At 36.7% G+C, this 144,179-nt stretch overlaps 4 protein-coding genes and 1 long non-coding RNA gene across 8 annotated transcripts; 3 read left to right on the top strand and 2 right to left on the bottom strand.

The window, feature by feature from the left end:
* Nucleotides 1–33,916: 33,916 nt before the first annotated feature.
* Nucleotides 33,917–36,088, bottom strand: LOC141613595 (uncharacterized). The gene is made up of 3 exons (XR_012529261.1): nt 35,955–36,088; nt 35,748–35,857; nt 33,917–34,116 (listed from the first exon to the last, which is right to left on the bottom strand). It is a non-coding gene; the product is annotated as an uncharacterized LOC141613595 (long non-coding RNA).
* Nucleotides 36,089–57,305: 21,217 nt separating this feature from the next.
* LOC141612911 (uncharacterized) lies at nt 57,306–61,457 on the top strand. 2 transcript variants are annotated; one of them, XM_074431659.1, is made up of 6 exons: nt 57,306–57,494; nt 57,924–58,086; nt 58,372–59,131; nt 59,235–59,384; nt 59,769–60,052; nt 60,842–61,457. In XM_074431659.1, exons 2-6 carry the CDS (start codon nt 57,952–57,954, stop codon nt 61,091–61,093), a joined length of 1,581 nt encoding a protein of 526 aa, XP_074287760.1. In that variant the 5' UTR covers nt 57,306–57,494; nt 57,924–57,951; the 3' UTR covers nt 61,094–61,457. The 2 variants fall into 2 exon arrangements, with proteins under 2 accessions (XP_074287760.1, XP_074287763.1); XM_074431662.1 differs by lacking the exon at nt 57,306–57,494 and adding an exon at nt 57,636–57,848.
* A 3,447-nt stretch (nt 61,458–64,904) lies between these two features.
* Nucleotides 64,905–68,561, top strand: LOC141612918 (uncharacterized). Of its 3 annotated transcripts, none has more exons than XM_074431666.1 (6): nt 64,905–65,089; nt 65,969–66,838; nt 67,130–67,270; nt 67,387–67,551; nt 67,661–67,884; nt 68,185–68,561. In XM_074431666.1, exons 2-6 carry the CDS (start codon nt 65,995–65,997, stop codon nt 68,218–68,220), a joined length of 1,410 nt encoding a protein of 469 aa, XP_074287767.1. In that variant the 5' UTR covers nt 64,905–65,089; nt 65,969–65,994; the 3' UTR covers nt 68,221–68,561. The 3 variants fall into 3 exon arrangements, with proteins under 3 accessions (XP_074287767.1, XP_074287773.1, XP_074287768.1); XM_074431672.1 differs by having other exon boundaries at nt 64,967–65,089; nt 68,198–68,561; XM_074431667.1 differs by having other exon boundaries at nt 64,976–65,089; nt 65,976–66,838.
* A 3,126-nt stretch (nt 68,562–71,687) lies between these two features.
* Nucleotides 71,688–84,694, top strand: LOC141612928 (putative sodium/metabolite cotransporter BASS4, chloroplastic). The gene is made up of 14 exons (XM_074431678.1): nt 71,688–71,999; nt 72,100–72,205; nt 75,519–75,626; nt 75,711–75,778; nt 77,332–77,410; nt 78,315–78,373; nt 78,461–78,529; nt 79,106–79,219; nt 82,815–82,836; nt 82,984–83,051; nt 83,354–83,439; nt 83,567–83,696; nt 84,222–84,323; nt 84,400–84,694. The coding sequence occupies exons 1-14, from the start codon at nt 71,778–71,780 to the stop codon at nt 84,472–84,474; spliced, it is 1,308 nt and encodes a 435-aa protein (XP_074287779.1). The 5' UTR covers nt 71,688–71,777; the 3' UTR covers nt 84,475–84,694.
* A 16,382-nt stretch (nt 84,695–101,076) lies between these two features.
* Nucleotides 101,077–102,252, bottom strand: LOC141612934 (major allergen Mal d 1-like). The gene is made up of 2 exons (XM_074431685.1): nt 101,965–102,252; nt 101,077–101,610 (listed from the first exon to the last, which is right to left on the bottom strand). The coding sequence occupies exons 1-2, from the start codon at nt 102,152–102,154 to the stop codon at nt 101,315–101,317; spliced, it is 486 nt and encodes a 161-aa protein (XP_074287786.1). The 5' UTR covers nt 102,155–102,252; the 3' UTR covers nt 101,077–101,314.
* Nucleotides 102,253–144,179: the final 41,927 nt, after the last annotated feature.

The raw sequence follows: 144,179 nt of genomic DNA on the forward strand, positions 1-144,179 counted from the left end.
AAGATAGGGGAGGAAAATAGACTGCCTAATTAAGACGACTAAATTAATAAGATCGAGAGATAAGTTAATTTAGACTTTTAAATCACTTTTCAGGACGAAAGTTAGCATTAGTGATATTAGGGACCCGTAGCGAGATCGAAAGATGCTACCTGTTAAGAATGGACCAAGAGGACTTCTTATTTTCCCGTCTCACGTGATTATCTCAGACTTGCCTAGGATACTGCCGCCGTAACTATAATGAACCGACCATCTTAGCACCCTTTTAATATTTGATTTCATCTTTTAGCTTAGTTTACTTTTCATTTGTTGCCTTTAGTTATAGAACAACTCAAATCAAATCCCCCTCACAATTGTTACTTTAGATTAAAATTAGACAACTATTAATTACATTCGCCTCTCTGTGGTTCGAACCTGACTGCCGCTATCTATAGTAGTAGTTTGGAAATATAAATTTATCTTTGGTACTCTACGACGGTATCACAAGTATAACTAGGCATTATAGATCCCCCAAATTATCAATTTTTGAATATCATCCCATTAGGTTATCGTACCAAACATATATTACAGAACACTCAGCTAACAATTTTATGATTATCGCATTATACCACCACTCGTGAGGTCGGAACCTCACACAAATACTTACACAAATCATAGACTCATAATCGAATATAACTAACCAATCCTGATCACGTAAGTTACCAATTGATAAAGGTTATCTCTCGCCTGAGCTTAACTCGCATGCCCCTCATAGCACATCCTCCCATTCGCATAACTATCACCTCATGACGAAAGTACTCATATCATTAATACTCAAGTACCAGCAACCGCCTCCTATAACCACATCTTATACTCTCTCACAACCATACTTATCAATCTGGCCTCTACAAAATCAGCCTCTTTAGAATGGCTATTCTTTCCTATTTATCATCACCCTTAACGACTAGCGACAACACCTCAACACTACCACTGTTCGTATATCAAACCTCTTACACTCACCTCTAAACATAACGGTTCATCTCTATTTCGGTTAACATCCCCAATTAACAGTCAACAAATACGTCAACAAAATTTACGTCGATATTCATTCCAATCTTATCCTTAATTGTATCGTCACCTAACTCCCCACCAAAATTTCATATCGTGCAAATATTTTAACAACTTTTTTTTTACTTCCTCGGAACTCATGGCTAACATGTTGTCCTGAAACTCCTATATATAACCATTAAATCACACCCTCTCATGATGCTATCGTACATCTCCATGATTTCTCACTTCATGCTTCTTAACTCCGGTTAATGTTCTCTCAACTTACTTCCATCCTTCTTTCCCCTTTTCACTCAATAATACCAATCAATAATTCATCTCCTTCCTCCTTCTACCTAACTCTTTAGTAATCCGGTTACCTTCTCGTTGTTCCACAACTCAAATTCTATTAATTCATATAAATATCTTCTAATTCTTTCTTATCATTGATTCTCTCTCATCATGATACTCACTCACACTTGTCACCATGAAGTCCACACAACCAACGGTTACTCTTCAATTAGTTGTATATTCCTTTCGTATCCCTAGAAAACCAAAAATTCACCTCATACCGTTAATTGCCCAAAGAATTACACACTAGGCTCACCTCTTAATAATCCAAATTTCCAAATTTCCAAACTCAATCTCTATCTACAAATCCACATCGCGGCATAACTCAATCTAAGATCTTTATACACCATTCTTTTCCATCTACCTACAACGACCTTTCCATTACATATTTTCTTAACCAACACAATCCTAACCATCTCCCTCCATAAATCCATACACGTCTTAAGTTGCCACTATCCACGTCCTTCCTTAGAATCTTTTCATTCTCATGTTCCTTAGACTTAAATCATCCCTTGCCCATATTCACTTACCTTACATTACTCAAACTCCCAATTATCTCACTCGCCCCGTCTCACAAAACATGCTTCATGCCTGCCTTAATAAACTCATCAATCTTCCATTACTTTCCACTATCCCTCACAACCACATATAACTCATGCCCTCCCCACTGAACTCATACCCACCATAAGGTGCCACTTCTCTCATCATAAGATTGGGTAACTTACGCATCAGGACCAACACATATGTAAAACAATACATAAAGAAGCAAAAGAACACCTTTGAATTAAACATGATATGCGACGAGGTCAAAAGATAAGCACATGACTCAAAACAGGGGCTACTAGATCGAGTACAGCCTACTCAATCGAGTAGGTGAAGGTCAGAAGCACGTACAATAAATTACCAGGTCTACTCGAACGAGTAAGGGGTACTCGATCGAGTAACAAGAGGTGTACTCGATCGAGTAAGGGCTACTCGATCGAGTACGCTACGCAGTTCTCGGCACTGTCTAATTTTCGTAAAACGGTCATATCTCACCCGTTTCTTGGTCATTTTGGGCGTGTGTTAGAATCGTAAGAGAAAAAGCTACCACTTCCAATTGGAATCACATCAAAATCATATGTACATCTCAAGTTATAACAGTTTAAAGACAACCTCTCTATAATTGAAAAACATAACTACTAGATTTTTACTTCCAAACAACTTCAACAACAACAAGGTAAACAAAAACAACACAATACTCATAACACCAGTATCCCTAACCACATGTTACTATCCACAAAAGTCAAGCAACAACATCCATCATGCACATATATTATTCAACTTGTCAATCATGTATTACTCACATGCTTTTATTCTATAACTTTACGTAAAACAAAATCATAAATATATATAATATCACATCCCCTAATCACATGTTACTAATATGACCAGATCATAAATTCACTTCGTCACATGAACATGCTCCAACATAAATTTCATATCCTCATGCAATTACTACTTCCATCTTTTCCAACCAATTCATCCATCATATTCATCCAACATATTCATCTGACATATTCATCCAACCTATTCATCCAACCTAATCTTCCACCTGTGCACATGAACAACAGTAAACATGTAGCAATCCCATGACACCTCATAGTGACCGGTTCAAAGTTGTAGGGCGACTTCGCGACTTTAGGACGTCTCCTAAGTCTTTGCATTAGCTCCTAACAACTCCTACCCGGGTTCATTTTAGTTTGCCTCCCTAGATTCATTGGGTTCATTAGTTACAGGTTCCAAAATCGTGGCTCTGATACCACTTTGTAACACCCTCATACACAAAGGTGCCTTACCAAGACCACCTAATACATGGAAGTGCTACCATCTCGGTTAACCAATGCATAGTAATCAAAAGTGACCATCAAGAAACATAATTTAAGCATAAAGTTTAAAGTGATTACATCAAAACCAACTATAAAGTAAAGTATAACTGTTCTAAAACCAAAATACAACTAAAGTAACAAAGAGTATTATGATAACACAGCGGAAGACTACTATCAGACTCGTGGCGACTCCATCCCTAGCTAATCTCGCGCGCATCCATGGCATACCTACTAGACAACTACTCACCACCCCCGAATGGATCACCACAGTTTTTAAAACATTTAAACGGAGTCAGTTACTGATTACACAATACAAGATATACAGAATGACAATACACGTGATTATCCAACTCCGTCACATCTCCACACACCTGAATATACACTAAAGTGTGTAGTCATGCCAGAATACCCATCAGAACAGATATTCACGCCGCCAGTGGGGGACCACAGCCGTACCCACCAAATCCCCACTCATCTATTCCGAGCGAAAACCCAAGTTCCTTAATGTGCACATCCCCTCCCGTGGCGGGTTCTACAGAGGGCGAATTAAGGGCGTGAAGCCACTCACGCAAGTGACTCCACTCAGTCGAGGATGTGCCTCACGAACCACAGACAAACACATCCAACCAATTATACAACAACAATTACCAATACGATAAAGATCAACAACAATAAACAACCAATAACAATTCACCATCAAACACCATGTAATCAATGACCGAGTAGGGAAACCCTGCTTGGAAAGGCAAACACCAAGATTGTCACAAACAGCTATTCAAAACTGCTCTTCTACGACATCACCTCCTATAACCACACAATCATACAGTCACCATCTATTATCAAAATACTCCTAAATTACCCGATTAGGGTTTCAACCAAAATCAACAAGACAATATAAAAACTATACTAGGATCTTACCCACAATGCGTCGGTCTCAACGGTATAAAGAACTCTGAAATCCGACGACTCTATTCCCTTGGATTTGATAGCAATGCGAGAGAAGGATCTCACGTTGTTTGCTTTTCTCTTTGAAAGGTTTTAGAATAAGTAAAGAGGTAAAAGAATACTGACGGAAAGGTTTATATAATCTTTTCACGCGTTGCTATCAAACCCAGCAAAACCCATATAAACTAACTTACTCGATCGAGTAAGTCACTTACTCGATCGAGTGCCCCCTACTCGATCGAGTAACCCACTAACTCGATCGAGTACCCATCAGTAGAACACTGTTTCAAAATCACAACTCACTCACTCGACAGAGCAAGCCTTACTCGATAGAGTACCCAACAGCACATAAAACTGTAGTATTACAATGATAGGGTGTGAGAAATGACGGACATACTTTGTTTTTATTTGGATCATTCCTTACTTAAGTTAGGATGCTTGTGTTTTTTTTTTTCTAAAACCCCAATAATGGATTTTATTAATTACATTAAAATCAATTTGAACAAAGATATTAGTCTGGCGTGGCAAAGTTTCACCTCATAACGTCCCACTTATACTCATCAAGCCTACATGGACAAGTTCATGCGTAACCTTACTCGACTTCCTAACAACAAACGATTAATCCACCATAATAAAATCATTGCAAAGTAAATAGACCTCGGCTAACACTCACTGGAAACCCTACACCCCATCATTTTCAATAGAGATTCTCTTATACCCGACACTCCGCGCCTGTTTCACTTCCACCAATATCGACTCAACATCCGATTCGCGATCTCTTGTTCAAACATGACCCTGGTTCCCTCAACCAAGCTCTCACCTCACCACACCTACCCCTTGTCCCACCCCTCTTTAACCCTCGCGACAACATGTATCTTTACATTACCCTTCATCGGTTTCATCCATCTCTCCATCGTCGCTTCAACCCCTCACTCATCCTCCACCGTGCCCTTGTCTTCCCTTAACTCCCTCAAATCGTCAACCCTTTCGATCCACCACTCTAGCCACATTGATCCTCAATAGCTCAAAGACTCAGTTATTCCACGCCTCCCATATCGCTCAACACACCCTCATGAAAATCTATATCTCTCATACCTCAAACTCCTTCCACACATCCTCTTCCCTCTCTCTCTCACCTGCTCATACACATTTGCCATTCACCTCGATACATAAACTATCCTCTAACTCACCCGTCCACCAATATCTCCTAACAAGACGTATATATAAGTCTTCATTTCGCAAAAGGCAAATTAGACGAGCAACTTTCATATAATGAATTCGAGAGGCTAAGCTTCATCTATTGGCAATTTTATTGTTACAAAGTTGGCCAAAGAACACTTTCATCCCATGTTCTTGATGACTTACTTTCACTCATTTCAATTCAACTCATCTTCATGCTGTTCAACTTAGCTTAATTCTGCTTATCTCTATTGAAATTAAGGGTTTATAATATTAGTGCTTGTTAGAACACACTTGGTTGATGATGCCAAGTTTCATTGTTATATAATTGTTTACTTCTTAGTTATAATATTTAGCATTTGGAGCACTCAATGAATTTTCAAAGATAGTTCAAGAATGATCAAGATGAAGTTACGACAAGAAATCCCTTAGCCTCTCAAATGTTGTAACCGATTACAAATGCTTAGTAATTGAAGCAATCAAATGGACTCTCAAAGACGGCTTAACATGATCAAGATGAAGTCAACAAGACGTCAAGACAATGATATGATCCTAGCATTAGTCGAAAAATAAGAGTAAGTTTAATATTCTCATTTACGTCAAGTGGCTGCAAAACCATGCAACAGTGCACTGCACTGTGGTTTCTGATACTACCGTATGAAGGAACGTTTTATGCAAAAAGTTTGTGTCAAAATCTTTACGAATTTCATATTCTCAAAGATTTTACATTTGACTTATCCCAGTTTGAAAACAAATCTGAAAAATCAATTTGCAAATCTAACATGTTGACTCCTCTAAAGTTATTCATCTACTTTTACATAAATGGAAAGTTGATTTAGTCAAGTACTAAAGCACTCTTCCATTTGTGGTAAGTTGTCACATGTTGAGTGTTTGGGGTTTAGTTTTCTGAAAAAGACTAAAGTTTTGTGTGCTCAAGCAACCCCTAATACTTACCATCACTCAAAGGCTACTTATTTTATTAATGGATTAAATTACTTTAAAGTGTACTTTTTAGGTGATTGCTTTCACTATAAATAAGGAGCCTTTGCATCATTTATTACCAAAGACTTTTCTGAGCATTAATTATTAAAAAACTTTACAAAACATCATCTCTTATTCTTCAAGTTATTTGCAAAACTGTTTTCTATTTCAAAGTCATCAATCGTTTTTCAAAAGAGATGTAAATCTCCATGTATCAGTTCGATGCACTGTGGCATCTAAGCTTGTTCCATAATTCTTGTGTTTAGGTCTTAATTGTGATCTCCATGTTCATTAAGTGAATGATTGAGATTCAAAGACTCTGTAAACCTGTGAGATAAAACTTAAGTCTTGAAGCGGAGTAGCTTTGAGCAAGTGAAAGTCTTGGAGCGGAGTAGCTTCAAGCAAGTGCAATCGGAGTAGGTTGGCGAGTTATTTTTATTGTAAGGGGTTTAGTTGTTTGAGTAAATTTCTAAACAAGCAATAAAATAACGGTTGGACGTAGGCCTCGGAATAGAGGCTGAACCAATTTTTTAAACATCGTCTTGTTTGCTCATTTACTTTTACGTTTGTTCTCCTTATTTTTATATTGTTTATCTGGTAATCTATCTGTGTCACAGTGTTCAATACTTTGTCTCAGACCTGCTGATTGATTCAATCTTGTGAACTTAAAACGATTAAGTATCTCAAATTTTCAACTTAAAAGGAATTCACTTAAGATTTTCATTGCTAAGAGTATTCAACTTAAAAAGTACTCACTTTATATCTTCATTGCTAAGTTGAAGAAAAATACTCTTTCATTCATACTTTTCTGGTATCTGCAACAGTCGATTTTACTGTGACATATACTGAGCTGAATTAGTGTGTATATACTTCTAACTCAAATAGTTCTAAGTATAAACACCTCTATCAATCAAAGTATTATCCATATCAGTTTAGTCTATTGTCCTAGATTTCAAAGAAGCTTAATTCAAGCTTAAAATTTTTAATTGGACACGTAATTCACCCCCTCCCCCTCTTAGGTGTTCTCGTCCTTGACTCTTCAATTGGTATCATAGCCTTGTGCTCTTGTTATTGGTTAATTACCAAAGAGTTGATCCTATAGTCATGGACGGGAAACATGCTAAGCATCCTATCTTCATTGGGATAACTATTCATGGTGGAAAAATCCCATGAAACACTATGTTAAGAGTACGGATTATGAGTATTGGTTGATAATCTAAAAAGGGCCCCTTGCTATCACGATTACTAGTGTTAATGGTACTAGTGCCCCAAAAAGTGAGGATAAGTATGTCGAGGCTGATTAAATAAAGGTCGAGAAAAACTCAAAAGCCATGTCCATTCTTCAATATAGCATTGGTGAGCAAGAAGTAAACCGGATTTTCGGATGTACCCCGGCCAAAGAAATTTGGGACACCTTAAGCCTTGCTTATGAGGGGACGCCTCAAGTGAAAAAGCATCGTATTGACCTTCTCATGCAACAATATGAGATGTTCAATATGATGAAAGACGAGTCAATTAATAGTCTTTCCTTTCGCTTTTCTAGTATTGTTAATGACCTTAAGAGTCTTGGTAGAAATTTTGAATCCGAGGATATAGTCCGTAAAATTCTTTGAGGTTTAACAGAAACATGGCAACCGAAGGTTATTGCTATTGAGGAGGCCAAAGACTTATCCACTTTAACCCTCAATTAACTAATGGGCTCACTTATAACTCATGAGTTAACTCTCATGAAACGTTTTGGTGAAAGCTCTAAACTAAGAGGGATTGCTCTCAAATCAACCTCAATTAATGAGGAAGATGATGGAGACGATGAGTTTGCAATGTTCACAAAAAATATTGCGGATATAGTTGATGGTCATAATCCTAAGAGGTTTAACAACAATTCTAGTAAGAAACATTTTTCAAAGAAAAGATCTACTTCCATTGTTGGTTGTATTAAATGTGAAAGGTCACCAAATGAATGAATGTCCAAAGTGGGTAACATCAAATCTAAATAAAAATGTTACTTGGCTAAAAAGGAATACAAGAATAAAGTAATATGTGTTGTTTTGGGAATGTTCGATTCCTATGAGGAAGAGATCCTTGAGGAAGAATTGGATGCCAAGTTGTGTCTTACTACTCGTCTTAATAATGATGCCCTTAGTTCTTCAAAAAGAGAAACATTCAAATGTCTTATGGCTCATCCCGATGATTCTGATTCCAACTCTGAAGATGAGGTAAATCATCTCAAGACAAAGGTTCGATCCTTCTCCAAAAACAAAGTATGTTTACTCTTTGATAAATTCATTGATAAATGTCGTGTTCAAAACAATAAACTTGAAGCTATGCAAATTGAAATTGAAAACATAGCCAAGGAAAATATTGGTCTAAGAGAGTGTCTAAATGAGCTTGAATAAAATAACATTTCACCTTGTCTTGAGAAAGAAGTAGGGAAATTGAAAAGGCAAAATCTGATTCTTGTAAATAAGGTCAAACTGTTGAATGTCACAGAGACACCCACTATGACATATGATGCTGAAAATAAAAATGAGTCTTTCACCAAACATGTTTCTATGTTAACACAAGAACGAGACTCACTTTTAATTAACCTAACCTCTTGTAAAAGCCATCTTAAAGAACTTGAAAAATTAGCAGAGATGCTACACAATGAAACAAGTCATGCTAAGAGTGCCTTTGAGAATGTGCAAACATTAAATCTTGAATATCTTGCCAAAATTGAGATTTTAAACAAAGAGTTAAATGATGTAAAATAGTTTTACAAGAAAAAGGAAGGAATTCAAACTATTTTAAAGTTTTTTACAAGTCAGTCGCAACAAAGTAAACAGAATATTGGACTCGATTTCAAATGCAACAGTAACATGCACTGTTGCATTCGAAACCAACAACCAAGTAAAACAGATTTTCGAAGAAGAAAACATGATGGATTTTCTGAATATGTTATTTGCAAGTATTGTGGCAAGACTGGTCATATATTTAATGGTTATACAAAAAGAATAAATGGCATTGAAAGAAACATTAAGGTTGTCAAGCAAGTGTGGATCCGAAAAGACTTGGTAAAGGACATGATTCACAAGAAGGGACCCAAATTAATTTGGGTTCCTAAACTAAATGTTTGATTTGTTAAAGGCATTAGTGAGAGGCATCAGCAATTGGTACTTTGATTGTGGACGGAAGTGAAAGCCAATATCTATCACTAGAAGCCTACAAAGGTGGCACCATGACGTTTGACCATAACAAAAGAGGTGAAATTGTTGGTATTGAAAAGTTGGTAAGTCATCGTCACAACGTGTCGACAAATTTGAAGCACAATCTTCTTAGTGTCTCTTATTTGTGTGATCATTATAATTTTGTTGAATTTCTTGTTAGTGAATGTAGAATTCTCGATGCAAAAATAAGGGAACTTGTTCTTGAAGGAAAACATGATAATGATGTTTACTTGACTAATTTTTGTTCATTGTCCGGTTGTAGGACTAACACCATTCGAAGGTGGCTGGCTTTTTGGACACAGCAGTCCAATCATGTTTTGTATGTGTGTTTTAAAGAATGATTCGTGGCTTTAACATAAACAATTAGGTCATGTAAATGTTAGAACATTGAACACCCTTAGAAAGCTTGACCTTATTGATGACATTCCTAACATTAAAATTCAATTTTAAAGAGATGTGTGATGATTGTGCTAGAGTAAAACAAGTAAGTTGCTCCTTAAATCCAAAAATTAATTTTGTTAGTACTTCTAAACCTCTAAAGCTCTTTTGTATAGACTTGTATGGAGCAATATATATTAAAAGTAGAGGTAGAAGTCGGTTCTTGTGCATGTTTGTTGATGAATTTTTATGATATGTTTGGCTACTTTACTTGATATTTAAAAGATGGAAAATTTGATGAATTTCTTATTTGGTTGAAAAGTGTCTAAAATAATTTGATTTTTTTTTTACCCGATCATAGAACGGAGTTTAGAATTCATCATTTAAAACCCATTGTGATGAACATGGTGTTAGCCATAACTTTCTCAACGTAAAACACCTCAACAAAATGAGGTTATTAAACGTATGAACCGTATCTTGAAAATATGGTTATGACCATGTTTCTAAGTAGTAAGTTGCCAAAGAAGTTATTTTTTAAAGTCATCAAAACTTTTATGCTTAATTTATAACCATGTTATGATACATAAAATTCTTAAAAAAACTCCCTACGATTTGCTGAAAAGAAGAAATTCCAATATTTCCTTTTAAGATGTTTTGGTTGCAAATACTTTGTTCAAAAAAAATGGAAAAGACAACTTGGATAAGTTCGATGTTCATAGTGATGAGGTCGTCTTTATTGGATATTCGGATCATAACATGGCTTATAAAGTGCGCAATAAAAGAACTATTAAAATGAAAGAAAGAATTCATTTCTTATTTGACGAATCTAGTTCTTTTTGTGTCTAATGAACAGGTTGAAGAAGATTAGGATGATGATTTCGAGATTGGGATGATTTATTAAGATATGGTTCAAGTGGTGGAAGAGGCTGAGCAACAGTTGGAGCTAGTGTTACCTGAGGATGATGTCCAAAATTTAGGGGGAACTAATCGTCCTCCAACATAAGAAGATGCTAGCTCATCCAGGGGAAATGTGGATGGTGAAGAACAGCCCAACCAAATAATAAACGAACCACAATCACCCCCCTCAAATAATCCCCATGCAACAGTCACCTCGACTGTTACATAAGAACAAATCGATTCCTCAAACCCACTTATTCCAAAAAAAAATGGAAACACAAAAGCTCACCCTCCCTCAAATCTAACCAGTAATCTAAATTTTGGAATAAAAACCAGATCCGCTCCAAAACTTTTGTGCCTTCAATGCATTCTTCTCTCAAATTGAACTTGTCAATGTCACAGTAACACTCACTGTTGCATACAGGGTGATAACCATGAAAGAGGAATTAAATCAATTCGAAAGAAATGAGGTATGTCATCTTACCCCTAGGCCAATGTACTGTAATTGGTACAATATTGGTCTTTCGTAATACGCTTGATTATTTTAGCGAAATCGTAAGGAACAAAGCTAAACTAGTGGTGCAAAGTTTTAACCAATAAGAGGAAATCGATTATGATAAAACCTTTGCACTGGTAGCTAGGCTTGAAGCTATACGTATGCTTATAGCTTTTGCATCTCATGTTGACAAAAATTTTTTCAAATGAATGTAAAAACTGCTTTCCTAAATGGATATCTTGAAGAAGAGATTTTTGTCGAACAACCACCGGGTTTTATAAATAATGAGTTCCATAACCACGTTTTAAAACTTGATAAAGCACTTTATGGTTTAAAACAGGCTCCTAGAGCCTGATCTGATAGGCTTTCAAAGTTTCTATTGAAAATGTTTTTTACGTGGTTTGGTTAATAAGGCATTGTTTATCAAGTCACAGTGCAATGAACTGTTGCTTGTGCGAGTATATGTCGATATTATTTTTTGTGCAACAAATTGACGTCTTTTTTAAATACTTTTTGGATCTAGTGACTTCTGAATTGGATGACCATGATATGAGAACTTGGATTTTTCCTTGGTCTTCAAATCAAACAAAGTGAAAAAGGTACAATGATTCATCAACAAAAGTATTTGAAGGAAATGTTAAGTAAGTTTGGGTTGACTAATGTTAAACCTCTTGCTACACCAATGGTTTCTAACATCAATCTTGACAAAGACGAAAATGGTAAGAGTGTTAGTGAAATCATGTATCGAGGTATGATTGGTTCATTACTTTATTTAACCGCTAGTCGATCCGACATACAATTTAGTGTATGCTTGTGTGTCCGCTTCCAATCAAGTCCTAAGGAATCATATTTCAAAGCCGTCAAAAGGATTTTTGAGTACTTGATTGGAACACAAACCTATATCTTTGATATCAATCTCATTACGATCTTGATCTTGTAGGTTTTTGCGAGTAGAACGGTGGATAGAAAGAGCACATTGAGTATTGACACTCTCTTGGGTCCTTACCTCATTTCATGGGCCTTCAAGAAGTAAGATGTTGTTGCACAATACACGGCTGAAAGTGAATACAACAGTGCAGTACTCTGTTGCGCACCAATTCTTTGGGTACGACAACAATTGCATAACTATGGTATTATATTCGACACAACTTCTACCTTTTGTGATAACACTAGTGCAATTAACATCTCAAAGAATCCAATACAATATTCTAAAACTAAACATATCGACATAAGACATCATTTTTACGTGATCAAGTTGTAAAAAGGAATATTTGTCTTAGTTTTTGTAGAACGGAAAATCAATTAGCGGACATTTTTACAAAACCGTTTGAAAGAGAACAACTCGTAAAACTTCGGTTGGAAATTGGTTTATTGGGTGATATGTGATTCATATTATTTTATTTTCCTTAATGATTGACTAAAGATGAGGACATACATGTGATTACCCTAGTTAACTAGTTTACTTCATGCAGAAATATGTTTCGAAAAATATGAATGATTATGCTTGCATTTGAGTTGTTGTTGCATTGAGCCACTCAACCCACATTCAAAAATCAAACCTCACCACCTCCCGCATGTCACTAAAACCATCTGAATCAACACTTCAAAAATGCCTCCAAAACCCTCATCCAACCGAGACCTCAAAATCTTTAAGATTCTTATGACCCAAAGAAATGAGAAAATTCAAAGAAACAAATGACTTCTTCCATTAAATCCGCTGCCACAAATGCAAGTTGGGAAGCTCATATGTTGAAGTACCCATTTCCTCTAAGAAACCCAAGGTTATTTATCCTCCCAAAACTGATGCCACAATCTGTGTCACAGTGACACAAAAGAAAATCACACCTCTAATTGAGGAAGATGACCAGAATATTGGGGTTAAAAATGAAGATAAAATTCATGAAGATGTTGGTAATTTGAATGAAGATGGTATGTTCAATAATAGACTTGACCCATTGCCCTTACCACATGCTACAAATGAGAAAATCTTTGAAATCCTTAATGATGACTTGGAAGAAAACTAACATGATAAGCTCATTGTCACAAAGCTTATTCCATGCAAAAGAAAAAAGTGTTAGTTGAAAGATTAAAACAAAAAAATGGAAGAAAAAGATTTATGCCACTGTCAAGGTGAATGTTGGATCTGATACCCAATCATCTACCCAATCCGCAATCACCAACTCTTTTCCTAATCCTTAAAACTTGGGTAAGATTCTTGTAGCCATTACTCAATTGGCTAGTGATAACATATAGTCTCATAGGAACTTGAGAAAATTCGAACTTGAAATGAAGACGTTTTTGGAACTTATGCAAACTTTGAGGGGGAAAGCTCCAAGAAAATTGATGATGCTTTGATTAACCTCATTTCTAGCCCTATTGTCCATTACCATAACCCATTTTGGCTTAATGTTTTCCAAATTCTTTTGCAAACCGTACTTATTTTATTTGTTAAACCTTGCATGTTTGTTGTTAAACTATGTCAAACTGTGTTCGTCACTATGTTTTGCCCTCCCTTGATGATGTCAAGAGGGGGAAGTAGTTTAATTATGTCTTATGTGTGACCCCTTAACTCTTAGGCTTGCGTTCACTGTAATATGTCTTGCGACCTTGATTAGATGTTCTACTTAGGCTAAGTATATTGACTCTTTCATGCCTTGATCATGTTTTGTATGTTTTATGTTGAATGCTTAAAGACCGTCTAACCATAGGTTAAGGGGGAACTTCACACATTATTAAAACTTGCCATCATCAAAGGGGGAATTTGTTAGAACACACTTGGTTGATGATGCCAAGTTTCATTGTTATTTAATTGTTTACTTCTTAGTTATAATGTTTAGCATTTGAAACACTCAATGAATTTCCAAAGATGGTTCAAGAATGATCAAGATGAAGTTATGACAAGAAATACCTTAGTCTTAGTCAAATGTTGTAAACGATTACAAATACTTAGTGATTGAAGTAATCAAATGGACTCTCAAAGACGGCTTAACATGATCAAGATGAAGCCAACAAGAAGTCAAGATAATGATATGATCCTAGCATTAGTCAAAAAATAAGAGTAAGTGTAACATTCTCATTTACGTTAAGTGGCTGCAAAACTATGCAATAATGCACTGCACTGTGGTTTCTGATACTACCGTATGAAAGAACGTTTTATGCGAAAAGTTTAAGTGTCAAAATCTTTACAAATTTCATATTCTCAAAGATTTTACATTTGAATTATCCCAGTTTGAAAACAAATCTGAAAAATCAAGTTGCAAATCTCACATGTTGACTCCTTTAAAGTTGTGCATCTACTTTTACATAAATGGAAAGTTGATTTAGTCAAGTACTAAAACACTCTTCCATTTGTGGTAAGTTGTCACATGTTGAGTGTTTGGGGTTTAGTTTTCTGAAAAAGACTAAAGTTTTGTGTGCTCAAGCAACCCCTAACACTTACCATCACTCAAAGGCTACTTATTTTATTAATGGATTAAATTACTTTAAAGTGTACTCTTTAGGTGATCGTTTTCACTATAAATAAGGAGCCTTTGCATCATTTATTACCCAAGACTTTTCTGAGCATTAATTATTAAAACACTTTACAAAACATCATCTCTTATTCTTCAACTTATTTGCAAAACTGTTTTCTATTTCAAAGTCATCAATCGTTTTTCAAAAGAGATGTAAATCTCCATGTATCAGTTCGATGCACTGTGGCATCTAAGCTTGTTCCATGATTCTCGTGTTTAGGTCTTAATTGTGATCTCCATGTTCATTAAGTGAATGATTGAGATTCAAAGACTCTGTAAACCTGTGAGATAAAACTTAAGTCTTGAAGCGAAGTAGCTTTGAGCAAGTGAAAGTCTTGGAGCGGAGTAGCTTCAAGCAAGTGCAACCGGAGGGGTTTAGTTGTTCGAGTAAATTTCTAAACAAGCAATAAAATAACGGTTAGACGTAGGCCTCGGAATAGAGGCTGAACCAATTTTTTAAACATCGTCTTGTTTTCTCATTTACTTTTACGTTTGTTCTCCTTATTTTTATATTGTTTATCTCGCAATCTGTCTGTGTCACAGTGTTCAATACTGTGTCTCAGACCTGCTGATTGATTCAACCTTGTGAACTTAAAACGATTAAGTATCTCAAGTTTTCAACTTAAAAGGAATTCACTTAAGATTTTCATTGATAAGAGTATTCAACTTAAAAAGTATTCACTTTATATCTTCATTGCTAAGTTGAAGAAAAATACTCTTTCATTCATACTTTTCTGGTCTCTGCAACAGTCGATTTTACTGTGACATATACTGAGCTGAATTCCTGTGTATATACTTCTAACTCAAATAGTTCTAAGTATAAACACCTCTATCAATCAAAGTATTGTCCATATCAGTTTAGTCTATTGTCCTAGATTTCAAATAAGCTTAATTCAAGCTTAAAATTTTTAATTGGACACATAATTCACCCCCTCCCTCTCTTAGGTGTTCTGGTCCTTGACTCTTCAGTGCTGCTCGAAATTCATCTGATGAGTAATAAGGTTATCTAATCTTTTGATTCATATAGTTAGTTACTTTTCTACCCAATCTTATTTTGGTATTGAAGTTAAAAAATTAAATTAAACATCCCTTACTATTAAGAGAATAAAAATTCTCAATAGTTTTCTCTATAAAAGGAATCTCACTAAATAAGAAAACAAGACTCTATTTGTATTAAATTATTATTTTTTAATTAAGATATAATCTTTAATCATTACAATCTTTTTTCCAATAAATTATAATCTTTTAACTAAAATGAAACAAAATTGGTATAAATCTAAAATTAGTACATGAAAAACCGCTAAATTGATATTATTAGTTTCCTATAAAAAAAAACTTACCATGTACCTAATTTGTATAAGAAAATTATGAACTGATATTATTAATTTTGTGACAAAAAATATCCTTAAAATTATTTGAGAAAATTTATAAATTGAAATCATTAGTTTTAGAGTAAAAAAAAATCATTAAAATACACATTTCATGACTTTACTCAATTCTTTTGATTAGTTTTCCATTTTAATTTTTTATTCTCATATTAAAATATGAAAAATTAATAATAAGTCAATTTTATGTCTAAATACCGCGCATGCATGCTGGACTAAACTTGAAAGACTCGATTTTTGGACGAAATAAAACGCTAAAACGGGCTGCCAATATGCTCGAAGTGGAGTGAAAATGGATATGACTTGAACCAAGTACGAAGCCAAGATTCAAGCCTAAGAGTTAATCCAAGCATAAAGCAAAGGATTTACTCAACTCTAAGCACTTAGCAATGGAGGGTCTTCTTGTACTAAGCAAAGAGTTAAAGTAGAAAACTTGGTTTTCAAACTTGTGTTTTTGGCCCAATCAAATCTGAATATTCTCGTTAGGTTTGCTTGGTTTATATAAAACAAGGCAATACAATTTTAGTCATCCTAATTACTGTAATACTCCGTATTTATAAGTCTTGGGGTACTCTATCGAGTAGCCCTTACTCTGTCGAGTAAGGGCAAGTTGCGAAATAAAATAGTTTCTGACCTGTTGGGTACTCGATCGAGTAGCTGGGGTACTCGATCGAGTAAGGGGGTACTCGATCGAGTACCTTGGGTACTCGATCGAGTGTCCGGTTTTACGGGGAGTTTTCTCGGGTTTTGTTAATTATGCGATTAAGGTATTTAAACATATTCGTCATTGTTTTAAATCACTTTTACAAAACCTAAAACCCTGTTTAAGAGAGAAAGCAGCCAGTTCATCTTCCTAATCGCATTCTTAGCAATTCCCGGAGTTCAGACGGTCAGTTCGTGTCGTAGTTCGTATCGTTGAGTTCCTTGCGTCAAGGGTAAGCTTTTAACATAATTTTTATAATGTTTCGTTAAGTTTGGTTAAACCCTAATTTAGGGATTGGGGGTTTTATGAGTAGTATGTGATGTGTAGTCTTTATGTGATATGTGTTAGGAGGAGGATTCATAGAAGAGGCGTTTTGATACAGCTGTAGATACCGTCTGCTTGTTGTGCTTTCCGGGTAGGATTTCTACTCGTATTAGTCCCATAATGGGATATTGGTGATGTCTTTGTAGTTAGTTGTTTGATATGACGATTGTGATTGTGATTGTGATTGTGATTGGTTGTCTATGGCTCTCGAGATGCGTTCTCGGCTGAGTGGGGTCACTTGCGGGAGTCACTTCACGCCCTAGTTTCGCCCTTCGTGGAACCCGCCACGGAAGGGGATGTGCACATTAATGGGACAGGGTTATCGCTCGTATGATGAGCGGCGCTTAGGTGGGAATGGCTGCGGTCCCCCATCGCGTGGCGGGTCCAAAGTGGACGGTCGTATTGAGATGATGGGAGTTGGTGGTGTGTGTGTGCATGTGTGTGACAGTTCAAATTGTCTGTTTATCTTATTGTTGTTATCTATATTGATTGTGTGATTAGTATCGACCCGGTGTTGTTTTGTAAACTGCGGTGATCCATTCGGGGATGGTGAGCAGATATTGAACAGGTATAGAGATGAGTACCGGGATAGCTGGGATGGCCACGACGTGACGATAGAGTCTTCCGCTGTAATTTAGCATTTATTTACATTTCAGTTGAGAACAGATAGTTTAGAATAATGTATTGTACTTCCAGTTTGGTTTGAGGATTGTAACTCTTCGCTAAAGTATTTATAATTAAACGTTGTTTCTGTTTTGTCTATTTGATTATCATACCTCGGGCGACCGAGATGGTAATGTCTTCATACCTGAGTGGTCCTGGTAAGGCACTTGGAGTATGGGGGTGTTACAAATGGTATCAGAGCCAGGTTCCTGAAACCTGTAACCAATGAACTTAATGAACATAGGGAGTCAATTAAAATGAACCCGGGGTAAAAGTTGTAGGAGCTAGTGCAAAGGCTTGGGAGACGTCCTAAAGTCGCGGGGGTCGCCCTACAACTTTGAACCGGTCACATGGGGGAAGTGTTTGTCGTATGTGTGTTTAGTTAACTTGTTTACAAATGTGATGGATGTGTTGATTGATGGATGTTCGAATTGAAAGTTGAGGAGGTGAAAGAAAAGTGAGATTATGTATAGAAACTGTTGATGAAATGATAACATGTTGAATGCTTTACAACGTGGCAATTAATAGCATGATGAAATGATCTCGTAGATATAGAAAAGATGTGTAGCATGATTGTTATGACATAATATGTGATTTATAAAGTTTAGCATGTTAGCATATGACGTAACATGCGGGTAGCTTTTACGAGTTAGTGTTACTCGATCGAGTGAGACTGACTCGATCGGGTAGGTTTTTGGCGATTTTGAGTCCAGAATCGAGTTTTGGGGCACTCGATCGAGTAACTAGGGGTACTCGATCGAGTAGGGGGTCACTCGATCGAGTAGCCTAGATACTCGATCGAGTAGGTAAGAGATCAGAAGGTCTGTTTGGTTCTGGAGTTTGGGTACTCGATCGAGTACGTGGGGCACTCGATCGAGTAGCCCGTTACTCGATCGAGTGGCTACTCGATCGAGTGTGTTTGGGGACTCGATCGAGTGGGTTCTGGGCATCGTGTTTTCCTGTTTTGAGGTTTAGTACGTGTGTTTATGTTTACCCTTTCTTATATAGCTTCAAGATGCCGTTCAAGAGAACTGCTTTGTACGCGAGAGCTGAGCTTATGACCACGGATGACATCGTTAAGATGTTAGAGCACCAGGATGCTCTTACTGAGACCCTGAAGAGAGTGAATGAGGACAAGGATAAGAGTAAGGAGAAGGAGGTTGATCATTCTAAAATCAGCCTCTATATTGCGAGGTTTAACCCGAAAGAATACAAGGGAGTTGGGGAGCCTAATCTGCTTGATAGTTGGCTGAGAGAGATGGAGAACATCTTAGACTTGGTTCACTGCCCTGATGAGATGAGAGTGGAACAGGCTGCGTTCTATCTGAGGGAGGCCGCAGTCAAGTGGTGGGATTCAGTGAAGGTGAGTGCTAAGGAGATATACACCAACCAAGGCTTACCTGCGATACCTTGGGGGGAGTTTCGTAGGGCGGTGAGGAAGGAGTTCGTACCGGAGCATGTGAGGAGTAAGTTGAGGGAAGAGTTTGATAAGTTCAAGATGATCACGAGATGTCCGTAGCCGAGTACTACTGCATACGGTTCAATGAGAAGTCCGGTATCCGAGGATATGGGTTTAAGTGAGGAGAACCTGACATTGAGGTTTGAGAGAGGGTTGACTACCAAAATTATGGATAAGTTACCCGTGGGAATCCTTACCGATGTTAAGGAAGCTTATGAGAGGGCTGGGAGAGCTGAGAGGTTTGTGGAAATGGCTCAGAAGAGGTCTGGTGGTGAGAAGAGGAAGTCGGAGAGCGAGGGTGGTGGCCAATCTAATTACAAGAAAGGCAACTACAATCAGTCTAAAGGATTTTCTTACGGGTCGGGTTTAGTCTTTGGGACTTCCTTTGGGCGTGGCCGTGGGAGTGTGAGCAATAGCTGGGGAGTGACCTGCTTTGGTTGTGGTGGCGTAGGCCACAAGAGACATGAGTGCACGAGTGCACCGGGATCTTTCGAGACTGCGCAGAGCCGCGAGCAACAGACCGGGCTGGATCGTGGCCAAACCGGGAAGTCGAGTTACAGAGTAGAGGCAACCGCAACGGCGGTAATTCTTATCGAAGACACCGAAGAACAACAACAACAATCAAGAGTCGGGTGCTAAGCCGACCGCATCACCAAGATCTTGTCCGGGAGGTGTGGGCGGAAGACCAAAGTGGCAAGTTGTTCATGATGGAGAAGAAGGCAGCTGAGGAAGATGCGCACGTTATCACCGGTACATTCCTTGTTAATGGTATTCCTACGTTTGTTTTGTTTGATTCGGGGGCTTCTCAGTCGTTTGTGTCTTCGAGTCATGTAAAACAGTTGGGTTTGAGAGTATATGAGTCTGTCAGTGAGCAAGTTTTCATACCTTCGGGTGAGTCTGTATCGTGTGGGAGGTTGTTTAGAGATGTATCTTTGATAGTTGGGCAAGTTGATTTCCCTGTAGACTTGCTAGAGTTTCCTTTTAATGGTTTTGAGATGATAGTTGGGATGGATTGGTTAGGAAAGTATAAAGCTAAGATAGACTGTCATCAAAAGAAAGTGTCCTTAAGAGGTCCAAAGGGTGTAAGTGTGTCTTATCGTGGGTTTCTAGTCAAACCCAAAGTTAAGTTGATTGCAGCTGTTACATTGAAGTCTTATCTGAGGAAGAGATGTCCGTTGATCTTGTGTCATGTGAGATATGGCCGGATAGAGAGTCCGACAGTTGATGAGATACCAGTGGTGGGAGAGTTTGCAGATGTTTTTCCGGAGGAGATTCCGGGGTTGCCACCGAATAGGGAGATAGATTTCACCGTAGAGTTGAAACCAGGGACGGGGCCAATCTCTAAGGCACCGTACCGTATAGGTCCTAAGGAGATGGAGGAACTTAGGAAGCAGTTGGATGATTTGATAGAGAAGGGATACATTAGACCAAGTGTATCGCCTTGGGGAGCACCAGTTCTGTTCGTGAAGAAGAAAGATGGGAGCTTGAGGTGTGCATAGATTACGAGGGGAGCCGAACGTGTGACAATAAAGAACAAGTATCCTTTGCCAAGGATAGATGACCTGTTTGATCAGTTGAGTGGTGCAACAGTCTTTTCTAAGATTGATTTGAGGTCGGGGTACCATCAGGTGAAGATTAGAGAGGTGGACATACCGAAGACAGCTTTCACGTCAAGGTATGGCCATTATGAGTATGTGGTGATGCCGTTTGGGCTGTCCAATGCGTCGGCAGTGTTTATGGATTTGATGAATAGAATCTTCAGACAGTTCTTGGACCAGTTTGTGGTGGTGTTTATCGATGACATCTTAGTCTACTCTAAGACTAAGGAGGAGCATGAGGAGCATCTGAGGATCGTGTTGCAGACTTTGAGGGATCATGAGTTGTATGCTAAGCTATCCAAGTGTGAGTTCTGGTTAGAGAAAGTTGCTTTTCTGGGGCATGTGATCTCTAAAGATGGGGTAGCTGTGGATCCGGCGAAGATTGAGGCAGTGACAAAGTGGGAAGCACCGAAGAATGTTGCTGAGGTTAGGAGTTTCTTGGGTTTAGCTGGATACTACAGACGGTTCGTGAAAGATTTCTCCAAGATAGCTAGACCGATGACGGCGTTGATGAGGAAGGAGAACCGGTTTCGTTGGGATGAGAGTTGTGAGACGGCGTTCCAAACATTAAAGGAGCGTTTGACCACGCTCTGTCTTAGCATTACTGAAGGGAGCGAGAACTTTGAGGTTTATACAGATGCCTCGAAGAATGGGCTGGGATGTGTGTTGATGCAGAATGGCAAAGTGATTGCCTATGCTTCTAGGCAGTTGAAGCCTTATGAGGAGAACTACCTTACTCATGATCTGGAGTTGGGTGTCGTGGTGTTTGCTCTCAAGATTTGGAGACATTACCTTTATGGAGCAATTTTTAAGGTATTTTCTGATCACAAGAGTCTCAAGTACATCTTCACGCAGAAGGAGTTGAACATGAGACAGAGGAGGTGGATGGAGCTGATTGGTGATTATGACATGGAAATCATCTACCATGAAGGGAAGGCCAATGTTGTTGCTGATGCTTTGAGTAGAAAGAGTGTACATTCCTTGTGTACAGCTCTATCTTTGATGAGGCTGAGGGATGAGGTAGCGAGCTTTGGGATACATATGATGCAGAAAGGAGATGCCATGGGTGATATGACAGTACATCTGGAGTTTTATGATGACATTCGGGATAAGCAGGCTTTGGATCCTAAGATAGTTGAGTGGAGAGATGGAGTAGAGAAAGGGACAGTGTCCCGGTTTTCTATTCATACAGATGGTAGTTTGAGGTTTGATGGTAGGTGGTGTGTTCCTAATGATGAGGAGTTGAAAAAGACGATCATGACAGAAGCGCATTGCACACCATATTCAGTTCATCCAGAGGGAGACAAGCTATACAAGGATTTGAAGAAAACGTTTTGGTGGCCTGGGATGAAGAAAGAGACAGCTGAGTTTGTGTCCCGTTGTTTGACATGCCAAAGAGTTAAAGGGGAACAGAGAAGACCACAAGGTAAGATTCAGTCTTTAGAAGTGCCTGAGTGGAAGTGGGAATCCATTTCCATGGATTTCATTGTGGGTTTGCCGAAGAGTCAACAAGGTAACAACATGATTTGGGTGATAGTGGATCGTCTGACCAAGTCAGCTCACTTTGTTCCAATGAAAGATACATGGACTAAGGCACAATTGGCTATGGCCTATCGAAAGAACGTGCTTAAGTTACATGGAGTCCCTAAGGACATAGTGTCTGACAGAGATGCGAGGTTTATATCGAGGTTTTGGAAGGAGTTGCAGGAATCGTTGGGAACGACTTTGAAGATGAGTACAAAGCATTTCATCCCGACGACAGACGGGCAGATCGAGAGAACAATCAAGACTCTTGAGGATATGTTGCGAGCTTGTGTGATGGATTTTGGTGGTAGCTGGGAGCAGAGGTTGGACTTGATAGAGTTTTCTTACAACAACAGCTATCACACCAGTATTGGTATGGCACCGTTTGAGGCTTTGTATGGGAGGAGATGTAGGAGTCCAATCTGTTGGGACGACAGTGCGGAGGCAGTGGTTTTAGGACCAGAGATGGTGCATGAGATGGTGGAACAGATTAAGAGGATCAGGGAACGGATGAGAGCAGCCGAGGATCGACAAAAGAGTTATGCAGATCTACATCGTCGGGACATAGAGTTTCAAGTTGGGGACAAGGTTCTTCTGAAAGTGTCTCCGATGCATGGGGTTATGAGATTTGGGAAGAAAGGCAAGCTAAGTCAGAAGTTTATAGGGCCTTATGAGATCTTAGAGCGAGTTGGGGAAGTTGCTTATCGTCTGGCTTTACCAGCTGCGTTGGAGAGAGTGCATAATGTGTTTCATGTATCGCAGCTGCGGAAGTATGTGAGTGACCCGTCACATGTGTTAGAGGCAGAGAGCTTAGAGCTAGATGAGTCCTTATCATATCTTGAAGTGCCTAAGCAGATCCTAGACCGAAAGGTTAGAAAGACTAGGAGTGGTGAGACAGTTTTGCTTAAGATCCTGTGGTCTAACCACGAGACCGAGGAAGCTACATGGGAGGCAGAGGATATCATGAAAGAGCGTTACCCTTTCCTCTTTGATCAGGTATGTATGGTTACGGGGACGTAACCTTGTTTCTTTTAGGGGGGTAGGAGATGATCGCGAGAAGTTTTTACGAGTTTTATACCCCTTTTATATGTTGTGTCGGGATGTTTGTCGGGATAAGTTGGGTTAGTATCATGTTTTACGTTGAATTTTGTTTGACCTCCGAGTCGGGAAGCTTATGGGAGTACCTTTGTTTAGTGGTGGTTTGAACTTCGGGGACGAAGTTCCTTTTAAGGAGGGAAGACTGTAATACTCCGTATTTATAAGTCTTGGGGTACTCTATCGAGTAGCCCTTACTCTGTCGAGTAAGGGCAAGTTGCGAAATAAAATAGTTTCGACTGTTGGGTACTCGATCGAGTAGTGGGGTACTCGATCGAGTAAGGGGTACTCGATCGAGTACCTTGGGTACTCGATCGAGTGTCCGGTTTTTACGGGGAGTTTTCTCGGGTTTTGTTAATTATGCGATTAAGGTATTTAAACATATTCGTCATTGTTTTAAATCACTTTTACAAAACCTAAAACCCTGTTTAAGAGAGAAAGCGACGATTCATCTTCCTAATCGCATTCTTAGCAATTCCGGAGTTCGACGGTCGGTTCGTGTCGTAGTTCGTATCGTTGAGTTCCTTGCGTCAAGGGTAAGCTTTTAACATAATTTTTATAATGTTTCGTTAAGTTTGGTTAAACCCTAATTTAGGGATTGGGGGTTTTATGAGTAGTATGTGATGTGTAGTCTTTATGTGATATGTGTTAGGAGGAGGATTCGTAGAAGAGGCGTTTTGATACAGCTGTAGATACCGTCTGCTTGTTGTGCTTTCCAGGTAGGATTTCCTACTCAGTATTAGTCCCATAATGGGATATTGGTGATGTGCTGTAGTTAGTTGTTTGATATGACGATTGTGATTGTGATTGTGATTGTGATTGTGATTGGTTGTCTATGGCTCTCGAGATGCGTTCTCGGTTGAGTGGGGTCACTTGCGGGAGTCACTTCACGCCCTAGTTTCGCCCTTCGTGGAACCCGCCACGGAAGGGGATGTGCACATTAATGGGACAGGGTTATCGCTCGTATGATGAGCGGCGCTTAGGTGGGAACGGCTGCGGTCCCCCATGGCGTGGTGGTCCGTGTGGACGGTCGATATTGAGATGATGGGAGTTGGTGATGTGTGTGTGTGTGTGTGAGTTCAAATTTGTCTGTTTATCTTATTGTTGTTATCTATATTGATTGTGTGATTAGTCGACCGGTGTTGTTTTGTAAACTGCGGTGATCCATTCGGGGATGGTGAGCAGATATTGAACAGTATAGAGATGAGTCGGGATATGGGATGGCCACGACGTGACGATAGAGTCTTCCGCTGTAATTTAGCATTTATTTACATTTCAGTTGAGAACAGATAGTTTAGAATAATGTATTGTACTTCCAGTTTGGTTTGAGGATTGTAACTCTTCGCTAAAGTATTTATAATTAAACGTTGTTTCTGTTTTGTCTATTTGATTATCATACCTCGGGCGACCGAGATGGTAATGTCTTCATACCTGAGTGGTCCTGGTAAGGCACTTGGAGTATGGGGGTGTTACAATTACATCCAAGGGCCAAAAATGGCATGCAAAATACGACCAAAAAAACGGCCAAAAGGCTTACAAATCTGATATGATAAAGCATAGGAAGAGTTATGAACGATAAACACCTAAGAGAGGGAGGAGGTGAATTAGGTGTACCTTTTAAAAATTAATCTTAACTTGGTTAATTGATAACACAAGTAAAGAATCTTGGAGTACAAAACTTGAGAAAGTTAATGGAATGTAAGTTCACAAGATGGTACATCAGTTCTATGTCACAGTATGGATGACTGTGACTAAGAACTGGTAGTAATTATAAACGAGAAAGAGCAAGGTAAGAGAATGTAAAAGTAAATGAACAAACAAACGATGTTTTAAAAATTGGTTCAACCTCTAATCTGAGGCCTACGTCCAACTGTTATTTTATTACTTGTTTAAAAATTTACTCAAACAACTAAACCCTTACAATGAAAATAACTCGTCAATCTACCCCGAATGCACTCAAACTTAAAGCTACTCCGCTTCAAGAGTTTATGTGTTCTATCTCACAAGTTTACAGAGTCTTTGAATCTCAATGGTTCACTTTAATGAACATGAAAATCACGATTAAGACTTAAACATGAGATCATGGAACAAACTCATTTTATCACAGTGCAACAAACTGATACTTGGAGGTTACATCTTTTGAAAACAAATGAAGACTTTAAAACTAAAAACGTTTTGCAAATACTTAAAGAACAAAGCTTTAAATGCACAAATGAGTTGCAAGATTTCTCAATAAATGCTTTGAAAAGTCTTAGGTAATAAATGAAGCAAAGGCTCTCTATTTATAGTGAATTTGATCATCTAAGTAGTACAATTTAGAGTAATATAATTCACTAATAAATAAGTAGCCTCTTAGTGATGGTAGTGTTAGGTTTAGACTTAAGCACTTAATGCTTTAGTCTTTTTTAGAAAACAACTCCCCAAACACTCAACATGTTACAATTTACCAAAGTGACAAACATTTTTAGCTTTAAAACTTTAGCCAGTCCAACTTTCCATTTTGATAAAAAGCAAATACACAAATTTAGAGGATTAAACTTGAGAGATTTGTGAATTCATTTTTCATATTTGTTTTCAAACTTTTATATTTCAAATGTTAAACCTTTGACAATGTGAAATTTTTAAAGATTTTAATACTTAAACTTTTCGTATAAAATTCCTCCATACGGTAGTATCAGAAACCACAGTGCAACACGATGTTGCATGGTTTTGCAACCACTTAACAATAAGAGAATGTTACACTTACTCTTACAATATTTGACTAAGTCTTGGAGATATATTTGACTTGACTTCAATCTTGATCATTTGAGCCTTCATCATGGAAGTCCTTTGGTTGCTTCAAACACAAAGCATTTGTAACTAAGAGCAAACAATCAAATAACAATGAAACTTGGCATCATTAACCAAGTGTGTTTTAACAGCATAAAGTAAAAAGTATAAAGTATATGAGCTAATGAGGACAACCATCCTTGTTTGCTTGCTCTTACTTATTTAATTATAGAGTGGATTTCTTTGGGTTGCGGAAGAGTAATAAGTCCCAAATGACAGCAAAAGTAATCCATAGAGCTTGCTTGATCAAAAGAGGAAGGTTAAAAGCGATATTGTACTTGCTCCTTTGAAACTGCACCAATGTGATAGCTTGGAATAGCTTGGAAGTGTCTTTAAGCTAACTTTTGATAGGATCATTTTCAAGCCACAAGTTCCTAGACAAAAATGTTCAAGACTCTCCCAAGTTAACACATTGATCGGTGGTTATATGACTTAGGCCTTGGTTGAGGTCTTGGACCTCAAATTTGAAGCGGGTCCAAAATCGGGTGAGGACGGGGTTGTTTGTGTTGCTTGTTTCGTTCTATATGCGCGGGATCCATACTAGTTTGTATATAAATTGATTATTTTTTATTAAAGTGACAATGGTGTCATATGACTTTCTTTTTAAAAAAAAACATCTTAAAGCCATTGTTTAAGGGTTATTTAATGACAACAATCCAACTTAAGCCTCCCCTTCCCTCTTTAATCCATCATATTGATTATCCCATATTAATTTGTTATTTTCTATCATTTATTTATTTTGATCTTTTGGAAGGGCAGCCTGTCTATTAAATTCATCTTTCTTCACCTAATTAATTTTCCTTCTTCTACATCCTCCATGATTTTGTTTTTCTAATTCTCATAATGAATTACTAGTATAGATCCCGTACTGCAGTACGGTATTTGTAGAAGAAAGTGTTCCAGAAAGTTGTAATTAAAATGTTGTCATTAATTATTTTTAGATTTAATAAATCTACTATCTAGTATAAAATTTTGTATAAAGACGATGAGATTATTATTCTGAGCCACTTATAGTAGTTGAGAATTCATTTTTTTATTTTTATGGAATTTGGCATATGTGTGAGTTACAGAGTATATGAAAAAAAGGTATTTTAGAAGCCTGGTATTTTTAAGGAGGTTAATTTGGAAAAAAATATTAAGAAATTGAATATTGACAAAGATTTAAAAAATTAAAAAATTACATCTCTATATTTCTTGATTTTTAAGGTAATAAATTTATTTAATAAATGCAATCCGATTAGTCAGAAAGAATTAGTGAGAATAACATTGAGCGAGATTTTTACCAATTATTGGAACCATATTAATGGACCAAATTAACAGTGGATCCACTTACTTCATTAGTCAGAATTTGTCAGGAGTAAGAGTAATAACATTGAGCAGGAAATTTTAGGTTGTGTTAATCTTTCAGTATATAGGGGAAGAGGATTAGTGTAGTTAATTAGTTGTGGTGCAAATAATGTATGAATAGGCAGAATTAGAAAAAGAGATACGTATAATTCTAACAATATTTACGAGAATCTTAGGCATATGATAAATTGATAATAGACTTTCATTAAGTAGTGAGATAAATTAATGATAATATTAATTAGAATTTATTTTTGCTCAAGATAGATTGACGACAATTACTGACAGCAATATTAATTGACGACAATATTGATTACAATTGACTAAAATATATTAATTAGAATTTATTGTTGCTCAAAGTAGATGAAAATATTCCGTAGTGTATGAAATTGAGCACTAAGATAGGAGGTAGTTGAGCGAGAAACTTGAGCGAGATTAACATAGATGTGTTAATCTTTTAGTCTATAAAGGATGTCAATTGAACCTTTCGTGACATTAATTCCCCAAAACACCTACTTTAATTCACCAACATCAAATCCAATTCATCTCATGCTTCAATCCAAGATCTGGCCATACACTCCGACAACAATATTTCAATCCCAAATCCTCGTGCGATTGATAATTTTGAAAAATTGTGGGTTTTTTCAGTTTTGGTACTTTTTTGCTAAAATGTGATTGATAAATGTGTTTTAAACATGTAATTGTATGTGGCTTTTCTAATTTTGAGAATTTGTTGTGTTAGTTTATTGTAGTCTGCCGTTTAGCTCATTTTCTCTCTCTCTCTCTCTCTCTCTCTCTCTCTCTCTCTCTCTCTCTCTCTCTCTCTCTCTCTCTCTCTCAAGTCCATTGATTTATTGTAGTCTTGATAAGCTACCGCAAACCTAACAAAGATAAATTCCCTAGTAACAAATGAATGTAATAATAGGAGTCGAACACAAGGTGACCGGAGTTGCTAAACAAGTTGTCATGGAGCGGATTTTATCAAGGTTGATTAACGATTGGGTGTTTGTTTTGGTTTTAGAAATAATGATAAAATAACGAAAGACAACAATAATGATAAAAGAGTCCAGGGGAATCGGGTCACACATGCAAATATGTAAATGCTCATGTCAAACTAGGAAATCTTAACGGTAATAGTTTAGGTCTAATGCCAACCACCTCTCGGCCTTATTGTCAACCATAAAATGGGTTCTAGCGAGCTCTCGCTATTATTAGATTGGTCTACTAAAACATGTTTAGTCTAATTCAATTATGTGCCTCTCGACTTTTAGAAAGACCTAACAAATTTAATCTAGGATTGTGGCCAATAATGAAAGACTAATAATTCAATACAAGCACGTGATAGAAACTATTAATGGATATTATAGCATCCTATTGCAACAATTACAAAAACTATTTATGCATGACTTCGTTATTCCCTAGACAAATGAACTACTCTTGCATAATGAAAACTAAACTACTGACATAAGAAATGATAAATATGAGCATACTAACTAGTAGTGGAAATGACAAATGAATAAGAAAAGTAAAACTAGAAATGAGATTAACTTAATAAATGAAATAGAACTTGGAAATGAAGAACAAGGTAATAAATGGAAATAACTTGAATTGTAACTTGTGTATAACTTGAAATGCTTAAATGAAATTGTGTATAACATAAAGAAAATACTTAAAGTAAATCTAAACTATATTTTATTCTGAAAACTAAGACTAAAACATATGAAAAAGTGTGTGGAAGGATGTGTAAGAGGTCGTATACAACACCCTTATATCTAATCTAACACCTTTATAAAATACGAGAGCACCCATGTTACTATTCATTAATGAATAGTAATTTGCCTAATGAATAGTGCTTCGTAAACGGGTTGGGCTGGGTATGTTATTCGGTTTTGGGCTCCTTTGGATTTGACTTGTGAATTCTCCTTTTAATGGCATAGTGGGCCGTTTTTAATATCTCAGCCTCCCAACTATATGTCTAATCTCTAACTCTCCATCATCTTTAACCCAACACCTTACCTCTTCATACCCCTCCACTCACACCTCATCAGTTGCTAAGAAAATAAAGCGTAATTATCTTCATTCCCATCACCTTCGATGGCCTGCTTTCAACGAAGGACTGTGATTATGACCATGTTGACTGAATTAACACCGTTTTATAGTATGTTATTGTATAGGTCATGAATGGAGTGCTTGATTCTATCCATTACTTTTCGATAATCATAACAGTAATTTAAGCACTTTCTAAACACTTGATGGGCCAGCAACGCGGAGGATAAACCCAAATATTTTGAGCAAAATGATTACTAAGAATTAAATATTTTCTAAAACTTGTCAACAAGATGTCCAAATTTTAAGTAAACAAGTTCAAGGTTAGACGTGGACGAAAGTGAAGATATAGAAAGAGCTGCTTTTTGAGTTTTATTACAATCGCGAGAGTTTAGGTTGAGAAAAAAATTGTAATCAGCTAAATTCCGTACAAAGAAAGCTAAATTGTCGATAAAAATAATCACCAAAAGCAATAAGTAACACAAATTCTAACATAAGACGGAGATATCCGTCTTAAGTTTAAGACGGATCAAGTATACTTATGTGAGATGAATAAAACAAAGGCATAATGCATAGGGAGAACCAAAATATTTATCTCATTCAAACAAGTGGTGATTACTTAAACCGTTTTATTCTTAGGACATATATATCCGTCATATCCGTCTTAAGAGAGGCTTAATGAGTAAATAATTACGACAATTTTTCACAAAGAATATCTTAACAAATTGTACATAATTAATACATCATAATCATTAAGTAATAAGCAATTCTCTTGAGTAGTAAATAACTTCTCTAAACATTATAAAAGTGTAGATGTTGGGTAAACATGACGGATAAAGCAACGAATTGATATTAAAATAAATAAATAAATAAAATGAGCTAATATGAAGGAATTGAGAGAAATTTAAAGAAGGAATAGTTAGAAAATAATACTAATTAACCTATACCTTACCCGCTTGAAATCTATATATGATGCTCTATGACCTAAACCACCCTATTCTGAAGCAATCAACTCACAATATCCATCATAATTGGTTTGATTATGTAACACCAAGTCATCGAATGCGAGCTATAAGAGGAAAATGAGTGAGAAAAGGATGGGCAAGAGAAAGAGGAAAGGAAAGATAAGAATGAATAGTTCGAGGATAAAGTGGAGGAGGAGTATTATGAGAGAAAGTGAAGGAGAATTGAGAAAGATGGGGGAGAAGGACGTGTTTGAGGATGCAAGGACGTCTTAGAGAGAGAGAGAGGATGAGAGAGAAGTAGGGGAAAGAGGAGGAGGAGGAGAAATGGGAAAGAGAAAAAGGGCAAGTAGTACGAGAAGAAAAGGGAGGAGGAGGAGGAGGAGGAGGAGTAATAAGAAAAAAAAATGATTATAATGAGAAATTTAAAAAATTATAAGAAAACTCCACTTAAAAAATCTAATTAGTAAACGTATTGATTTTAGTTTTCATTAGTGTATCAATTAATAGTTTCTTCTAATAATCATAGTGAGGCTAAACATAAGAGGTAGAGAAACATGAAAATAAAAGGGGAATGAGGAATAAGAAAGGAAGCAGGGAGGATGAGAAGAAGGGTGAGGATCGGGTTTAGGAGGCGGCAACACTAAAGAGAAAAAAAGAGGGCAAAAGAAATGAACGAGGGGAAGAGGGTGAGGAATGAAGGGAAGATAAGGAGGAAGGGTTAAGGAAAGTAGGAGAAATAGTAGGAAGAGAAGAGAAAGAAGGATAATACGGACATGGGAAAGGGTGAAGGTCGAGGAAGTGAACAGTACAAGGGGAGAGAATCGGATGTAAGGAAAGTAAAATGGAAAATGTGAATGGTTAGAGGAAAGAAAAGGGGGAATAGAAAGGGAGGAGAAAAAAATGAATATATGGAGCAGTAGAACAAAAATGACTGGAGTAATAATAAAAGAGCAAGTGGTGGAGGAGGGAAACTGGGGGATATATAAGAGGAGGATAAGAGGCATGAAAGGTATAATAAGGGAGGAGGAAGGGAAAAGGGATGAAGGTCGAGAAACAGAATAAGGGGAAAGGAGAGGAGGTAGAGAGAGAAAAATGGATGGATGCGAACGATAAGAGGAAGGGGAATAAGGAAGGTGCGGAGGAGAAATGGGAAGATATGGAGGAGCAGTACGAGGAAAAATGGGAAGAAACATAATATAAGAGCACATGGGAGAGGAGAGGAAGCGGAGTATATATAAGAAGATGATGGGGGTCAAGGAAGGTTTAGGAGAGGATGAAGGAGAACGTTAAGGAGAAGGACTATGAGGATGAAAGTGGGTGGTGGCTTAGGATTCAACGAAGTTAGCGAGAAAATAGAGAGAGAAATAGAAGGATGGGGGAAAGAACGAGGGCGAGGGAGATAAGGCGGGAAAAAACGAGGATAATGAGTATGAAGGGTGAGGGGAGAAGGCTGAGTAGTATGAGTGTAAAGAGAGAAGGAGAAGAGGTGTTTGAGGGCGTGAGGAAGTTGGAGAGAAAACGGAGAGGGAAAAAAGATGAGCAGTGAAAGGGAGAGGAATTGGAGAGGGAGAGGAATTTGGAAAAGAGGGGAATTAGGAAGTGGTTAGAGCATCCACATTGAAGAGGATTGCCCATGCTCTTAGATGAAAGAGGGTGTTAAGAGGATGTCCTCTTCAATGTGGCAACATCCTCTTTGCATCCTCTTTAAAGAGGAAGAGGAAGACATCCTCTATAAATAGAGGATGTCCTTGTCTTGGCCCTTGTGCCAAATAAGAGAGAAAATGGGTGGTGGAGACTACTTAAAAGAGAAGAAATAAGATCCTCTTTGATGTGGAAAAGAAGAGAGGAAGAGGATAAAAAAGTGGGAAATTGGGTAGTGAAAAGAGAAAGTAGTATGACCAATGAAAAAATTAGAAAAAATTGAAGAGAGGAAGATGACCTCCTCTTCAATGAGCATGCTCTAAGGTGGGAAGGGTTAAGGGGAGGAGAGGGAAGGGTTAAGGGGTAGAAAGGGAGGAGGAGGAATGATTATAACGAAAATAAACATTATAAAAAAATTCAACCCAAAAAAAGAATTTCCAAATGATCTATTTCTAGGCATGTTAGCGTGGCATGAGACTAAGCGTGTTGTGTTTTCGTTACTCAACGTTCATTTTGTCTTTTCGCATTGTTATCATTTTCTTTTGGTTTGATTGCCATGAAAAAAACCCCAAACTATAAATAAATCCAACATTAATTTGCACATAAAACCTCAACAATCAATATACCTCGGTAATTTAACATTGACGGTGGCAGTACGCTTATCGAATGATCCTTACGCAATATAATAATGCAAAAGAATACTAAAGCATTTACTATATCTAAGAATAGCCACATTCAATATGAATATAGCTTTCCTGAAATTAGGATAGAAACAAGAAGCAAATGGAAAATATTAAGCAAGTTAACAATCTAATCAATTATAGTATGATGTTAATACCCTCACAAAATTACACACAAAATTTTAAAGTTGGATTCAAAAATACAAAAACAAGAGAATTTGTACTTATAATTGTAAATCAAAGTATATACACCCTCTATCCCGGTGATATGTTTACACTTTCCTTATTTTATAAGGGAGAAATAAAGCAAGTATAAACATATCACTGGGACGAAGGGAGGAAAATGCTAAAACAAATCAAAAGACGCTACTATGCTTACGCAAACGTCAAGAATTAAAATATCTTGGGGTACCGCGCGTTTGCGCGCGCGGTGGAACCAACTAGTATAACTAAAGGAACGAAATGTAAACAATTAATGGAGTGGTCACCCCGATCGGGGACACCCCACCCCGACCGGGATCGTGTGTTTTCCCATTTTCGTCTTAATTCCGTCTTAACTTCTTGCTTTATAGTGATGCGGAATCCTATGCTTGCATATTTAGGAGCCCATCTAAGGCATCCTAGGGATCATATTGTGACACCCTTAAAAATTAGCGTTATCTAATTACTTAAATGCGTAAATTCTACGGAAAAACTGGTAGGATATGTTTGTAAATGGTTCAACTATCCAAAAACCTGCAATTTCAAAAAAATTTCTAACTAAACCATTCACAACCAATCCAACTCAAGAAGTCCAACCTTCCCAGAAGCGGGTGCCAAAACCCTGCAAAAGCTGATGAACTACTTTGCCATAGCTAAATAGAAAGTAGAATGATACAAACCCAAAATAGAAAAGGGAGACATATGTCCCTTCAAATAATATACAAACCAAAGGATAAAAGGGTTACTAATAGAATAGCCAAAACTAGGTCCAAGGTTCCTTGCTCACTAGCTCGTCTGTGACCCCCAACAAAGCATCAACAACCTGTCAATCGCATTTTATACAAACACGAAAGCCACAATTCAGTAGGGAGTAACTTCGAGTCCTCCCAGCCACGAATCGTCAAAATTAATGTAACATGTAATGTAACATGTAAACAATTTGATAAACCTATTACAGTTCATAAAATCACCATACAAGAAAGGGCAATATATCAAAGACAGGCATAAGTTCTTAGCACCGTCAATAGTCACTTTGTAACTCGAGTCTATACCACGAGGTAGGGAAGGTAATCGAACCGGTATCTTGGCTCAGCGGTTAATATTAATAAAACATGGCCAAGAGACAACACAACCCTAGCCTAAAATCTGCGCAGACCTAGACATGCGGATACACACCACCGCACCCAAGACCCACAACTTTTTTTAAAACAAAGTGAAGTGAGTACCCTAAGGACACCACCGAAGGGTTGGCTAGTACTTAAGCTGACCCCATACTATCAAAATAAGTACCTGAGGTCATGCCCCAACTTGGATAAACATCCACTAGTCAGGAACACAAAGGCTATCAAGCAGTGAACATATACTGGTCAAAGACTATAAAGACCTATCTATGATGAAGGCCGAAATACTCACCTAGGACCTAGTCCCAGCTAGTCCCAGCTTGAATACTTTAGCCCACACCACACACGACTCACCACACAAGTCAATTAAGACACCCACTTAACCATAAGAGGGCAAAAAGTCCCACTTACCAACATGAATTCTAACATTCTATCATGTGAAAGGCTATATAATTGTCTACTCAACATACAAATCCAACAGTGTCCTCAATAAGAATTCAATACTAACTTCCAATTCTAGCAATTTTAACAATATTAAAGGCTTTAGGGGAATCTAGGGCCATTACTACAAAATAAGAAGCTATTTAAATTCAACTAACTACACATGTGAAATAGAGATATAATAAATGGCCTAAAACAAGAAAAAGGCCGATTATCTAATTCATTCAACCGAATTTTTACCCGCAACCTGACCCTGCGACAGTGCGGGTCAAATTGCGGCTGACCAATCACTCAATTAACTGACATCGCATCAGTTAAAGGGACTAAGGCTCAGTTTTCGGCACAATCAACAAAGCATTACAATTATCCCTATACAATTCATTCTGAGCCTATTATTTACAAATTCATTTTGTAAACTATCCTAACATGTGATAACTATTAATATAAGCATAGTTTTACCATTAACATAATTTTTATTACTTATATGATTCAATTCCTAAAGTGTACTCATACTAACTATGTCATTAATAAACCTTAAATGACAAATTTTGCATGGAAAACCGCGAAACAAGCAACGGACCGACCCGGGCCAACCGTGGGCTAGCCGTGGGCCTGCCACGGGCCTGCCACGGGCCTGCCGGCCTGCTGCCCCACCCTTAATCCTCTTTTTTTTTTCATTTTTGTTTAGTAAAAGACCGTCTGAACATGAATTAATCGTCCCCAATTCAACTTTGTTAATTTAAACTAACAAAAGGCATAATTTAAGCTAACAATTGACATGCATGCAACCATTCTAGACATGTGAAAATTATTACTAAAACCAAAAATCACAAAACATCCAAAACAACAAAGATTGTGACGATAATCCGTCGAGTAACTCGAAATATGTTACCTTAAGCTAGAAAAAAGAGCAATTAGCACCTCAAACCCAAACCCTAACTAGCAACTATCCGCTATCTTCAATAATATACGAGTCCCCAAACTCGTCTTCCAATCCTTCACCTAAATAAACAATAAAAACACAAAGATAAGTACATAAAACCGAATTTCCGAAAATTGGTCTTAAAACAACTTCAAGAAAACTGAAATTAGAACATACTAAGTTGTAGATCTCGGCGAGGGGATTCCGGAAATGTAAATTTCGTGAAAATCCGATAAGAAACGAAGGAATTATGGCCAAAACAGCTTGAATTTGTGAAAAATGTGTTTGGTTTGTTTATCATAAGGTAGAAGATGAAGTTAGAGGAAGAAAAAATCAGAAAATAGAAGGGGAAGGGGGCTGACCCGCGGGAAAGAAAAGAGGAAAGGAGAAGAGCGGGATTTTTAGTCGGGATTTTTACGAGTCGGGTTTGACTTGTTTCAATAATAATTAAATCCGTAAGTCAAACGCAAATTCCGTCAAGACCAAAGTTCTTAAACACGAGATTACAATAAAATTGAGTATTCATACGACCCATTTCCAAATTCGTTTACCCAACGTTCAAAAGAATTGTCATTTCCCCCCGATACGCCCTTATTTCGAAATAAAAAGTTTTACACGGTTTAAACTATTTTTAAACATCTCGAAACTATCAAAATAAATACTTTTCTTCAAAATATAATAAAATTATATTTCTTTGAATTATTTTTACTTTAAATACATTAATGTCAAATTTTACTTGATTAATTAATTATTTTCGAAATATATTAACGGTCCGAAATTACGGGGCGTTACACATATGGCATCAAATACATGCTCCTAACTTGGGCTTTTATTTGGACTTCTTTGCTTTACTTGTCTACCAACCAAAGTTGGTTTCATCAAGCTCGGAAATTCCAATTTCTTCCCAAAATGCCCATATACTTCCCGGAACGCCCTTGTATGGTCAAAACTTGCTCTCATTAGCCTCGTGAACTTGGGTGAATGCTAATTTGATGGGAAAAAGCTACCGAGTGCTTCATTTCCTACAAAATGTAATGAATACGAGCAAAAACACCTAGAACATGGAATTAACTCACAAATACACTAATAGAAGTGCAATAGTCTCTGGCATGCCTGATGGCTCAATTATGGCACTGTAGGAACATTTGCAGACTGGAGGGCTATATTTCTAGGCCTGATGTTCTGTTCAATAATGTACAATATGAAGTGAAAATGAGATTAGGACATTGTGAAGTAAAGACTCGAAATAGTAGAGTGCTTGATTGGATTAATTTTATCAAAAATCACTAGAGGCACAAAGTTGTATGTAATGTCTTAAAATGATATGTAGTTGTATGGGACTTTTTCAATATTAATGAGAACTTACATTTTTCCACAAAAAAAAAAAAAAGAAGTGCAATAGTCAAATAAAACCAAGCTAAAATAGGGAGTAAACTATACATAAAATGGACCTATCAAACTCCCTCAAGCTAAACCATCGCTTGTCCTCAAGCAAGCACACAATATAATGTATAACAAGGACAAGGGTACGAGCAACAATCATCTCATCCAAATGCAATTCCCGTCAAATAACTTTAAAGCACAATGAATCAAATCCCAAAACAACATGGGCATATGGAAAAATGCAAATACATGGATGAGATTTACAGGACGGCGTAGCACAAAGGACTTCACATGGACATTTCGACTCTTGCATGATCTTATTGACATCAGACTCCTCACGGAATTCATCACACTCATATTATGAACAAGGCAAATTATATGTGAATGTGACACTCTCCTATCTACGACTCAAGTGAATGCACCTACAATCTAGTATGGTAGACATTCCAAATCAACAAGATAATGCTAATCATGATCAAGTATGCACAAGAAAAGAAGCCAAGAACAACGAAGAAGGTTAGGGGAAATAGGTAAGAAGGTGGACAAATGTTTTTGGTCATGTGGAGCTAATGTCAAGCTAGTAACAAACCAAATGTGTAAAGGATGCTTATTCCAACCTCAACCTTTCCCAAGAACAAGAACTAGAGCCAAAAGTAGCATAATGACTCATTTTGTATTACAACGCAAGAGACTACTTCCCAATACAATACATCTCAAACATGGAAGCAACTCATATTTCTTTCTTCTTCTTTTGTCATCATTTTTTCCATTTTTTCACAAACTTCTCTTCTTTTTCTTTATTTCTTTTCATTTTGCATTTTTTCCAATTCTTTTTTTTTTCCTTTCTTCACCACCATCACCAAATTACGGGAATCAGCAATCCTGTAACAAGAATGCTCACAATAGTAACAAATAACCATATCCCAAATATGAGAGCACCCTAAGTAGCAAGTCACTAGCTCAACAAAGGTAGGTAATGTTATATGTGGCTAGGAAAAGGGTAAGATTTGGGCAATATTTGTAAGCAAACAAGTGAACGGCTTCAAAATGCAATCAAGATAGCAAAACTCATAAGAAATGGGACAAAACCCATATTTGTGCGTATAGATGTAACGCACACCAAGAGGAGAAACTACACATACACTTAAATGAGACCGGGTAAAGATGCACCGGCCTTTTAGAAGCTCTACCCTACCATATATGTAGCTTACTAGTGTCAAGATCAAGTCTACTTTGTCCAAAATCCATCTGACACCCACTATGTCAAGACATCCCCATGAATGCAAAACCCGCCAATAAGCATGAATCATTAGCTTAAAAAGCTACAATAAGGGCCTAGCCTTCATCAATCAAATTTGGGACTTCCATCGACTATTGATCGATGGTAAGCCTCCAAAAAACTTTATTTATCAATTTTTAGTATGAAAATTTATGAACTAATCAATAAAAGCCTCCCTTTTGGTGAGATCCGTTTGTCTGTCTCTATTTTGGGAGTTTTTCCAGTCCCTGTTTTTCTAGGTTTTAGTTATACTACAGATACAGGCTATAACAACGGGTAAAAACCGTTGTAAAAATAAAAAGCGGACGTTGTTAAAGCGGCCGTTGTAAAAGGTATTTACAACGGTTAGGTTATTTACTTAAACCGTTGTCTAAAGTATTAACCACGGTTAAAAGCCGTTGTTGTTGCGTGTAAGCCGTTGTGGAAAGTGTTTCAAAAATTTGGTGGGAATAATATAACAACGGTTGTCATATGTATAACCGTTGTTGTAACTTTCCCTCCAAAACTGAAATTTGTAGTAACAACGGGTATATGCTACATACCCGTTGTTGAAATTTGTAGTAACAACGGTTCTTAGTTTATAACCCGTTGTTGTAACTTTCCCTCCAAAAATGTGAAGACTTTTAACAACGGTTCTTCGTTTAAAACCTGTTGTTGAATATTATGCGCGGTATTTGTGAAAGGTATTCACAACGGGTTTTATTTTAGTAACCGTTGTTAAAGGTCTTGACAACGGTTTCTTTTTAGTAATCGTTTTTATTACGAACTCCTAATGTTTTTAAAAATTAAATTTGTTTCATGCCATTCAAAAACCTGCATATTTCAGCAGCACCATATACCAGCACCAGCATAAATCACAGCTGGGTTCATCAGAACTCAATAGATTCAATTCAACCACAACAGCAACAGCAACATCATATATATATATATATATATATATAGAAGGGTTCTTATAAGGTCACTACATCTAATAAGTCCCTAAGTCCTTATAAGGACCTTAGGATGGAAGGGATGGAGGGATGAGATTTCATCTTGATGGAGGGCCACAAATCTCCCTCACTAATCTCCCTCACTAATCTTGTACAACTCCATTCTAATTTGTATAACTCTATCCTCATTCTAATTCTCCCAACTCACTCACTCATTATTCACTCTCTCACACTTCTCTCATCCTTCTTTCTCTCTCATTTTCCTCTCATTCTCTCTAAACAAAAAAAAACCCAAATAAAACACAAACTAAAAAAAACCAAAACACAAACAAAAAACCAAAAAATATACACAAATCCTCTCCTCTCCTTCTCGGTAACCACCAGCCCTCCGCCCTCCACTCGCCGCAGCCACCTCCACTCGCTGCAGCCACCTCCACTCGCGCCCACCGCCGCGGCCTCCACCACTACCATCGACGCCCACAAACCCGCATCCCTTCCTCTACTCTTTCTCCTTCCACCATTGACAACACCAATATCGCACCACCACCGCAGCCTCCTTCTCCCTCTCTAACCTCCTGTCCCCTAGCCGACAACCCCCTACCCCGACAACCACACCCAACGCCACCACTAACCCCGACTACCCAACACGACAACCCCACTACGCACCACCTTTCAATTTTCAGATCCCTTTGGCCTTCGCCAAATCCGGCCACCACCACCCATAACCTCCACCACTACCCTTGGCGGTTTCCACACACTCAACCTGATATTGCCGCCGCTCACGCCGACCACCAACCGTCCTCCTTTCACATTCATTTTTTTAAAAAAAATTAAAGGGGTTGGTGTTTGTGTCGGTGGATGCGGGTGTTGGTGTTGGTCTCGGTGGGTGCGGGTGTTGGTGTTGGTGTCGGTGGGTGCGGCTGGTGTGGTATGTTATTGGTAATGAGGCAGGAGGTTGTTCTTCTGGTTGTGTTTTTAGGTTACCATAAATTCAAAATAAAAAAAGTGAGTAGGGAGGCGGCAGATTCACGGTTTTATTTTTTGGGTTGTGTTTTTTGGTTTTTGTTTTTTGTTATTTTTCACATTTTTTTGTTCTTCATTTTTTTATTTGGTTATTTTTGTAATTTTGGTTTTTGTTATTTTTGTTTTTGTTTTCAGATTCAGATCTTTGTTTTTGTTTTCAGATTCAGATCTCGTTTTTTTTTGTTTATTTGGGTGTTGGTTAATTAATTTTTAGTATTTCAGTTTTTTTTTCTTTTTTTTTTTCGTGGCTAAGGGTGGTTTTTTTTGTGTTCTCTGTTTGTTTTGTTTTTGTTTTTTGTTTTTGTTTTTATTTTTTATTTTTTTTATTTGGTTGTTATTGTTATTTGATTTTTTGGACTAAAGTTATACATCTTGTCTATTAAAGTTATACACTGCGTGCATTAGAGTTATACACACGATATTTAAATTTGGTTTTTTTTTATTGTTATTTGGTTTATTTTAGATTTCGGGTTTGGTTGGGTTGTTGGTTTTTTGGTTTTATTATTGTTATTTGGTTTTTTGTTTTTGTTATTATGAGTTTTTTTGGTTTTTGTTATTATTTTTTTTTCATATTTTTCATATTTATTGTTTGATTTTTTTACTATTTACGACTAAAGTTATACATTTTATGACTAAAGTTATGCATTTTATGACCAAAGTTATATAAAAATAGACCAAAGTTATACAAAAAAAGACTAAAGTTATACAAAAATTGGACTAAAGTGATACAACAATTGGACTAAAGTTATACAAAAATGAACCAAAGTTATACAAAAATGGACTAAAGTTATACAAAAAATTGGACTAAAGTTATAAAAAAATGAACCAAAGTTATACAAATATGGACCAAAGTTATACAAAAATCGACCAGAGTTATACAAAAATGAGCCAAAGTTATACAAAAAAAGACTAAAGTTATACAAAAAAAGACTAAAGTTATACAAAAATTGGACTAAAGTGATACAACAATGGACTATAGTTATACAAAAATGAACCAAAGTTATACAAAAATGGACCAGAGTTATACAAAAATGCACCAGAGTTATACAAAAAATTGGACTAAAGTTATACAAAAAATGAACCAAAGTTATACAAAAATGAACCAAAGTTATACAAAAATGAACCAAAGTTATACAAAAATGAACCAAAGTTATACAAAAATCGACCAGAGTTATTCAAAAATCGACCAGAGTTATACAAAAATGCACCAAAGTTATACAAAAATTGGACTAAAGTCATACAACAATGGACTAAAGTTATACAAAAAATTGGACTAAAGTTATACAAAAATGAACCAAAGTTATACAAAAATGAACCAAAGTTATACAAAAATGGACCAGAGTTATAGAAAAATGCACCAGAGTTATACAAAAAATTGGACTAAAGTTATACAAAAAATGAACCAAAGTTATACAAAAATGAACCAAAGTTATACAAAAATGGACCAGAGTTATACACAAATGCACCAGAGTTATACAAAAGTTAGTCCATTTTTGTATAACTTTAGTCCATTTTTGTATAACTTTGGTTCATTTTTGTATAACTTTGGTTGGTTTTGTATAACTCGGTTCATTTTTGTATAACTTTGGTTCATTTTTGTATAACTTTAGTCCATTTTTTGTATAACTTTGGTGCATTTTTGTATAACTCTGGTCGATTTTTGTATAACTTTGGTTCATTTTTTGTATAACTTTGGTTCATTTTTGTATAACTTTGGTTCATTTTTGTATAACTCTGGTGCATTTTTGTATAACTCTGGTCCATTTTTGTATAACTCTGGTTCATTTTTGTATAACTTTGGTTCATTTTTTGTATAACTTTAGTCCATTTTTGTATAACTTTGGTTCATTTTTGTATAACTTTGGTTCATTTTTGTATAACTTTAGTCCAACAAATTATAAGAATTTTTATATGGCTAAGATTAAAACAACAAATTATGAGAATTTTTATATGGCTAAGATTAAAACAACAAATTTTATGAAAAATATTTTAGTAGATCTTAGATGAAAAAAAAGTATCTCATAAAAAAAAACGAGATTTAAAACCCGAAATCTTAAAAAAAGTATAACAAGAAGAGATTTGAGAAAATGAATAAAAAACGAGAAGTAACAAAATAAAAGAAAATAAAAGACAACAACAAAAAATGAATGGAAAAAACAACTCAAAACATGAAAATAAACACCAAACGAAAAAAAAAAAAAAAAAAAAAAAAAAAAAAAAAAAAAAAAAAAAAAAAAAAAAGGTGGCGGCGGTGCGGTGGCGGCGGTGGTGGGTGGTGAGTTGGTGTCGGGTGGGATAGTGGTGGGTGGTGGTGAATGAGGAAGAGAAGAATGAATGATTTATTTGGGTTTTTTGATTTAATTGGATTTTTTGGGTTTTTTGATTTAATTGGATTTTTTGGGTTTTGGGTTTTTTATTTATTTGGATTTTTTGGGTTTTTATTTTTTGGGGTTTTAGAGAGAAGATGAGTTGTGTGATATGTGAGAAAAGTGGATGAGAGGAAAAGAAGTTATAGTGAATTAGTGATTAATTAGAAAGATTAGTAAAGGAGGAGAGAATGAGTGATATTAGTACATAAACACACTTTTGGAGGTTGATCTTGGCCATCCATCTCCCTCCATCCAATGGCTCATAATAGAACTTATGGACTCAATATAAATGTGGACCTTAGTTGATCTCTTCTATATATATATATATATATATATATATATATATATATATATATATATATATATATATATATATATATATATATATATATATATATATATATATATACTTATAAGGAGTTAAATTTACATGAACTAATCAGCATTCCCTAACTTCAACAAATTTTTTACTAATAAGTGATCTAAACTCGAGTATCATGCATTTCTATTTTCTAAGACGTATTTGCCCAACATGTCCCTTACCTCGTCTATATCTACACTTGAGTCTTCTTTGAATCTCGGTGACGGGTTGATTACATCGCGAGAAAAAACAAAGATAAGACATTATTGTAACAACATCAAATCTCGCATAGCAACATCATGGTATAGCAGCAAGCAAGACAACATCAGCTCTAATTTAAAAAAAAAGTAATAAACACATTATTAATTTACTAACCTTTTCTGGAATAAGGATATATCTTCGCCTAATAATCTCCAACATGAACCGACAAACATAGTATCCACATTGTATGCTATCCGGCTGGCGAGGGGCCTATTATTACATAAAAACAAACAGACGAGAGAAGGCTCACATCAGAATCTTGAATTTTAGGTATTGTATTAGTATTAAACACAGATTTTTGCACTTAATGTATTGTATATGAGCACGTACCCCTGTTATCGTAATAAAATCAGGGCCATCATCAGAATCTTTAGTGGGTTGATCCTGCTCGTTAGCTCTTCTCTTCTCAAAGGCCCTTTTTTTTTAAAAAAAAAAAAAAAGAGGCAGGCACTCATTTTTTTAGGGACAAAAATGAGCTTTTTGCTATAAATAAAAATTGAAACTTAATGTTATTATAAATAAATCAGTATTATAAACTTACTTATTAATCAAGCGCTTAAAAGTCTCGCTTGGTGGATTATGTAAAGAGTCCAACCAAAAAACTTTCTTCTTTGTCGGCATGATGGCTGCTAGCACCCAATGAGTCCTACATCAAGAGACATCATCATTATTAACAAGTACATATATTAGTTATGAAAATGCAATTGTAGGGGGAAACGTAATATTAATTTGTTTATTACCCTTTTTCATTATAAGCGGCAAAAATCAGCTTCTTGGTTGTCGCCAATTGCTGAGCAATATAATCTACCCGATATTCGAATGAGAATTCCGGAATAAATAAAGATAAAACATAGGGGCACAGGAATCCGTATTGATCAACTGGAATCTTCTTCTCGGGGATCACTCTCAATTTCAATATCCTACATTATTACGGTATTAATTCCGGTATTTAATTAAAACACTATCTAGTAGTCAGAATATTAGAATATGAAATTATTTATTAAGAAACTTACTTCATCCAAACAAATAGGTTTTGGACATCAATCTGGTCTAGGCCAGCCCAAATGGCTAGCATATCCCATGACATAAGTGCTTCGCGCTCAACCTCTAGAATATCCTCCTCGAGCGGAATAATTATCAATTGTTCGGTTGCTATGCGACGGCAAGCCTCCTCATGCAGTTTCCTCATCGTCACCGTTCTTACTCTTTGCATGTAATCCTTCCCAGTATATTGTGTGGAGTTTAAACTCCTAACTTCTTTCAGGTCGGGGAAATAATGATTCTTTGATTTTGTGCTACTACCACCAGCCTACACATGTAGATAATTAAAATAATAAAAAATTCAAAGGTAACATATCCTAGTTGGAGTAATAAAAATAAAAGCGTACTTAACTAAATACCTCGTCAACTTGCTCTTTCAATGATGAGGTAGTAGTAGCAGTATGATTTGGGGACTTAGGCTTATCGGTCTTTTTTGTCCCCTACACAAAATTACCATGCATGCTTTTTAGAAATACAGACAAAATATAAGGGAGCGAGGTTTTTAAAAAATGGAGAAGTTAATTAAATACCTCATCAAGTTGTTGTCCGGACGAGGTAGTTGGCATGTCCGGGGACCTAGGCTTATCCGCCTTAGCCGGCTTTTACATTCCCTACATACAAAAAATTTCCATGCTTTTTAGAAATACGGAAACAAAAAAAAATTAAAGGGAGGTTTTCATAAAAATGGAGAAGTTAATTAAATACCTCATCAAGTCCCCGGACATTAGGCTTATCCGCCAAAGCCGACTTTTTTGTTCCCTACAAAAAAAAAATAACATATAAATTTAACATATAAAAACATTCAACAATTAAAAATGTAACATATATATAAAGGTATTTCTTCTAACCCCTTTTGCTTTTGTTTGTTGGGGAGACGACCGAGCCAAGTAGATGTGAGTTTCGGGACATTGGATGAAACTCCCAACCGCATCTCCCAGAATGGTAATGTCGTCACGAATCGGGACAGGCAGTTGAAAGTTTTCATGGCCTGGAAAGACTGTAGTTATCTCTACTTTTCTATGATTCGGAAAAAGTTTTTCGCCATGAACTACTACAGTTACCGCGGCTGATTTGGTGTGCATTTCTACGAGACCCCGGCCAACACACACATTTGGATTTTCGAATTTAGGGTCAGCAAGAATAACTACTACCCTCTTTTTTACGGCCTGAAGAATATACACATACATTATTATATCCCAAAATTTAATAGAATTCATATAAATTTAACTAATTAAACACTTCATGTATGCATACCTTCATCGAAAAACAGGAACCGACTTGAAGGGGATGTATGCTGTTTTCCATCAGCCGTCTTCTCAAGTTGCATCTCCTTTTCAGACCCATTATTTACCTAATAATATTAACCAATGGCACGATGTCAGAAGTTATAGCATTAGAGTTGGCAGGGAACACATCCCCTGATCTTACTAAAAAAAAAAGAAAAGAAAAATAAGGAAGTATTAGGTGGTACCTGATCGGCTTTAGTTGTTACAGCTTCATAAGCATTAGGTACCTGATCTTTCGGAATCTCGTTGACCGATACTTCCTTCTCATGTATTGCCAAGGTAGTAGCGGCCTCTTGACCAATCTGTTGTACCTTATTACCTCCTTTGTAAATGACATCCTCCATCATCTTCACTTCTTCTTCGGAAAGCTTGCCTCCAGCATTCAACTTTAGTAGTACGGATGCCATTAACTGAAGCTGCGTGCCAAGAATGTAATGTTTCAGCAATTTTTATCCCAACAATAACATGTGAATTGAACTTAAATGAAAATAATAGAATAAATGGTACCATGTCAGTCTTCTCAAACTTAGTCTTCCTTTTCTTTTTTATCGGGGCAGTTGTCCCATAATATTTCGTTACTCCAACCTGTAACGGGACGCCCCTCAAACGACCTGGATGTTCGGGTCGGCCGATCGCTCTAGCAAGAACGTCATTAAGACCACTTGGAGTGAATTTCCCTTCTTCTACCTCTTTCAATACGTTGTCCTATAATATATTAAATAAACTTCAAATTATATTTGTGACTAAAATAATAAAGTTAGTAATGAACTCGTCTTAATAAAATAATGCTTACTATGTTGGTCAACACCTCCTCATCATATTTGTCACGTGACGACCGGGATCCTTTAGGTGTGTGCCCTTCTTTATAAGTTACATGCCGATCCAAGTTGGTCACTCCCTTTGCCACCTACACATTAACATGGTAACATTTATACATGTAAATGTGTATCAATGCAAGTCCAAGTGTGATTAAAAAAATAAAGTCTCACAGGCCGGGGAATAATGCATGCTACTTACGAGGTTCTCTTCTATCTTTCTGTAACCGCCTCTAGAACCATACCATTTCCCCTTCTTGCATGAAATGTTAGCACGATTTCTTCTGCTAACGGACTTCAAATAATTATATAAAAAGATTATATAAAGGACTCATTAATTAAAAAAATGATAGGTAAATCGTTAAAAGGCGAGGATATTTAACCTGAAACTTCTCAGTAGTTCTCATCTCTTTGAAAAGATCCCATTGTTCCTGACTGATGGTGGGACACTTGTTTGCCGGTGGGCTCTTACGCATCTCCCCCGTTGCCTTGTCCACATACAACCAATCCCTAGCAACGTCACACCTCCTTTGCGCTGTGGACATCCATTTGCCTTATGCATTAAATACTTATCATGGCTTTCATCGGGTATAATAAAGGCTTCCTTTACACGAGCCAAGTATAACTCCGCAAATTTTGGATTCAAAGTTCTAACATCATCTAAATGGATAGGCACAAACTGTCTTGTGCAACATCCAATCCAACTGGATAAAAAACCCGCATTTGGACCAGTAGGGAAACCTTTCGAGCTCTATGTTATTTCCATCGGTTCTTTAGCGGCTATAGCTGCAAGGGCTCTCGGGCACTTCGTAGCACCCCTATCACCAGGCTTATTATCCCCAGGCTTATTATTCTTTTGACTTCTTTTCCGTTTTTCACCCATGATAATCCTAAAACCCAAATATGAATGAAATAGGAAATGAACAACTTAACAACGTACATGCAGAGTATTATCTAAAACCCTAAACCCTAATAGGAATGAAAATTTAAAACAACAGATTGAGCTTCTAAAATCCTAAACCCTAATAAGAGGAGTGAAGTAGATGATGCGGGATGATAAAGATAACAAAGAAGACGAAAAACAAACAGATGCATGAAAAAGAAAAAAGATGATCGTCTTAAAACCCTAATGACGAAACACAAAACTAAAGTGAACATACCTGATGATGATGATGATGATAAAGAGAACGAGCAGAATGATAAGGGAAGGCAACAGAATCTGGGCGTCGGAAACTGGGCGACGGCCGGCGACGAGAATGTAGAAAGCGAGGAAGAGAGAAAAATAAACTCAGGATACCAACGGTTGAACTAGTGTTGTGTGAGTTTGTGTATGGTATGATGTATGTTTTTGTAAATTAGTTTTTTATTAAGACAAACTATTGACAACGGGTTCTAAAAGCAAAACCGTTGTTATATGTTAATAACAACGGGTCAATAAAAGTCAACTGTTGTCAAAACTTTATTATAACGGTTAAAATATACCCGTTGTAATATATTTTCACCAAATTTGCGCCAAAATGAAATATGTCAAAAAAATCAATGACAACGGGTAGGGCTACTACAACCGTTGTTGAAAGTAATAACAACGGGTAATGTAACTATAACCGTTGTTGAAAGTATTAACAACGGGTAATTTAAATATAACCGTTGTTATTGTTGAACCTTTTTTTTTTAAAAAAAATTACTGTAATTCCATTACAGTCCAAACCTGTAACAATACATACTGTAACAGCAGAAACACCATATACTGCAATATTATTCAGCAATTTCAACACCAGCATCCACATCTAATAATAAGATCAAGAAAATAAGACAACACCAGCATGTATGCATACTGCATATCTAAGCTACAGGATTTACCATGCCATGCAAATTTGGGAATTTTTATTTAACAATGACCATTATTGATTTACCAATAAATTAAACCATCAAATTATTGGTCTGAAAATGACTCAAAATGTTGGTCGTCCATATCATTGTGTCCTGATGAACTATCTCAGGATCGGGGACGTTTCTTGGATGTCATAGTTTTTTCGTTAACCCAAATACCTTCACCATGGTCATCACGCATATAGATGCTTTCAGTGTCCTCATGATTAGTGTCAACATCGTCGAAATAAGATACAGTGGTAGAGTGATCCATTCCCTCAAAAACGACATCCTGATCATCATCACCATTATCGGATGGACTACCCCTTCTACTCCTTATAGACAGTACAACAGACCACTTTTTATCCATAGGATCGATGACATAGAACACTTGTTTAGCTTGTGATGCCATTATGAAAGGATCATCCTTATTATTGCCAACCTTACCCAGATTGACCAACGTAAATCCCATCTTATCCTTTCGGACACAATGGATGTTGTTATCAACCCAGTTACATTGAAACAAAGGCATTGTGAAATCAATGTAATCTAGTACCAATATTTCTTGAATAACACCATAATAAAGGCATTTTCCCCAAATAGGCTTTTTATCTTTTGAAGTAGCAAAGTGCATTGCCTCAAATTCAGAACTCACACCACTATTTTGCATTGTGCTCAACTCATCTTGCTCGCGGGTGTAAAAAGTATATCCATTAATGGCAAAACTGTTGTAAAAGGTGACCCTGACATTTGGACCTAAACCAAGACGTAGTATCCTAGGAGAGATGTCATCACCAGTTTGATCCGTACACTCTAAGACAATATTCCTAAACCACTCTGCAAACGTCTTCGTATGCTCGTTCGTAATCCACTTCTCGGTCTTGTTTGGGTGATCGTATTTGAGCTCATCTTTGTGTTGTTGAATATAAGGTTGCACCTCATCTTCGTTGTTTAGCACATACGTGTGTGCTAAATGCAACATTTCACGTGTCACAATTTTTTCAACCCGGCCCCTAATACCTTTTCCGGTCATCCAGTCACTATGACGATTCTTAGGAACGCCAATCAACTCCTCGGGGGAGAGATGAGCGTAACAATATGAAAGAGCTTCGTCTAAAATAGCGCGTTCAGCAATACAACCTTCCGGACGATACCGATTAGATGTATAGTCCTTGTAGACTTTCATCAATCTTTCGAAAGGATACTGGTATCTCAAGTACACGGGCCCAAGGTACAAAATCTCCCTAACCAAGTGAATGGTCAGATGAATCATGATAGTGAAGAAAGAGGGTGGAAAATACATTTCCAACTGACAAAGAGAGGTTACAACGAGGTCCTGCAATGAATCCGCGTCATCGGGATCGATGACTTTCTCGCATATGGACTGGAAGAAGAGACAGAATCTAGTTATAGCATATCTTACCTTTTCAGGTAAAATGGAACGAATAGCCACAGGTAGTAATTGTTGTATCAAGGTGTGACAATCATGTGACTTTAACCCGGTGAGTTTTAGGTCTTGCATCAACACTAGGCTTTTGATGTTCGATTAATAACCATGTGGCACTTTAATTCCATTCAAGCATGCACAGAACTCTTTTTTCTCATTCCGTGAAAGGGTATAAGCTGCTGGTGGTAAAAATGTACGATTACCTCTCTTCTGTGGTGCCAACTCTAGCCTAATACCCATCATTTTCATATCTTCCCTAGCTGTGGCGTTATCCTTTGTTTTACCAGGAACATTCAGAAGGGTATTGATAATATTATCACAGACATTTTTCTCAATGTGCATGAAATCGAGGCAATGTCTAACCTCCAGGTCAGGCCAATATGGAAGTTTATCAAAAAATATGGATCTTTTCTTATACCCACGAGTAGACAATTTAGAGCCTCTCTTCTTCCCATAATCTATCTCAATATGCTTTACTTTCTGATCAACTTCATTCCCACTCAAAATTCTAGGAGGTTGACGAAGTTCTTGTCTTCCATTGAATGCTTTCTGCATCTTGCGATAACAATGGTCATGATACAAGAACCTCCTATTTCCCATATACACATACTTACGAGAAGACTTCAAGTATTCAGACTCGATATCCTCCCCACACAATGGACAAGCCTCTTTCCCATGAACTGTGTGCCCAGAAAGGTCGCCATAAGTCGGATAGTCAGTTATTGTACACAATAACATCGCTCTCAAATTGAAAGTTTCGTTCTTCTATGCATCAAATACTTCTATCCCACTATCCCACAACAATCGCAAATCATCTAGAAGAGGTTCCAAATATACATCTATATCATTTCCAGGTTGTTTAGGGCCGGAAATTAACAACGACAACATAAAATACTTTCTTTTCATGCACACATATGGAGGTAAGTTATAAATAGCCAACACTACTGGCCAAGTACTATGTTGGCTACTCATGTTTCCGTGTGGGTTCATTCCATCAGTGGACAGCGCTAGACGTAAGTTTCTAGGTTCATTGCCGAACTCGGGATACTTAGCGTCGAACGATTTCCATTGCATACCATCTGACGGGTGTCTTAGCTTTCCATCATTTATTCTTCATGTTTCATGTCAAGTTAACATTTTTGAATCATCGGGATTCGCATAAATCCTTATGACTCTTGGTATCAATGGAAAATACCACAACACCTTAGCCGGGATCCCTTCCTTATCCTTATAACGCCACAACAAACATTTAGGGCAACTGGTTAAGTTTTGATATAATTTCCGATACAATATGCAATCATTTGGACATGCATGTATTTTCTCATATTTCATGTCCACTCCTCTTATTAGTTTTTTCGCCTCATATGTCTTAACAGGTAGAACATTACCATCAGGAAGCAACTCCTTTATCAAGGCTAAAAAACTAGTGAAACACGTGTCACTCACCCCATTTGCCCCCTTGATATTATACAACTTCACCACAGCTGACATTTTTGTGAACTTACAACCAGGATACAGAGGTGCTTCAGACTCACACAACTTCTCATACATGTTAAGGTCATCCCAATTACTAGTGTCATCACCTACATCTTCAAAAGCAATCGACTCATCATCATTCTCTTCATTATCTATAGCCCAACATTCAACTTCTCTACTTCCAACTCTTCCAACTCAAAAAACTCGGCAAACTCAGGATCATCAGTTAGCCTTTCGTGTACCTCAACATCATCTTCTTCAGAATTATTCTCTTCCTCTAATGATTCCCCATGAAAAATCCAACGTGTATAGGATCGACTAAATCTCCACTTTTCTAGGTGTATTTTAACGTCCGGAAAAGCCATATAGCTAATATTACCACATCTTTCACAAGGACATGCAATACTAGAAGAACCTTTCAAATTGTTCGAAACGAATTCATAAAATTCAGCTAAACTATCCTTGTAGGTGCGGTTACTCATATTTGCATCAATCATCCAAGTTCGAGTCATTATTCTACATTCGTAATAATAGGCAACTAATTCAGAAAATACAATAATAAGCAAACAAATAAACGAAATTCAGGAAAGCAATTAAGCTAAATTATCAACAAATTAGATAATAACCCAAAAAATCCTATATATATATAAGCGTTGCTAAGAAACATATATATACCTGATTGATAAATACGATGAGGGAGAGAAGACGGTGACAACAGTGACGGAGATGAAGACAGAGAGACGATCACGGAGGAATGGAGGATGATATAGTAGCAGTATTAGCATGTCTTTGTGTTTTGTAGCGTATAGCAGAATAAAGCAATCTGTTGTTTTTAAGATCTTCATAACATTAATAACAACGGTTATTGAGTCTACAACCGTTGTTAAAACGTATTAAAAACGGGTTCTAAACAAATCGTTTTAATTACTTTTCACTAATTTTGCGCCAAATTATTAACAACGGTTAAAATGTAACCGTTGTTATTAGTTTTTATATTAACAACGGTTTTGAAAGTATGACCCGTTGTTAAAACCAATAACAACGGTTAACGACACAGAACCGTTGTAATTAAGTTTGGTAAAATTCGCGGCATCAATTCTACAACGTGTTTTGATGATTTTCGTGAATAAGCGTTGTTAAAGGGCCGTTGTAGTTGCCTGTATTTGTAGTAGTGGTTCCTCATATGGTGAAGATGTGGAAGATCAGTTTCATAATAGATCGTTATATGGTAATACATATATTGTCAATTTGTTGGTTGCACTCAATTTGGTCAGATGAAATTGTCTCTCGTCAAGGCTCAAGATCCTATGATCATCTTGTGAAAAGCTGTTTGCGGCGATATGATAGAGGACGTGCTTGGGAGCAATTCAAGTTTACAGATCTTTCTTTGAACAAGATTTTATTTTATTTGGTTCTAGTCGAGTTGTATCCGGCAAATTTGTCACATGTAGATGTCGTATGAATATTTATTAACGAATTGATCATTTCTTAAAAAAAAGCGACAATAAGGGAAATGCAAGGAAAAATGTCATTATGCATAAGACATAAGGGTGGACAACATGAATTCAATTTTTCAATTTTTTTGAACTTTTTGAATATATGAAAGCAATGAAGCAACAAGACACACTATATCTATAGCCCAACATTCAACTTCTCTACTTCCAACTCTTCCAACTCAAAAAACTCGGCAAACTCAGGATCATCAGTTAGCCTTTCGTGTACCTCAACATCATCTTCTTCAGAATTATTCTCTTCCTCTAATGATTCCCCATGAAAAATCCAACGTGTATAGGATCGACTAAATCTCCACTTTTCTAGGTGTATTTTAACGTCCGGAAAAGCCATATAGCTAATATTACCACATCTTTCACAAGGACATGCAATACTAGAAGAACCTTTCAAATTGTTCGAAACGAATTCATAAAATTCAGCTAAACTATCCTTGTAGGTGCGGTTACTCATATTTGCATCAATCATCCAAGTTCGAGTCATTATTCTACATTCGTAATAATAGGCAACTAATTCATAAAATACAATAATAAGCAAACAAATAAACGAAATTCAGGAAAGCAATTAAGCTAAATTATCAACAAATTAGATAATAACCCAAAAAATCCTATATATATATAAGCGTTGCTAAGAAACATATATATACCTGATTGATAAATACGATGAGGGAGAGAAGACGGTGACAACAGTGACGGAGATGAAGACAGATAGACGATCACGGAGGAATGGAGGATGATATAGTAGCAGTATTAGCATGTCTTTGTGTTTTGTAGCGTATAGCAGAATAAAGCAATCTGTTGTTTTTAAGATCTTCATAACATTAATAACAACGGTTATTGAGTCTACAACCGTTGTTAAAACGTATTAAAAACGGGTTCTAAACAAATCGTTTTAATTACTTTTCACTAATTTTGCGCCAAATTATTAACAACGGTTAAAATGTAACCATTGTTATTAGTTTTTATATTAACAACGGTTTTGAAAGTATGACCCGTTGTTAAAACCAATAACAACGGTTAACGACACAGAACCGTTGTAATTAAGTTTGGTAAAATTCGCGGCATCAATTCTACAACGTGTTTTGATGATTTTCGTGAATAAGCGTTGTTAAAGGGCCGTTGTAGTTGCCTGTATTTGTAGTAGTGGTTCCTCATATGGTGAAGATGTGGAAGATCAGTTTCATAATAGATCGTTATATGGTAATACATATATTGTCAATTTGTTGGTTGCACTCAATTTGGTCAGATGAAATTGTCTCTCGTCAAGGCTCAAGATCCTATGATCATCTTGTGAAAAGCTGTTTGCGGCGATATGATAGAGGACGTGCTTGGGAGCAATTCAAGTTTACAGATCTTTCTTTGAACAAGATTTTATTTTATTTGGTTCTAGTCGAGTTGTATCCGGCAAATTTGTCACATGTAGATGTCGTATGAATATTTATTAACGAATTGATCATTTCTTAAAAAAAAGCGACAATAAGGGAAATGCAAGGAAAAATGTCATTATGCATAAGACATAAGGGTGGACAACATGAATTCAATTTTTCAATTTTTTTGAACTTTTTGAATATATGAAAGCAATGAAGCAACAAGACACACTAAATCCCCCCCCCCCCTAAGATAGAACAACACATTGTCCTCAATGTGTAAAACATAGGACATCCAACAAGGGAAGATGAGATGACACATGCGGAAATAAAGGAAGGGAAGAAAGCATACTAAAGTGTAGAAGCCTCCCCCAAGCTAGCTTGAAAACGGGGTAAGGTCCAATCCAAGTAGCAAAGTACCTCCAAAAGACAAGCTACTACATACTAAAGTAAGCTAATTGTCTTAACTATTACATCAAAACCAAATTGAAATAACAATTGTCAAAAAAACTATAAATTGTCTCAAAAACATAATTAAACACGGGTTGCCTCCTGAGAAGCGCAAATTTAAAGTCTTGCTAGACTTGTATTCTCCTTAATGTCACGACCATCTTTGATTTTAAAAAGCAAGTCAAAACCCTTAGAAGTCTATCATATACCTGTGCATGAGCAATACAAAAGAAAATGTAAGCAATTGATAAGATATAAGAATGAAATATCAAAGGTAAGGATTGATAAATCTTATCAATGGGCGCATGAGAGACTTCAAAGAGAACCACCGAACTACTCCACTCATCAGCAAGAGATGGATGGAGCATTATGCTTAAGACCATAAAATAAACCGTTTGTGCACAAATTATAATCATAAATGGTCTAAAATTGGTGGTATGAAAACTCAACGAGGTGGGACTCATCAAAAATTGTGGGGGGGGTTCATCCCATTTAACCTCTAAATTAATATCACTAAGTCCTCTATCAACCTCAAATGTATCAACTACCTCCTCCGTGAAAGGATTTTCAAAGGTATCTAAAGGCTCGGACAAAACCTCATCCTTTTCACTACGATCGTGGCTCAAGATCACCCATGACAAGTGTCTCATCTACTACAAGGTGAATGTCATCAAAATGAGTCTCTAAATGGTCAATTGGAATGACACTAGGAGGACTTTTAAAAGAAAAAGTTGGACCATCATCATCGTCATCCAATAATTCAAAATTATTAGGGGCAATAGACTCACATTGCTTGCTGCAATATGGTCTATAAGATTATCTCCAAGGTGATCTGTAATAGGCTTGCTCTTGTCCTACCCTCTATCATTTCTGAAACACAAAGTGCTTTCATTAAGGGAGGGATATTGTGGATAGTATCTTAATATGCCATGATGGCTCAATTATGGCATCGTAGGAACATCTAGACCTGCTCTCATCAGCCTCGTGAACTTGGGTGAATGCTAATTTGACGGGAAAAAGCTACCGAGTGCTTCATTTCCTATAAAATGTAATGAATACGAGCAAAAACACCTAGAACACGGAATTAGCTCACACATACACTAATAGAAGTGCAATAGTCTTTAGCATGTCTGGTGGCTCAATTATGGCATCGAAGGAACATCTGCAGACTGAAGGGCTATGTTTCTAGGCCTGATGTTCTGATCGGGTTAAAAAAAGGAAGGAAACCCGCCTAATAAGTAAAATTGACGGGTTACAACCAGCAAACATAAAAACTGGTGTAAAATAACATAAATAATACTTAGATAGTAAGATGGATAAATGGGGAAAGACAGACTTAGAGCATCCACATTGAAGAGGATGGATCATCCTCTTAGCACTCTCTCTCATCTAAGAGGATGTCTTCTTCAATGTGGATGTATACTCTTAACATCCTTTTTGAAGAGGAAGAGGAAGGTTTCCTCTATTTTTAGAGGAAGTATAACCTTAGCCCTTGTGCTCACTAGTCATCTCTTATCTACCATGTGTCATGTAATTTGTTTCTTTTTTTATTTTTTGGTCATAAAAAATTTGAGAGATGATGAATAAGAGGATCCTCTTTGATGTGGGAAAAAATAGAAAAAATGTTAAGAGGAGGATGAAGATAATGGGAAATGAGGTGTCAAAAAAATAACGGAATTCCTTTTTCACATACGAACTTTACTCTTTCACATACATTTTTTCATAAAGTTTTCGTTTCATCCCCTTTTTCTAAACATAATCAAATTAACTTTTATATAAACGTCTTTCCTTAAAATTGAATCTAAATCACTCTAAACACTTAAAATGGGAAGATGCTAATTCAACTAGTGAAGTAATTATGTTTTGTAACAATTATTAATATATTTTATTGAAATTATTGGTAAAATTAATAAGCCTAACCATCATTATTAATTAGGGTTTATGGGTGGTGGAAGGCACGGTGGTTAGGGTGGCTGAGCATTGTCTGGATGTGTGCGGTAGTTAGGGGGTGGCGCGGTGACGGTGGTGCGATGAGGGTGGTGCATTGGTGAGGAAGGAGGACGAATGGAATACACAGTGTGCGATTGGTTTGCGTCGGAGTCGGATTGTCAGTTGAGGGTACGACTGAACTAGAGTGGGTGGTGCGAACGGCTGTAGGTTGGAGTGGTGGTATGGTTGTCGGTTGGGACTGGGATGATGGTGGTCAGGTGGTGGTGTCGTGGTGGGGAAGGGAGATGATGGCAGTTCAGTTCCTGTGTTGTTTTTTTTTTTTTAATATTATTAATTCGGTAGTTCTTTCTAAAATTGGCCGGAATAATGTTTGCCGACAACTAGATTGGTCGGAGTCGGTGAATGGACTAGGTGGTGAACGGACTAGGTGGTGGCTGGTGTTAGAGGCTTGATGGTGAAGAGAGACGAGGAAAGGGAGAAAAAAAATCATTTGGGTGAGGGAAGAATAAAATGATAAGGGTAATATTGTAAAAATCGTATGTAAAAAATTGAAATTCGTATGTGAAAAAGTAGGTCCCAAAAATAGAAGAAAATAGAGGAAATAAGAGGAAGACTCTTCATGTTGATGCTCTTGAATTATTTCAAAAAATAAAAATAAAAATAAAATCGATATTTCAATCAAGAGATAACTCAGCTGATACACAAAAAGCGTATATCCAAAATTCACTCTAAGGTTCCTTTCATTCGTCCCTCCTCCTCCTCCTCCTCCTCATCCTCCTCCTCCTCTCCGCCCAAATTTCGCAATTCAATTACACCACTAAAACCCTAGACTATTCAACTCGAACTCCATTAATCACTAAAATTAACAAATTAATTACTCCGTATTGCAGTAATTATTATCAGGTATTACCTTCATCACGTCTTTTTCTTTTAAGAATTTGTTTTGTCTACGTATATAATGCCCAAAATAACATATTCCCCCGTCTCGTACATTTGTATACTTTTTCTTATTCTTTACGAGAAGTATTTTAATTAAGATTTAAGGTAAACAATTGATGGAGACGAAGGGAGAAGGGAGACTCAAGTTTAGAATAAAATTGCCGGTGAGAGTGAGGCATTAAATGCTAAAGTTTTTATTAGGAAGAACTGTTGCATGCAATAAATAGGAGCTTTAAGCTCTCTTTATCAGTTTAGTGTTTGGAAATTGGAATGTCATTGAATCCCGTGCCTATTGTCGTTGTAATTAGAGCTACTGGGGTAATGAATGTCGTTATTGTCGTTGTTATTGTTGTTGTTGTTGATGATGGTAGCTAATAATGTATTTGCATGCAGCTGGGTACCTGTTTGAAGTTGATCGGTTATGGAAAGCAAGGCGGAGGCGTGTGCTGAGTGCACTCGGAGCTGTTTTTCGCTTCACAGGGCGAAACTTGATCCGTATCCCATAGTTTGCTCATTCTTCAAAGTGATGTTTGGCAAAAAGTTTAATGAGGAGCTGGTATGATCATCAACTCCCATTTTCTGGTTGTGGTTTTAATTGCTTATTAGAGTACAGCTTTAGACGGATAGTGTCTGTCTAAAGTGATAATTTGTGTTAAGAATTTTGTGTACCGTCTGAGTGTTAGTTATGTTTTTCTATCTCTGGACTGAGTGTATATAATCGATTAGATGCTGCTAGCTGTGGAATTTTATTGTGCATTTATTTGAATTATGCTTATATGGGAGTGTGTTTACACTTTTCAGCTTACGATTTTCTATGGCTAATTACCTTTTGTGTCTGTAGATTGTGCCTCCTAGATTTACGAAAACTCTTAAATCATTGGAGGGGAAGGATACATATCTTGAGGATTCAACTGGGCAGAAATGGGATGTATACCTCTCAAAAGTAAATGGCTCTCTTGTCATTCAACGTGGATGGCACGAGTTTTCACTAGATCATGGCATTGAGATAGGTGATTTTGTGGTGTTCCATTATATCACAGGATCTCATTTTAACGTTCAAATTTTCACTAGAAGTGGGTGTGAGAGGCCAGTGCTTTTCTCTGAAATGAACTATCAGAACAAAAGGGTAAAAGTGACCAAAGATTCTGATGCCAGAAGAGGTTCTGCTTGTATTTCTAACTCAGAGGCTCGAGCAGAGGAACTTGCAGGTTCTCGCATGGCTGCTGGACTCGATGTTAATAGTGTCAAAACCCAGGATGATGTGAGAAGGTCTTCACCTCTGGCTGAAGATAGTCCAGCTAAAGGGAACACTCGCAAAAGGAACCAAGTGGCCCACGTAGAGGATTTTTTAGTGGAGCCATACTTCATGACTGGCAGAAGCACGAGCTTCTCGAGAGAACATGATAGAGACTATCTGTTTGATCTATCCGCCTTTGAGATGCCTACTAAGAAAGCTCGTACCGAAGAAACAAGCACAATTGAAGAAACAAGCACAATTGAAGTGAACAGATCTCAAAAGTTTAACCAGTTGCAAAATGCTCAGATTGGAAATGCTCCAGTTGATATTGTGGTTGCTGAAACGAGCCCTCTGTTAGCCTCAAGTTAGTCCCTTGAATTATACCGGATCAATTAGAGTTTGATTTTTTAATATCATATCCAATATGTTTTTGTTACTCATGTACGGCTCTTTGGCTTCTTTCATAGATGAAGCATGTTTGGCGATTGAGGAACCTAATTTGCTGCTCAAAAGTAGTTTGGACGTTCCAGTGCCATTAAACAGTAATATGCTGCAGAGAGTTGTTAAACCAATTGCCATAGAGTTTCCAGCTGAAGCAGCAAACAGTGAGCTGCCTGGTATATATAGTTCTTTGCTCTTTTTTTTTTTTTTTTTTTTCTTTTCTTTTGCAATTGAGAATTTGAGATTGTTGCACGAAGCTTTGCCGTAGCAGAAATTACACTTATCACCTGTTAATCGATATTTCCTTACCATTTTGGGTAGAGACTCGCAACTCTATGGTTTTGGATTATGATGGAATAATCACTAAACTGGTTGCAATTCTTTTATTGTGATTTAACAATTAAGGGTGCAATTCTCAACTCAGTGTTCATTAAGCCTCTGTTTATCCGATCCCTTACCCGCAATTTATGGAAGCTATTAAGTCACTTGGGGAACATTGTTGTTGTCACTAGTTGTTGAAACACTCTCTTTGTATGTTGATTAGTTCTTCTGCTCATCAGGTTCAAGAAAGAGAATAGTTAAGAAAGAACAGCCCTGTCAGAACAACAGTGGTTGTACAGTGGCTCATGATTCTTGCAATGTTCCAAGGGATAGTTTTGTATCTCGCTTGAAGGAGCCTAGGTCTAACAATGAAGATCCTGGCAATTTTAATGATAAAGTTTCAACTGTTGAAGGTTTTCATGAGAAAGTGGTGAAGCCAGAACCTGTTGATTTATATGATTCTACATCAGCATTTACGATCAAAATCACATGTTCTGAACAGGAAGATAGTGAACCTTTTCTTGTAAGTCTAATCTGATTCCCCCTTACCGCTGACACCATGTTATAGATGGTCCACTTTCAATTGCTGTTCATGTTGATGAATTTTTCGTGTTTAAGTATCAATTTAACCATCCTCTGAAATGTTGGAAGATTTATTCTGATAAGATTCCAAACTTGTTTTCTCGTTTGGAGATGCTGCTAACACTGTTTGTGGCTAAATTTTTCGAGGCAGCTTGCCTTCAAATGTATTCTGTGCCTAACGATAGTGTGTGTAATTTTTAAGATGCAATTTCTGCTACCAGATATGCAGAGCATACACATTCCGTTCTGTTGCCTAAGTAAGACACTTGGGCAAGTGATTTTGTGTCAATAGGATTTACTAGTTAACTTCTTTTTTTATTCCTAATGTTCTTTTTCCGATAGGTTTTTGTACTTAGCATGAATCTAGTTTTGTTTCCGGCAATATTTTTTGCAGTCCTTTGGCCATTGGTCTTAATAAACGAGTACTTGTCAAAGATTTTGCAGGGTGTTTGTGTTTTTCTCATCTACGTTGTAGTGCTGTTGCTCTAATTCCCTTATTTGGCATAACCTTTCATTAAGCACACTGCAAACCCTCTAATTTCAGAATTTCTGACGTTTTTCTTCAATTGCTTTTCCTTAGTTCTCTGATTTACCGTTCTTATATCTCTCATTGACAGTATCACACGGTCACATGATGATTTATGTTAGCCGACCCAAATCATATTGGAACTAAGGCTTTTTTTGTTGTTCATGGTGTATCTGTAACCTGTTTATACTATGCGTTATTCAGGAATTGCCAGAGTGTTTACCGATAAAGGTAAACAGAAACGGCTCAAAAATGGACCAGAAACTGATACTGCTTCGCGATTCAGCTGGAAAGCGTTGGCCGGTTCTATACCAAGAGAGGAATGGTGTCAAGATTTTGGCAAACGGCTGGAAAGAATTTAGGAAGTACAACAGCATTCGCCCGGGCGATCAGTGCACTTTAATTCTTGAAAACACTGAAGATTGCATTTTTAAAGTCGAAATTCTTCGTAGTTGAATGTTGAAAGCTTGTTCTGGAAAACTCTGCAAGTTCACGGTCATCGACTCATCGTATCCTAGTAAACGAAAGTAGGATCTGGTAATTAACTAGAATAACTGGTTTCTAGTCATTATTGTACATTCAGTTGGAACTGTTAGCCTCTAGAGTAAGCGTTTACCATCCAGGCTCATTCCTAGCTAGGAGTCGTGGCCGGGAACCAGGCCAGTACCCAAGCCGAAACTAATTCTTCTTCTCATTAGACCAAGCTTAGCATGATGAAATAATGGATGTATAGTTTGGTTATGACGAGGTAGTTTTTCTTCAGGTTAGATGGAACACGAGATGATGAATAAATCGGTGTATATTGTGTTGAAGATATCAACTATGTGCAGGTGTGTTTTCAGAAATTACTACGTAAAAAATATGATAAATTACGACTACTTCTTATACAATCTAAATACGAAAATTTTTGTATTTGACAACCTAAATGTGACAAATTTTACAATATGGATTACGATATGGATTACCGGGTGAGAGAGTAAGTACTTCGGTACATGACTCAGGAACATAAGTATATGATACAGGCGCATACCCTGAGGCCGGAGCAAGCAAATGAGATCCTAATTGACTCAACTAGATTTTGTCAAAGTACTCTACGACCATAGCGCATAACTATATACGTACGAAATGATCATCTTTTCGCAATGCTTAAAGGAGATTTGCAAATTACGCTTAACAACGAATATTTACGAGATGAAACTATTTTCCGTTACCTTTCACCAGTTGCATAAACTCGTATCATCCCAACATTATAAGTGAGGCATTATTACTATACAAAAAAATATCGTATACTAAATACCACACTTACACAAAATATTACAAGTATTATTTTTTTCTTCTTCCCTGGAAAGTAAGTTGTTAGTTTCCTTTAAGACGGTATAATATCTTATCTTTATTAATACCAAAACATTTAAAGCCTCCTCCTTAACCCACGTCATCATTATTCATTAGCATAATTTCATTTTTTTTGGACAAGTAGTGGTAGGGACCACTTGAATAAAACAAATTAATTTTGTATGCATTACTTCCAAAGCTTTACATTGTTAGCTTTTATATACACTATATCAAAAAGATCCATTAAAAATATTTTATTAAAATTCAATAATTAATGAGGAAACATCACTGCATTTGTTACGAGATTGTAGGGAGGCACGAAAGGTTTGGAGTTTGTTCAATGCGTCTTTACCGCATAATTTCTACGAGCATGCTAATGTACGGGATTGGGTGGTGGCCAATATCTCAGTACCAAGGACAAGGGAGATGGATACATGGCCGTCTTGTTTCGCTATAGTCAGGTGGTGGATTTGGAAATGGAGGAACTACCGCAGCTTTGGCAGGAGGGATGAAATTCCAGCAAACATCACTAATTTCTTGCTCTTGAAAATAGAGGAGGTGCGAAATGCGAAAGACTCGATGGAAGAAGTGGCAGGTGCACAAAAACAGAGGTACAAGGAAATTTATATAAGATGGGTAGCCCCACCGGAGGGGTGGATAGTTCTCAACATTGACGGTGCCTCGAAGGGCAACCCGGGACCCTCAGGGGCAGGTGGTGTGTTTCGTGACTCAGTAGGGAACATGGTGTTGGCCTTCATGGAGAAGTTGGGCATTGCAACGGTGACAAGAGCGGAGCTGATGGCGTTAAAAAGAGGACTAATGATTGCAAAAGAACGCCTTTTCCATCGTCTAATCATACAAACGGACTCTCAGACGGTCATAGGCTTCTTGAAGGAGAATGAGGAGCTTCCATCGGCGCATGCTCACCTTGTGCAAATTTGTAAGTGTTTTTTGAATGATCACACTTGGCCAATCGAGGTTCATCATATTTACAGAGAGGCCAACGCATGTGCGGACTGGTTAGCTAATATAGGAGTAGGACAAGACCAAAGAGTGGTTATTTGGGAGCCGGACGACATACCAAATCATCTGTTTTGGCTATTGCAGCAAGACGTGGGAGGAGTGTCATGGCCAAGGATTGTGCCATTTTATGCTTTCTAGTTTGTTAGTTTATTTTTCTGTTCTTGTTTTTCGCTTTCTGTTATTTTAATTCTGGGTTCGCCCCGCTTCTTGTAACCAAAAAAAAAAAAAAAAAAAAATTTCATTTTTTTTGGACAAGTAGTGGTAGGGACCACTTGAATAAAACAAATTAATTTTGTATACATTACTTCCAAAGCTTTACATTGTTAGCTTTTATATACACTATATCAACAAGATCCATTAAAAATATTTTATTAAAATTCAATAATTTTTTGTCAACAACATCAAAGAAACTAAAAACTAAAAAAATGTTGATTATAAAAATGCTACTCCATATTAAGTACGGATATTTTATTAACAATAAATAAATTTTGTACTTAACACTAAGAAAATACGGAGTAATATATTATTAATCATTATAGACAATTTGATTTATCGAAGATCAATTACCTAAAAAAGTCGTAGATTACTAATATCTGGTATAAAACTTATATATCAATAGCATAAATTAGTAGACTATACAACAAGTTGTATCCATCTGGTTGTATAGATTTGGAGCTTTATAATAAAGAATTTGAGCTTCTATGTATATTTTACGAACTTTATTGGAAAGAATCTGAGCGCATTTATAAAAATTTTAAACTCAATATCTTATAATGAAACTAAAAAATAATACATATAAGTTTAATTAGATTTTAATTTTGAACCCTAAAAAATTAAAATGTAACTCAAAAATTTTTAACAGCTCGAAAAGATTGCATATAAGCTCAATTAGATTATATTGGATGTAGCAAGCTCATATACATCTGGGTGTATAGTCTTATTTTTGCAATAACATTTGTACTAAAAAATATTTGTGAAATGAAATCAAAAATCATTATTACTGAACACAAATTAACCTTTGACTCTTTGAGACATACCTACATAGTTACATAGATCTCTTTTTCTAAATTAGATTACTCGATTTCACCAACTAAAATAAAAATCATAATGGGGAAGATGGTTATGAATTTGAGTTTTGTTAAATCGGATTAGAAGGCGAGGTGAGTTGAGTTGGTTGATAAGCTTTAGGATTTTAGATTATGAATTTGTAGCTTTGGAGATGAGCGAGGGAAAAAATGGATATGGAGAAGAAAAAGACATGGAAAAATCCAATTGATACAAATCAATGTAGAAATCTGAAAGAAGTTATGTAGATGATCAAATTATCCTTTAAAAATATTTCCGGTATAAAAAAGTAAACATAAACAATTAAATGAGACCCTATAAATAGAATAGGTAAACAAAGAATCGGGATGAAGAAGTAATAAATAAATATTTTGATAATAATAAATTGAAAAGGCAAACCCGTGCAAATTGCACGGGTGTAAAACTAGTTTGTTTTAATATTAAAACAGGTCAAGTATCAATGTATTATCCCACTTGCATATAAACCAAATCATTTTTTTTTTCCATACATTTTGCTTATTCATATTATTAACCCCTCTTAAGCTTAAAACAGACACATCTGCCTTAAACAAGAATTTGTGAAAGTCATTAAAGAAATCTTTGAGAGTTTGGGTATATAGTCATGAAGTCATGAAGATATAGTACACAACCACCGCAAATTTTGTTTCAAACGAGCTATTTTTGTCTAAAATAATAAAACGAGATTTTGTTACTATTTGTAGTCAAATATAACCACAATGGTCCAACCGTCCACTTATTGATAATTTTTTTTTCCAAAAATAGTCACATACTCATTTACTCACAATTAGTTGAACCACGTCTTCTTATTTGAAACCGAACATACAGTAAGAGTGTGAAACTGAAAGGTGGACCTCTGACAGTAGTAAGTTGAGATCTTTACTTACTCCTGCCTGTTTTATTCACTCATCCAAGCAAACTCATGCACTTCTTTACCTCTTAATATTTCCAAAACTAAATCTTTTATACTGAACTTGCTCTAAAAAAATCAGGCTTCTTTCATTTCTCTACTTTGTAAGAACTCTCTCTCTCTCTTTCTTTTTTTCTCAGCTATTTTGATTTTCATGTCCAATGTTTGTTACTTTGTTTTGTTACAGTCTTTAATCATGTTTTGTTATTGTGGTGACCTTGTGAACGGTTAGATCCACGTTGGGTTAAAACTTGTTAACTCTTGACAAATTAGCCATGTTCCAAGCCCGGAACATTGACACTTGCAACCGAGTCTGAGTAACATAGATAGTGTGGTACCAAGTAGATATCATCTCCCCATCCGAGTATATTGTCATAATCTACAATTGTTTCAATTTTTTTTAAAAGAGGTATGAAAATATCTGTTTTGATAAACCAAACACAACAAATTTTATGATTTATGTTTACATATATATGGAGAAATTGATGGTCAAAGTTGACACTGTCTGACCACTAAGGGGAAATGAGGACGATATAAATGGGATGGATAATGTCGCTGCATGCCTTTTTTATCGGTCATGTAATAAACTTGTATCCATCTAGTATCGGCTATATTAGCCTTTTCTTGGTCTTGTCATGTTAAAAAATTATTAGCCACTACTCTTGCTAGCCGTTGCCCTGCCCTGCCATTAATTAAGGCCTCAATCCCTTCCTTCCATATAAGTGTAAATATTATAGCTGTTAATATTTCCTTCCCTATATACGATAGCATGCTCATGCATATATAGCTTGTAATCGGAAAACTTGAGTTACACCATACTTATATGGAAGGAAGGGATTGAGGCCTTAATTAATGGCAGGGCAGGGCAACGGCTAGCAAGAGTAGTGGCTAATAAAAATAAATATCAGTGAGATAACCGGATGAGAATCCTTCAATAGTGGCATCTTATATGCGTCTTTTTCACTAACCAACGGTCAATGTAGCTTGCAGTTAATTAATTGCCGTGCTGATGGGTTCTGAGAGGTATGTTCGTGACACGTGCCGCCAGAACTGTTTCTCCAAGCATTGGAAGAAACACGGTGAACCTCCAAAAGTTTGTGCATTTTCCAAAAGCATGATTGGCAATGGGTTCGACATATCCATGGTTATACCTCCTAAATTCTCAAAGAAACTTAAGTCACTGGTAGGAGAAAAGTTCACCCTTGAGGATTCTAGCGGTCGAAGGTGGGATGTTCTCCTGACACGTACAGAAGGCTCTCTTGCCTTCGTAACAGGATGGCTTAACTTTGTACTGGATCATGACATTCAGTATGGTGATCTTTTAGTGTTCTATTACTTAAATGACAGGCGTTTTCTTGTCGAGATTTATGGTAAAAATGCGTGTACAAAAATCTTTTCTAGTGAGAGGATAGATACGAACAGGACAACTAAAACTACTAGAAACTCTATTCCTCGGAAACGTTCTAATGATCCTCTTCGTGAAGAATCAGCTAGGAAAAGGCATTTCCACTCTTCTTTTTCTGGACCAAACATTGATGTTACTCCAAGCCCAAAAAATGTCCATAATGAGAAAGAGCCTGTATCGGAGAATTTGGAGGAGCTGTTCTTTATGACTCGGCGAGACACTAATTTTGTCGAGGAAGATGGTAGAGACCATCTGTTTGACCTGTCTGAGTTTGAAACGCCGGTCAAGAAACCAACCATAATGGAAGAAAAGGAGAGAGATTATCTACTAGATCCAGTCGGCTTTTGCTTGCCTGAATCTGACAAATTTCAGAATGCTGGAACTGAAGCTGGTCATGTTGATCTTCATAAATGTCTAGTCCCTGAAAGAAAAACTCAAGTACTGTCAGGTTTGTTCACGAACTTGTTTCTACCTATGTTACTCTAATTTTGCTGCAAGTGCCGGACACGGCTATTTTGGAAAAGATTCATGTCTTTGGACTAAAATGAACTGTCGAAGTGTTGTATAGTAATGTAGTGTCCAACAAACGACACACAAGCAAAGTGAAATGTTAAATTAACATACGATTCTACTCTCTACTCTTCTGTTCGACATTCCTAAATAAATTTGCATTTTCATGTAATTTTGTAACCTTTTTACTGTTGTTTGCCTTGTTCTCTGTGCATTCTATCTCTGTCAGAATATACTGAAGCAGACTTCCTAGTGCATGAATGTACTCCATACTCGAGCAATTCACCAAATGATTCAGTGCCTTTAGAGACTATCAAGCGTCAGCAAACTATTCACAAATCTGAAAACCTTAATTTGTCAGCTTCACCAGGTTCTTGTCTCCCTTGGTGATTTTTTTGCCATTCACTTGTACTATTGATTGATTGTGCATGCATTCAGTAGTTTACGTTTTCTGAAATTGCGTACTGATAGAATTCTGTTGTGCAGGTTTAAAAATGAGACAGATACATCAGGAAACAAGGGTGTTTAAACAAGAAGTGTTTTGTAATGTGATGGCTGATAATTCTGTTGGTGCTGGTGACTCTCCGAGTGAGCAGAGTTATAAAAATCAAAATCCTGGAGAGACTTTGATTCATACGATGAAAGTTGAAGGTAGGTACCTCTTGTCCCTCTAGTGAGGAAATCTATATACTCCAATCAGGATAGATGTTAGTTTTATTGTTTTCAGAATTATGGAATGACTTTATTATACGGTCATCAGGTGGAAGTAGCAGACCCATCAAGCAAGAAGCAAGAGAGTTGAAGCCAGATATCAGTGGTGGTCCGAGGTCTGGTTGTCTAGATGCTAACTTTTTTGTCCGTGAGCAGACCATGATTAACTATGTTGGTAAATTTGTGAAGGCAGAACCGTTGGACTGTGTTTATCCATCTGAAATTGCATGCCCAATACCAGTACCAGTACCACCATGCAGTGAAGATTTCCTGGTTTGTTCGTTTCTTATATTTGACTACCCTGACCTTCTCCCATTGTATTTATTACAACTCATTTCACGACCATTTATTATTATTTTATTCCGACTCTTCATATTACCTTGCATACTCATGTTCAACACTCTACCCTCGAACATGGGTATGATACTTGAATACATAGGCAAACACACAAAGTTTTCTTTTTTCACAAAGTAACCGATTTAAACCATTGGACACATACACGCCGGTTGCTTCTAAGTTCTAGTCGAATCTGTATGCATACATTACTCTACTCAATCTGATATTGTGCTATAGTGTGCTAATGCAGGACCTACCTTAGCCTTCAATTAGGAAAAAGAATTGCTATTAAGCTTACTCAGCAGTTCCTGAAGCTTCAATATTCTGTTTATAGACTTTTAGCCTGTTTTTTATTTTCACAAAAAGGCCGTGAAGGTTGTAGCTAGGAAGCTGATCGAAGATGAGCATGAAGGCGAAGTGGCGAACAACATTCAGCCTGGTTCTTCATACCTAAGATATCTATCTAACCTAGTGCAGATGTGCATGTGGACCAAAATCTGTGTTATGGTCTTTTTGTTTTTAACTAATGGATGCTTTGTTGTAGTGTTTAATCGAATAGCAGAGAGGTTGTTTAAAGTAGAATGATTTATAATCTAACTTCAAAATTAGTGGCAGAGATATTTGAAATTTAAAATTTGATTCATCGATCCTAAAAGAAAAAAAAAGAAATAAGCAAAGTTGTGTCATTGAGTGACAAATAGGAAACTCATTACTCATGGAAAGTTATGGTCTCTACCACATAATAGTTTACCTATGCATCTTCAACGGTGGTGTTGTTTCTGACTTTTTGGACTGGGATAGCGAGAGCTAACTATGGACACATACTTTGTGAAATGGTTAATATGTACTTCGTATGTTGCTCGGAGTAACAAGATCAAGTTGGTAAAGATAACAAGATATTGTAATTCCTATGATTGTCATCGATCATAGAGAGCCCTTTCACGTAATGTTGCTGAAATTAGGGACGTGTTTGGATAGTAAAAGTGGAGGGGAAAGGAGGGGAGGGGAAAGGAGGGAAGGGAAAGGGAGAAAAGGAAAGGGGAGGGGGAATGAGGTGTGAGTGTTTGGATACAATCAGACAGCCAGAATAGATTTTTATCGCACAAAAAAAAGGGATGAAAGTACTTTAGGGAGCCCCAAAGAGAGTGCTTCCCCGAAAACGAAGTAAACAATCCTTTTATAAACATATGGCACGTGACGAAAAAATAAGAATTATTGTTTCTATCTCACAAAGAAAAGGGATGAAAGTAAAAAGATTGCGGAAGAAGCTACTCGTTCCCTAATACAGGAAGGTGTTAATTGCAAACAAAGATGAAATTCCTACACTAGGACTCCTGCGAGGCCGGTGCTCCGGCCACCTTGAATAGAAAAATTTCAATCTCTGCGAACTTCGCCTCCGCTACGTCAAAGTCCTCATGCTTAGCAATCTCGGATATGATTTGCATAGTTTTGGCCTACACTACGACCGACCTTCGATCTACAAAGAGAAGATCCCAAAATGCCTTCCTCACTCGGTTACAAGCATCCTCTTGCCGACTCCGAACACAAGGAAGAGCATCCAAAACCAGCTCCCACTCAGGGTTCACAGGCTCCGAAGTCGCTTTACATTCCTCCGGCCAACCACCAGCGCACACACTAGAGACGTGACCGACTCCTCCGATCCGGTCGGCCGCCTACTCCTGGGCACAATGCTCATTCTCGACGACGACATCAGGAGAACTCCACGCTCAAAGCTCGCAACAACCTTATCGAGTGAAACACGAAAACAAATCTAAAAAAATATGAACCCGTGAACTCACATACCAAAGGCATTTATAAGGGAAAAGCGCGAGGAGTAGGTGGACCGCCCCAAGCCGGCACATGACGCAATATCATTTGAAACGACAAGGTTTCCACGAACTCGCCTAAATGTCAGGGCCGTGTTAACCCGTTATCCAAAGGGAATAAACACCGAGCCATCCTGTTTAGGGCTAATTGATGGGGAATACCGAGTCGACCCGACCAGCATGCCAGTCGACGGGGCAAACGAATCTAAGTGACAGCCAGGTCAAACGTAAGGTACATATCCTCTCTCACATAAATATCTTCCCTTGGATTCTTTCCAAGTGAAGACACTTATATAGAGACAAAAGATAATTGTAAGGGAAGACAACAATATTCAGTCAATCAATCACAACAACTTCATTCTCTCTCTAGAAGTAAGACTACCTAAAGTATCTAAGAGAGAGACCGGGATCGAGCCTCTCGCCAAACGTTCCGACTATACATCTGAGGATACCATACTGACTTGGGCATCGGAGAGGGCCTCCTTGGGACCCCCCACCCGCCGATGCCCTCTGTGTTACGTGTGCAGGGAAAACTCGAGACAGAGTGACACCATCTTATCCAACATTTGAAAGGAGCGTGTTGACCTGACACAGGCTTGGGCGACGCTGACTTGGTTGTTTTCAACCCGAAACAATTATTGTTATTATTATTATTATTATTGTTGTTGTTGTTGTTGTTAATTATTATTATTGTTATTGTTATTATTATTATTATTATTATTATTATTATTATTATTATTATTATTATTATTATTATTATTATTATTATTATTATTATTATTATTATTATTATTATTATTATTATTATTATTATTATTATTATTATTATTATTATTATTATTATTATTATTATTATTTTAATTATAAAAACGTAAACTTTTATTAATCAATCAAAAGTTTACAAAAAATTGGTGGGCAGCCGAGATACAATATGGGCGTCCACTCCCTTAGCAATAGCAAAGCTAAGTGTAGTGAAAATAAAAGCAGCAGCGCGCGCTCCGACAACCTGAGACAGAGAATATTTCTTAATCCGCTTGAGCAGTGCAATCCGCCTCCAACTCTCCCAAAGAAGAGAGAAAAAGGTAAGAAACCATAACCGATCAATTATTATTATTATTATTATTATTATTATTATTATTATTATTATTATTATTATTATTATTATCCGTTATTATTATTATTGTTATTATTATTGTTGTTATTATTGTTGTTGTTGTTGTTGTTGTTGTTGTTGTTGTTGTTGTTATTATTATTATTATTATTATTATTATTATTATTATTATTATTATTATTATTATTATTATTATTATTGGTTTAAGAGTTATGCGCAATTGAGTTTTCTAATGGCGACAAAATCAGCATGTTGTGCATGAAAATCAAATATGGAGGGACGGAGGGTATCATGTACTCAAACTTAAAAAGTTGGGTACCACGTGCAAAATGACAAAGTTCGAGGGTATCACGTGAATTTTCCGTTTTAGAAAAGTTAGGCTCTTATAAATTCATTTCAGAAATGTTAAGTTCTAAGTTAAGTTCAAAAAAGTTAAGAAGGTACTATAAGTTAAGTTCAATAAAATTAAGTTCACCTAAATTCAACAAAATTAAGTTCAGAAATATTAAGCAAAATTAAGTTCAATTCATATAAATTTATTTTAGAAAAGTTAAGTTAAATTTAACAAAATTATATCAAAAGAACACCAATTCTCATTGAAGACGGACACTTTACATTACAAGCTGAAGACGGGCTAAATGTGGCCATTTTAATGACAAAATATGACCATTTTAATGACAAATTATTATTATAGCTTAGGAAATTGTTTGGTAACTTTTTAGATAAAATGGTTACATTTTCGTCTTAAATGGATCACATTTTACCTCATTCCCGTCACAAGTCACAACCAAGAATAATGTTGAGACTACCTGAGTCGTTGACTCGTTGGACATTTTGATTCCCTTATTTTCACCCTCTACACATTCTAATCCAAGTTCAAGCTCAGTCCTTCAATGGCGGGAACTATCAAAGCTCTCCACTTTAGACCCTCCTTCAGTATCTCACCAACCTCTTCCTCTTTTTTCACTTCATCTCTTCACTTCAAAACCCTTTTCCCCAAATCACATTTTCAAACATCTACAATTTCCTTCAATTCAATTAAAAACCCTTCAATTATTCATTTACCACCCAGATTAACTGTATCCCATATCAGAGCATCTTCATCATCTAACTCTGTACTACTCTTTTTACTCGTCCCTTTTATTTTTTTATTTTTAATTATTGATTTCAATTTTCTAATTTATTTTCTAAATTTGTGTGTTTTTTTTATTGAAGATTGATGATGGAGGAAACGGCAATCCTGAGGCTAAGAATTCTGGGAATTTGTTGCAGTTGGTAAAGCCAATTCTTGATTTTACTGCCAACAATTTTCTGCCATTAGGTAGTTTCTTATTTTAATCTTTATAAATCTATAAGTAGTTGCCCCCGTGTGATCGAGTAACCTATATAGCGTAAAGCGAGCCCGTTGTATGCATAAAACGGTCTCATTTGAGTTTCTGTGATACGTAGAAAGTATAAATAATACTGCAAGGTTTTGGAGTTTGTCTTCTATATTGGGGGAAGCAATTTGACTTTGTGCCTTGGTTATTTCCTAGTTACTATTGTTGGGAAATTAGCACCAATCTCCCACGCGCAACGGAAGCAACCAATCGACAAGTAAACCGTAAAAGTAAATAAATGTAAGCAATAATAAGATGAGACAATATTTAGGGTCAAACCCAGGGCAAAACCTTCCAAACCGGAAGTAAAACCCACAAGCCAAATAGACTAGAATCCACTATAATAATATAGTACCAGTACAACGTAACCGTCCCGAATTAAATACCAATTCGAAACCCACAATAATATAAGATAACAACCTAGCCCTCCAGTAATATTAGTCAATGCCACTAATATCACCCCTAGAGTAACCTCCTAAATTATTGTATTATAACACCCGTTATACTGCCTCTCACCCTCAAACCCGACTTGCTATTTTCTACCAAGCTAAGTCACCTTGTTTGATATTTGTTGTGAGATACATTTCCAAAGGATTTTCCATCCTTTATATAGTCATGTGATAGTGACGTTATAATTTACCATCATAAATCACTTCACGTTGCCAACACATGAATTAACACAATTCATATGTTTTTCACGCAATGTTAAACAAATGAATTAACATTCATTTAACATCACATAAATACAAAATGTTACATGTTCATTGTAACACTTCTAATTAAAACTCTTTGTGTAACTTGTGTTGGATAATTTACCCAACAAATCTCCCCCTCCAACACAAGTGAACACCACCGAAGAATCAACCATTGACCTTTTGAAATCACCAGCTGCACACCCGAGTTAATATTCGGTCCTCACCTTAACTCATTATCACGGCCAATGCACCGTGTACAGCCTAAACCCAGTCAATGACGTTACTTGACTCCGGAGAGAAACCTCTTGCTCTCCACCTTCCTACAGCCAGAATTTTACCTTTGCGCCCGTCTCAGAACTCGAAAACAATCTACCTTCGTCGCCTCTTCCACGAACGAAACACGTGCACGATTTTTCCGTTTCACCATCCCGTGAGGTTTTTACCGCATATGCATCCAGACGGTATAAACCACGACGTAGCTCCCCCTTCACGAGGACCATAGGACCCTTAGTCACTTTCATTACTCCCCACGAGCTTTACACCCATAACCCTGAGTCTAGTTGACTAAGTGAAATTAAATTCTGCCGCAACTTTGGAACATAAGCAACCTTGTCCAAAGTGTGCACCACCCCATTTGACATTTTGATTTTCACCACCCCAATACCCATGACATCAACTATTGAGTTATCAGCCAAACTCAATTTCCTAGCCACGCCTTCTTGGAGCTCCTCAAAACTATCCTTTCGGGTGCAAATGTGGTTGACACAACCAGAATCTAATATCCATTCTTCCTTGGAACACACGTCGTTTACATCCGTGACCGCAAATATGTCACTACCATCGGTAAGGAAACAACCACTACTTCCTTCACCGGCAACCAAGTTGGTGTCGCCCTTGTTTTCTTCATTCCCGCATTTCTTAGGACAGAACCGCCTAATATGCCCAAGGTCACCACACTTGAAACACTTCACATCATTATTCCTAGAAGCGTTCGGACCGAGACCGCCATGCTTCGATCCATCCTCCCCGTTAAACGATCGACCTCTCCCATCCCGAGCAATCGCAATTGTACCCGTCTTGTCGCTCCGTATTCCGACCTTATCCTTCTTCCTCGCATCAAAGGACAATAAAAGTCATCGTGCTTGCTCCATTGTGATGGTGTCTTTCCCGCACAGAATAGTATCCACATAAGTCTCATATGTGTCCGGGAGAGAATTGAGGAGTAGTAACGCCTTATCTTCCTCCTCAAGCTTCACCTCGATCTTCTTTAACTCGTCTAACAGTCCATTGAACACATTTACGTGCCCAATTAAATTTTCATCCTCGTCCATCCTCAACCGATATAACCGCCGCTTCAAAAGCAACTTGTTGGTCAAACTCTTCGCCATGTAGAGCTTCTCCAACTTTTCCCATATCACCGATGGAGAGTCGTCATCAAGAACACAATTGATGACTGAATCCGAGATGCACAACCTAATAGTACTTGCACACTTGGTGCAAACCTCTTCCCAGTTGTCATCACTCATCTTCTCCGGCTTACCATCATCTCCTTTCAAGGCTCTAGCCAAGCCAAGATGAACTAGGAGATCCTTCATCCTTCTTTGCCAAAGGGTGAAACTACTTTTACCATCAAATTTTGGTACTGCAAATTGAGATCCCATATTTGACATCCTTGCCAATTAAACCAGCCACCAGACCGAGCCTAGTGGCTCTGATACCACTGTTGGGAAATTAGCACCAATCTCCCACGCGCAACGGAAGCAACCAATCGACAAGTAAACCGTAAAAGTAAATAAATGTAAGCAATAATAAGATGAGACAATATTTAGGGTCAAACCCAGGGCAAAACCTTCCAAACCGGAAGTAAAACCCACAAGCCAAATAGACTAGAATCCACTATAATAATATAGTACCAGTACAACGTAACCGTCCCGAATTAAATACCAATTCGAAACCCACAATAATATAAGATAACAACCTAGCCCTCCAGTAATATTAGTCAATGCCACTAATATCACCCCTAGAGTAACCTCCTAAATTATTGTATTATAACACCCGTTATACTGCCTCTCACCCTCAAACCCGACTTGCTATTTTCTACCAAGCTAAGTCACCTTGTTTGATATTTGTTGTGAGATACATTTCCAAAGGATTTTCCATCCTTTATATAGTCATGTGATAGTGACGTTATAATTTACCATCATAAATCACTTCACGTTGCCAACACATGAATTAACACAATTCATATGTTTTTCACGCAATGTTAAACAAATGAATTAACATTCATTTAACATCACATAAATACAAAATGTTACATGTTCATTGTAACACTTCTAATTAAAACTCTTTGTGTAACTTGTGTTGGATAATTTACCCAACAACTATTCCCTCTGACTTAACTGATTCTTTACCTTGGATTAAAATAATTCTCACAGGAAAATAGAATCTTAAAGAATTAGTTGAGTCGGAGGGAGTACTCTGAGGTGGGAATAGTTAGTTTTGTATGTGCATGGTATTTGTTGGACTTGGAATCATTGGTTGGCATGCTTATTATGAACAGCTCTAGTTGGTGGGGTTGTTCTCGGGCTTGCAAATCCGGGTCTGGGCTGCTTGGCTGATCAGTATTCCTTGTCAAAAGTGAGCACTTTTTGCATCTTTATTATTTCAGGTGAGGATCGACCTGCTTTAAACTAACATTGGAGCTTTATGTCAAATTGGCATTGAAATTTTTGAGTTTCTTGGGTTATTATAGGTTTGACGTTACGGAGTCAAGAAATTGGAGCAGCAAAAGATGCCTGGCCTGTTGGATTATTTGGTCTGGTATTGCTTTAAATGTGCTTACTCCCTCGACGGAATCTGGTTGTTTTTAGTTATCATGTTTTATATCACAATTGTACTGATCTGCTTTAGAACACATGCACTGATATCTTGGAGTCTAGCAAAAGAGCCTTTTGGTGATCTACTTCAGGATTACATCCCAAATGTACCCAAGTGACCCTAGATACCCATATTTAGCTCATTTGATGAGAAAATTCCAAAAACTTGGTATAATTTTCGGTAGATATGCATGTAGCCAACTTAACCATCTCAAGTTTCATCAAAATGTGGATTATGAGGAATGACATAATTAGAAAGAAAGTAGGAGTTATGTTTGTTAACCATGTGAAACGGAGATAAAAAAGAAACAGACTAGTTAAAAGGATTTAAGAATGGCAAAATGAAGGAATTATATGGGGCTGGGGAAAACCTAAGACGACTTGGCCAAACTGAAGATTGAAGGAATTATTGTTTTATTTGGGACAAACTGGACACAAAATTTATGTGGGTGACGGGGTTTTAAATTGTCTTATACTCCGTATGTCTTTGGTGATGCTTTCTCTATCTTCAGTTTCGGTTTTTCCTTACTTCTTTTGTCCCTTTATCTATCTCCTTTATCATCTCCCTTTGTGTTTGCTTTCTTCCTTGCTTTGGTTTTTTTCTCACTTTCTCACTTTGTTTTGGTCCACTCTCGTTTTTCCTGTTGTTGTGTCTCCTTATGTTATATCTTATCTTTGCCAAGTTTTTGGTGCTTTCTTTCTCTTTCTTCGAGCAACAGTTCCTTGTGATGATGATTCGTGTTTGATGACCCCTAACTAGCTTGCTGTCTGTGTTTTTGTTGTTTGTTGTATATGTTAAAAAACATTTTAATTTGAGTTGTTCGATGTTGATGATACTAGAAACCTAGTTTGTAGTTTGGGTTTAGCATGTAAATTTCATCATTAGCTGTGTAATCATATATGTACCTCCTTGACAATGATGATACATTCCTTAGATTGCTTCACCATGTCAGCTAATCTCTTCGGGAGTTGGAGGCTAGTTTATTTTATGCATCTCTTAGAGGTATCTAAGGTAGAACATGATATCTCACCCTTTTCAAGTTTAGGAAGCAAGAAACTTCCTGAAATTGCCTTCTTAGATTTGAAATCCGGAACAAAATCATTTCTGAAAAGTAAAAAAGTAGTTGAAGGGACAAAACTGGACAAAATCAATTAAAACATATTGTTTTCTGATCCATACAATATCTCGAAAGTTAGATGAGACATATATGCTCGCTAATCCATAATTCCATGCAATAAATCCTAGTATTAAAAAACCTATTTCTAAACTCTTGCTCGTGTAAATTATATGGATGGTCACTCAAAATGGCATTTTGATCCTCATAATTCCATGCGATAAATCTAGTACTCCGTATTGAAAAAAACCTCATTTTCTTAGATTATGTTGACTCGATTGCCAGTGTACAGGATTTTTTATTTAGATGTTATTACAGTTAGCTTTGGCCAAAAAATGTCCTCGTATGCAGAGTTTTGACAATAGCTACGGTTGTTTTGCAGGTTTCTATACTGCTTTTGACTCCTGTGTTCTCAAGGTTGATCTTACTACTAAATTTTCAGCCTCCAGAATTTGTGACAGGTACTGAAGCTAAGGATTATGAAGAACTATATTTAGCATATTCCCTGCTTATATATTATTAGAATTATGCATATTCATCTTCTCCATCCCCTGCATCAAAGGGAAATATGAAACTGTAAAATTCGGGCTGAAATATTGCCTTTCAATTCTTTTGTAATTAAAAAGTAGTTCATTTGCAAGAATTAAGGTTAATGAGCTTAACTCAGTCTAGAAAGCACCATGTAGCAAATTCAAATACAGCAATATTGATATGATAGTTGACTTCTGATGGTGCTTATGACTGTTTTTTTCGTACTTTCCTCCATACTATAGAGATATTTCTATTTATCTTGCTTATTGCTGTTCGTCTATTCATCAATTTGGTATTGTCATTATCTTTGTAAGCATGCTGTCAGTGCTCTTTGGGGGAAAGGAAGGTGCATTAAGCTGCATGTTATGTTGGATATGGTCTTTGGTACATTGTTTATCATTGCTGGATGGGGGAGGTGGGTTGATAGAAAATTATTGTGCTTCCTGCAGGAGAATCCATGTGTTGAAAGCTGTTTAAGCGTGTTGAAAACATCCTGGTGGATTTTGTAGTTTGCCTGTGAAATTACGGGGTTTGTGAAGTTTGAAGGCAAACTTTTATAGTTTTATCTTATTTTATGTGGGCAATTTGTGGGAGCCATTGAGGCACTGGGGTAATGTTGTTGGGCAGTAACGGTGTAATAGACCCCTACCCTTAATTGCAGGGAATGCTCAGTGCTCTGTGAAATCCGTAAAACTCAAGTTTGTTGGTATCTACGATCATGTACGTATATTGTTGTAAATTGACATCACATGCCCGTATTGTTGTTTGATTATGCTTGATTTTTGGAAACTATATTATCGTCTGTCTATAAGATGCTTTATTTGTTTTCAACAGGACTAGCCATATTCACATGCATGCCAACTTCGTTGTCAAGTGGTGTCTCACTAACTCAAGTATGGAGATTTAGATCTATTAGGAGTCATTTCAACTTTCCTTTCTAATACTCTACTTTTGACCATATCTTCTTTGATTTAATACAGCTAGCTAAGGGAAATTTCGCGTTAGCTTTGGCAATGACTGTGATATCTAACTTGCTCGGAATTCTTGTTGTAAGTTTCACAAGTTCTTAATCATTTACAAGACTGCTGAGTACTTATTATTATGTCAACATTTCCGTCGCAGGGTCTTTAATGAATCATATATTTTCCTGTTAGGAGTCTTATGACGTAGCTGCATCCCTTGTCTTCCATGCCAAATAACATATTCCTCTATTAAAGCATACTTTGTATTCAGCTCCTGTCATGAATGTTTGGCAATGCGTAAGACCATCTTATTAATGATAGCTATCCTTCACCATCTAGATCCCGTAGCCTTGACCACTTCCTACTGGATGATGTCAAAGTTGTTTTAATCTTAATCTGTGGTCCCCTGAGTCTTAGTGGGTGCCTTCGTGCACACCCTCGCCTATATATTCCTGTCCTTATCTCGTAACTAAACGCGTATTTATAAATTTGTATATGCAGTTCTTGTCATGACACTCGAGAACATGGGGTTTTGTGTGTTCCTGAGCATGCATTATGCTTTACAGATACAAGCATGCATCTAGTAATCTATATATGTCGTCTTTCTGCTACTGAAACTGCTCTTCTCAGTGTGATGCATAAAGCATATTTTACTTTTTCCAGGTCCCATTTACTGTTTCAAAGTTTGTGGGTGCTGGTGTTGGCATATCCATTCCTACTGAGCAGCTTTTCAAAAGCCTTGTCATCACCTTATTGATTCCGCTTATCCTGGGAAAGGTGCGTGGTTTTTGGCTAACATGTTTTTTCTCCTGAAGGTTGGGTTTGGTTTATCTTTTGCACATTAATTTTATCATTGAGTTTCTTTTACAGTTTTGCATAACAATTTTTTAACCTTTCTAAGTTAGCTTAAGGGTATGATATGCGGATTGGAGACTGTTTGCATTGGCTATTTTCAATTTTTGTCCTTGGTTTGGCTTTGTTTCCATGTTATGGATTTATGGGATTCACTCTGAAGCTGTCCAGTTTCTAATCCTGGTTGACTAAATTGTCTTTCCTTGAGCATTTTTTCTGGAGAAATTAACAAAAGTTCACCATTTTACCAATAATAGTTAACGTCTTTCCTGAGTAATTGCTTTGATGGAATAGTGATCTCAGAAGACTTGGTGGCGAAGTTATTCTCTGCCCTTTGATCTAATGGAATTCACATACATTTGCACAAATTCAACTGTATGGACTGAGCTGTATTTCTTTGGCTTTATTGTCATAACTTCATATGCGTGACACAAGAGTCACTGACACTTGTTATGCACTCACCTAGTCACCTAAACACTCTTTATTGTCGTAAAACTGTATCTGAACACAGTGTTTTATCACAAAGCACATAATTGTTAAGAGACAATCTCAAAGCACGTAATTGTTAAGAGACAGTCACAAGTTAGACGGGACACCATGAGGAAGAACGAAGAAGCTGAAAATATGGACTTGTAAGTTCAGCTGATTCTCTCAATGTCCCTCCAAGAGCTCAGGCTTAGAATTTCTTGATTAAAATCCCCTAAGCACACTTTGTATCTCTCTTAGTCACAGTTTCTCATTCATAGTCTGAATAACAAGCACTAACAAGGAATAACTTTTTATAAGCCCTTGGTTATTTTGTGGGCAAAACAGAGCAAAGGAAAGACTGAAATAACAGAAGGAAAAAAAGGGTTAATAAATCTGCTTGTAAGCATTTGTTATTCAGAACAGAGCAAAGGAAATACTAAAAAAACAGAAGGAAAAAAGGGTGAATAAGTCTGCTTGTTTGATGCTTACTGCCTGTGGCTTCCTTAAGAATGATGTATTTTCTGTGAGATTCCACTTGATTCTCTGTTTGCTTGAGTATTCTAAAGTATTACTCGTGCCAATTTATAGCTTCCATCATAGGAGGGTTTTGTTAGAAGACTGCAATAATGTAGCTCTACCTGAGCTGAATTTACTGCTGCATATTTTATGGTTAAAAGTACCTCCAAAAGTCCCAATTAAGACTTGATGTTTTGAAAATTTTCTAGGGCAAAGTGATGCTCCATTTCATTTGTCTCTGTTTGACTTTGGGCCGTCAAACAATGTCACTGTTGACATTATTTTCTCATTATATACAACAGTTGCAGCTTTTAAAAATGATAATACGAAAATGGTTGGTTTGTGATAAATCAAAAATGATAAATGTTCCGAATCATTTTTTAAAATAATGCTTAAAAATAAAATATTTTTCGTTTTGGTTCGGAATTGAAATTCTATGATAAAATGGTGTCCACGTAAGACAGAAAAATCACGAACCTACAACACGGGATAAACACGCCATTGACAATGACGTGTTTAGTGTAAGTTTAAAATTGGGGATGGAAATTTTTTTTGACGTAAACACACCATTGTGAATGGCGGGTCTATTAAAGTAGACACGCCATTAGGAGTGGCGCGTCTTTAGCGCTATAAAATCCGATGCAAACAAAGGCACTGGCATATCTTCTTTAATTCATCCAACATTATCATCAACGCGGTATTTTAATAACTTCTTCAATTCATCAGCACGCTAGTTTAATATCCCTTCTTCAACCCTTCCATTATCACCAACATTTCATCTTGCATCATCATATGTTCTTCACTTCATTTTCTGCTCTCGATCCATCACATATTCACATACTCTTCATTATAAGATGGGCAAGAGTTGCGCTTGTATTATCGGAGGCGGCATCGCTGACGAGGACGAAAACCTATCCGTCTAATGGAGGTGATGTTGACGGTAGTCGAACGATTCGGTGGGAGAAGAGAAGCTCGTTGGTTAAGTGAGGACTGTCTGTGGTGGTGCGATGAATTGGCCATGGCTATGGTGAGTGTAACTGTTGAGCCAACTAATATGGCGTACTCATGATGATGCGAGACGAAAGAAGTAAAGGTGACCGGGGGAGTAATGTGAGCTCGGTTGGTGTGGGTGTAAGGTAGGAGTAGTGGTCAGAGAATGATGATTGGGGTTTGGAATAGTGGAGTAATTTAGAGGCGTTAAACTGATGAGAAAGTAAAAGAGTGGAGACACGCCACTCTTAATGGCGTTTTTACTCTAATAGACACGCTGTTCACTACGGCATGTTTATGTCGAAAAAAATTTAACACTAAACATGCCATTCTCAATGGCGTGTTTATCCCGTGTTTTAGGTTCGTGGATTTTCCGTCCTACGTGGACACCACTTTGACAAATAAATTTAATTTCGACCCAAAACGACCAATATTTTATTTTTAAGCATTATTTTAAAAAAAGATTCAAATGTTCCTGTATTGCATTTGTATATTTGAAGAAATTAATAGTCAAAGTTGACATTAGCTGACCACCACCAAAGTTCATATGGAGACAATAGAATCGGGATGGAATAGTACTTCTTCAACTGCTCTTTCGGCCTAAAGTGTACTCCCTCCATTCAACTCCACATTACAAGTTTGCTTTTTCACGTTTGTCAACGCGTGTTTTACGCGGTAAATATCTTTAGCTACATATTTGCAAAAATTATAGAAGTTAGATATTCTTAATGTACTCCTAAAGATGAATCAAATAAGATCTCACATAAATATATTTTTACTTATATATCGAGAAAAAATCGACATTGAATGTTCACTTGTGAATAGTGTACAAAAGAGAAACTTGTAATGTGGAGTTGAATGGAGGGAGTATTAGTTAAGTGTAGCTGCCTTAAACTTTAGACCTTCTGAATGCAAGTGACTGGCGTTGTTCCTCAAACTGAGTGGTTGTTCTGACAGTGGCTAATGACTGCATTACCACTGTAATAACTTCACTTGGTGGCTTAATAATGGTCATGAGCTTATGAATTATGATCATCATCAGCTTGTTGAATGTACGTATAATATTTTTTGTAGAACATACAGCAATATTTTTTTTAAAGAACAATAATATTTCTAATAAAAAGAAAATAAACCCCTTGAAGAATGGTAATGGATCAGTGAATATTTATCTATTTTTAGTTTTGGTAAGTTTTTGGTTGAAAAGGTCATATGTAAGTGGATGAAATAGTATACTCCCTCCGTCCCGGTCAATTGTTGTCCTTTCGTTTTGGCACAAAGACCAAGGAAAGAGGAGAGGACCAATAACTAAATGACAAGTGGAACAAATTGAATGAGAATGATCAAATTACTCTTCAAGTTCATTCTTAAAATAGAAAGGACAACAAATGACTGAGACACCCCAATATGGAAAAGGACAACAAATGACCGGGACAGAGGGAGTAAATAATAGCACTATTTTATTCTTAATAAAAGGCATGTTTTTAGTATAACTGCAGTCGAACTTCTACATAAAATTAGTTGAAATAGTGTCGGTGTTTATCTACAGGTGCTTCGTGAGGCCGTTGATGGTAAGCACTTCTTTTTGTAGATGCGGACCTCCTTTTAACCTATGTGTCTATTTGTTTCTATCCATTTATGTACATAGTTACATACCATGATACCAACCCACTTATCTATCTAACTCGAATGAATATTGGCTTCTAAACTCTTTGCAGGCGTGGGGAAATTTGCTGACAACAACAGCAAGCTTCTGTCAATCATAAGTGCTGTATTTCTCAGCCTTGTAAGTGTGGAACCTGATATTTTTTCATGCAAAATTTCTTCTAGATACTATTGATCTCCGAAAAGTTTAAACTTCGATGAATTAACGAGGTCAATCGACGAGAATATCTCATGCTGTATTATTCAGACTGTCATAAAATTCTTCCGACTTTTAAGTTTGGATTAAGACTCTGGATTGTAAGCTTGTACCACTTTCATGGCTTCTCACAGTTCTCAGTTTATTCAAGTAAATACTAGAACTGCGATCGATTTTGACATTGCTGTGTGTTTGTATATGTGATCATTTTTCGTAAATGCGCATAGGTCCCATGGATACAAGTTAGCAAATCAAGGTCATTGCTTATGATGGTTAACCCTACAGGATTCCTTCTAGCTATTGGTTTGGGCGCGTAAGTTAAACAGCTAATCTCATGTCTTTCCTTGCATACGTTTGCTTACGTTGAACAATTACCATTTTCATATCAACTATTTTCGCTGCCAATAAGGACTGTCTAACCATATACTCTTTCGGTGCAGTGTCCTGCATATAGTTCTGTTAGTTTTCAATGCCCTTGCTATTAAGACTTTATCGTTGTTCTCTGGAGGAAAAAGATCAATCTTCTCCAACCGGCAGAATGCCGTTGCTTTCCTTCTAGTTGCTAGCCAGGTGAGTTCCTCAATGTTCAATTTCTATATTGACTGATAATAGAGCCTGACTACATCACCATGATATCAAACATGGAATTGGATTGTGGTCGTTGCGGCTATGTCTATAAATATGGCCGATACCGTCATAAGTTGTTGTCGTGGTAACCTTCAAAACCTTAATAGCGCGGTCCACGGTCGTGATGGAGTGTCGCATCTGATATTTGATGCCATGGCAACATCACTTTTGTGCTTCAAAGGCTTCCCCCGTTCAAAATAGTGTTGAGGCCAGTTGCAGTAGGAACTTGATATTTTAACGATGACGTTTAAGCTATGTGACTCCGACTATTTGCATAACCCCGCTTACAGTGTTGATATCTGATGCTCAAACATAAGTATAACGCTTGAACAGTTCATTTCATGCCAACACAAAAAAGATTTCTCGAAAATAGCATAGTCCTCCACCTGGACACTCGACTTCTAACCGAATCCGAGCAACATAGTGGTCAAGGTGAGACTAATAAGGTGCTTCTTTTATGATTGGCAGAAGACATTACCAGTCACAGTCGCTGTGGTTGACCAGCTTGGTGGTGCGATGGGCGCATCTGGTCTATTGGTTCTCCCTTGTGTTGCTGCACATCTAAATCAGGTTACTTAATCTTCTTACTTAAATTGCGTGATCCTAAAATATTGATGCAGGCGCTTATAGTGGATTTAACGTACAGATAATCTTGGACTCTTTTCTGGTCAATTTTCTGCTAAAACGAGATCAAACCGCTCATCTTCCGAAGGCAGCCTAGTAGTGACTCAGAAAATGAGTCCACGACATTTTAAGTGCGCAGGGGATTTGGAATGTCCACTCTTCTATGACGATGCCAAAATTCCCCGAAACATTGTTTTTTGTAAAGGGCAATGGATAATGTATAGTACTATCTTTTGGACAAAATTGATGTCTACGGTTGTGAATTTGTCAGATTGGATTTCGCGAAAGTGACAATTTGTCCCCTTAACTTTGTTCAATGGTAGAATTAAGCCCCTTAAGTTTTAATTGTAGTAATTAAGCTCCATAACTTCAATAAAAAGTGAAATTCAACTCCCATTTATATTTTTCACTTAACTAAATCAACAAAAAATAATTTTATATTTATTTATATAACTAATAACACATAAAAATTACTAATTTTAACTTTTAAAATTTATATGAATTCAATCTTCATCCAAAGAATAATTTTACATTCATCTAAAATAAACAAAAAAAAATATGATAAAAATTTATGAACTATTCTTACATTTATTATAAATTGTCTAAAAATTGTAAAATTATAAAAAAAATACTCGCTATTACAATTATATATGTAAAAAAGTTATAATGTTATAAAAAATAAATTTAATATTTGATTAATTGGATTATAAAAATGAATTTTGGTGAAATTTCATGAAAAATCGAAAAGCAGAGTTTAATTTCACTTTTGACTAAAGTTAAGGGCTTAATTGCTACAATTGAAACTTAAGTGGTCTAATTTCACCATTAAACAAAGTTAAGGGGGTAAATTCCCACTTTCGCGGATTTGAAATATAAAAGGAGACAATGACAACTAAATTACAATTAGAAATATATACGAGTGGAATTTGTTTTATTGAAAATATCGCTTAAAAGTGGAGACTATGAAATATTGTTTCAGTAATAGTATACGTTAAACCAAATATGACAATAAATAAGGACATTAATCCAAAGCATAGATAAAATATGAAATTACATACATTCTAAATAAACCTCTGTATATCTTATAATCATCAATTATCCTTGTGAAGGTGTGTTTTCCATGTTTGATATGAGAGTAATTATTCACCTTCCGAATTTATTACACTTATGAAGAAGAAAAAAGAACATACATTGGATGTACTACATCCAACTTTTTTGTTTTTTGAGCATATATGTATTTTTTTTGAGCTTATTACCTCAAACTTTGTTTATTTTTGAGCATATGTGTATTTTTTTGAGCATAATAAAGTTTATAAGTTAGATTTTAATATTTTTTCGTCAAAAACTCAAATTTAACTAAACTTATGTGTAATGTTTTTAAGTTTTATTGTAATTTTTTAGAGCTTAATGTTTAAGTGAATAAGCTCAGAAACTTCATATTGAAACTCAGAAACTTTAAAACAATACTCAAAATCTTTATTATAATGCTCAGAAACTATAAAATTGGAGGTACTACATCAGATGTATAATCCTCTTACTGTGAAGGAGGGGTAAAACATCTCTTCAGTAATCATTACTCCTATATGCCAAACCTATCTTCAAAAAACTCATTATCCAAGTAATTAACTTCTCCATTAATTATCATTCATTTAAAATTTACCCCTTAATTACTAGTGCCTACTTTAAAGAGCCATATATCGAGTTCTACAACTGATTTTCAGGTTATTCAAATTGTAAATGAAATCTTGTCCTTTTATCTTTCCAACGCCACCGGAAACGCTCTATTTGCCCAGGTAACGAAGAAATGACAGCCGTTTGAATTTCAGTGCGCGAAGCAGGAATTGTGCGCTGGAAAGTACTCGATCGAGTACTATAGTGTTCGATCGACTCCTTTTTCTACTCAATCGAAAGTGCCTTTTTGATAAGTGTTCGATCGAGTACCTAAAGTACTCGATCGAGAGGTTTTTGCTAGGATTTACTCGATCGAGGAATTCTAAAGTCCTCGATCGAGTACTTTTCTATATGACGCAAGATTTTAATATCCCGTCATTGTATTTTTTAGAAAATAAATATCTCCCCTATATAAGGAGAGACATAATTAGGTTTAAGACCCTCTCTCCCTTCTCTCTTCTCTTCTTCCTCTTTTCTTCGACTTCTCTGCCCTTGCTCTCCCTTAGGTTTAAAAACTTGGAACTTATTTCTCCTTTACTTTTCCTTGTAATCGGTACTCTCTATTCTTAATTAATTAATTGTTCTTGTTTTATTACTTTTATTCTCTCAATATCTATTATTTCTATTCCCCTCTTAGATCATTATTTATGCTTAATTTCTATTGTTTATGTATTGTTGTTGTTTACCCAATAATTATGCATAGCTAATCTCCCTTGCTAAGACATATGGGAGCCATGATCTTAAGGAATTTGTAAATTGAGTAATTAGGTTTAATGCAAATTTGATCTATGTTGTTAATTGCTACATTTAACTGTTCTTGTCTAATTGAGTCGACACAATTAGTTAATAAACCGCGGTACACCTTGACCTAGATCGGAAGATTGGAAGGGGTAAGACCTGTAGCGAACTTTAGGATACTTTAGTGAGGGCGGAAGCTAAGCTATTAGTGTCTTAGGGCGAATTGAGACCGGAAGGAGATATTCATTGCTCCGTAGATTAAACTTGCATTACCTGAGACCTTAGACTACATTACTTGAGAATCATGGTGAACCGACTGTCTTAGCTGCTTTCTCTTTACTTATTTACTCTCTACTCATTTGCTCTCTTTCTTTCTTTTGACCTTATTAATTTAGTTCAAATACTCAAACCCTCATCTTGTGATCGTAGACAAACTGAATTAACAAGTAGATAGTAATCGCCTCCCTGTGGAGATCGACCCTACTTATCGCTGACTTCTGTTAGTGTATCTAGGTTTTATTTTTGGTACCTGACGACGGTATCAAATTTTGGCGTCGTTGCCGGGGAGGCAACTACTTTATTTACTTGTTCAATTTTGTCTGTTTTTAGCCTCTAAGGATTTATCCCTTGAGGCAGTTCTCATCTTTTTCTTTAGTACTGTTTTGATAGGTCCTGTAGGTCCTACCTAGGCAGTTCTAAGTAAAAGATCATCAAAGGGAAGGCTTGAGTACCTTTGATCGACCACTTTGGCCATGGAGCACAATGAACCGTCATCTTGGTTCGTTTTAGATGACAATTTTAACGAAGACAATGGATATGGTGAATCTCCCCTTTTCAAAACCGAGCTGAATGCCTTGGAGGCTGCGATTTACGGGACAGAACCCACAGAGGAGGGTAATGAGAAAGCAGCTGAGTCAGTAAACGTTCCTAGCACGGACGAGGTAATGTATTCTCTTATCAATGATTCCAACGTTAGGAGCGACGAACCTGAGGTAATTTACAATAATTATATTATTATTTGTATAAACAGTACACTACCTCATTTGACTTATGTTTTTTGTTTCAATGCTCTACCCCCTCCCAGTTGGTCAGATAAGCTAATAATGTTTCACCGTATTTGTCATCGAAAGTTTGTCAGACTGAGACGGTACTTTAGATTGTTTTTATATGCTCCTTCTTTATTTTGGTGTTACTTATGCTCTTGTGTAGCACATGCGCAGTTATATGATCTACTGCTAAGGGCTTTGAATTGCTTTGATTCTGTAACACCCCCATACTCCAAGTGTCTTACCAGGACCACTCAGGTATAAGGACGTTACCATCTCGGTTACCCGAGGCAATGATAATCAAATAAACAATAATGAAGCGATATTTAAATAGTAATACTTTAGCGAAAGGTTACAATCCAAAAACCAAACCAAACACTAATACATGTTCTCAAAACGGCTGTCTACTGAACTAACTGAAATGTATATGAAAACTACTAAGCTACAACGGAAGACTTCTATCATCTGATCGTGGCAATCCCAGCTATCCCGTACTCATGTCATACCTTGCTCAATATCTGCTCACCATCCCCGAATGGATCACCGCAGGTTTTAAAACATTAACCGGGGTCAGTACTATTTACACAAGAGGTATAATCAACAATACAGTCACCAACACAACTCAAACAATCATACACGATCAAGCACTCCACTCCATCTCCGTCTCCGACTGTCCACTGGACCAGCCCTGCCAGTGGGGGACCGCAGCCGTTCCCACCTAAACCCCGCTCATCATACCGAGCGATAACCCTGTCCCATTAATGTGCACATCCCCTTCCGTGGCGGGTTCCACGAAGGGCGAAACTAGGGCGTGAAGCCACTCCCGCAAGTGACTCCACTCAGCCGAGAACGCATCTCGAGAACCACAGACAAACAATCACAATCACAATCACAACATCGTCTGAATCAACCAATTATACTAATTACAGCACAACACCACACCACATGTAAGTAATACTGAGTAGGGAAAACCCTACCTGGAAGCACAATTGTCAGACGATCTCACAGCTGAAGTCAAAAAGCTTCCTCTACGAATCCTCCTCCTAATTATACAAGCACATAATTACTACTATGCACATAACACAACAAAATCCCCAATTCCCAATATTTGGGTTTAACTAACTTTGACGAAATATAATAAAAACGGTATAAAGGTCTTACCCTCGACGCAAGGATTACAACGGTGTAAAGACAAGTGAAATCCGACCTTCCAAGCTCCGGGATTTGTTAACAATACGATTAAGGTGATGAACGTAGTTTGCTTTCTCTTCTCACAGTGATTTAGGTTTTAGAAAAGTGATTAGAATGAATGACGAAAAGATTATATACCTTAATCGCATAATTAACAAAACCCGAGAAAACAACCCCCGTAAACCGGCTACTCGATCGAGTAGCCCAGGTACTCGATCGAGTACCCCCCCTACTCGATCGAGTATCGTAGTTACTCGATCGAGTACCCAACAGGTCAGAAACTATTTTATTTAGCAAAACTCCCTTAGTCGACAGAGTAAGGCCTACTCGATAGAGTACCCCAAGACTCATAAATACGGAGTATTACAGTCTTCCCTCCTTAAAAAGAACTTCGTCCCCGAAGTTCAAACCAACACAAAACAAAGACTCACACTACAACACTCCCGACTCAACAATCGAAACAAACTCAACATAAATACTTGTTACTAACTCAAACTCAACCCGACTCAACGACAACAACTATACCGACTCAACATAAAAAGGGTATAAAAACTCTTAAAAACTCTTTGCGATCATCTCCTACCCCCCTAAAAGAAACAAGGTTACGTCCTCGTAACCAAACATACCTGATCAAAAAGGAAAGGGTAGTGCTCTCTCATGATCTCCTCTGCCTCCCATGTAGCTTCCTCTGTCTCGTGGTTAGACCAAAGGATCTTAAGCAACACTGTCTCACCACTTCTAGTCTTCCTAACCTTCCGGTCAAGGATCTGCTTAGGTACCTCAAGATATGATAAAGACTCATCTAGTTCTATGCTCTCTGCCTCTAACACATGTGACGGGTCACTCACATACTTCCGCAGCTGCGATACATGAAACACATTATGCACTCTCTCTAAAGCAAGCAGTTAAAGCCGACGGTAAGCAACCTCCCCAACTCGCTCTAAGATCTCATAAGGACCGATGAACTTCTGACTCGGCTTGCCTTTCTTCCCAAATCTCATAACCCCACGCATAGGAGACACTTTCGGAAGAACCTTATCCCCAACCTGAAACTCTATATCCCGGCGATGTAGATCTCCATAACTCTTTTGTCGATCCCGAGCCGCTCTCATGCGTTCCCCGATCATCTTAACTGTTCAACCATCTCATGTACCATCTCTGGTCCTAGAATCCTTTGCCTCAAGATGTCGTCCCAACAAATCGGACTCCTGCATCTCCTCCCATATAATGCCTCAAACGGTGTCATGCCAATACTAGTGTGATAGCTGTTGTTGTAAGAAAACTCTATCAAATCCAACCTCTGTTCCCAGCTACCACCAAAGTCCATCACACAAGCTCGTAACATATCCTCAAGAGTTTTGATTGTTCTCTCAGTCTGACCGTCTGTCGCAGGATGAAAAGTCGTACTCATCTTCAAAGTTGTACCCAAAGATTCCCGCAACTCTTTCCGTAACCGTGATATAAACCTCGCATCTCTGTCAGACACTATGTCCTTAGGGACTCCATGTAACTTAAGCGCATTCTTTCGATAAGCCATAGCCAATTGTGCTTTAGTCCATGTATCTTTCATTGAAACAAAGTGAGCTGACTTGGTCAGTCGATCCACTATCACCCATATCATGTTATTACCCTGTTGACTCTTTGGTAAACCCACGATAAAATCCATAGAAATGGATTCCCACTTCCACTCAGGTACCTCCAAAGACTGAATCTTACCTTGTGGTCGTCGCTGTTCCCCTTTAACTCTTTGGCATGTCAAACAACGGGCCACAAACTCAGCTGTTTCCTTCTTCATCCCAGGCCACCAAAACGTGTTCTTCAAGTCCTTGTATAGCTTGTCGCCGCCTGGATGTACTGAATATGGTGTGCAATGTGCCTCTGTCATGATTATCTTTTTCAGCTCCTCATCATTAGGGACACATCACCTACCATCAAACCTCAAACTACCATCTGTGTGAATAGAAAATCGGGACACTGTCCCTTTCTCTACTCCAGCTCTCCACTCAACCATCTTAGGATCTAACGCTTGTTTACCTCGAATATCATCAAAAAAATCAGGCTGCACTGTCAAATCTCCCACAGCATCTCCTCTCTGAATCATATGTATCCCAAACTTCCCCACCTCATCTCTCAACCTCATCAAAGATAGAGCTGTACACAGGGAGTGTACACTCTTCCTACTCAAAGCATCTGCAACGACATTGGCCTTCCCTTCATGGTAGATAATATCCATGTCATAATCGCCAATCAGCTCCATCCACCTCCTCTGTCTCATGTTCAACTCCTTTTGAGTGAAGATGTACTTGAGACTCTTGTGATCAGAAAATACCTTAAAGGTCGCCCCATAAAGGTAATGTCTCCAAATATTGAGAGCAAACACCACCGCACCCAACTCTAGATCATGTGTAGGATAGTTCTCCTCATACGGCTTCAATTGCCTAGAAGCATAGGCAATCACCTTACCGTTCTGCATCAACACACATCCTAACCCATTCTTTGAGGCATCTGTATAAACCTCAAAGTTCTCGATCCCTTCAGGCAATGCTAAGATAGGAGCTGTGGTCAAACGCTCCTTTAATGTTTGGAATGCCTTTTCACAACTCTCATCCCAACGAAACCTGTTCTCTTTCCTCATCAAAGCTGTCATAGGTCTAGCTATCTTGGAGAAATCTTTCACGAACCGTATGTAGTATCCAGCTAAACCCAAGAAACTCCTAATCTCAGCGACATTCTTTGGTGCTTCCCACTTTGTCACTGCCTCAATCTTTGCCGGATCCACAGCTACTCCCTCCTTAGAGATCACATGCCCCAGAAAAGCAACTTTCTAACCAGAACTCACACTTGGACAGTTTAGCATACAACTCATGGTCCCTCAACGTCTGCAACACGATCCTCAGATGCTCCTCATGCTCTTCCTTAGTCTTAGAGTAGACTAAGATGTCATCGATGAACACCACCACGAACTTGTCCAAAACCGTCAAGATTCTGTTCATCAAATCCATAAACACGGCCGGTGCGTTAGATAACCCAAACGGCATCACCACATACTCATAGTGACCATACCTCGACGTGAAAGCCGTCTTTGGTATGTCCACCTCTCTAATCTTCACCTGATGGTACCCCGACCTCAAATCGATCTTGGAAAAGACTGATGCACCACTCAACTGATCAAACAGGTCATCTATCCTTGGCAAAGGATACTTGTTCTTCATCGTCACTCGGTTCAGCTCTCTGTAATCTATGAATAACCTCAAACTCCCATCCTTCTTCTTCACGAAAAGAACTGGTGCTCCCCACGGCGATACACTAGGTCTAATGTATCCCTTCTCTATCAGATCATCTAACTGCTTCCTTAGCTCCTCCATCTCTTTAGGACCCATCCGGTACAGTGCCTTAGAGATTGGCCCCGTCCCTGGTTTCAACTCAACGGTGAAATCTATCTCCCTCTTCGGTGGCAACCCCGGAATCTCGTCAGGAAAAACATCGGCAAACTCTCCCACCACTGGTATTTCGTCAACTGTCGGACTCTCTATCCGGTCATCTCTCACATGGCACAAGATCAAAGGACATCCCTTCCTCAGATAAGACTTCAACGTGATAGCTGCAATCAACTTAACTTTGGGTTTGACTAAAAACCCACGGTAAGACACACTAACACCCTTAGGCCCTCTCAAAGACACTTTATTTTGATGACAGTCTATCTTAGCTTTATACTTTCCCAGCCAATCCATCCCGACTATCATCTCAAAACTGTTAAAAGGAAACTCTAGCAAGTCTACTGGTAGGTCGACTTGCCCAACTATCATAGACACATCCCTAAACAACCTCCCACAAGATACAGACTCCCCCGAAGGTATAAAAACTTTCTCACTTACAGACTCATAAACTCTCAAACCCAACCTTTTAACATGACTCGATGATACAAACGACTGGGAAGCCCCCGAATCAAACAAAACAAAGGTATGAATACCGTTAACAAGAAAGGTACCAGTGATAACATGTGCATCCTCCTCAGCTGCTTTCTTGTCCATCATGAACAGCTTTCCACTGGTCTTCTGTCCACCTCCCTGGACAGTACTGGCTGATGTGGCCGGCTTAGCACCCGACCCCTGATTGTTGTTGTTGTTGTTCGTAGCTGGTTTCTGATAAGAATTACCGCCGTTGCGGTTACCTCCACTCGATAGCTCGGCTCCCCGGTTAGACCATGACCCACTTGGTCCGTTGCTCGCATAACTCTGTGCCGGTCCCTGAGAATAACTTCCACGACCCGTCCCCTGAAAAGCTCCAGGCACACTCGTGCACTCATGTCTCTTGTGGCCGACACCGTCACAGCCAAAGCAAGTCATACCAATCAGTTATCGCTACCCCCACGACCACGCCCGAAGGAAGCCCCAAAGACTAAACCCCGACCCAAAGAAAACCCCTTAGCTTGATTGTGGTTGCCTTTCTTATGACTAGATTGGCCACCACCCTCACTCTCAACCTTTCTTTTCTCAACACGGACCTCTCCGAGCCATCTCCACTAACCTCTCAGCCCTCCCGGCTCTCTCATAAGCGTCCTTAACATCAGTAAGGACTCCTACGGGTAGCTTATCCATGATCCTAGGGGTCAACCCCTCTCAAACCTCGCCGATTCTCATCACTCAATCCCATGTCCTCAAAGATACCTAGACTTCTCATTAAATCGCTTATAGTACTCACCACGGACATGTCGATGTCATCTTGAACCCATCGAACTCCTCCCTCGCCTTGCTTCTCACATGCTCGGCACAAACTCTTTTCTCATAGCCCTACGGAACTCATCCCAAGGTATAGCAGGTAAGCCTTGGTTAGCATACATCTCTCTCGCACTCACTTTCACCTTATCCCACCACTCACCACCGCCTCTCTCGGATAGAACGCAGCTTGTTCTACTCTCATCTCATCGGACAATGAACCAGGTCCAGTATATTCTCCATCTCACGATGCCAGTTGTCAAGAAGGTTTGGTTCCCCGGTCCCTTTGTACTCCTTTGGGTTGAACCTAGCTATGTAAAGGCTGATCTTAGAGTGATCAACCTCCTTATCCTTATTCACTTTCTTTAAGGCCTCAGTAAGAGCATCCTGGTGCTCCAGCATCTTAACAATATCATCCGTATTCATGGACTCAGCTCTCGCATAGTAAGCGTTTATCTTAGGCGGTATCTTGAAGCTATATATAAGAAAGGGTAGACATAAACACATGTACTAAACCTCAAAACACGAAAACAGGCTACCCAGGTGCTACTCGATCGAGTGTCCCAACCTACTTGATAGAGTAAGAGGTTACTCGATCGAGTGCCTCCCATACTCGATCGAGTACCTCGACTCCAGAACATAAACAGACCTTCTGACTTCTAACATACTCGACCGAGTAGATCGAGTGACCCCCTACTCGATCGAGTACCCCTAGTTACTCGATCGAGTACCCTAAAACTCGATTCTGGTCGTAAAAACGTCAAAAACCCACCCGATCAAGTCAGTTCCACTCGATCGAGTCATGCTAACTCGAATATGCTACCCGCATGCTATAACATATTCTAACATGTAAAACAACTTATAAACACGATATCATTTCTTAATTATGCATACTATGCTACTCAACTGCTCATGCGATTAACAAACAATTATATCATGTTATTAATGCCACATAGTAATCACTCAACATGCTTCTCATTCCAACACAGTTCTATATATATATATATATCTCTTCAATTTCATTCATATTCTCAAATTCTACTTCAAACATCCAACATTTACAACACACTTCATCACATCCACACACCAGCGAACAAACAACACATATGACTTAACAGATATTCTCCCCATGTGACCGGTTCAAAATTGTAGGGCGAGTTCGCGACTTTAGGACGTCTCCCAAGCCTTTGCATTAGCTCCTACAACCTTTACCCCGGGTTCATTTTAATTGACTCCCTATATTCATTGGGTTCATTGGTTACAGGTTTCAGGATCGTCTCTCTGATACCATTTTGTAACACCCCCATACTCCAAGTGCCTTACCAGGACCACTCAGGTATAAGGACGTTACCATCTCGGTTACCCGAGGCAATGATAATCAAATAAACAATAATGAAACGATATTTAAATAGTAATACTTTAGCGAAAGGTTACAATCCAAAAACCAAACCAAACACTAATACATGTTCTCAAAACTACTGTCTCATCGAACTAATGAAATGTATATGAAAACTACTAAGCTACAAAGCGGAAGACTTCTATCATCCGATCGTGGCAATCCCAGCTATCCCAAAGACTCTTGTCATACCGCTCAATATCTCGCTCACCATCCCCGAATGGATCACCGCAGTTTTAAAACATTAACCGGTCGTACTATTTACACAAGAGGTATAATCAACAATACAGTCACCAACACAACTCAAACAATCATACACGATCAAGCACTCCACTCCATCTCCGTCTCCGACTGTCCACTGGACCAGCCCTGCCAGTGGGGGACCGCAGCCGTTCCCACCTAAACCCCGCTCATCATACCGAGCGATAACCCTGTCCCATTAATGTGCACATCCCCTTCCGTGGCGGGTTCCACGAAGGGCGAAACTAGGGCGTGAAGCCACTCCCGCAAGTGACTCCACTCACCCGAGAACGCATCTCGAGAACCAGAGACAAACAATCACAATCACAATCACAACATCGTCTCAATCAACCAATTATACTAATTACAAGACAACACCACACCACATGTAAGTAATACCGAGTAGGGAAAACCCTACGGAAGCACAATTGTCGACGATCTCAAACCTGAAGTCAAAAAGCTTTCTCTACGAATCCTCCTCCTATTTATACAAGCACATAATTACTACTATGCACATAACACAACAAAATCCCCAATTCCCAATATTTGGGTTTAACTAACTTTGACGAAATATAATAAAAACGGTATAAAGGTCTTACCCTCGACGCAAGGATTACAACGGTGTAAAGACAAGTGAAATCCGACCTTCCAAGCTCCGGGATTTGTTAACAATACGATTAAGGTGATGAACGTGGTTTGCTTTCTCTTCTCACAGTGATTTAGGTTTTAGAAAAGTGATTAGAATGAATGACGAAAAGATTATATACCTTAATCGCATAATTAACAAAACCCGAGAAAACAACCCCAGAACCGCTACTCGATCGAGTAGCCCGGTGTACTCGATCGAGTACCCCCTACTCGATCGAGTATCGTAGTTACTCGATTGAGTACCCAACAGGTCAGAAACTATTTTATTTAGCAAAACTCCCTTACTCGACAGAGTAAGGCCTACTCGATAGAGTACCCCAAGACTCATAAATACGGAGTATTACAGATTCTGACTAACTGGAGCGGATGGATGAAGAAAAGAAGGTCGAGCTGGGACTTGTCTGAAACTAGCGCTGTCCGGGAGGCAACCCGGAGTTTTTATTTTTAGTTGCTTTTCAAACATTTCAGTTGTGTGTGTAATAATTGGTTTTTAAACCACATACTGGAACAGTTAAGCTTGTTTTGTTAGTTTCGCGGGCTGTTTATTTCGTCTTTGCAGGAATCTCTTGTGGATGGCTTGATCGAGTACTTTATATACTCGATCGAATCCTTTTGCTGCTGATTTCACTCGATAGAATACATCTTCTTCTCGATCGAGTTCCTGCCAAAGAAGATCTTTCGATCGAGAGCCCTACTTCCTCGATCGAACTGCTTAGGTGCCCAGTTCACTCGATCGACTATTATTCCATTTCGATCGAGTGCTTTTGACTTGGATTTACTTCCTATGACGCTGTTCTGCAGCTGTTTGCGACCTCCCATGTTGCTGGTTGGTTTGGGGAGGTCCCTACTTCGCGTTATCTTGTAATTTTTCTACAGCTTCACTCTCTCTTTTTTTAGTTTGCATTTCCTTTCCTTATTTTTGAGTACAATGAGGACATTGTACGGTTTGGTTTGGGGAGGTGATGCATCCATATCTGTGTATGCATGTTGTTTTTATTGAATTTCTGTTATCATGTTTAATTTCTGTATGCATGGTTGTTTGTTTTTAATAAAAATTCAAAAAATCCCATAAAAATAGAAAAATTTCTAAATAATAAAAAAAATTCACGTTTATTTTAGCATATAGGTTGAGTCGGAATGGTGGATTTCAATGATGAAATTGCACTATAATTTGTCCTTTTGCTTAAGCCTTGCATAAATTAATATCTTTAGCTTTTTCTTATTGCATATCTGCGAGTTAATGTTAAAATTTAGCTGAACGAATAGACTTGACCTGAAATTTTGGCAAACTACTTCAAATTTCTAAGTTTTAGAGCCGTTTAAACTGATGTCATTTATGACCAGTTTCATGTAGGATTGTGGTAGTATACTCCTTGCATAACATGTAACATTAATTTGCACGTATATGAAAATCAATTGTTTTTTGCCTACATACATTCGGGTTAGTGGTTGGTGTCACATGCAGGGAGGTGCTTACATTCCCCTTTTCTTTCATTTTTACCCATTTAGCTCCACATTAACCAAAATTGCCTGTTGACCCTTAACTACATCCAAATTTAGCTTGCCTTGTCAAGCTAGTTTAGATTGTTTTGCGGTATATAATTTATTGTGCCAAGTTTGGCTTGTATCTCATAATTTGGAGTTGGTAATTTTTGAAAAAAGGAGAAGGATGAAAAAAAAAGAAGTTGAAAAAAAAAAGAATTCAAAAAAAAAAAAATAGAAAAAGAAAAAGAAAGGAAACCGTGAAAAAGGAAAGGAGAAAAAAAAATGTTTGGTTGTTGACGGTTTCACTCCGATGCTTTATTTATATCTATTGAGGAGTATGTTCGGTTCGGTTTGGTGAGTTTGAATGCCAAATAAGGGCATTGTGCTTAATTTTGATGGATTAGAAATGGATATGTCCCATTTGGTTCTGTTTAGGTACTAGCTTGGCCGCCTATACCTCTACATTCCCAAAAATGTTTTGCCCTTTCTTACCCATTGCCTCACTTTACCATATTTTTGTAAGCCCTCGGCTGTGACAGAACCTTATTTGGTTCGAATGTGTGTCTACGGTAGCTAGAATTGTCTATCATATTAGTTGCATGCATGTTTATGTGGGTCGTAGTCTAGGTGAGCGACTTCTTATTCTTTTTCTCTTACATTTAATTGCTTACCCTTTACTTCATGAGAGAAAGTGACCCGTGAGAGTCCATCATTAAAGGCCTTGCAAGGTCGACGGTTCAGCTTTATTATAAACATCTTACAACTCGTTTGCATTTGACATTTTTGCTATGAGTATTAGTTGCTGCATTAAATTGGTTTAAGTGGACAATTTGTAGCTAGCTCTGAGCTTTCTTTTTCCGTTCCATTAGTTTTGCAGATAGTTTTCTTGGGGACAAGCAAATGTTTGATTTGAGGAAGTTTGATACGTACATTTTGTATAGAATTTTTGTACCATAATTGTACGCATCTTTATGCATTTTGTGTAGTGTTTACCTACAAATGTCCCCCGAATTGGCTACTTTGGTGTGTCTTGTATTATTTGCAGGTATGAACCGGAAAGGAGCATAATCAAGCCTAAAACATGTCCCTATGAATGCATTTAGGATATGAGTAGAGTCGGAGCTTGGAAACTACTAATTGTGATGCGCAAAGAAGTAAGATAGTTAGGCGAGCAAAGGAAGAACTTCAAATTACTAGTGCCTATTTTGAAGAGCCATATCTCGAGTTCTACAACTAATTTTCAGGTTATTCAAATTGGAGATAAAATATTGTCCTCTTTTCTTTCCAATGCCACCGGAAACGCTCTGTTTGCCCAAGAAATGAAGAAATGGCAGCCGTTTGAATTTCACTGCGCGAAGTAGGAATTGTGCGCTGGAAAGTACTCGATCGAGTACTATAGTGTTCGATCGACTCCTTTTTCTACTCGATCGAAAGTGCCTTTTTGATAAGTGTTCGATCAAGTACCTAAAGTACTCGATCGAGAGGTTTTTCTAGGATTTACTCGATCGAGGAATTCTAAAGTCCTCGATCGAGTACTTTTCTATATGACGCAAGATTTTAATATCCCGTCATTGTATTTTTTAGAAAATAAATATCTCCCCTATATAAGGAGAGACATAATTAGGTTTAAGACCCTCTCTACCTTCTCTCTTCTCTTCTTCCTCTCTTCTTCGACTTCTCTGCCCTTGCTCTCCCTTAGGTTTAAAAACTTGGAACTTATTTCTCCTTTACTTTGCCTTGTAATCGGTACTCTCTATTCTTAATTAATTAATTGTTCTTGTCTTATTGCTTTTATTCTCTCAATCTCTATTATTTCTATTCTCCTCTTAGATCATTATTTATGCTTAATTTCTATTGTTTATGTATTGTTGTTGTTTACCCAATAATTATGCATAGCTAATCTCCTTTGCTAAGACATATGGGCGCCATAATCTTAAGGAATTTGTAAATTGAGTAATTAGGTTTAATGCAAATTTTATCTATGTTGTTAATCGCTACATTTAACTGTTCTTGTCTACTTGAGTCGACGCAATTAGTTAATAAACCGTGGTACACCTTGACCTAGATAGGAAGATTGGAAGGGGTAAGACCTGTAGCGAACTTTAGGACACTTTAGTGAGGGCGGAAGCTAAGCTATTAGTGTCTTAGGGCGAATTAAGACCGGAAGGAGATATTCATTGCTCCGTAGATTAAACTTGCATTACCTGAGACTTTAGACTACATTACTTGAGAATCATGGTGAACCGACTGTCTTAGCTGCTTTCTCTTTACTTATTTACTCTCTACTCATTTGCTCTCTTTCTTTCTTTTGACCTTATTAGTTTAGTTCAAATACTCAAACCCCATCTTATGACCGTAGACAGACTGAATTAACAAGTAAATAGTGACCGTCTCCCTGTGGAGATCGACCCTACTTACCGCTGACTTCTGTTAGTGTATCTAGGTTTTATTTTTTGTACCTGACGATGGTATCAATCTTCAATGTCGGTTTGTGGAAGGAACGTTGGGATTTGGCATTAGCTTTGGTACCAACGTTGATTGTAACGTCTCACATAGGTAGGACATTGGTAGTCAATGTCCAGCCCACGACCAACGTTGAATGTCAACGTCCAACACCAGCTCAGACGTCGACATTCAAGGTCTATCACCAGCCCAACGTTAAGTGTCAACGTCTAGTACCAACCCAGACACTTGCACTGAACGTCCTCCGCCCCTTCAACGTTGAAAGCCGACGTTGCTTACCATCTCCAACGCAAGCTCAACGTTGCTATCCAGCAACAAATCGACCACGGTTCGGACTTTGAATTTCTATCAGTGGTTCGGACTTTTAATTTAATTTTGACGTGATTTTTGTAATTAAATACATATTCATGAATTGAGTTCAAACTTAAATTAAATTTGTGGGATTGATTTCGATCTTGAAAGTTAAACTAAGCAGTGCGTATTTCTTCAGACGGCTGTTTCTCGTCTGAAATAAGACGGGCAACATGTCATCATTTTACAATAAAATGTTGTTATTTTACGATAACATGTTACCATTATTTTTCACATCATTTTCAGGGTAAAAGTGACACCTCTAGTCATAACATTTTACGATAAAATGTTGTTATTTTACGATAACATTTTCACATTTTTCACATCGTTTTGGTCTTTGTTTTGGTCTTTTTTCTAAAAATGTCGACGACCTTTTACAACTCTCTAAGAAAAGTATAGGTATCCTGGACGGACCAGAAAACGAAAACAAGTACTCTAGAAACCCAAGTCCATTGATAGGCTGATCAGCATGGTGTCATTTGTCCCTAAACGGTGTAAAGCCTAAACTCTAAAATAGGAAAATATATATTTGGCTTAACATATACCAGATCAGAAAGTCTCGTTTATGACCCCTCACAACTCCTCTCCCACTTACTCTCTCACTTGGAGCTTATAAGAGGTTACATGTTTGTGACGAAAAGTACCCGTCACAAATGAAAATTTGTGATACTATGATGTAATGTACTCCTTACGTCCCCGTCATTTGTTGTCCTATTACATTTTGGGGGTGTCTCTGGCCAATTGTTGTCCTTTCTATTTTAAGAATGAACTTGATGAGAAATTTGATCATTTACACATATATTGGTTCCCTCCTCTTTCCTTGGTCTTTTTGCCAAAACCAAAAAATAACAATTGACCGGGACGGGAGAGTACTACATTTTCACGTACACAATCGGTAAAAGTAAAGCAAAACTCACACAGTGTCATGTTTTATAATGAAACATTTTATTCTCTATATAACCATATCATATCCTTGATTAATCACACACCAATTCAAGCATATAGCTGAGGATTGGCAGCGAGGTATTCGGAAGCAGTGTCGAACATCTTCTTGTTATTCTCTTTTCCAGCTGCGACGTGCTCATCAGTAAACACAAAATCTCCCTTGGTGTGGTAGTGTCTCACCATCGTGTAGTGAGTCCCGTTCCCTGAAGGCTCAAAGGTGGTCTCGTGAACTACATATTCTATGTTTTGAGGAAGGACATCACCTTCAATAGTGGTGTACTTGCAGTAGAACTTGCCTGCATCAATTTCATCCAATCTGTTTTTCGCGTATTTGAAGGGTCTCCCTGCATAATATCCCATTATTGGTTAGAAATACTTGAGAGATATCAACGTGGAGAAATACTCTCTTATTAGACCCATGGCTAAAACCTGAGACCGCCGCCCACCATTCAGACTGATATATAGTATCTCGATCAAACCTCCGTTCTGTTTTTGTTTGTACTACGCAGTCTGGACGTACTCATAAATTATACTCTGTCTACTCTTAACACTCGACCTCCTATGGCTCATAGCATCTCTATCAAATACTCATGAATTGGCGTGCCTTTTATAAACTATTCTAGCACATTAGCTAGGTAGGACATGTATTATATGCTATTATTATTAGGTTAAAAGGAGAAAAAAATTATTAAACCGACCTTCAGGGAAGTTGAGTTGTCTGACATGCCCAATCGTGCCAGGTTCACCATGAACAACGTCTACACTTTTCACAATATTAGGCAACGCTTTTGGCATGAAATTATGGCTATCAATGCAGAAAGCATTAAACAACCTAGCCGCGGCCACAGGGCTAGTGCAATCGACCATTGTGTGTGTTGAAACTCCCATGATCGATTTTTGTTAAGAGGTTAAATGGAGAAATATAAGATGTTTGAATTGAGGGTTACTACTTGCTAGTGAATGTGAAGGAGGTTGATACAAATGTTTGCTATTTGGTCTCATTTTTATAGTGGAATTCCCAATAGTAAATTACCTTGTATCATTATCATCACGTCAAATATTGTGGACCTCTTAATATTTTTTTGAGAAGTGCACCTCTTAATATTGAATTACTTTGAAATGGAAAATGTATGTGAAGAGCTTATCTTAAGCACAAATTTAATATCCATCTTAAATTTAAACGTTTTAAATAGTTTATGTGAGACAAAAGTTAACTGTCTGGGGAATAACAAAAGCTCGTCTCTATTTATCCAAGTGCAGTTCATGTATTATACATGAGATGGTGTTGTTTGACCAGTTTTAATTTTTAAGACGAATCTATATATATATATATATAAAACTGGGTTGAAACGCTGTGGATGCGCCATGTGTCAACCCAGCTTTAAATAAAGCATTAATTACACTGAACATTAAATATAAACATAATAAATGTTGTATAAATCTCAGCAAAATATTAATTACAGTTTAATAAATTTTATTATAAAATTACATTAAATAATTACGGTGATTTGATTCTAAATTTATTAAAAAATTATTTTTCATAAGAATCCTAAAATGTAAATAATTACGTTTATTGCAGAAAATGCTTCAAATTGAGTATAATTTTCATTATATTTATTGAAATATTTTGATTTGTGGAGATGATTAAAGTGAGTGTCCCATAATATTTTATATTTACGTAAAAAGACATTTTGATAAAGTTATAAAATTTAGACCATTAAATCCTAAGAAAAATATATTTGGAAGAGTCATTGTATGTCTTAAAAAAATAACTTAAATAAAACTACTAAGAGGTAAGTTTTTATGTGGGAATGAAAAAAATTATATTGCGAGAAATTGAATACATATGAGATTTTGATAGGTTTAAATAGTGTGAGAACGAGTATGTGTACGAGTATGTATGTACACAGTGATCACGAATGCATTGGAATAATCAAAACAAAAGTAATGATCATTAAATAATATAGTATCATAAAAGACTTAAAAAAGTAGAAAAAAACGTTACATTTTTCTTTAATATCTTCAATTAAAATACGTACACGTCAAGTATAAATATTGATTATGACTAGATAAATATTACTTTTAATTAAATATTTTAGATGTTATATTTTAAATACTTTGAAGTTAAAATTCAAAAAATATTATTTGAGAAAGTTTAACCTATTTTATTTATATATAGTTGTTTAAAAATACAAAAGGTGCAATTTTTATAGATATGTTTGACACATAACAGATGCAAAATACAATCAAAATATTTGAATAAGTTGAGTTTGAAATTTATATGTTTGATACAAAAATATCACACGTTATACATAAAAAAAATTAAAAATTACATAAAATTTTATTCACATCATTTTGAACAAATATTGATTGATTTGGAACCTAACTTATCGTGAAATGATATAATTTGAGAACTTAATGTTAATTGTTGCATTATTCGAATAAATTTTATTTTAATTAATATGATATTTGATTAGTTACAAAATAATTTATAAAACGTTGATCAGCATAATAAATGATCACTTATTAGTTTTAATTAAAATTGTATGTATTTTATTTTAAAATATTGAAAATAAACCTAAAAAAATTAAATTTGAGAAAGATTAATTTATTTTTATTTATAAGTAAAAATATTAAAGGTCATATATAATTTATGTTATTTTTCTTCAATTATAATAATTATATTTTAAAACAGGCCGCGCGAAGCGCGGGATACTACCTAGTATTGCTTTATTGATAGGGAGAGACTTTTCTTTAAGGTGGTACTTTTTCACACACGAATTTTACTTTTTTCACATAGATTTTTTTTTTTAAATTTACCCTTGTTATTTTTTCACACCCTCTCTCAATTTATTTTATCCAACCTTTCCCTTCACCAACGGTTGTTCCTCTGGCCGACCACCCCATCCCTGCTGCGACTATATATGGTCTTTGAATATAGACTTCAAATTAAATGGCCCTAAAATGTTGATTTTGTCCGTGAATGATAATGAGAGAGTTTTTATCGTATTTCATGTTGAATTTATTTGTCTTTCCAACAATGAGGCTTTGCACAAAGCTTTGATGAGGTAGGAAAATCTGCTTGTGTATATTGATGCACCATCCACCAACCATAACTATAAACCCTAATTTCATCCTATAATAAATAAACATTGATAAGTTTAAATAAAACTCAACAAATGATGTTAATAACTGATAAATGACTTAATTACTTCACTAATTGAAAATTTATGGTATTGCACTAATTGAAAATTTATTAGCTAAACAAAGGGATTTCAATGTAAGTAGATAAATTTATACAATTTCATTATACTATATAGTTTATTAGATGTACAAAGACGTTAATTGTTTAACGTAGACAAACTTAATATAAGTGCTGTTTGGCCAAGTTTATGTGAAAGAGCTTTTACTTCTTAAAATGAGTTTTTTTCATAAACTACTTTTTGAAAAAGTTATGTTTGTTTGACCTAACTTTTAAAAACTAGTTTATTGGAGTTTTTTCATAAACTACTTTTTGAAAAAGTTGTGTTTGTTTGACCTAACTTTTGAAAAAATAGTTTATTGATAAATTGATATGTTTGGCGTACTACCAATTTTCCAGCTTTTAGTTTCTTTTTGTTTCATTTTAACTAACATTATTAATAATATCATCTTTTGAATAAGAAAACTTATGTTAAAAGAATCACGATTTTGGTAGAGTTGCATACTTGATGGAAATTGTTGATGCATACTTGATGATATTCTTAAAATTGAATTACTTTGAAAAATTTATGTGAAGAGCTTATTTTAATCACAAATTTAATACCCGTCTTAAATTTAAAACGTTTTAAATAGTTTATGTGAGACAAAAGTTTATTGTCTGGGGAATAACAAAAGCTCGTCTCTTAGATGGTGTTGTTTGACCTGTTTTAATTTTAAGATGGTGTTGTTTGACCGGTTTTAATTTTAAGACGAATATTGCTTTCTTAACATGGAGAGACTTTTCTTAAGGTCGTACTTTTTCACATACGAATTTTACTCTTTCACATACTTTTTTTTTTGGTTGTCCCTCCTGCGCTTAGCTACCCTCTGGCCGACCACCCCATCCTTGCTGCGACTATATATGGTCTTGGAATATAGACTTCAAATTAAATGGCCCTAAAATGTTGATTTTGTCTCTGAATGATATGAGAGAGTTTTTATCGTGTTTCATGTTGAATTTATTTGTCTTTCCAACAACGAGGCTTTGCACGAAGCTTTGATGAGGTAGGAAAATCTGCTTGTGTATATTGATGCACCATCCACCAACCATAACTATAAACCCTAATTTCATCCTCTAATAAATAAACATTGATAAGTTTAAATAAAACTCAACAAATGATGTTAATAACTGATAAACAACTTAATTACTTCACCAATTGAAAATTTATGGTATTGCACTAATTGAAAATTTATTACCTAAACAAAGGGATTTCAATGTAAGTAGATAAATTTATACAATTTCATTATACTATATAGTTTATTAGATGTACAAAGATGTTAATTGTTTAACATAGGCAAACTTAATATAAGTAGGTTATCTTTTGGAAACTGTTGAGCCTGATATTTTACACTACCGCCAGGCTAGAATTCAGCCCCAGCATTACCGTTCAGGCGAGTTCAACGTAGCGGTCCAGGCAAGGAGACAGGCTAGAAGACTATATCAGGCGGACATGGCATCATACTGAAAATACTGATCAGGGTACAACTCAGGTCAGGCATTATTATAAGTCAAAGACGATCAAGAAGATACAACAAGCATTGTCGGTACAACAGACACGGTCGGGCTTGCGTACAAAGCGATTTAGCTGACAGGCATTGATACTGAGGCCAGGAGAGGTATCCAGGGATGAAGTGGACGACCAACATATAATATGGAGAAGATATTTACAAATATTGGGTGCTAAGCAATTAAGCACATGTTGAAATAAACTAAGTCAAGGGTAGTTCCTATAATCAAGGGAGACTAAGTCCACATCTTTATAAGCATGAGGTGAAGATCAAAACCCTAGAAGAATGAGCATAAGGTAGCAGCAACTAATAAGAAAAAGTCAACTATATTTAAGGAGTCTTATCTACAAACTAGCAACAACCACCACATTTTAAGGAAGGGGTTGTTTCTCTCCAACGGTCACTATAAATAAGAAGGGATGTAGCTCATTCAAGGGACATCTTATCCCACTCTCATCTACTCTACCTTAAGCAAATACTACAATTATTTAGCAATTACAACATTGTTCTTATATTACGAAAAATACATAGTGAAATCCTCTCCTGACTTGGTGCCCGTGGTTTTTTTCCCATTCTAGGGTTTTTCCACGTATAAATCATTGTGTCATGTCTCTTTTTATTATTCTTTACTTTTAATTTATCTCTTTTTACTTTATAATCAACCCTGCAAAGGTACAACCACAATACCATCATAATAGGATGATACTAGTTAACCTCACCATAATCTACCCTGGCCGGAATACCTTAGAATGCCTGGCCGGATTCCAGGCTGCGTAAAATCCGGTCAAAACAATTGGCGCCCACCGTGGGGCAACTAGTTTATCATTCCTATACATTATTCGCAATATCTTTTCTTCTCCACAACAAGTTTTGAGAGCTTTAAGAAAGATCGATACAAAAATTTCCATCTCTACACTACAAACTTTGAATCCAAGAGAAATATTGTCAAGACAAGCTAGAAGCCCTTCCAATAATAACAAGTATAACATTGCTTAGGAGAATGCGGAGTTCAAGTGAAAATTTCTTTCTAAAGAAATTCAAAGATAAGTCTTTCTCATATCCAATACAAGTTTCGCAAACTCTAAACAATATATCTTAAAATTTTGGTACTTTGATCTTACTTCTACATTTAAATTTTAGATTTTGTTAATTCTAATAATTTTATGTTCTTAGGAAATTCAAAGCCTTGAACATCAAAATACAAGTCTGGCTGGACAACTTAGCCCTGACCGAAACAGGCTTAAAAGTCAGCCCTGAACAGTATCGGTGCAGGACAGTCCAGTCTTATAAGAATTTCACGCCGGGGAGAAATTTCTACCAGGAATTATTATGCAAGGCTATTAATCTATCATGATATGCCTGTCATTCATTCCCTCTCTTGGTCGATGCCTGGTCGTCATCTCGCTAGCCTGGCTAGAATGCCCCTACCAATATTTCCAAACTGCACAAAGCCTGGTCAGGATAAGATTTTCATCCTGGCCTAGTAAGGGTGTTCAAGTATTCCTGCACAGATAAGTCCTTATCCTTTCAATAAAATTTAAATATATATGTCATCGCAGTACAAATTCAAAAACAACTATGGATCAAATATTTTTTTTTTTTTAAAAAAAAATAATAATAATCATCTTACATATAATATTCTTAGTTAGTCCTGATACACTAGTGTTAGTCAAGCCTGACCTGACTGTTTTTGAAATCAGCCTGACCTGACTGTTTTTGGAAGGAAAAATTAGCCTGACTTGATTGTTTTCGGACAGAAAATCACCCTGGCCTGACTGTTTTGGAAAGATAATTTGGCCTGGCCTGACTAGTCAGTCTCGATATGCTTAGATCTATCATCACACTACCTTAATGAATTCTCACATTATTACTCATTAACTTTTCCTTATTATGTTTCAAACTTGTGTAGCATAAAACTAAAAACTTTGAACCAATAGAATTGTTACCTTTAATGGTTGATAATGCCTGGACAATTAAAGACACAATCTATCCTGACCAGCTAGTCAACATAGTTGTAATTGAATAATTTATGTTAATCATTAAGAAACTATTTGTGACTATTTTGGAAGATATGATATAAATTTAGTCCTATCAAATACAAAACATTGTGTGCCATGTGATAAGTTTATAAGTTACAAGGAAACCAAAAGAGGCATAGAAGCCTGTCCTGAACAGATTAAAACAAACTGGAGCTCAAATCACCAAAGTCAGTCAGGGGCATCAAAAAGCTCTACTTTGGCGGGGAAAAGTTACAGCCCTGGACAAATTCTTATTGAGGCCCTCGGAAACATACAAAGCTTTCTATAACCTCCCTGAAAGGAAAACACAATTATTCGTGTGGACTCCTGTTCATGAGATGACATTACAAACTATCTTTCTACTCCTCTGTTACTGGCCTGGCCAGGCAAAAGGAAACCACTATCAGTTTACACATTCATGTGACTGAGACAACCGTCAGTAGAGTCCTGGTCAGGAAACATAATGATCAGCAACACCCAGCCTATTCAGTAAGTAAAAGTCTACTAGATGCGAACATGAGGTATGACTTTCTTGACAAATATGTTTTGTTTATAATTATTTCATGTAATAAACTTCGTCCCTACTATGAATGTCGCCCTATTATAGTCAGAACTAACCTCCCCATTAAACCTGTCGTGAGGAAGCCTGTACTGTCAGGCAATAAGATGACCAAGTAGTCTGTCCAGCTAAGCACATATGATATCACCTTTAACCCATGATAATAATCAAATCCCATGCCCTAGCAAACTTTGTGGCTGATTTCAGTCCTAACCTAGAATCAAACTTTAAACCAATTAGACACCTAGACCTCCGGTCAGGGATGAACCATGTTTACATATGGGGCAACCAACATGCAGGGGACATAATTAGGTTTAGTACTAAAATCGCCACAAGGGGACATAATAGCACATGTTGTAAGCTGTTTATTCAAAATTGTCAACAATGAAGCTCGATACAAAACTCTCATAGCAAGGCTCAGGGCTGAACCATACTTGAGATGTCTTGAACCACACAAAACTAACCAAGATCTCCAGGACAGACATGATGGATGTTGTGTCAACCACAAAGAGGAAGAAGCCTGGCCATCAAAGTGCTCTGGGCTGACTATTATTGGCTAACACTGAGGGCCAATTGCCTGGACTACAACACAAAATGTGAAGCTTGACACAAACATGCTCCAATAATCTAACACGATTACTTGTCTCCTTTTTTCTCTATCAGCAGGACGTCAGGCTATCCAAAAACAAAATGCTAGGCAGAATCTAGCAACAAAGTAATAATCAGTTGCCTAAAGAAGAAGCTAGAAAGAAAGAAAGGAAGATGGGCTGAAGAACTTCCCTTGGTCCTTTGGGCTGACCGAACCACGCCTAAAACATCCACAGGCCAAACCCCTTACTCCTCGGTCTATGGATGTGAAGCAGTAATCCCAGCTCAGGTCGACATTCCATCAGCCAGATGCAGCCTGAATACAATAACGAGCAATATACCTCTAATGGAGGACAACCTGGACTTGACGGAAGAGCTAAGAGATGCAGCCAGCATTAGAATGGCAAAGATATCAAAGAAAGAGTTGCAAAAAGCTACAACAAGACTGTCAAAGCTAGAGTATTCAGGGTAGGAGACCTTGTTCTCAGAAAAGTTTTTCAAAACACAAAAGAGAAGAATGCTGGCAAATTGGCCCCAACCTGGGAAGGTCCCTACCTGGTTGACTCAATAGTCGGCTAGGGAGCTTATAGACTACAAACCCTGGACGGCGAAATGATCCCAAGAGCTTGGAATATTGCACACTTAAAACTATTTCACATATAAAATATATCTCCCAGTCCAGGTATAATCTTCATCTTACCATTTTCTGCCTGACCTGATATGAAACTAAATGCATGATATTTGCCATTATATGAATAAATGCCTTATATGATTTCTTCCATTATGTGCCCAAGTACTTGTCAATATTCTCGTATTTCCCTTTACCGAGTAGAATCTTCAATATTTGTTTTACATACTGTACTTTACTTAAAACAAATTTTAAAGATTGGGGGCCACCCCACTGATATCCAACTGATATCCAACTTTCAGTTGCAAAAATAGGCCTTAAAATATTGAGCTCAATTTAATATACAAACCTGGAAAACCTTTTCCTGGCTTGTATAACATAGATGGGTCATAAGCCCTCCAGACAGGCAGGGGACATAAGCCCTCCAGACAGGCAATAACCCCACCCATAACACAAAGAACTGGCCAGATCCAGCAAAAAAAAAAAAAAAAAAAAAAAACTGGCCCGATCCAGTCGAATAACTGGCCAGATCCAGTACACATCCAAAATGGCCAGATCCAAATGAAAAGGCATAATCAAAGCCCTCCAGTCAGGCTGAGGATCATAAGCCCTCCAGACAGGCAAATATCCTTTCAAAAGTACAACTATCGAAAAACAAACAAAACAGGATCAAATACTATCACCAGTCAGAAATTGTTTCTCGCCTGACCGAGCACCATAATTCTTCTTTTCTCATGAAGGACATCAACCTCCATCAGCTTACGATCCCAGGATTGTTCCAGAACTAATGCCTTCACTTAAAAGGTGTCCTGAAAAGTTATAACATTATTTATCTTCATCAGCATTGGGGCATCCTACATAACATATTGTTCAAAGGTTGTCTTATACTCATCATCATGTCCTTAAGGAGGAAACTTCACCTTAACTTCATCGTCAGGCTTCTAAGGAAAGTCGGGGTATATATCATCAAAGCTATATCTTTCCTGACTTGGCAAAAGTTTCATGAGTGATTCCAATACACTTACAAAAAACAATATGTCAGCGATTGCTTGATTATTGCCACCAGGTTTACTCTTTCCTATATTTCATATTTCAGTCTCCTATTTTTTATATTTTCCACCTATCAGGAGCTATCATTCACGTGCAGGACACAAAGCGCATGACTAAATCTAATTTTGTTTACGACTATCTAAATGCTAGTACAAAAAATATTGCAGGGATATTAATTCATACACACTTGGTAAATACACTTGATCAAGTTACTAACATTGTCGATCTACACTTTACTCTAATTTTATCTATCTTATAAGTGGGCAAAAAACAAGCCCTACCAACTGTATGCAGGTTAGTAAGAATCCTTAGACACGTAAGAAAGCGGTTATTTTTTCATATATGGCCTGACCCAGCGCAGTGAAGAAACATTAAGTCAGGAACATGTACAACTGCATGATCAAGCTTTGTCTATGATTGGAATGAAGTTATCTCCTCATTATTGGCTTGAACCACAAATAAATAAGGAGATAAGGGGCAATTGTTGAGCCTGATATTTTACACTACCGTCAGGCTAGAATTCAGCCCCAGCATTACCGTTCAGGCGAGTTCAACGTAGCGGTCCAGGCAAGGAGACAGGCTAGAAGACTATATCAGGCGGACAGGGCATCATACTGAAAATACTGAGCGGTACAACTCAGGTCAGGCATTATTATAAGTCAGCACAGTACAGCAGTACAACAGGCATTGTCAGGTACAACAGACACAGTCAGGCTTGCGTACAAAGCAGTTTAGCCTGACATGCATTGATATAGGCCAGGAGAGGTATCCAGGGATGAAGTGGACGACCAACATATAATATGGAGAAGATATTTACAAATATTGGGTGCTAAGCAATTAAGCACATGTTGAAATAAACTAAGTCAAGGGTAGTTCCTATAATCAAGGGAGACTAAGTCCACATCTTTATAAGCATGAGGTGAAGATCAAAACCCTAGAAGAATGAGCATAAGGTATCAGCAACTAATAAGGAAAAGTCAACTATATTTAAGGAGTCTTACCTACAAACTAGCAACAACCACCACATTTTAAGGAAGGGGTTGTTTCTCTCCAACGGTCACTATAAATAAGAAGGGATGTAGCTCATTCAAGGGACATCTTATCCCACTCTCATCTACTCTACCTTAAGCAAATACTACAATTATTTAGCAATTACAACATTGTTCTTATATTACGAAAAATACATAGTGAAATTCTCTCCTGGCTTGGTGCCCGTGGTTTTTTTCCCATTCAAGGGTTTTTCCACGTATAAATCATTGTGTCATGTCTCTTTTTATTATTCTTTACTTTTAATTTATCTCTTTTTACTTTATAATCAACCCTGCAAAGGTACAACCACAATACCATCATAATAGGATGATACTAGTTAACCTCACCATAATCTACCCTGGCCAAAATACCTTAGAATGCCTGGCCGGATTCCAGGCTGCGTAAAATCCGGTCAAAACAGAAACTATGTGAAGAAAAATAAATCAAGATCCTTTCTAAAGATACAATATTCCATAATTTGTATATTCAATAAATTAGATAATCATCAACTGATTTAAAGACTAAATTTCATAAAATAATTGTAGTAAGGCTCTGTTTGGCATGACACTTCAGGTAGCTTATTTGACCAATATTTCAGCTACTTGATTTTTTTGCAAGTGTTTGACAAGTAGCTTATTTGGTCAAATAAGGTACCTAAAATGAGTTTTCTTCAATTTTTTACCCCTTCAATCTGTAATATTAAATAATTATCAAACCCTTTTATGTCATTTTAACAAAAATCAGCTACTTTTTCAGCTAGTTTGCCAAACATTTTTTTATATAATCAGTTAGCTTATCAGCTACATTTTCAAGTTTCAGTTAGTTTTTTAGTTTTCAGGTACCTTTCTGATAAGTGCATTTTATATAGCCTTTTTAAGTCTCTTATGCACGTATTTCTATGCGGTTTTCGTAGTTTTAAGCTACGAAATGCCCCGATGATCCTTTGGTTCGTTTGGCTTTAATTGCAGGAATGAACCTGAAAGTAGCGGAATTGAGCCTTCTACTGTTCCTTTAGCTTGCATTTAGGAGATGAGAAGAATTGGAGCCGAAATGCTACTGTCTTGGGATACGTGAAGCGGCTTCGGAAGCTAAATCAACAAGTCATAGCTGACTTCAGTGGTATATCCCTCGATCGAGAGGTTTTGCTGGCCTAGTTCATCGATCGAGAGCTTTTGGTGAAGAAGAAGACCTCGAACGTAGACTTTAGTTGTTCGATCGAGAGGTGCTATTTTAGAGTTCCTCGATCGAGTGCTTAATGTGCTTGATCTAGAGGTTTTTGACAGAAGTACTCGATCGAGTTGTTTAGAAGTGCTCGATCGAGCACTTTGGGATCTGACGTGAGGATTTCTCGCGTAAACGTATTTTCTAGATATTTTAAGTTTTATTTAGATAAAATAAATATCTCTCCTATAAATAGGAGAGACTTAATTAGGTTAAAAGGGGGATTATTCTGGTTCTCTCTTCCTCTTGTGTTGAACGTTACTTTGTTCTTCTATTTTCTAGATCCCGTCTCATGTAAACTTACTTTACTGTTCCTTTGTTATTTAATTTAATTCTCTCTTATACATCTCTCTATCATGTTTTGTATTGCTTTAATTGTTATTGTTTTATTTACATTTATGCGCAGCTAATCCCCTATATGCTAGGATTAGGGGAACCATGGTAGTATAACGATGATGCGATAATTAGATTAGACGATTCTGATCGTGAGAATTTATTCATAGCAATATAACTGTAATTATTAAGGTGAATGCATGCAACTGAAGTAATTAAACTGGTTAAATTCAGACCTAGATCGAGAGATTGGAATGAACAGACCTGTTATGAACAATAGACTACACTAATGAGGGCGAGAGCTAAGTTAGTAGTATTTTAGGGCGGATAGCGGACCGAGAGGACCTTTCCTTTACCCTTCTCACATCAGACCGATTGGTCTACATTTAGCTGATTTGTGTAATATCATGGTGAACCAACATCCTGGCATATTTCTCTTTATCTGATTAATCTCATTTTTCAATCTTGTCTTTTATTTCAGTTCATTAGTTTAGTTCCAACAACTCAAACCCCCAATCTATGACCTTAGATAGACTGAATAACGAGTAGATAGTGACCGCCTCCCTGTGGATACGATACCCGACTTGCCTCTGCTGCATTAGTTAAAGCCGGTTGGTTTTATTTTTGATAGGGTTGCGACCACCGTGTCAAAATTTGGCGCCGTTGCCGGGGAGGCAACTATTTTATTTACTTGTTATATTTTTGTCTGTCTTTAGCCTCGAGGAATTCGTTCTTTGAGGCAGCTCTTATATTTTCTTCTAGTTTTGTTTTGATAGGTCCTGCAGGTCTTACCTAGACAGATCTATGTAAAAGATCATCAAAGGGAAGGCTTGAGTACCTTTGATCTTCCACCTATGTTCCATCCGATGGCACAACAGGTGGTCCACTGTGAGAGATGTGGTGCTTCTGGGCGCAATGCTGTTATTTGCTTGGCGAAGAACGACGAAGTCTATACGCTTAGGCAGCGTAGACAAGCTAGTCAACCCTTTGCATATGTGCCGCCACATCCGCTTCAGAAACGAGGCTATCAAAAGCCTCCATTCATATAACTCGGAATCTGAAGATTTATCTGAAAACAAAGCATCATACGAAGACTTTTGCACTATACAACAACAAAAACTCGATCGAACTGGCTAGATTGTTCGATCGAATGAATTATATGAGGGAAAGCTCGATCGAACAGAATTACACATTCCATCGAACACTATTCACAAAGAATCACTCGATCGAGAAGTTATATATGATCGATCGAGCAGTATTCACAGAAAAGGCTCTCGATCGAGTGGATTTTTTGCTCGATCGAATACAACGGTCACGGAGAGCGATGCTATGTCATTTTGGTCCGTTTCGGATGACAATACGAAGGAAGAAAATGGTTATGGTTAATCTCCCATTTGAAAAGCCGAGCTGGACGCTTTAGAGGCTGCAATTTACGGGAGAGAACCCATAAAGGATGGGAACGGAAAGGTAGCTGATTCAGTGAATGCTCCTAGCACGGTAGAGGTAATATACTCTTTTATCAATGATTCCAACGTTAGAGGCGACCGACCTGAGGTAATTAACGATAACTTCATAATTATTGGTATGGCGGATAGTAAATTCACTTATGTGACCTCTGCTTTATGTTTCGATGCTCCACCCTCTCCCGTTTTGAAAATAATTTAATAATGTTTCACCATACTTTTCATCGGAGGTTTGTTAAGTTAAGACGGTGCTTCAGATTGCTCTTATATGCTCCTCTTGTATTATGGTGCTAGTTACGCTTTTTTGTAGCACATGCGCAGATTTACGATCGGTTGCTGAGAGCTTTGAGTTGCTTTGATTGTGACCAATGGATTAGCTGAGGTGAAGACAAAAAGAGGTCGAGCTGGGACCTTTCTAAAACTAGAGCTGACCGGGAGGCAACCCAGAGTTTAAAACTTTTCAATTGATTTACGAACATTTTCGTTTTTGTTGTGTGTGTAATAATTAGTTTTTACAACCATAAACTGCGGGACAACACAGACTTGGTTTTTGGTCATTTTTGTGGTCGCTATTTGTGTCTTTGCAGGTGCTTCACTGACGCCTAGGAGTTCGCCCAATAAGGAGCTCTCGATCGAGCACTATTCTACTCGATCGAGTGCCTGACTCCCTCGATCAAATGCTTATCTTTCACGACCGAGCACCCACAGAAGTTGACATCTCGATCGAGTACCTTTATTTGTCCACTCGATCGACCACTTTCGCAGTCCATTGATCTCGATCGAGCACTCTGCTCTCTCAATCGAGTAAGCTTGCCTTGATTCGCTTCCAGTGACGTCTATGAAGTCTTTAGTGACCTCCCATATTGCTGGCTGGTTTGGGGAGGTCCCTACTTCGCGTATTCTTGTAACTTTTCTGCATCTTCATTCTTCCTTTCAGTTTGCATTTCCCTTCCCTATTTTTGGGTACAATGAGGGCATTGTACGGTTTGGTTTGGGGAGGGTATGCATCCATATCTGTGTGTGCATGTTGTTTTTATTGCATTTCAGTTAGCACTTTTAATTTTGCATGCATTGTTTTATTTTAATTTCAATAATTCAAAAATCTCATAAAAATAAAAAAATTCAAAAAATATTCACGTTTTTTTTTTTTTTTTGCATTTAGGCCGAGTCGGAACGATATATTTCAATGATGAAATTGCACTACAATAACTCATTTCACTTAAGCCTTGTAATAAAATTGATATCTTATTAGCTTTGTCTTTTCCATAATCTACGAGTTAATGTTAAATTTAGCTGAACAAATAGACTTGACCTGAAATTTTGGCAACCTACTCATATATTCTAAGTCTTAGAGCCTTAAAAATGGTGTTATTTATGACCAGTTCATGTAGGATTGTGAGTAGTTACTCCTTGCATAACATGTATCATTAATTTGCACATATATGAAATTCAAATGCTTTTTATCTACATAAATTCGAGATAGTGGTTGGTGTCATATGTAGGGAGGTTCTTACATTTCCTTTTCTTCCATTTTCACCCATAAACTCCACTTTAGCCAAATTTGCCTTTTGACCCTTAACTACATCTCAAATATAGCCTGCCTTGTCAAGCTAGTTTAGTGATTGTTTTGCGGTATATTGCTTATTGAGCCGGATTTGGTTTGTATTGATTATCGGAGTTGGTAATTTGGAGAAGGAAAATGATGAAAAAGAATGGTGAAAAAAAAAGAATTCGAAAAAGAAAAAAGAGAAAACAGAACCGAGAAAAGAAAGAAAAAAATGAAAAAAGAGATTGAATAAGATCGGTTTTAGCTCCTATGTTTTTTTATATCTTATGAGGAGTGATTATTTGGTTAGTGAGTTTGTGTGACAAAATAAGGGGCACTTGTGCTTATTTCTATTGGATTGGAATCGGATATCGTTTGGTTTGGTTTTGATTAGGTTGCTAACTTGACTATTAACCTCACAATCCCAAAAATGTTCTGCCTTTTCTTACCTATTGCATCACTTTCCCATATTCTTGTAAGCACTCGGCTGTGACGGACTTTATTTGGTAGGAATGTATGTGTGGTAGTTAAAATTGTCTATCATATTAGTTGCATGCATGTCTATGTCGGTCGTAGTTTAGGTGAGCGACTATTTTTCTTCTCCTCTTACTTACATATGCTTACCCTTTACTTCCTGAGAGAAGAGTGACCCGTGAGAGTCCATTTATAAAGGTCTTACATGGTCGACATTTCAGCTTTATTATAAACATCCTACAATCATTTGCACTTGACTGTTTTGCTATAAGTATTAGTTGTTTGCATTAAATTTGTTTAAGTGGGCATTTGTAGCCGGCTATGAGTTTTTATTCCGCTTCATTAGTTAGATGCATATAATTTGCTTGGGGACAAGCAAAGGTTTGGTTTGGGGAGATTTGATACGTGCATTTTGTATAGCCTTTTTATGTCTCTTATGCACGTGTTTCTATGCGGTTTCCGTAGTTTTAAGCTACGAAATGCCCTAATATCCTACTTTGGTTCGTTTGGCTTTAATTGCGGGAATGAACATGAAAGTAGCAGAATTGAGCCTTCTGCTGTCCCTTTAGCTTGCATTTAGGAGATGAGAGGAATTGGAGCGGAAATATTACTGTCTTGGGATGCAAAACGGCTTCGGAACCTAAATCAACGAGTCATAGCTGAATTCAGTGGTATATCCCTCGATCGAGAGGTTTTACTGGCCTAGTCCATCGAGCGAGAGCTTTTGGTGAAGAAGAAGACCTCGAACGAAGATTTTAGTTGTTCGATCGAGAGGTGCTATTTTAGAGTTCCTCGATCGAGTGCTTAATGTGCTCGATCGAGAGGTTTTTGACAGAAGTACTCGATTTATTTGTTTAGAAATGCTCGATCGAGCACTTTGGGATCTGACGTGAGGATTTCTCGCGTAAACTTATTTTCTAGATATTTTAAGTTTTATTTAGATAAAATAAATATCTCTCCTATAAATAGGAGAGACTTAATTAGGTTAAAGGGGGGATTATTCTGGTTCTCTCTTCCTCTTGTGTTGAACGTTACTTTGTTCTTCTATTTTCTGGATCCCGTCTCGTGTAAACTTACTTTACTCTTCCTTTGCTATTTAATTTAATTCTCTCTTATACATCTCTCTATCATGTTTTATATTGCTTTAATTGTTATTGTTTTTTTTCATTTATGCGCAACTAATCCCCTTTATGCTAGGATTAGGGGAACCATGGTAGTATAACGATGATTCGATAATTATATTAGACGTTTATGATCGTGAGAATTGATTCATAGCAATATAACTGTAATTATTAGGTTGAATGCATGCAACTGAAATAATTAAACTGGTTAAATTCAGACCTAGATCGAGAGATTGGAATGAACAGACCTGTTATGAACAATAGACTACACTAATGAGGGCGAGAGCTAAGTTATTAGTATTTTAGGGCGGATAGCGGACCGAGAGGACCTTTCCTTTACCCTTCTCACATCAGACCGATTGGTCTACCTTTAGCTGATTTGTGTAATATCATGGTGAAACGACATCCTGACATATTTCTCTCTATCTGATTAATCTCCTTTTTCAATCCTTGCTTTTATTTCAGTTCATTAGTTTAGTTCAAACAATTCAAACCCCCAATCTGTGACCTTAGATAGACTGAATAACGAGTAGATAGTGACCGTCTCCATGTGAATACGATACCCGACTTACCTCTGCTGCATTAGTTAGAGCCGGTTGGTTTTATTTTTAATAGGGCTGCGACAACCGTGTCACTTTCCAAGTTTCAGCTACCTTTTCAGCTAATTTTGCCAAATAGAGCCTAACATTGGATAACAAATATAATACTCCCTCCATACCAAACCACTGGTAATATTGACCTTTTCACACTTGTCTAGACACATTTTACAACTTGAATATCTTTAGTTACACATTATTAAAAATTATAAATCTTTATAGCATTCATGACGATAACTTAAATAAGATCTCAAAGGACTATATTTTGTCTTATAGATTAAGAAAATATCGAAGATTCCCTACGACCATGAATAGTGTTAAGATTCTCTATGTTACCATTGGTCTGGTATGGAGGGAGTAGTAATTACTCATATGAGTAACAAAAGTAACAATAATAGCAGCGAGTAGTAAAACTAATAGTAACATCAACGAGGTAGTGAAATTAACATTATTAAATGCACGAGTAGTGAAAGTAACAATAATCACAACAAATGTAATGAAAGTAACAGTAGGAACAACAGAGAAATTAAAATATGAAAAATTAACTAACAATTCGATTTAAAAAAAAAAATTATTTATTTACATATGAGTTTGATAAAATTAACGGGAATTGATATAACTATAAAAGTAGCGCGAGTAGTCAAAGAAATAGTGAATGTAATAGGATTAACATGAGATATCGTGAAAGTAATAATGTTAAGCGTGAGAATGGTGAATATATGTCGTAATTTGTTGATAAATTTGAACATTTCAGTATAAATGATAAATTAACGTATGACTTAAGCAAGTCTAATGTAGATTTATTTCCTAGAAAAAAAATATTGACGATAAATAGAGATTACCCGGGCGAAGCCGGGACCAAACTTAGTCCTCCTTACTATTAAGAGAATAAAAATTCTCAATAAATTTTCCTCCAAAAGAAAACTGCCTAAATAAGGAAACAAGACTATTTTTTTAATTAAATTATTATCTTTTAATTAAGATATAATCTTTAATCATTTAATCTTTTTTTTAGCTAAATTATAATCTATTAATTTAATTAAAATTAAAAAAACTGTTATACATCTAAAATTCTTATATGAAAAACCGATAAATTGATATTATTAGTTTCTATAAACGAAAAACTTACCACATACTTAATCCATATAAAAAAAAATTATGAACTGATATTATTAATTTTGTGACAAAAAAATTTAAAATTATTTGAAAAAAAATTATAAATTGATCATGAGTTTTGTGGTAAAAAAATTTCACTAAAATACACATTTCATGACTTTACTCAATTCTTTGATTAGTTTTTCATTTTAATTTTTGATTTTCATATTAAAATATGAAAAATTAAAAATATGTCAATTTTAAATCTAAATACAGTGTAAACTAAAAGATCTAAAATAACGCGCATGCTTGCGCTAGATTCATTAAAATTTATTTTCAATTAAATTTAATTCTAGACAGGTTGAAATTCCTCGTGCAAAATTCACTATGAGACCAATATACATAACACTCTATAATTTCCAAACCGTTAGTTTATCATTTTTTTTAATTATTTGTGAGAATATTTTAATAATTAAAAATAAATGCTTGGATGGGGGATTATAACTTACAAATGTGCATGTGATACTTAGGTTTGTTAATTATCTAAGCCGGTTAGTGGTGCCTTTGGAATCAACTCGACTCGAAATTGGTCAAAATTGATTTCAAGCTGAGCTTGACCAAATCCGAGCTCATTCCGAGCTTGGTAGAGCGCTTTTCGTAAGCTTGTTTAGGCACGATCTATTTTTATTTTTTTATATTTAATTCTGTTATTTATAATTGTTTTTGTTCTCACTACGCCAAAGATGGCCATCAATAACGAGCGTATCACACCGGTTTAATACATATATATAATAACGACACTTAAAACACCGTTGCCCAACCATTGGCGGAAACCTGGAGCGCGATAATAATAATAACAGTTTACGTACAAAATCGTTGTAATCCTATTTATTAAAAGAACAACCACATAGCTGATGTGTCAGCCTGTGGTTGAAAGTACAGTTTTTTATTTGTTTAAAGAATGGTCCTACCCACGTTCAAGTCATCCTCTTTATTTATCAGTCTGATAGAAGTATATGTTTGATATTGCTCATAATTTTAACTTGATTGTGATATAAAAATGATCAACAGTAGAAAAAAAAATCAAATCCCACAAATTTGATAAACAATAACATAAATAAACTTAATAAAATAGTCGTAAGTAATAAATCCGTTCTTTTAAATGTTAATTTGCACAGTTTGGTATATTTGACAGAAAAAAAGAAAAAAATTATTAATGATAGGCTATCGCACACCTATACAAAAATATATACCCTAGACACAAATGAATGTAGTACGTAGGGGTCGAATCGACAGAGAGACGGTAGTTGTAAATTAGTTGTTATGGAGTGAATTTTATCAAGGTCGGTTATCGTATGATTGGTTGGTTGGATAATGGAAGAAAACAATAATGATAAAGAAATAGTCAGGGGTGGTCGGGTCACACATGCAAATTATGCAAAAGCTCAAATTAAACATAGGGGTTGATAAATCGTTAATTGTTTAGGCTTAGAGAAACCCACTTCTCAATATTAGTGTCAACCATAAACCGGGTCCTAGAGAAACTCTCGTTTATGACTAGGCAGTCCTACTGCACATGCTTAGTCTAATCCGATTCCGTGCCTCTCGACTTATAGAACGAATTAACAAATTTAATCTAAGATAGTGATCAATTATCAAAGACTAACAAAACAATGCAAACATGTAGAAGAAACAATGAAACGATATTATAACATCCTAGTTCAACAATTGCAAGAACTACTTGTGCATGGTTTCCCTTATTCCCTAGACAATTGAATTACTTATGCATAATGAAAACTAATCTAATAACATTTGAAATGATAAAGATAAACATACTAAGAAATAACAAAATAATACTAGAAATGAAATTACCTTGACAATGGAAATAGAACTTGAATATAGAAGAACAAATACTTGAAATGAAAATTGTAAGTGAACTTGTAATATAAATTGAAATGCTTAAAGAAATTATTTATAACATAAAGGAAATGATAAAGGGAAACCTAATCTAAACTAAACTAAGAACTAAAATAAGAGTATGAAAGTGGTGTAGAAGGTATGTGAGAAGTGTGTGAGAGGTCCCGGATCAACACCCTTTATATAGGGGTGAATGATGAAACGTAAAAAATTAAGGGGAGGGCAACCCCGATCGGGGTCGTGGTGATTTGGCTCCGTCTTCTTAATTCTTCTAGTTAATGCACATAGTATCCAATGTTGATGTTTAATGCCTTGTTTAATCATCCGATAATGATCATTTTGCATGACATCCAATGTATCTTGGCATCCTAAGCTTCCATCTAGTTGGACTTGATTTCTTGGTCTTGAGTTTGCATAAGACTTTATTTTCCATTTTCATTTTATTCTATATCTTTATGCATGCAAATACATGTAACTCTTCAATGTTGGTCCAACTCATGCTCCACACTTAGCCTTGTATACTAGCTCTTGCAAATTTGTTAGAAATAAGTTCTTAAAAGCTCAAGTTCCTACAAAACATGACAAATCATGCAAAGACAACTAAAACACAATATTGACTCATAGAACCACTAGATTAGTGCAAATGACACAAAATGTACATAAAATGGACTTATCAAACTCCCCCAAGCTAAACCCTTGCTTGTTCTCCAGCAAGCACACAATACAATATATGATAAGGACAAGGGTACGAGCAACAATCATCACATCCAAATGCATTTCCCGCCAATTAATTTTAGAGCACAATGAATCAAATCCTGAGACAACATGGGCATAGGGAAACAGCAACAACGTGGATGAGATTTATATGACGGTGTAGCATGAATGACTTCAAATGAACTTTTCGGCCCTTGCATGATGTTTTTGACTTTGGAATCTCACAGTACACTCACGCTCTTTTATATGTGAAAGGATATTTATATGAGTAATACTCACCTATCCTCGACTCATGAGAGTGTGCCCGCAATCTAATATGGTAGTCATTTCAAATCACAAGTCAAAAACAATTAAAATGCAAGCATATAAAAGAAGCCATTGTGTAGAAGAAGGCAATATGTAATGGGTAAGAAAGGGGAACATATGAATTGTGGTATGTGGAGCAAGTCAAGCTAGCAACAACCAAGTGAAAGGATGCTCAATCCCAAAACTAAACCCAATATTTCAATACAAGTAATAAGAACATTCTCCAAAAGATGATAATAAAACATGAGAATTTTCTTAATTCAACTTCTTCTTCTTTTTCTTAATACGATTCATGCTTCTTTTTCTTCTTTTTCATTCATGTGATTTTTTCATTTTTCTTTCTTCATTTTTCTCATTTGTTTCTTTTTTCACAACTCTTTTTTTTCACTTTTTTTCTTTCATTAACCAATTCCGGAAAATAGCAAATTCGGCATAACCAAGCTCACAAAGACCAAAAATTAAGCAAATCCTAAATGAGCACCCTAACACCAAAGACATAGCTACTAGCTTAACAAGGTAGGCAAGTATGATGTATCTAGATAAGATGTAAAACATGTGTAAGTAGGGGCTAGAAATGGGCAATAATGTCTATGTGAATGGCTTCAAATGCAAGCATGTAATGAAAGTAATGCTCATAAAAGAGATGAAATAAAAACTATACTTGTGCGTTATTGATATAACACACACCATAAGGAGACCTACACTCACCTAAGTAAGACTGGAAATGGATGAACCGGTCCAAGGAAGCTCTACCTTACCATCTTGTGGCTTGCCAAAAGTCAAGATCAAGCCTATTTGGTTCAAATTTCATCTTCCACCTACTATGTCAAGACATCCCCATGTATGCAAAACCCATCAAAAGCGTGACTCATTAGCTTTAAAAAGCTACAATATGGGAAATGCAAAGAGGAAAGACATTATGCATAAGACAAAAGGGTGGACACAACAACCGACTTTTTTCAATTTTTTCAAATTTTTAGTTTAGTGGATTTTCCATAACTAGACTCACTAAATCCATCCCCCAATCTAGAACAACACATTGTCCTCAATGTGTAAAACAAAGAAGGACACTTAACAAGGAGAGATAGGATGACACATGCAAAAAATAAAGAAGGACAAGAAAGCATAATAAAGTTTAGAAGCCTCCTCCAAGCTAGCTTGAAAACGGGGTAAGGTCCAATCCAAGTAGAGAAGTACCTGCAAAAGACAAGCTACTACAAACTAAAGCAAACTACATATCTTATTGTTCTAACTATTACATCAAAACCAAATTTAAATTGCAATTGTAAATTGTCTTAAAAAGCATAAGTAAAATAATTTTTCGTAAATAAAAATCCATCGTCCCCTAAAAAGCATGTCATTGCCCTTAGAAGTTGATCATATTCCTGCGCATGAGCAATACACAAGCATATGTAAGCAATTGATAAGATATAAGTATGTAAGATCAAAGGCAAGAAAGAATTAATCTTATCAAATCGCCCATGAGAGATTTCAAAAAGAACCACCGCACTCCCCTCATCAGCAAGAGAAGGAGCATCATGCTTAAAACCATAAAAATAACCGTTAGTGCACAAATTATAATCATGAATGGTCTCAAATTGGTGGTATGAAAACTCTATGTGGTAGGACTCATAAAAAATGGGGAGTTCATCCCACTTAACCTCTATATTAGCATCACTAAGTCCTCCATCAACTTTGAATTGGTCGACTATATTCCATGTGGAAGGATTTTCAAAGGTTTCACATGTCCCGGGCAAAACCTCATCCGTTTCACTATGGTCGGGCTCAAGCTTATCCATGGCACGTGTGTCATCTACCTCCTCCACGAAATGGTAAATTGGAAAAATAATAGGGGGCATTTCAATAATGAAAGTCGGTTCATCGTCATCCAATAATTCAAAATGGTTAGGGTCAAAAGACTCACATTGGGAGGTTGGGAGAGCATGAGGAGAGGAAATAATCTCACATTGGCTTGCTTCCTTTTGAGAAAGTTGTTCCAAACGAGATTGTAACACTTTGAGCTCCTCTTGGATATGTCACACATCGAATTGGTGCGCTAACTCTCGACATTTGGTAGCCATAGAATCTAAGAAATTCCAAAGTTATGACCCAATCATGTTGTAGAGACTCCCATTACTCAACTTTAGAGCCAATCCACGGGTCTCAGAATCCATACCACCAAGCACGAAATGACCCAAATAATCCCCATCAAAGACATGTCCAAGGGAAATGAGACCATCGCAAAAGTTGTAGAATCGGTCAAGATTGTAACACCCCCATACTCCAAGTGCCTTATCAGGACCACTCAGGTATAAGGATGCTACCATCTCAGTTTCCCGAGGCAATGATAATCATAAGACAATAACGAAACATACTTAAAAGTAAATAATGTTTAAAGTGATTACATACCAACTCCAAAACTCATAAAAAGAAATACAAGACTCTCAGACGGTCTACTGCTAAAACTATCAAAGCTATAAAACATCGTCTGACACAGCGGAAGACTTCTAACTGCCACTTGATGACTTATCCCAGCTATCCCATACGCGTCATATCATACCTGCTCAATAACTTCTCACCACCCCCGAATGGATCACCACAGTTTTTAAAACAATAAACGGGGTCAGTACTAATCACACAATTTATATAACCGAGAACACAGTAAACAAGCAACTCAAACAGTCACACACACAATCACACCCACTCCAATCCATCTCCGTCACCGACTGTCCACTGGACCAGCCCTGCCAGTGGGGGACCGCAACCGTTCCCACCTAAGCCCCGCTCATCATACCGAGCGAAAACCCTGTCCCATTAATGTGCACATCCCCTTCCGTGGCGGGTTCCACGGAGGGCGAAACTAGGGCGTGAAGCCACTCCCGCAAGTGACTCCACTCAGCCGAGAACGCATTTCGAGAACCAAAGACAGCCAATCACAACCATTAAACATCAATCAAAACCAACAACCGTCACAATACGAATACGATAATATTCAACAATCACATAACACCAACAATGCATCATGGGACTAATACTGAGTAAGGAAAACCCTACCTGGAAAGCAACACAATCATCAGACGATCTAGCAGCTGTCTCAAAACCTTTCCTCTACGAACCCTTCTCCTATACACATAATCATACAATCACTACCACATCAACATAAACATAGAAAACCCCCAATCCCAAAATTAGGGTTTAACGAAACTTAATTAAATATAACAAATTCGATACGTAGATCTTACCCTCGACGCAAGGATCACAAAGATATAAAGAACGACAGGATCCGACACTTCTAGCTCCGGGATTTTCTAATAATGCGGCGAGAATGATTCAACGTAACTTCTAATCTTCTCTTGAAGGTTTTTAGATTGTAAAAGTGTTTTGAGAAAAAGTGACGAAAGCCTTATATATCATTCCCGCATTATTAATAAAACCCGTCAAAACATTACCCGTAAACCGGGCTACTCGATCGAGTAGCTGAGGTACTCGATCGAGTTCCTCCTTACTCGATCGAGTATCAAGGTTACTCGATCGAGTACCCAACAGGTCGGAAACTATTTTTAAAACGCAACACACCCTTACTCGACAGAGTAAAGCCTACTCGATAGAGTACCCAGAGGCTCATAAAACCGTAGTATTATAGTCTTCCCTCCTTAAAAAGAACTTCGTCCCCGAAGTTCAACCCATACATAAACAAACCTACCAACTTGACTAAGACACAACAACGCAACTAAGACTCAAAACAAAACCTCACCCTATAACTCATGAACTCTTAACACCAACTCCACCAACTATTCCTACCTCCACACGTCTCTCACGATGTCGTATCAAATACATCATAAACTCTCCCGACACTAATTCCATACACTACCAACTACCATCCTCTAACGCTACTAGCTCCATAATATCATCCACTACCAAATCCAATATCAAGATACTCATAACATCAAACGGAATGTTACATTCTACCACCCTTAAAAGGAACTTCGTCCTCGAAGTTTACTTACACTCATAAACATCATCATGCCACTATCAAAGCTCTCGAACTCCTAAACATCATCATCCAACCCTTACCACTATCAAAGTATTCTCACACTCCTAAGCATCACACTACTACAAGCACGACCATGACCTTTAACAAAATCAACCACAACACGAATCAATCTTTTATTCGACATCAAGACTCAAACTTCCAAATATATTACCATATGCACACCCATCAAAATCTCTTTTATCGCATCCTACTCCTCTTAAGATAAATGTTACGTCCTCGTAACTCACTAATACTAAATCCTAGCTATATCTTTTCATTATCCTCATCACCACCGCATGTCAAAGATAACCACCTAAAATCTAAACACTCGCCATGCATATATCCAAGGCTCTCTTACTTAAACATTTCTCATACCTCAACTCATTCGGCACACCACCTAACCTATACCATAAAACTCGTAGCAAAACACCATACTAACTCTCCATTATTACTGCAAAACAACATACCTCTCTATGTAAGGCACTTATCTCCCTGAAGCATAACTCACGATCCACACTCGTTACGTACACGCACACTAGATCCTCAAGTTCTTTCCTACATTACCGCAAAACTCATACATAACTTAACATGACACTAAATCCCCCAAAACCCTACACTCACTGTCTCAACAAAGGATTATGAACCACCTGCATCTTTCAGGTCATTACCACACATGTTCTACGACTCATTTGCCATTACCATATCTACTAAAGCCTTATCTAGAACAAGATCAAAAGTACTGTAACAACCTCTCACAACCGTGTCCCATCAACAGGAAAATCACTATACCATGACAACAACGAAAACATATACAACTCTATTTCATATCATACTCGACCCTCATTCCCAGACTTAAACAGGTAAAGAAAACATCAATAACAAAAGAACTGTCTATCTGTACAAACTGAAACTCACAGGAAGCAACATCAAACAAAACAACAATCTATGTATAACTTGTACGTACTTTCGAAACTCGAATCATAATCATCCCGCCTACTCCACCACAACCGGTGATGGCATCACAACACCGCCACCAACAGCCACACCGCAGTGCGAAAATACCCGCATCACAACACTAAATACCGTGCCCGGATCACCACCCGAGGCACCACAACCACATCGATAGTCATCACAACTTACACAATCCCACAAGTACTGACTCAACATAACTTCTTGGACAAGAAAAACTCACTCAAAACCGTTTTATTAGATTATAACACAACATATTATGCGGAAAGAACTGACAAGAATCTCATGAACATCATCCTTACCATTTCACGGAATAAACATGTATCATCAATACACATACCATTTTAACTATACATGCCAGATCAATCAAATTATTACCTTTTTGAACATCATTCAATTAGATTAGCGTACCCAACATGCATTACAGAACATTCAAATAACAAATTTATGATAATCACACCATACCACGTCTTGTGAGGTCAAAACCTCACACAAAGATTTATATATATCACAGACCCGTAATCATATCCAACCAATCAATCCTGATCACGTAAGTTACCACCTGATAAAAGTTACCTCTCACCCGAGCTTAACTCATATGCCCCTCATAACATATTCCCCCATTCGCATAACCATCACCTCATGTCAAGTATAACCATACCATTACTATTCAACTATTAGCACCCGCCTCATCTAACCACATCTTATACTTCCTTACAACCATACATATCAATCCGGCCTCTACAAAATCAACCTCATTATAATTGCTACCTTTCTAATATACCATCACCCTTAACCACTAGTCACAAACCATAACACTACCGCTGTCCGGGCATCAAACCTCTTACACTCATCTCTAAACATCACGATTTCTTTCCTATCTTTGGTTAACATCCCAAATAACGAACATCGGATCAATCAACAAAATTACCTCAACATTATTCCCAATACTATCCTTAATCGTATCCTCATCTAACTTCTCACCAAAAATCTCATATCGTGTAAATTCTTTACCCGACTTCTTACCTTCCTCAATTCCCCGAAACTCACGACTAATCATGTTGTCCTGAAACTCCTATATAACCCTTAACTAATATCCTCATGATAATATCATAAATCTCGACGATTCCTTACTTCTATATCACATAACTCTGGTCAACATTTTTCTCAGCTTACTTTTATCCTTCTTTTCTCTTTACACTCAACAATACCAATTAATAGTTCAACTCCTTATTCCTTCTAGCTAGCTCTTTAGTAATCCAGTTACCCTTTCGTTGCTCCAAAACTCAAATTCCATTATTTTATAATATCGATATCACCTCACTCTTTCTTACCATGGATCTTCTCTTATTATGCTATTACTCACACTTGCCACTAATCTATCCATAAAATCAACGTTCACTGTATACCACTCTTCTCAACCCCTTTAAAACAAACTTTCACTACATATATCCTTAACCCACATGACTCCTAACCACCTCCCTTCATAATTCTTTACACATCTCAAGCTGCCACTATCCACATCCTTACTTTGAATCTTTTTATTCTCACGTTCCTTAGACTCACATCATCCCTTGCCCATATTCACTTGCTTTTACGTTACTCAACACACAATAATATCACTCATCTCATCTCAGAAAACATGCTCTATGTCTCAATTAAGCCATAACGATCTTTTTTTTTTCCACTATCTATCACAACCACATATAACTCATGTTCTCCCACCGAACTCATACTCACCACAGGTGCCACTCCTTACATCATAAGGTTGGGTAAATTACGCATCGGGATCAACATACATATAAAACAATGCATAAAGAAGCAAGATAACACCTTTGAATTAAACATGATATGCTACGAAGTCAAAAGATAAGCATATGACCCAAAATAGGGGTCACTAGATCGAGTACAGGCCACTCGATCGAGTAAGGGACTTACTCGATCGAGTAGGTGAAGGTCAGAAGCACGTAAAAAAAATCACCAGGGCTACTTGATCGAGTAACTAACGTACTCGATCGAGTGCCGCCTACTCGATCGAGTACCAAGGCTACTCGATCGAGTACCTTACGCAATTCTCAGCATTGTCCAGTTTTCGTAAAATAGTCATAACTCACTCATTTCTTGGTCGTTTTGGGCGTGTGACCTATCGTTAGAATCGTAAAAGAACAAGCTATCACCTCCAATTAGAATCACATTAAAATCATTTATGCATTTCAAGTTATAACAGTTTAAAGACAACTTTGCTTTAATCAGACGACATAGCTATTTGATTTTCTCTTTCAAACAACTTAAACATCAACAAGGTGAACAAAAGCGACTCGATATTTATAAAACCACCATCCATAACTATATGCTACTACCTACCAAAACTAAACAATAATATCTATCATGCTCATATAACATTCAACTTATCAAACATGTACTACCCGCATGCTTTAACTTTATAACTTTCATAACATAAATCATACCCATACATTACAAATCCTATTTCCATGTTACTAACACAACAATATTACAAATCCACTTCATCACATAAACATGTTCATAATCAAGGAATTCATATTCTCATGTAATTGCCACTTCATCTTTTTCCAATCAATTCATCTAGTTCAATCACATTCTTTATCTAACAAGCGCATATGATACAACAATAGACAATTATATGAACTTTTTATATAACTTTATGCAAATGGAATTATGAAAACAAATCTTATCACACCCCCTATTCACAAGTTACTAGGATTGCCACATTATAAATCATTCATCCTGCAACATCATTATTCGTCACATATTATCATATATGAACTACTTCCTTTTTCTACTACATCATTCATCATTCTCATATACTTTTCCAACGATTCCAACCAACATGTAAACCAACTATCGTGCAACATGCTTTCAACCAACAACATAACAAAAATCACATCATTACCATCTTTCTTACATATTCCCCATTCTCCACACACATACATCCACCGATTCATACCACACTTTGCTACAAAGATACACAATTCACAAGATAAACACATAGCGATCCTAACTCATATCCCATGGTGACCGGTTCAAAATTGTAGGGCGAGTTCGCGACTTTAGGACGTCTCCCAAGTCTTTGCATTAGCTCCTACAAATTCTACCCCGGGTTCATTTTAATTAGACTCCCTATATTCATTAGGTTCATTGGTTACAGGTTTCAGGATCGTCACTCTGATACCATTTTATAACACCCCCATACTCCAAGTGCCTTACCAGGACCACTCAGGTATAAGGATGCTACCATCTCGGTTTCCCGAGGCAATGATAATCATAAGACAATAACGAAACATACTTAAAAGTAAATAATGTTTAAAGTGATTACATACCAACTCCAAAACTCATAAAAAGAAATACAAGACTCTCAGACGGTCTACTGCTAAAACTATCAAACCTATAAAATATCGTCTGACACAGCGGAAGACTTCTAACTGCCACGTGATGACTCATCCCAGCTATCCCATACGCGTCATATCATACCTGCTCAATAACTGCTCACCACCCCCGAATGGATCACCACAGTTTTTAAAACATTAAACGGGGTCAGTACTAATCACACAATTTATATAACCGACAACACAGTAAAAAGCAGCTCAAACAGTCACACACACAATCACACCAACTCCAATCTATCTCCATCACCGACTGACAAGTGGACCAGCCCTGCCAGTGGGGGACCGCAGTCGTTCCCACTTAAGCCCCGCTCATCATACCGAGCGAAAACCCTGTCCCATTAATGTGCACATCCCCTCCCGTGGCGAGTTCCACGGAGGGCGAAACTAGGGCGTGAAGCCACTCTCGCAAGTGACTCCACTCAGCCGAGAACGCATCTCAGAACCAAAGACAGCCAATCACAACCATTAAACAGTAATCAAAATCAACAACCGTCACAATACGAATACGATAATATTCAACAATCACATAACACCAACAATGCATCATGGGACTAATACTGAGTAGGGAAAACCCTACCTGGAAAGCAACACAATCATCAGACGATCTAGCAGCTGTCTCAAAACCTTTCCTCTACGAACCCTTCTCCTATACACATAATCATACAATCACTACCACATCAACATAAACATAGAAAACCCCCTATCCCAAAATTAGGGTTTAACGAAACTTAATTAAATATAACAAATTCGGTACGTAGATCTTACCCTCGACGCAAGGATCACAAAGATATAAAGAACGACAGGATCCGACACTTCTAGCTCCGGGATTTGCTAATAATGCGGCGAGAATGATTCAACGTAACTTCTAATCTTCTCTTGAAGGTTTTTAGATTGTAAAAGTGTTTTGAGAAAAAGTGACGAAAGCCTTATATATCATTCCCGCAGTATTAATAAAACCCGTCAAAACATTATCCGTAAACCGGGCTACTCGATCGAGTAGCCGAGGTATTCGATCGAGTTCCCCCTTACTCGATCGAGTATCAAGGTTACTCGATCGAGTACCCAACAGGTCAGAAACTATTTTTAAAACGCAACACACCCTTACTCGACAGAGTAAGGCCTACTCGATAGAGTACCCAGAGGCTCATAAAAGGGTAGTATTACAAAGTTAGTCAGGAAAAGGCTCATCTTGGAGTTGTGGGACGAATTCGTAATTCATTATGTAAGGCCAAGCTTTATTACCTACAAAATAGAGACTAAAACTACAAAGAAACCGTGAGAATATCCCAAAGAACAAGTGTTCCCCAAGACAAAATAAAACAAGACAAAATTCAACAACTAATTAGCAAACAAAACCGTGTTCCGCAAATTATGTAAAAACTCAAATTAATCATAGGGGTTGATAAATCGTTAATTGTTTAGGCTTAGAGACACCCACCTCTCGATATTAGTGTCAACCATAGACCGGGTCTTAGAGAAAATCTCGTTTATGACTAGGTCGTCCTACTACACATGCTTAGTCTAATCCGATTCCGTGCCTCTCGACTTATAGAGCGAATTAACAAATTTAATCTAAGATACTGATCAATTATCAAAGACTAACAAAACAATGCAAACATGTAGAAGAAACAATGAAACGATATTATAACATCCTAGTTCAACAATTGCAAGAACTACTTATGCATGGTTTCCCTTATTCCCTAGACAATTGAATTACTTATGCATAATGAAAACTAATCTAATAACATTTGAAATGATAAAGATAAACATACTAAGAAATAACAAAATAATACTAGAAATGAAATTACCTTGACAATGGAAATAGAACTTGAATATAGAAGAACAAATACTTGAAATGAAAATTGTAAGTGAACTTGTAATATAAATTGAAATGCTTAAAGAAATTATTTATAACATAAAGGAAATGATAAAGGGAAACCTAATCTAAACTAAACTAAACTAAGAACTAAAATAAGAGTATGAAAGTGGTGTAGAAGGTATGTGAGAAGTGTGTGAGAGGTCTCGGATCAACAACCTTTATATAGGGGTGAATGATGAAACGTAAACAATTAAGGGGATGGTAACCCGATCGAGGTCGTGGTGATTTAGCTCCGTCTTCTTAATTCTTCTAGTTAATGCACATAGTATCCTATGTTGATGTTTAATGTCTTGTTTAATCATCCGATAATGATGATTTTGCATGGCATCCAATGTATCTTAACATCCTAAGCTTCCACCTAGTTGAACTTGATTTCTTGGGCTTGACTTTGCATAAGACTTTATTTTGCATTTTCATTTTATTCCATATCTTTATGCATGCAAATCTATGTAACTCTTCAATGTTGGTCCAACTCATACTCCACACTTAGCCTTGTATACTAGCTCTTGCAAATTTGTTAGAAATAAGCTCTTAAAAGCTCAAGTTCCTACAAAATGTGACAAACCATGCAAAGACAACTAGAACACAATATTAGCTCATAAAACCACTAGATTAGTGCAAATGACATAAATATTAGAGCTAAAGTAGGGGGTCAAAATGTACATAAAATTGACTTATCAACTAACGAAAAAAAAAATTATTATTGGAAAAAACAAGTCATGGATCCGGTGAGAACGATCACTCGGTGAGAACGCACTATATACATTAGAATATATATATATATCGGAAAATTCACGTGGTACCTTCGAACTTTGCCATTTTTCACGTGGTACCCTACTTTTTAAGTTTTTGTACATGATATCCTTGAAATTTGATTTCCAAGCGCAACATGCCTTCTTTATCGTTTTAAAATTTTCAGTTGAGCATAAATTATAGATCAGAAATCGGAATTGACTATTTTTTTTTTCAAATTGATTAACTCTTCGAGCTCTATAAATTGATAAAACGAAAATGGTCATTCGGAAATTTAAGATCCAAGTTATGTTTGATTTAAGATTTTCGTTAAAAAAAACCCTATAAAATGTCAGTCGGCAATTTTTTTTCTCAAAATTGTAGATTATGACGAGATAATCATTTAACGAAAAAAAATTAGCCGATTATGAATTCCAATCTTGGAGTTATGCGCAATTGAGTTTTTTTACAGCGACAAAAAGGATATGTTGTGCATGAAAATCAAACATGGAGGGTATGATGTACACAAACTTAAAAAGTTGGATACCATGTGCAAAATGGCAAAGTTCAAGGGTACCACGTGAATTTTCCGATATATATATATATACTAGGGACACTTTTTTTTTTTTTTATTACCAAATCACAGACACACTTTTAACTATCGTAGGTACACTTTTTACCGAAATTCTATATACACTTTTTAAGAATGTAGATACACTTTTTTTTTTTTTTTAATTTTAGGTACAGTTTTTACCGGAATTCTATACACACTTTTTTAGAGTGTAGATACATTTTTTTCTATGTACACTTTTTTAGGGTGTAGATACACTTTTTTTTATTCTAGGTATATGTTTTGCCAGAATTCTATATGCACTTTTTTAGAGTGTAGATACACTTTTTTACTGAAATTCTATATACACTTTTTAAGAATGTAGATACACTTTTTTTTAATTGTAAGTACACTTTTTACCGGAATTTTATATACACTTTTTTAGAGTGTAAACAGAATAACCTCACGAGTCACAACCCTCTCTGAATTCACCCCGTTCAATGAAAGGATCCGGAAGGCCCGAATGTAAATTTGATTGCAGAAGAGAATGCATGTATTGCCTGCATTAGCATCTGTTGGTAAGAAAGATACGGTCGATGTAGATTCACAGTGTTTGTGATTTGCTCCATTCCAGGAACCTGAATGGCATATTGATTACTTGTAGAATTTGAAGGAATGCTTGGTTGAACACAAGGTGCTCCGGATATTAGTACAAGTTCAATCGACTATCGCGGATATTAGTACACTACCTTCACCAACACTACTTTCTTCCAACGACAGGACCAGAATCCTCATTAACCAACTGCGACGATTTCACCAATCGTCGACGATGACTTCAACGACGCTGCACCTAGGTGGTGAGATCACAACTACGAATTAATCATCATTTACTCCACATACCCATTATCACAACCATCAACATAACAGCAAAATCGATCGAATTGAAAAGAAATGCGTGATAATGAAACCTAATTCGACAAATACCCAATCTCACAATCGTCGAGCAAAAATCAATCAAAACAGCAAAACGATCAAAAGGGCGAAAATGGAAGAGGGGATAATGGCGCTTCTTGTTGCGTTGGCCAACCTGATACATACTATCGATGGCGAAATTGTTAGCTGACATTGAAGAAGTGTTGAATCTTGTCGCCAGCTAGGTATGTGGTCTAATGGCGAAGTGCTGTCTGATGTTATCGCCGGCGAAGGAGAACTACGATTGGTTAAAAAAGGGAAGTAGGAGAGAGCAAGGGGAGATATGGGTAGAACTCAGGCGAAAGTTAAAAAAACGGGTGGCAGTAGTGCTCGCCGATGTTTGTGGTGGAGGCTGGTCGGCTGACTAGTGGTGGTTGTCGGCTTCTGGTGTGGCGATGATAGTTGGTGCTTGTTGATGATGATAGTTGATTGGGAATGACGATGAGTAAAATTTAGATTGGGGGTAATTCACCTGAATATATATATATATATATATATATATATATATATATATATATATATAGGCAGGATCCAGTGAGTTTGTCACTTTTCGTGAGTTACCCCCGCATATATAAACAATTGAGGTAACAAATATACCTGTTCACACAAAACAATCCATCACACTTTCTCTCTACGTTTTTCTCCTTTCTCTCTCTTTACAAACACAAGACATCAACAAATTCAATCAAAATCTTCCAGATTGATCAATAAATTCATCAATTCTTCCCAATTTTTTTGTAACTTCAATCGTCTACACCAAATTCATTCACAAATTTAATTATATTAATTGATACGAACAATTTTTCCTCCAATTAATGATGAAGTTCCGGAAAAACCCTAATATATCAAATCAAATCCGATTTTTGTGTTTAATTTTACGTGAATTTCAGTAAAAGCAGGATGAGAATAACAAACACTCATCAGATTTCTGTCTTTTTACGATTTCATGATTAATAACATTAGTAAAGAATAAATTCAACAGAAAATTTGTTGATTACAACAAATTCTGATAAGGTTTCATTATTTTTGGTAATTTGCAGGTTGAATGACGACGTTGAACAGGGATAATTGATGCTCCATGGAATAATTGACGTCATGTAATAGAATAACTGATGTTGTATGATAGAAAAATTATGTTACTATAATAAAATAACTTGTTTATTGAGAATAATTTTCTCTGGTATGTATAGTTATTTTAATGTAAAAACTCAGTTATTGTAATGTAAGAACTCAGTTATTGTAATGTAGAAACTCTGGTATTTGTATTTGATGTATTTTAGAAACTCAGTTATTGTAATGAAGAAACGTGGTTATTTAATAGTTATTCAAATGCAAAAATTAAGTTATTGTAATTTGGAAACTCAGTTATTGTAATTTAGGAACTCAATTATTATGAGAAAATGATAGAAAATGTCATTTAACAACACAAACACAGGAAAATTGAACAACATAATGATCATAACGGACTAAATTGAAAATTACACACACACACAAATCATTAACTTCAAACAAAGAACAAGAAGAAGATGTCAACGAAATTAAAGACATTCAACGAAAAAATTGGAAAAAAAGATGATGAAAGAGGATTACTGAGCACGAAAAAACTGGAAAAAGAGAACAAGAAGATGAAAAAGGATTAAACGAAATTGAAGATGTAGAATTACTGAGCATGAAGAAGGAGCACGCACGAACAAACGCAGTAAAAGATGAATAATAGAGGGAGATTGTGAAGAGAGAGAAAGTGACTGAAAAAATGGAGAAAAAGAAGTTAAACACCTAAATGCCATATTTTTATACAAGATGTAAGATTTAATCTCAGCCATCCATCTTAAATTAGATCAATGGTCCAGATTTAAAGGGGTAACTCATCAAAAAATCAAACTCATATGATCCTATATATATATATATATATATATATATATATATATATATATATATATATATATATATATATATATATATATATATATATATATATAGGGTCGGGGTCAGGTGCGAACTAAAGTACGGTGCAAACCGTACGAACTACCTAGATACACATGGTATTACTACTGGACACACATGGTATTACTACTAGATACAAATGTATCCAGTAGTAATACCAAATGTATCTAGTATTAATAGAAAGTGTATCTAGGATGGTATTTTGATTATCCCCTGCCGCCACGATCACCACTGCTGCCGCCACCGTCACTGGACCCACCGCTGCCACCGTCACCGGGCCCTAACTCCACCACACACAAGCAGAACTCGACCACAAGCACCATCGCAGCCAACTATGACAGCCACCACCACTGCCTTGACCACCACCACACCGGCGCCACCGGAGCTACACACTTGTGACACTCCCATGAATAATATCACCTCCACGCGCCACACTCTTCAACCAAACTCCCTGGGATCCACGGTGCACCACCCTCCCTTCAATTCCCGACCTCAAAAACCGATATTATTTCCAACCATATTCAAGATCCATGTTTCTTTACAGAAATTCGAAATCTAAAAACTAGATCTACAACAAACGAAGAACAAATTAAAAATATTAAAACCTTGAAAAGTTGTCGGGATTCGGTGGCCGGAGCAATAGCCAGAGGTTTTAATTTTTTTAAGTTTGTCGGGATGTGATGGCCGGAGCAATAGCCACAAGATCTGGCAAGTGGTTGGTTCATGCCGGCGAGGTGGTGGCTGCGAGGGGTTGCTCGTCCATGGCGTCAGAAAATGAAGAGGTTGGGACGAGAGAGGAACGTCGCATGCGTGGCTTGTCGGAGATCTGGAATATGAACGGTGGCCGGACCTCCTTCTCCGGCGAGAGTTTACTGCGGGGAAGGGGAGGATATTAGGAGAGAAGGGTAGTTTAATGCTAGGTGTTGGATTGGGAAAGATGAGTTTGCGTTGAGAAATGAAACGTGGACTGTCAATTAGGGGGGTGTTTTAAGTTAGTTCGTACAGTTCGCACCGAACTATAGGTTCGCACGAGATCCTATTTCTATATATATATATATATATATATATATATATATATATATATACATATATATACATATATATATATATATAGAGGAAGGATCAACTAAGGTCCTTAGATATAATAAGTCCATAAGTCCTATTGTGAGCCATTGGATGGAGGGAGATGGATGGCCAAGATCAACCTCCAAAAGTGTGTTTATGTACTAATATCACTAATTCTCTCCTCCTTCACTAATCCTTCTAATTAATCACTAATTCACTATAACTTCTTTTCCTCTCATCCACTTCTCTCATATATCACACAACTCATCTTCTCTCTAAAAACCCAAAAAATCCAAATAAATAAAAAACCCAAAACCCAAATAAATAAATAAAACCCAAAAAATCCAATTAAATCAAAAAACCCAAAAAATCCAAATAAATCATTCATTCTTCTCTTCCTCATTCACCACCACCCACCACTATCCCACCCGACACCAACTCACCGCCCACCACCGCCGCCACCGCACCGCCGCCAACTTTTTTTTTTTTTTTTTTTTTTTTTTTTTTGCCTCGGTTTTTTTTTTTTTTTGCCTCGGGTTTTTTTTTTTTTTTTCGTTTGGTCTTTATTTTCATGTTTTGAGTTGTTTTTTCCATTCATTTTTTGTTGTTGTCTTTTATTTTCTTTTATTTTGTTACTTCTCCTTTTTTATTCATTTTCTCAAATCTCTTCTTGTTATACTTTTTTTTAAGATTTCGGGTTTTAAATCTTGTTATTTGGTTTATTTTAGATTTCGGGTTTGGTTGGGTTGTTGGTTTTTTGGTTTTATTATTGTTATTTGGTTTTTTGTTTTTGTTATTATGAGTTTTTTTGGTTTTTGTTATTATTTTTTTTTTTCATATTTTTCATATTTATTGTTTGATTTTTTTACTATTTACGACTAAAGTTATACATTTTATGACCAAAGTTATACAAAAATGCACCAAAGTTATACAAAAAATGGACTAAAGTTATACAAAAAATTGGACTAAAGTTATACAAAAATGAACCAGAGTTATACAAAAATGAACCAAAGTTATACAAAAATGAACCAAAGTTATACAAGAATGGACCAAAGTTATACAAAAATGGACTAAAGTTATACAAAAAATTGGACTAAAGTTATACAAAAATGAACCAAAGTTATACAAAAATGAACCAAAGTTATACAAAAAAAGACTAAAGTTATACAAAAATTGGACTAAAGTGATACAACAATGGACTAAAGTTATACAAAAATGAACCAAAGTTATACAAAAATGCACCAAAGTTATACAAAAAATGAACTAAAGTTATACAAAAATGAACCAAAGTTATACAAAAATGAACCAGAGTTATACAAAAATGAACCAAAGTTATACAAAAATGAACCAAAGTTATACAAAAATGGACTAAAGTTATACAAAAATGGACTAACTTTTGTATAACTCTGGTGCATTTTTGTATAACTCTTGTGCATTTTTGTATAACTCTGGTCCATTTTTGTATAACTCAGTTCATTTTTGTATAACTTTGGTTCATTTTTGTATAACTTTAGTCCAATTTTTGTATAACTGCAGTGCATTTTTGTATAACTCAGTCCATTTTTGTATAACTTTGGTTCATTTTTGTATAACTTTGGTTCATTTTTGTATAACTTTAGTCCAATTTTTGTATAACTTTAGTCCATTGTTGTATGACTTTAGTCCAATTTTTGTATAACTTTGGTGCATTTTTGTATAACTCTGGTCGATTTTTGAATAACTTTGGTTCATTTTTGTATAACTTTTGTTCATTTTTGTATAACTTTAGTCCAATTTTTGTATAACTCTGGTCGATTTTTGTATAACTACGGTCCATTTTTGTATAACTTTGGTTCATTTTTGTATAATTTTAGTCCAATTTTTTGTATAACTTTAGTCCAATTTTTGTATAACTTTAGTCTTTTTTTGTATAACTTTGGTCATAAAATGTATAACTTTAGTCATAAAATGTATAACTTTAGTCGTAAATAGTAAAAAAATCAAACAATAAAAAAAATAAAATCAAAACATAACACAAATCGTAAAATCAAACAAATAAAAAAACTTGAATAACAATAATAAAAACCAAATAACAATAATAACAATAACAAAACAAAAAACCAAATAACAATCACAAAAAACCAAATCTAAAATCCAAAAAAAAACCAAATAACAACACCAAATTTAAATATCGTGTGTATAACTCTAATGCACGCAGTGTATAACTTTAATAGACAATATGTATAACTTTAGTCCAAAAAATCAAATAACAATAACAACCAAATAAAAAAATAAAAAATAAAAAATAAAAACAAAAACAAAAAACAAAAACAAAACAAAGAACAAAATAACAAAAACCAAAATAAAGTAAATCTGAAAAATTAAAAAAATGGACAATGAAAATAAAACAAAACTCATACAAAAACACATATAACAAGACATATTTAAAAAAAAGAAAAAAAAAAACAACAAACAAACAGATCTCGACAAAACCAAAAACAACAAACAAACAAGAAAACCAAAAACAAATATAAAAAAAATAAAGCAAAAAAAAAATAAACAGGGAGGGAGAATGGCAGGCGGCAGAGGGAGGGAGAATGGCGTGGGGAGAAAGGAAGAGGAAAAGGGGAGAACGGCGGCGGCGGTGGAGAAGGGAGGCCGTCGGTGGAGAAGGGAGGCCGGTGGTGGAGAAGGCGGCGGCGGTGGAGAAGGGAGGCGGTGGTGGAAAAGCGGCGGCGGTGGAGAAGGGAGGGAGTGGTGCGGTTGTTGTGTGTGCCGGTGGAGAAGGGAGGCCGGCTGGTGGAGGGTCGGCGGTGACGGGATGGTGGTTATTTTAGTTTGGGTTTTTTTTTGTATGAGCTTGGTTTTTTTTTTTTTTAGAAAGGGTGGGAAGAAAATGAGAGAGAAAGAGTGAATGTGAGAAATGAGAGAGGATGAGTGAATGAGGAAGTGAGTTGGGAGATTAGAATGGTGGTAGAGTTATACACAATTAGGTAGAGTTATACACAATTAGGGAAGGAGATTAGGGAGGGAGAATTGTGACCCTTCAATGAGATGTAATCTCATCCCTCCATCCCTTCCATCCAAAGGCCCTTATAAGGACTTAGGGACTTAATGGATGTAAGGACCTTAGAAGAACCACTCTCTCTCTCTCTCTCTCTCTCTATATATATATATATATATATATATATATATATATATATATATATATATATATATATATATATATATATATATATATATATATATAGAGAGAGAGAGAGAGAGAGAGAGAGAGAGAGATAAGATCTTGTGAGTTTGATTTCTTATGGTGAGCTGTGAGTTTGCGCTTTGAAATCTCAACCATTAGATTATATTAGAGATGAATGGCCAAGATTTAATCTTACATGTCATATAAAACAACTGTCATTTCCTTATTTTCTTTTTTTTTTTCTAATGCTACTTTTTTTTTTAATTTAATTTTTTCTCTCTCTCTTTTTTTTTTACCTCGTGTTATTATGTTTTTTTTACAACTTTGATTTTTTTTTCTCTTATGTTTTTCTCTAATTTTCTCGTTATGTTACATTTTTTTCTTTTTCTTTTTGTACCAGATTTTTTTGTACTTAAATTTTTTTGTACTCTTATTTTTTTTTTATCTCGTGTTATTATGCTGTTATTGTGCTTTTTTTTACTTTGATTTTTTTTCTCTTTTTTTCTACCACATGTTATTGTGCTGTTATTGTTATTCCGCTGTTATTGTGATGTTATTCTGCTGTTACTTTGATTTTTTTTACAACTTTGATTTTTTTCTTTTTTTTTACCACGTGTTATTGTCCTTGTTATTTTCTTGTTATTTCTTGTTTTATTGTGATGTTATTCCGGTGTCACTTTGATTTTTTACTACTTTTGATTTTTTTTACTACTTTGATTTTTTTACTCTTTTTTTTACCGCATGTTATTGTGCTGTTATTCTGGTGTTATTGTGATGTTATTCCGATGCCACTTTGATTTTTTTACGATTTTGATTTTTTTTTTACCACGTGTTATTGTACTGTTATTTCGGTGTCACTTTGATTTTTTTACTACTTTGATTTTTTACTCTTTTTTACCATGTGTTATTGTGCTGTTATTCTGGTGTTATTGTGATGTTATTCCAGTGTCACTTTGATTTTTTTACTCTTTTTTCTCCTTTTTTTTCCCGTGTTATTGTGCTGTTATTTTTTTCCCGTGTTATTGTGCTGATATTATTGTACTGTTATTGTGGTATTATTCTTCTGTTATTTTCACGCTTCTCTAATTTTCTTATTATTCTAATGTACCCCATTGTCATTCCGTGTTACTCTTATGTTATTCAATATTAACTATTCTTGTTCCACAAACGAGTCAAAACAAAGTTAAATGAAAGTAAAACGATTTTGAATCAAATGAAAAGGGCTAATCAAGTTGACAAATGAGAGTAACCAGACTGTTCGGTTAGGATAATTGTCTAGCAACTACTAACTCCCATAACTCCCAAAGTGACAAGGCCACAGTTCCTGATCAAATAGTCCAACATTTCCCTTAAATAGCAATGAATCGAAATAATGGAGCAATTAATTGAGTAGTGGCACACTCGTATCGTCTTCTTATGTGGTACTGGTTGTTCTAGACGTATTTACGTTTACTTTTGTATCGTCTTCTTATGTGGAACACGCTAATCTCGCACCAAGTCACCAACAACCTATGTTCCCTCAAACTGAAGTAATCTTGGATTGTCAGCCGATTATGGAATGATACCCGGATGACATTCTTTGCTAACAAGCCCTGCAACTATGAGCTATTTTTCAAGCAAAATCTGAATATGGAAATAGCTGTAGTTATGGCAAGGGTAAGTACTAAACTCTAGCATCAAGAAAAACTTTCACTCTATAGTTTCGTATTATTTTTAATGTTACTATGTTCATATTTCTTATTTCGTTTTACATTATCACAAATCACGGAATAATTAAGTATAATTATGATCAAACCTAGGAAGTCGACATGGGTGGATTTTCCATTTCGAATCTTGACGAACTCCATGCATCTATAGGGACTAGAGACTACTCCATGGTTGAGCTATTGACCCAAATTCCGGCAGATGTTGATACAGTTGTGTTTCTTAAATTATGTAAGCAATCTTGGAGATACAATTAATTTAACTCATGAGGATTTGTGACTTGCCAAACAATAATTTTCTGTCTGATGTTTAGGTTTGTTTACTGTATCAGTCGTTTCTTATTCTTATAATTGGCGTTTGCTTTTTGGTAGGAAGCTGTTGTAGAGACGGATAACATCAAAGAACCTTTCAGTGAGGTAATTCAGCATCACGCCCAGAATTCGAGTCGATATTCGACGCAATTTCAGGCACCAAATTAGTGAAATTGAGATGATATAAAAAGGTTAAATTGATCGAAAATAACCATTTTTACGAGATCTGATGCATAATTGGTGAAATTGATCGGAGAATAGCTTAAATTGGGAAGACAACATTATTTTTTGCTTGAATTTCTAGATATTAATTGTAATTTTCAAAGATTTTGGGTTTTTTTCGGATTTAGAGTGAAAGGCAGTGGTTTGTTTGTTTTGAATTGATGTTTCCCAGAGAACGAGACAAAAGGCAGAGAAGGAGAACAACGAGACAAAAGTCTAGCTATATGCTTTGTTAATATTAGTTTCAATTTCAGCCGTCTAATCCATTTAATCTAATGGCTGAGATTTTTCAAACTCACAACTCACCATAAGAATCAAACTCACGAGATCCCGCCTATATATATATATATATATATATATATATATATATATATATATATATATATATATATATATATACACTCTCTCTATTTTTCTATATATGACTTTCTCACATTTCGAGACACACACTTCTCTCTTCAATATCTCTCAAATTATATGCTTAAATATAGTGATATGTATACTCATATGAAAGAGTTTTTCATAAGGAAT

Source organism: Silene latifolia, chromosome 1 (genome assembly GCF_048544455.1).
Source record: "Silene latifolia isolate original U9 population chromosome 1, ASM4854445v1, whole genome shotgun sequence".
Taxonomy (NCBI): Eukaryota; Viridiplantae; Streptophyta; class Magnoliopsida; order Caryophyllales; family Caryophyllaceae; genus Silene; species Silene latifolia.

Excerpts from the sequence above, each read along its gene's own strand:
- LOC141612911 (XM_074431659.1), top strand. The coding sequence starts at position 57,952 with ATGGAAAGCAAGGCGGAGGCGTGTGCTGAGTGCACTCGGAGCTGTTTT. Across the intron at positions 59,132-59,234 it reads GAGCCCTCTGTTAGCCTCAA|ATGAAGCATGTTTGGCGATT; the intron begins GTTAGTCCCTTG and ends CTTCTTTCATAG. Across the intron at positions 60,053-60,841 it reads AAGATAGTGAACCTTTTCTT|GAATTGCCAGAGTGTTTACC; the intron begins GTAAGTCTAATC and ends TGCGTTATTCAG.
- LOC141612918 (XM_074431666.1), top strand. The coding sequence starts at position 65,995 with ATGGGTTCTGAGAGGTATGTTCGTGACACGTGCCGCCAGAACTGTTTC. Across the intron at positions 66,839-67,129 it reads AAAAACTCAAGTACTGTCAG|AATATACTGAAGCAGACTTC; the intron begins GTTTGTTCACGA and ends TATCTCTGTCAG. Across the intron at positions 67,552-67,660 it reads TCATACGATGAAAGTTGAAG|GTGGAAGTAGCAGACCCATC; the intron begins GTAGGTACCTCT and ends TACGGTCATCAG.
- LOC141612928 (XM_074431678.1), top strand. The coding sequence starts at position 71,778 with ATGGCGGGAACTATCAAAGCTCTCCACTTTAGACCCTCCTTCAGTATC. Across the intron at positions 77,411-78,314 it reads GCCTCCAGAATTTGTGACAG|GACTAGCCATATTCACATGC; the intron begins GTACTGAAGCTA and ends TGTTTTCAACAG. Across the intron at positions 78,374-78,460 it reads GTGGTGTCTCACTAACTCAA|CTAGCTAAGGGAAATTTCGC; the intron begins GTATGGAGATTT and ends GATTTAATACAG.
- LOC141612934 (XM_074431685.1), bottom strand. The coding sequence starts at position 102,154 with ATGGGAGTTTCAACACACACAATGGTCGATTGCACTAGCCCTGTGGCC. Across the intron at positions 101,611-101,964 it reads ACAACTCAACTTCCCTGAAG|GGAGACCCTTCAAATACGCG; the intron begins GTCGGTTTAATA and ends GATATTATGCAG.